Below are 144179 nucleotides of genomic sequence, written 5' to 3'. Positions count from 1 at the left end.
TTTGCTGCAGGCTAGGGAAATTCTGGAGAAAGGAATAAGGAAACAGGTGGGAGATGGCAAGTCAATTAATATTTGGGAGGATAGATGGGTTCCAGGGTCTGGTGATGGTAAAGTTAAGACTAGGAGGGCAAGGGATGTTGAGTTGCAGGAAGTAAGTGAACTTATTAAGGAAGGAGTGTGGGACAAGGAGCTGATAACCAAAGTGTTTGATAAGGATGAGGGTAAGCAGATTTTGAGTATCCCTCTTGGTGAGGTGCCTAGAAAGGATAGGTTATTTTGGGCGTTTTCTACTACTGGTGTGTACACTGTAAAATCTGGTTATAGGCTGGCAAAGAAAGAGAAAAGGATGGGTGGAGAGGAGTGGAAGGAGGCAGGAACCAGCTTTGGGAGGTCAGGTGTAAACCAACATTGGAATTTCCTCTGGGGGCAGAGCGTGAAACACAAACTAAAGCATTTCATATGGAAATGTTTGCATGGCATTCTGCCAGTTAATGCAGTAATAAGGGAAAGATGCTTAAAGGGAGATTATGTGTGCAAAGGTTGTGGGGAGGGGCCAGAAACCACTGAGCATATGCTATTTTTCTGTAGCAACGCCAAGCTAATATGGAAAGTAGCACCCCTGAACTGGGAGGGTCTGGAGGTTTATAGACACAAGTTTTGGCTTTGGTGGGAAGGGCTTAAAGAAGCTGTGAGCAAGGAGAAAGGTATGGAACGAATTTGTCTGACAATTAACCTGCTTTGGCAAATCTGGAAGTCTAGGAATGATAAGCAGTTTAATGGTTGTGGGAAGGATCCTTTGGTTGCTGTTAATAAGGCAGTAGTTGAGTGGCAAGAGTATCAGGATGCGCAAGAAACTGAAGGGGAAGTTGGGGACAGTGGCACAAAGGTGAATAAGGAGGTGTGTGGTTGGGAAAGGCCTCAGAAGGGATGGATCAAATTGAATTCTGATGCTGCATTGCAGAGTAAGGAGATAGAGCAGGTTGGGGAGTGGTGGCGAGGGACTGGCAGGGGTTGCTGTTAGGGGCATGGGCTGTACCATCCTCAAGCGTCTCAACTCCAAAACAAGAGGAATCAATGGCTCTCAGACTGGCTACAAAGTTGGCAAAGCAACAGGGGTGGAAGAAGGTGGTGTTTGAGGTAGATTGTTTACAGATTGTGGAAGAACTTAACAGGGAAGGTACTGAGAGGATTGAGTCAGTGGTGATTGAGGATATTAGGAGTACTCAGGAATTTTTTGATGAATGTTGTTTTACTTTCACTAGGAGAGTTAACAACTTTGTTAGTCATACGCTAGCCAAATTGGCAATTAGCCTAGAATTTTCTGCTGAATGGAAGGAGGCCTTCCCAGCGTGGCTGCATGATCTGGTGCAGATGGAGTGTAAGGGCAGTTGCTCAGATTTTTGTAATTTGGTTTCCATACTTCAATAGAATGTTGTCGTTTTGAAAAAAAAAAAATTAATTAGCAGTGTCTTTCAAGTCTTATCATCATGATGCGAATTGAAGCCTTGAGGAATACAAAAATAATAGGAGGCATTGTTTGTAGCCTTGATAATGTCATGAAGGACAACAAATTAATGTTATCCTTCTCTCTTTGATCTTGGCGTCAATGGCGTGTGACCATTTCCAGTTTTGTTTTTGCTGCTAACAGGAGCCGCGCTTAGAAGTTACGTGGAAAATTAAACAACCAAGTTTCTCTTATTTCGGGTAAATAGACAAATTAGGAGAGGAACGTGTAACACAATGTTTAGCTTTGCCCAAAAAAAAAAAGGGGAAACACGATATTCAGCTTCATATGTGTATGTGATTGTTAATGAAGTTGTCAAATTTGATTGAAACTTGGCAACTAGGATTGTTTTACTCTTCTACGCGTCATAGACTCATGAAGACCATCATAATTGACTTCCTTGTGCTCAACAAAAATTTAGGAGCACGGGATTTAGACGTAAAGACTCGTTAAGAAGATATAGGACTCTAATTGACAGAAGTCACAATAAGTACGTAGTAGCAGAGTACTTAAGGGTGTTTTAGGCATATAATGATTTTATTATTGATATATTAGGTGCTATATATATATATATTGTAATACATAATAGATAATGCTACTAGTGTCTTGCGACAAGAGATGTGAACTTTGGAGTAGTTTAGTCGAACATCAAGTTGTTTAGAGGGGAGGGATGGATTGGTGGTTTGAAAGGAAGGGGTGTAAGTGAGAAATTTCAGATTCGAGCGTTCCCATTTATACTATAATTTTTTTTTAAAAAAAAAGTCATTTTGGGGCTAGCTCTTTTCATCATCGACTATATTATATTAATGATGTAGATTCAAGCAGACTTTGACTTACCAACGTTGCTTATGGTAAACAAATACGCCAAATTTGTTTAAATGGCAATTTAACTTGTGAAAAATGTAAAAGGACGAGTTTAGTAATGAAAACGTTGTATTTGACAGTCAATTATTAAAGGGACTGAGGAGAAATAATTGAAGGGAGTCAAAGAATGCAATCATCTTGTGCAATCCCTCATTGCCCAACATTTTTTTTTTTTTTGGTATTAAAACACCCAATTTCACAAATAAATTATTAAAAAATATTAATTTGTTAGTTGTAGTCGTGCAAATCTTCGTTATCTCGTAAAGCATAAAAAATATATTCCAAGTTTGAGAGTTCACATTTCATATGACAATTAAGAAATAGAACTACATTTGACTATTATGTTTAATCATCCGCTAAATTTTACTTCAAATCCTTAATTATAGACGGAGTCCCACCTTAGTCCTTATATTTTAATTTTTGAACAATTTATTCCCTAAAGTATGAAATTCTTCCCATTTTAGTTTTGAACAATTTACCCGTAAAATATAAAATCTATCCATAGAATTATCAAAACTAACAGAATAGTAGGTAAGTATTGCTCAAAATTTAAAGTGGACTAAAGTAAAATAGATTTCATGGTTTAGACGGTAAAGTATCCAAAAATTGAATCTTAAGTATTAAAGCGGAATATAATTCATACTTTATGGGGTAAAGAATTCAAAATTGAAATTTAAGAGAATGCATCTATAATTTACGACTGTAAAGTAAAATTTACACTTCAGTCATCCTTCAAACGTAATACTAGTGCTTAAGAAGTTGTGGTGAGACAATCTATGTGCAAGTTTCCATTAGTGTATTTCTTGGTACAAGTGGCACAATTTCATTGGCAGGTTTTTAATTAATGGCCACGCAAATGATGAGAGATAAGAGCAGTAGCCCGTGCTGCAAGCTTTATGGTGGTCATTAACTACCTTATAAAATCTAACTGGAATACTGTAGTTTACTGTTTCTACATGTTTTCTCTACCTAAACGGCATCTTTGTTTACCTAATCGGCATGGTCACGGATGACTTTTTTGTGTCTCGATTGTCTCAGGCCATCCGAATTTTTTCCAAAAATTCATTAGATGTGATGTTTACTTTTTTTAATCAAAAATTTTCTTATACATAAGAGAGAATGCCCAATTATTTGAGCCTTGTGGTCATTTGGTTCTCTTCTTAGTGCTTTTGTTTTGGTAAGCTCTCTGTCTTCTTGCTTTTTCTTATTTTGAAGCTAAAGAAGTAATTGACATATATTTTATGTTTAACTATTTTATTTGCATGCTTGAGGAATCAGATTTGCTCGGATCTTTTTCCCTTTTTCGGTTTTTCCTTTTTGCGATTTTTATGTAAATCAGCCAAATTGTTTTCTTTTGTTACGTTCCTATGTTTGATTTCTACCAAATTGCTTTATAAGTTGATTCTTTTATTTATTTATTTTCATAGATGAGTTGATGTTTTTATGATTTTGAGATGACTATGCCTACTGTTTTCTTTCTCTCTCTATTTTTTTTTAATTCTTCAGTTATTAGTTGTTGTTTCAGTTTGAACCACCTACTTGCCTGTAGATAAGAAATAGACCAGTGCAAGAATTGCAACCATTGCAACTCACCTTCTTTGCTCGATTTTTGTCATGTATAAGTTCCATCTTTTTGGTGAAATTCTTTCCATAATTTTTTTTCCAACTAGAAATTACTTTGCTTGGATGTATTTTGCTCTAGGCATCATAGAATGTCTTCAAATGGTAGATCTAGCTCTTAATGGAAAAAAAATAGTTCTTATTAACGGACCAAAAAAGTAGCTCTGGTTAGCTCGCAATTTCTTCAGCCATCATAGAAATTGATGCATATTTCTTTTCTTTTTTTTATAAATTGTGGATATATGTATTTGTATTTTCCTTATGAGTGCTACAAATTTTGGCCATGAATATACTGGATATCTTTTTGCCCCCTCAATTGCAGGTTTTTGTGCAAGTTATAATCGACAAGTTTTCTGAAAGGAGTTGAATTATTTTCGATTTCATAACATCATGAGTTGAACATTCAACTCAGTACATTTTTTAAATTTGATTTCTCATTTTTAACAATTATACAAAATTTTCAATTTGAAATAGATACAAAATTTGCTTCTGTATTCGATCCTTTGAGGTGAGGAATATGTGAGCCCAACCAAAGGTAGTACTATTTTTCTGAATTATATTCTTTTTTGTTTTCTTAACATGGACTATAATCTTTTTTTCACCTTTTTTTCTTGGAGATATTTTAGAAGAAGCACTTTACTTTATTTTTTGAGTTTCTCTAAACAACCATAACTTATTGTTGATTCTTTAACGAATATCTATCTCCAAATGTTAAATGGCACCTACCAGGAATGCAAGATGTTAATCTAAAATTTTTATTCTAACTTCTAACAAATCGGAATAGTTTTGGCCATTTTCATCATTTGATTATACACATTGTTCTTTTTACTTTTAAACACTAACTGCATTATCAACTCCAAAATTATAAAACTATTTATATGCTAAATATAAAAATAAAAGCCATAATTTTACAAACCTCCCTTGAGGTTTATAACAATTGTAGTCGCCTCCCCTTAAGTTTTAAAAATTATACATACCTCCCATACTTTTACTGTTTAGGCAACTATATAGACCCAATATACTACATTTCTCTTCAAAAATCCTAATATACCCTTATTGACATAACAACAAAGAGAAAAAGTTAGTTCAATCATGCACATTTTCTTTTTCTAAAACCATCGCAAACCTGCCACTATACCAAGCCAATCGAGCAAACAATTATTTATAGTTCAATCTCCATTTCAAGTGATTTTAACAAATATTTGCAGCCTTAGAATCATCTTGCTTCCCAAAGGCTTTCACTAAAAACTACGTGATCAAATATAACCCCACTTAAAAAACCTAAAAGCTTGCCTACAACTTTCTCAACCCACTAGCAATAGCTAATCTAGCCCATCATCACCTATATGGATACTAGGAGCAATGCCACTGTGACCTAAAGAATAACCCATTATTACTCCATCATCTCTATTAGAGACTAATCCTATCTCCATAAAAAAAAAAAAAAAAAAACCACTGTTCACATTAGTAAATCAAAAACAAAAAGATGAATTTTTCATTTTTCAGCAACAAGTGCAGTTATGGATATCTATTAAATATTTTTATGGATATCAAATAAATTTTTTTGAATAAATAGACACAACAATATACCAATCATCCGGTCCCTCTTACTTTCAGCTATTGGTTTCAAATTTATTCTTTCTATTTGCCATCCTCTCCTTATTTAATTTGATAATGAAGAAATTCTTGTTTCTGTTCTTTGCTCTCTATTTAATCAGTATTTGCTAATATTTGCAATAGAATGTGAAGAAAGAAAGGAATCAAGTAAAAAAATGACATTCGAAATGAGAGGGAATAGTGATGAGCATGGTGGTTTAGGTGGTGGCTATGAATCTAGTGATACATAATATGGGATGAAGGAGAGGAGTTAGAGAGAGAGGTGAAAGGAAGTGATTGCAGATTATACGACAATTGGGAATGTTTTGCTGGTTATAGTGGTATGGTGTCTTTCTTTATGAATCAACTAATTAAGTGAAGGACATTCTAGTAATTTTGTTGCACTAAGGGAGGTCAATGTAATTATGTAAATCTAAGGAAAGTTGAGTGAAATTGTCAGAAACCTGAAATTATTCCAAAATAAAAGGTCACAAACAATTCATTGCATTTCCCCAAAAATATGGTTGTAATTAAATGCTTTCGGTAGGCACTGGCTGTGGGTAGCACAGCGAATCTCAACTAATTTCACAGAAGTTGTTCAAAGACCAAGCACAGCTTGCCAAATGGATGACCAATTCTTCCAACTTAGTTGACTCTAGTTCTAACTTCAATGAGCCAAAAAAAAAAATAAAAATAAAAAACAAAGGATCGCCTTTTTTTTTCGGCATTTTATCAAACACATAATAGGCTCAATAATTGTCATCTCAATTATGTTAACAACAATATAGAATAGAAACCATGAGTACAAAACCACATCCACATTAACACAAAATTAACTTAAAAAAGATATAACTGATTTTTATAAAAATTACAACTTCATGAGACAATATATACGCAAGTCTATTCCATATAACTTGGTGAGAATCCCATACGTTTGCATATATATTCTATATTTTCTAAAAAAATAATAAATAAAATCCAAGATAATAACAAAACCATCATTTCTTCTTTTTTTTTTTAATCCTTTCTCAGATATGATGGCGTAAAAAAAAGGGTTAAAATGGTAGTATTTAGTTATTAGTAAATCATTAAATGCATATGACGTGGAGAGAGTTAAGGTATTCAATTCTAATTGGAGCTGTTTTATAGGTCATTGATCAACTATTAGGCTTATCCCCTAGTTGGTCATTGACCAAGATAAAGCTTGCCGTTTGGGTTTCATGTACTTTCACATTTCTTGGGAAAGTGTTTATTTGATTGGTTCACCTAGAACATTTGTGTAGGTATTATGCAATTCCCGATATTGAAACCTTCCCTCGAGTTTTTATGAATAGGAGATTAACAAGTTCGGGTTTTGTCTAGAACCAAAAAGGGATATGGAGTTATGGACTATGCAGGCTTCAAGCTACTCCTCGTTGCCTTCACTTCTTTCCTTGCTCATTCTTCTGCTGGTCACCATACAGGCTGGTTCAGTTCAACTTCATGATGGTTTTGTCCAATGCCTTGCATCTCAAAACTCAAGCTCAATATCTGACATCATTTACACCCCAGAAAACTCATCATATCTGTCAATTTTGCAATCCTCGGCGCAGAATTTGCGATCCACATCAATCTCATCCTCAGAGCCAGCTTTCATTCTTACACCATGTGTTGAATCCCAGATTCAGGCAGCAATTTATTGTGCCAAGAAACTGGGCATTCAAATTCGAGTCCGAAGTGGTGGACATGACTATGAAGGTCTTTCTTACATTTCAAGAATCCCATTTGTCCTTGTGGATCTCAGAAACCTCAGCTCGATATCTGTTGACACAGAAAACTATGCTGCATGGGTTCAAGCTGGTGCAACTTTGGGCGAACTCTATCACAGGGTTGCTGAAAAAAGTAGGAGACTAGCTGTTGTTGGCGGTACTTGTCACACGGTAGGTGTGGGAGGGCACTTCAGTGGAGGAGGATACAGCATGATGTCGCGCAAATTCGGGATGGCTGTTGATCACATCATTGATGCCAAAATCATTGATGTTAATGGCCAAATTTTGGATAGAAAATCCATGGGAGAGGATCTCTTTTGGGCCATTAGAGGCGGTGGAGGAGCAAGTTTTGGGATTATTGTTGCATGGAAAATAAGCCTAGTTTCGGTTCCAGAAAATGTGACAATTTTTAACGTAACCAAGACAATGGATCAAAATGCAATTGAGCTAGTACACAAGTGGCAATACATTGCTGACAAGATTGATCCAAACCTAGCAATCAGGCTTGAATTTAATGCTGTATCTTCTCCCCAAGACGGAAACAGAACGATCAGAGCATCGTTTGTTGCTTTATTTCTTGGCGGAGTTGATGATCTCCTTTATTTGATGCAGCAAAGCTTCCGCGAGATGGGCTTGGTAAAAGAAGATTGCAGCGAGATGAGCTGGATTGAGTCCACACTCTTCTTTGCATTATTTCCCAGAGACGAATCCATCGATGTTCTTTTGAGCAGGACTCCAGTGTATAGGCTGTACTTCAAGGGGAAATCAGACTTTGTTAGGCATCCCATTTCAGTAAATGGTCTAAAAGGAATGCTCGAAAGAATTTTGGAAGACGATAGTACTAATGCACATCGTTCGCTACAGTTCAGTCCTTATGGAGGAAGGCTGAGTGAAATCTTAGAATCTGCGACATCTTTCCCTCATAGAGGAGGGAATGTTTACATCATTCACTATTGGGCCGCCTGGAGTAGAGAACACAATAATGCAGAAAATACGAGAGAAATGAAGTGGATCAGAAGGCTTTACAAACACATGGCTCCCTATGTTTCAAAGTCCCCAAGAGCTGCCTATTTGAACTACAGGGATCTTGATTTGGGAGTCAACAATATTGATGGCATCACAAGCTATGAAAAAGCAAGCATTTGGGGAACCAAGTACTTCAAGCAAAATTTTGACAGATTGATGGAGGTAAAGACCATGGTGGATCCAGGAGATTTCTTTAAGAACGAGCAAAGCATTCCACCATTATCAGGAGGTACAAAGGAGATTAGCAATTACGCGTCATCCAATCCTTGGCAGTCCAAAGGAAAAAAGGAAATAAAAAGTTGGTAATTAATCGCAGAACATGAAGATTATACACTTGAATTTGCTGGATAATGAACAATTATGTATTAGAATTTAAATAAATGGGCTCCAGACCTCGAAATTGATTGAAGTTGCAACTTGTATCTCGTCACCAGTCCAATCATTGCTAGGAGCACGCTCCTGTAGATTTTATTAAATTCAAGCCCATACTAGCTCATCAGGGCCGTAATATGAAGCCAAGAAATTTATTACTATTGAATATGAGATTCCTATAGATTTTATTAAATTCAAGTCCATACCGGCTGCTCCTGCTCTTCATTCAGATTTTGTCTGCTGCTTCTAGAAAGCTAGTAAATTCAGTACTCCTGCGGATTTCCATAATGTTTATTGCTTTCATATGGAGGCATAGCACAAACTATCCAACACAGGCAAACCTCTGTTGAATTACGCAGAGAAGGGAATTTGAAGAAAAATAATAATAATCTGGCTATAGGACACCCATATATGGATTCAGCGCACACTCGTGAGAACGAAATTTAGGTGCATGTTTCCTCCTAAGCTAAAAGCAACAAATTTGTTATGAATGGAAATTTCAGGAATCGAGGCACCGAATAGATTTATTTGTTAAATTATGTGGGCGGCGTTTAGAGTTTTAGTCTTTTCCGACGCATGTATTTTGGCATTTTGGGTTTATCTAGTTAGGAATCCTGTATGTTGAATTTTCATCAATTTAGTCCTTAGTTTTTGAGTATCAATTCAAATTTGTCATTAAAGTTTCTCGACCAACCAAATTGGTCCTTTCATACCACCCTTAAGTTTCATGTAAACACTTAATTTGGCCTACAAAACTTCGTGAAGTATGGAATATACAGTAAGATATCCACATAATGCACTCGAATAAGTATGTAATGATTGCAAATCAATACTACCACATAGCACCATGAAATATGGACCGTACAATGCTAAATTCGGGTTACAAAGCTTTGTGAAGTGATAGGGTGTTAATTGTTAGTAATTTTATTGTTAATTTCCCCTTTTATTCTTGCCAAATATTGTTTTAATTATTAATATTTACTTATATTTGGTATTGGGGTTTAATTTCAGGAACAAAGTAGAAAATTACCAAAAAGGAGGGACTTTTATGGAAAAATGAGGGCTTCAATTCTTGGGCCCTTGAATTGGTGGGGGACCACAAGCTAGTGGAAAGCATCTAGTCATTTGGGCTCTTAAAAGAAAGCTACGGGAAAGAGACTTGGAACAAGAAGTACTTGGAGGGCTTTGTCCACATGTGTGGGGACCACCTAGATAGCCTTTAGTCATCTTCCTCTTGTTGCTTAAATAGGGATAACGTAGAGTAGCAGGGACATCTCTAGTTTTAGTTTAGTTTTAGTTTCTTTTCTTTCTTTCCTTAGACTGGCCTCTGACACACGCCAGGTGTTCGACAATATTCCCCAACGGGGAGATTTTCTCATGAGGCGTGGTTAAGCTTTTCTAGTCAAGGGGACAACTGACGATTTGGTTCGACAATTACTGTGAGATCGAATCTGTTTTAATTATTTTCTTCATTTATTGGTATTTATATGTTCCTTGATTTTAATTGCTATGGCCTTGTGTATGATTGATTAGTGCGCAATAATTAATTATTCATATAGGCTATTTTTGCTAAATAGGGGTAATTGAATCCGTAATTGTTCGTTATCTCTACCTCAGTAGCAACTGGCGTAATTGGGTTTATGTCAGGGGAGCATATGATCTAATTTAAACAAACCCTCGTAGCGTGTTTGTTGGTTAGGATTGGGCCTTTCTAATTATTAATGCAATCTAGAAATTAAATCTTACGGTCGTACCTAGGGTTATTTTTGGGTTAGAGAAATAGCTAACGGTCGTACCTTAGCTATCGAGAAATTAAGGAAGGGTTGATTGTTTATCGCGTGCATGACAACTATAACTAATCTACTGCTAAATGTTGGAATTATTTCTGCATCAATGATCAGTGCATGAACCATTTCTGATGTGTACCCTTGGCTAGAGTTTCCCCAATCATTTCTTTTAATTAATTATTTTCTGCAGTTAATTTATTTAGTTAGCATTTAATCCAAAACCCCCCATACTTTGGACTCTAGAAGAAATGAATTATCCCCAATCCCTGTGGATTCGACCCTACTCACCGCTATATACAAAATCTGTATTTTTCTCGAGTAGGTATTTATTATTGCACAGGTTCGGCACCTGTCAATTTTTGGCGCCGCTGCCGGGGACTGGTGTCAGATTAATTTGTTTCTTTTTTAGTTCACCTTGTTTTCATTTTTAATTTATTTTTCTCTTATTTTTTTTTATATAGTTTATGGCTGCTAACATTCCATATTTTGATGATAGACTGGACTTTGTTCCTGAATGGGGTTATGAGACTCATGTTTTTCCTAATGATCAATGGGCTGTTGCAAATTGTGGAGCTTATTTTGACTCAGGTTATTCAACTGACACATGCCCCGCATTTCAAGACAATCTAAGTGCTCCAATTGATACTTTTGGAGATTTTTTACCCCAATATCAAATGCAGTATGACCCTTATTCAAACGGGTATGATCAAGAATGGTGGGATAATTCCAGTTTTGATTATGCGACTGGGCCAATGGATTTTCAACAGCAAGAGTCTCAACAACCATCGTCCCTGTCAGGGTACCAGCAGCAATACCAACCCCGACCACCTCCGCCCCCAAGCTCTGGTCCATCTTTGGAGGAGATGATAAAACAAGTGATGACAAACATGGCGCAAAATCAGCAAAGGACGGAGGCAATTCTTATGCAAAATCAACAAAGGACGGACTCCGAAATGCAGGATATAAGGAATCAGATAAGTCAAATGGCTACAACAATCAATCGTTTGGATTCCCAGAACCAAGGTGAATTGCCATCTCAACCTGAGTTGAACCCGAAGAATGTCAGCGCCATGACCTTGAGGAGTGGCAAAGAGGTTCAAGGGCCTGAGCCTGTGATCCCTAAGGACAAGGATGAGGAGATGCAAGAATGTCAAAATGAGAAATCTACAGATGCAGTTGAAAAAGAAGCCGAAAATGAAGAAATGGAACCCCAACCGCAACCCATTGAAGTGAAAGAATCCAGTGAAGAATCATCAAATGTGGTGACACCACCTCCATTCCCTAACCCGCATTTTCGTAACTCTTATTCCATGATTTCTGTTAATGAGATTGATTTTGTTATACCGGAAGTTTTTGAGTCTCATGGCAGAAATAAGTTAAGAGTAGCTATGGTCAAATATCTTGAACCGTTGAGTGCTCTTGATGGAGGGGTGGAGGAAAAATTGAGATCACTGCTTGATTATTTGGCGCCATCAACTAATCCATGGAAGACTGTAGCTCGTGTACTCAAAGATTACTCCATCTATGAGGGTTATCAGGATCACATTGAAGATGAAGCATTAAGACGAGCCACAAGATTTTATCCTCCATGAACAAAACATGACCATGTCTAGCCAAAGACATAAAAGAAAGGCGCTCATTGGGAGGCAACCCAATTGTTTCTTTCAATTGCTTATTGGTTTAGTGACATAGTTTAAATCTGTTTTCCCTTTAATTTGACTGATTTTGGGTGTTGATCTTCATTTTTGCTGATTTGTAGGTGACCTTCAGTCATGACGCGCCCACGTGGTGATGTGCAGGACGCTCACGATCAGGAATTTCTGCAACTTCTGGGAGCTCTCTTGGCCTCATGACGTGCCCGCGTGGTGATGTACAGGACGCTCACGATTAGGGATTTCTGAAACTTCTGGGAGCTCTCTTGACCTCTTGACGCGCCCGCGTCACGTTCGCGGGAAAGGTAAGGATTCTAAAAAAAAAAAAAAAAAAAAAAAATTTCTAATTACTGTAGCTTTAATTTCCAAAATTCAAAAAAAAAAAAAAAAATTTTTTCCGCAGAGAAAAAAAAAAAACCAAAAAAAAAAAAAGAAAAAATTTTTCAACCGTAGCTAGGTTTCTCAATTTAAAAAAAAAAAAAAAAAAATCTTTCTTTTCTTTTCTTTCTTTTCCTTCTTTTTCTTTCTTTCTTTTTCTTTCTTTCTTCTTCCTCCTTCTTCTTTTCTTCCTCCTCTGTTCCCTCTCTGTTGCCCGAATTCCCTTAACGCCGCATCCCACATCACGCACGCCACCACCACCAGCTCCGCTACTCCTCCCTTCGATCCGCCGCCAGCCGTGCCCAGCAGCCGAGCGTCCAGCGCCGCCCACCTCCTTAACGCCGCCGCCTCGCGTCTCGCGCAATGGACCAGCCGGCCATCCACTTCGCATCTCGCCGACCCTCGATGCTTCCACTCCAGCTACGACCGCCGCATCTACCTCCTTTTCCCCCTGGCGTCCTCCACAGCTCCTCGGTCCGCCTCCAACCTCCACCAGCCCACCACCAGCTCGTGAGCTCTCATCTCCGCCAGCTCCACCCTAGCTCGTTACCACCTGTCAATTGTTGGCAGGTGGAGGTATTGCGGTTCCTGCCTTAATTTGTCTTATTTTGAACCTTAAATTGCGAAAATTTTGCACCTTTGCTTGGGCTTCTTGTTGGAAAACAGCGGGCAGTAATTTTGGGCATTTTCTGGTCTAATTTTGGGTAGAGTTGAGTTAAACTGCTGCGATATTTAGGGTACTTTGGGAGTTAGTTGACCATTGCTTCTGGCTTTAATTTCCGTTCATTTTTGGCGCTGTTTGGGTGTTCGAATCTATTTTGTGCACTGGATTGGTTATTTGCTTTAATTTCTCCCTATGCACTCACCAGTGGTACTGGTGATGGTAGTTGTTTAATATCTGATAATCCTGTGTTCTGGATTGCCTAATTAAGCGAGTTGTGCCTATTGGGCGTTTTTGGTTGAGTCGTTCCAGTCCACCCTGTGTCTGAGTTTCTTTATGGCTAATAGCAGGGGTGATTTAGGCATATTCTGGGGGTGCTTTTTGGATAGAATTGGGTTTAATTGCTGCCATAGTGGGGGTATTTTCTGTTATTTATTGAATTATTGGCCGCTTGATTACTTTTCCCTGTGACTCACCAGTGGTACTGGTTGAGATCTTTTGCCTATAATTGTGGCTTCTATTTGAAGTCACTTACTTATTTTGAAGGTTCATTTCGTGTGGTTGAGTTGCTGCCGTTGATTTAATACTTTCCTGTCTGAGCACCAGTGGTACTGGTTGCAGTGTTACTTAAAATTATTAATTCTCAATTTCTATTTGGTTACTGCTGGAATTGCTAGTTCCGTGGCTCAAGTGCTACTTTTGAGCGTTTGATGTGGGTATTTAACTGTCCAATTGGAGACAGTTGTTGAGATTTTGGGTGGGTTTGTGTCCAATTGCTGAAATTTGTTACATTGTTTAGTCACTCGCACTGCTCCTAGTTGGTTCGAGTAAAACTGGTTGGACGTCCCTAGCCCGTGGAGTTTAACTGTTACATTGCTTGGGGTGATTTTCTGGTATTGATCGAATTGTTGGGCATTATTTGGGGGTTTTGGCTGCTTGAGACCTCTATTGCACCCTTGGTTGAGTAATTTTCTGGGTTGGTTTGTTAAATTAGTATTGGCATTGGTTGACTCTAAGTACCTTGTTTGGGGAGTATTCAGTTTTGTGATTTCAATTGCTAAGCTCATTGGAGCACTTGCCGAGATTTTGAGTTGCATGATTTCTGCATTGACTAATATTCGGACCACCATTGCGTATTGTTTGTAATAGCTGATTTGTTGAGATTTTCGCCTAGTTCTTAGGTGCCTGAAGTTTCCATTTTCTTGATTGGGGTGGCTGTTTATGTTACTTCATTATCTGAGGGATGCACCAGTGGTACTGGTTGGGGTATTATAACTACATTTGTTGCCACTTGGTTCTAGTTGGTGGGCTACTTGATCGAAAACTGCCAAACATTTTGATTTAGTTGTAGTCCAAAATTTGAACTACTATTGCTGGTTTGACGGTTTCTTGGCTCATTTGCTAATTTCGGTTGGTTGAGTTGTGTAATTTCTTATCCAATTGGAGCCATTTGGACAGATTTTGAGTGGGCAAGTTTTGTCGCTTTCTGTTGATCTTTGGGAGGCATTTCTGACCGTATTCTACGTATTCAAATTGGTTGAATTCACTGCTTTGTCGAGGTTATTTTTGGTATCACTTGAGTTCTACTTTGCTGATTTCTGTCTTGCGTCCCTTGAAGTGCCTTTGGTTGGGTATTTTCTTCATTTGTTTGTTGAATTGGAAGGCTACTGTGCCACTTCCATTGCTTATTGCTGTTGGTGGTGTCTAATTGACTTGTTGGGAGTATTTTACCTATTGATTTCAATTGCTAAATCTTTAGAGCATTTGTTGCGAGTTTGGACTACATTGTTCCTGCATTTGACCCAACTGGGGCCACCATGGCCTCTCCCACCGATGACCGTTGATGCCCAGTGGATGAGCGAGTAATGCATATCGCCAACCAGGTGGTTCCAATCCCTAAGAACCTGGCCGCGTATTTTCACCTGAACCGCCCCTATTTTGATGACTTCAGGGAAGTACCGTTGCCCCTCTCCTTCCTTCTGCTTTTACATTATCACATTGAGGGCAATGTGTCATTTAGGTGTGGGGGGGAGATTAGTTGGGGTGCTAGTATTTTATTTTTAGTTTCTAAAGGTTTTTCCTTTGTTTTAAGTTTGATATTCATCTCTTTTTCGTTTATTTTCTTTTCTTTTTTCTAGTGGTCAGTCTTTCATATGCATACCAAGTTTTGATACCGGATTGTTGTCTCTAATTCTGCTATTGCCAAGTTTATTAATAAAAAGGTATCAAGTTGATGTGGTTGAGTTCAGGAATATCTCTTTGGTGAATATCAATAATTGCTTAACTTTTCCTATTTTTGGTTAACTTTTCTAAGCATGGGGAATGATTGTTAGCATTTTTCATGTGAATTGGTCCAATTATTAATTTTAGTTCTCCATATTTGGAAATTTGAGGCTGGCTGCTGTTATTTTTAGTTATTGTACTGTATGGTTGTAAATAAGAGCTGACTGTACTCTGCTAGTAGTTACTACTGAGTAACCGGGGATCTTCACCTAACGTGTCGATTTTCGCGTCAAAAGGTAGTAGTTGCTATGAGTGCGTGGTCCTGTAGCGATTGGAGCTGAGTAACAGGGCTCCTCCATCTATCAAATGTTGGAGTTCGCGTCAAAAGGCTCTAAGGGCTATAGACTAAGTCTTTTGTTCCTCAAAAAAAAAAAAAAAAAAAAAACACAAAGCAAAAAGGAAAAAAAAAATAAAGATTGTATTAGTATGTGAATAAGTCAGCTTGCCGGTTTGTGATCTTAATGTCGAGATTTTGGTTAACAGTTGGACCATTTGCTGATAAATGTGAGCAACTATTCCTTTTTCTTAGATTAGTTTGCTTTAAATTGGAGGATTTGGTAGTTTAGATGCTAACCGGGGTGATTTTTCTTGGATCTTGACCTGTGTCGCTTGATATATGATTTTCTTGGTGTCTTGGCAATATGGTAGTTGGAGTAACAGCCATGGTCAAATTTTGGTGTTCAATTGTTGTTCCCATGCTTGAGGGCAAGCATGATTTAGGTGTGGGGGGAATTGATAGGGTGTTAATTGTTAGTAATTTTATTGTTAATTTCCCCTTTTATTCTTGCCAAATATTGTTTTAATTATTAATATTTACTTATATTTGGTATTGGGGTTTAATTTCAGGAACAAAGTAGAAAATTACCAAAAAGGAGGGACTTTTATGGAAAAATGAGGGTTTCAATTCTTGGGCCCTTGAATTGGTGGGGGACCACAAGCTAGTGGAAAGCATCTAGTCATTTGGGCTCTTAAAAGAAAGCTACGGGAAAGAGACTTGGAACAAGAAGTACTTGGAGGGCTTTGTCCACATGTGTGGGGACCACCTAGATAGCCTTTAGTCATCTTCCTCTTGTTGCTTAAATAGGGATAACGTAGAGTAGCAGGGACATCTCTAGTTTTAGTTTAGTTTTAGTTTCTTTTCTTTCTTTCCTTAGACTGGCCTCTGACACACGCCAGGTGTTCGACAATATTCCCCAACGGGGAGATTTTCTCATGAGGCGTGGTTAAGCTTTTCTAGTCAAGGGGACAACTGACGATTTGGTTCGACAATTACTGTGAGATCGAATCTGTTTTAATTATTTTCTTCATTTATTGGTATTTATATGTTCCTTGATTTTAATTGCTATGGCCTTGTGTATGATTGATTAGTGCGCAATAATTAATTATTCATATAGGCTATTTTTGCTAAATAGGGGTAATTGAATCCGTAATTGTTCGTTATCTCTACCTCAGTAGCAACTGGCGTAATTGGGTTTATGTCAGGGGAGCATATGATCTAATTTAAACAAACCCTCGTAGCGTGTTTGTTGGTTAGGATTGGGCCTTTCTAATTATTAATGCAATCTAGAAATTAAATCTTACGGTCGTACCTAGGGTTATTTTTGGGTTAGAGAAATAGCTAACGGTCGTACCTTAGCTATCGAGAAATTAAGGAAGGGTTGGTTGTTTATCGCGTGCATGACAACTATAACTAATCTACTGCTAAATGTTGGAATTATTTCTGCATCAATGATCAGTGCATGAACCATTTCTGATGTGTACCCTTGGCTAGAGTTTCCCCAATCATTTCTTTTAATTAATTATTTTCTGCAGTTAATTTATTTAGTTAGCATTTAATCCAAAACCCCCCATACTTTGGACTCTAGAAGAAACGAATTATCCCCAGTCCCTGTGGATTCGACCCTACTCACCGCTATATACAAAATCTGTATTTTTCTCGAGTAGGTATTTATTATTGCACAGGTTCGGCACCTGTCATGAAGTATGGAATCTAAATGCAATAAGATGTCAACGTAATGCACTTAAGTAACTATGTAATGATTCCAAATTACTACACCCACATCGCATCATAAAGGTATATTAAAGCCTTGCTTCAAATGATATATGAGTTACAAGCCTGTGTACACCAAAATCATATCACCTTAGCATCATGATGTGAACGTTAAATCAGTATATTGGTTGCCGCCTTACTGGTCATATCTAGGGGTGGCAATCGGGTCGGATTCGGGTTGGCGGGTCGGGTTGAGGCTTAAGTATAATAAGAAACCTGCTGACCCGAACCCGACCCGCCAACCCGAAACGGGTCAGGGTACCTGACACGAACCCGAAAATTTCGGGTTGGCGGGTCGACCCGAAATGACCCGAAACTTAATTTTAATTTATTAATTTATCACTGTAATTTCTAATAAAATCAATTTTTCACAAAATTAATTACATCATCAAGTAATAAAAATTTAAATAAATAATTTCAAACCAAATCTAAAATAAATTAAACACCATAAAAGTGTTTTATCCCAAACCAAATATAAAATAAATTAAAACAGCATAAAAGTAAAAAATAACATAATATATTATTTGTCCAAATATAATAATTTTAACTTCACACAAGTTAAATAAATTCATTTAGGACTAAGTAATTAATGTCTTTGGAAAAAAAGAATGATTTAGTTTAGTTAGATAAAATAATTTTAATGTTTATTAAATTAGTTTTAATTCGTAAACGGGTCACATCGGGTCATATCAGGTCACCACGGGTTGACCTGAAATTGACCTTTTTTTTTTTCGGGTTCATCGGGTTCGACCCGATTCTGACCCGAACTCCCGAAACCTCAACCCAAACCCATTAATTTCGTATTAGGTTCGTGTCGTGTTTTCGGGTCGTGTCAGGAATTGCCACCCCTAGTCATATCTATGATGTCTTGACTTTAAAATTTTGGAAGTTCTTCGGTATTTGTAAAAGAATATTGGGACGAGACTTGATTGTTAAACTTTGGATTAATGCCAAGGCCACAATTTGAATTCTAAAATGATTTTGAGCCTTTAAAAAATTTGTGTTGATAATTTGAGGACTAAATTGAATACATGGAAATAGTTCAAGAACCTTCAAAGTAATTTACTGTTAACTAGTTGAACTTGCATGGCTGGAAATTAAGAAGTAGAAAAGGGCAATAAAGATTTTAACCAAAATCTTTAAATTTTGGAATCTTATCTTTAACTAATATATCAAGGTCTCTTTGACTCATTGTAACTCTTTTATTCTCCTTCATACATATAAGGTGATCGTGACGACGGTTTATTTATACATCCTAGTACACACTTGAAAGTATGTTTGCAAAAAAGTAATGAGCACATTTACCATCAAAATTGAAATGACATTGGATACACAATTATGGATTGAATATTGATTTTTATATACAATGAGAGTAGCATGCAATTACAGTAAAACCTCTATAAATTAATAATATTAGGACCATATAAATTCTATTAATTTAAAGAGGTATTAATTAATTGATAAATTAACAATTTATTAATTTTTAGAATGGACTGACAATTCAAAGAAACACTCATATAATCAACTAAACTTTTCTTCTATTTTATAAAAATATGAATAATTCTATTAATAGAAGAAGGCTAAAAATCTAAGGAATATAAACCAATCCATATCTATCTAATTTGCATGTATAATTTAATTCTATTAATGTTTTCAATGTAAGTATGTAAGTAACTGATATTATTTTTATCATTTAGGAATATTAAATGATAGATGCCCACTTCTACTTTATTAAATATATACAATAAATCATATTAACAATATGATGTATATAAATGATAAGAAACTTTTCTTATAATAAACAAACACAAAGTCTTCTTACATTTCTTATTGTTAAACTATAACTTTTCATCTAAAAGGTATTCATAAAGGGATAATTTCAGAAACCTACCTTGAGGTTTTTAATAATTTTACTTAGTACCCTAAAGTTTTAAAAATTACACATACCTCCCTTGAATTTACCACCTGGGTAACAAAAACTATTCAATGGTCAAAATTTTGAATGAATAACCCAAATTGCCCTCATGAAATTGTGAAGGTCATTTTACCTTCTTATAAAATTCTAAAAAATATATATATAAAATATGCACAAAATCTCAAACCCACTTTCAACCCTCATCTCTACTATTTTAAAACTTTCATATTCCTATATCTCAAATTAGTACTATTATCATCATGACTACCTCTACCATTAGTCCTTAAATTCTAAGATCTCAATATAAGTTACAAAAGAAAAAAAGTCAGTACTGTTAAACTTAAAAAATTTCACTAACTGTGTTAATATAACATCTCATCCCTCAAATGTTGGAGTACCAATTCATGACCGTTATATTTAAATCTTCTACTTACATCTTCTTCTATTCATCTTTTGATCTTTCGAACCAAACTAAAATTAATTTGTAATAGGTTAAAATTATGTTTAGAACATAATTAGTTATTCTATAAGTGACCTTGTTTTTGTTTTCATTAAATATTTAATTGTGTGGTGCATTCCTATGCACAAGATTAGGAGCGTATTATTTAATTGCATGAAAAATATTAATATATTAATATTAGGAGTGTATAATTTAATTGCAGTAAAAAATAATTGCAACAATGGGTTTCTCATAGGAAAATATGATATTAATTTTAGTGAATTATTAATTTATAATAACATGGGACCAAAGAGTTATGTAAGATTTTCAAAAAATTTTTTGTTATCTTATTATTTTATCAAATTATTAATTTAGTTCGCTAGCCCAAGTCGGGACCAAAAAATTATTATTCAATAGAGGTTATTAATTTATTGAGTATAAATGTATAGAGATTTTACTGTAATACAAATTTATATGTACATGTCATGTTGTGAACTAGCATAGCATAATAATTAAAATCACTGAGTCTCATTTTATAGTAGATAGACACTCAATTTGTTTGGATAGATTGTTATTTGTCAAAATTTATTTTATATTTCTAACAACCTTTTTATTTTTCAATTAAATCTATACCACAAATATATTATGTCACAAAAAATTGCTACATTATTTAAAAGAATATTGTTCCAAATGAACTCCTTTCTATCCAAATACACTCGTACTTCCCCATATCAAGCACTAGATATTAATTGGTTCTCCCTTTGAGAAGACCTGCCCAACTAAGATCTGGACATTTGTTGGGCATTTAAGAATGGTATCTAATGAAATGACAGTCACTTATTGAAGAATTTAGTATAAAGCATATTATGTAATCGATGGGCCGGGTTACAAATTCTCAAAAGGTTAATCTATTATAGCATAATATTCAAAATAAAAAAAAAATTTATATCCAAAAGAATAGGTATCAACTTGCTGCAATCTATCTAATCTAGGCGTTCTAAATTGTGCTTGTCATCCTTTCTTAGATTTAAAAGCATCAATAATAGAATCTGTATCAATACTTCTAGCAAATTTTTTTCTCCATAACTTATCATGCAAAAAGTCATCTCCATTTTTGTTTCGCCACGAAGTCTTAATGAATTTGATTGCAAAGAATGTGCATTCCGTCGTTCTAGTAGACACAGGAAGATTGAACGAAAGAATAGTTTACTGATTTTCTTTGCTTTGGTAAAGCTTTGCAATTTCCACCTGAGCGACTAATACTGAAACCATAAGAATTTCATAAATCTAAGTACGTACCTATTACATCAAAAAAATTCTAAAAATCTTGAAGGGGCACCTGTAATTTCGCGGGTTTTTGAGAAGGTATTGCATGTTACATATGCTCTGCAGTCTACATGACGGTGAAGAAAGATTTTTCCTACTCCCTTATGCCCTTTCAATTTTTTGTTACTACCCAATTAATTGCCTAGCTAGTTAATAGAAACCGTAACCAAATATGAATGCACACAATTGAAGCATAATCATAACAATTATATTTTTTAATTAATAAAACTTTTGGTATATGTCCACTTGTGTAAAAAAAAAATGGAGATTTATTTCGAAAATCATGCATCAAGCATCTAAATCCTCCGCGACCCTCCTCGCACTCACCTCTTCGATGCTTCGGTTCAGATCACATACACTTTTCCTACCCATAATATGAGAAAAATTAATCCATACTTATTACTTATTAGGTTTATATATTAACGAATTTTTCGACACACATTTGTAAAAACTTCTGTAGACTTGATCGTGAAAAAGAATGACTGTATCATATCGCTCATATAATAATATCGTGATTTTTCACATTATCATACGACCTCCTTAAGATATGAAAATATCTTCATAATTATGAAAAGTGAAAGATGAATGGAAAGTACTAACAATTATGTCAATTGAACCAAAAGCGCTCTAGAAATATGTGTGATGTAATCATAATATTCGGTTAATCCCTCTATAATTTTCATAAATATTCAATATACCTTGTGTGATTTTTACATTTATGCACATAATCTTCTTATAATTTTCTTTAAAGTGGTCAAACTATTATTCGATTTAGTGCTTAAATAAGTGTATTACTGGTATTTTAATTAAAGGTTTTATGGAGAATATTTGCAATCTACTTTATTTGAAATTAGAAGAGGGCTGTGTAAACATTTTAAAATAGTAAGAAAATCATGTGGTAATCTGTAAAGTTGGAACCAGGCTTACCTAAAGAAAAGAAAGAAAAGATAAGTTGGAACCAGGGTCAATCAATGCACCTTTACATTGGTTCGACCAACACGTGCATTCATGAACTGAAGGAAAGAATCAATTCATAGCTTCCAGCAGTAAATAGCGAAACATGGCCAGCGCTGTTGTAACCTCCAACAAAACTCTTGGGATTCCATCCTTACTCATTATTATCATTGAAAATGACATAAAAATTCATAATTTAAAATTTTTAACAATTTCAATACCAAATTACCCCGAGGCACAGTAAATGATCATTCTACATTATTTTATTTTGTGGAGACCTTTCACTTCAAATGGTTAAAGCTTAAAATATAAAAGATGAAAAACTATAGCATTGGTTAAATTTATAAAGCTCCACCTAAAGAAAAAAGAACAAATCCAAAACGATAGACAATTTCAAACCATAGCACTTTGTTCAAGAACTACTAAAACGATTAATACCCGCACGGTATTTATAGAATCATAACAATTGAAATTTTCTCCATTATCAATTATACAACAAGTTTAGGCTGATGTAAGAGCAACGAAATGGGAAAAAATTGAAGAGACAAAATAGGAATAGTGACGGGTAATGCATAAAGAGCAATTTTTGTCTCCTAGAATATTTTAAAGGTTTTTGTGTGATTTCATTAGCCAAAAAAAAGAAAAAGAATGGAGTGTTTGGAGGGTTTTTTTGAAGTTCCAATATCATTGGCCTGAAACATAAGACAGTAAAAGACAAGTTCATGAACAAGTTTTGAATAAATTTTTTGAAGAAAACTAAAAAACTTAGATATACTTTGCGATCTAAATATTCCGTAACTGTTTTTACTTTCACACTAAATTTTATTTGAGATAATTAGAATTGTTCAATGCTAAGCCATTGCACCACCTACTGATATTGTTGAAAGATAAGACGAAGACCTTCACTATACAATAGATCAAGCACAGTGATCGAAATGAGAAACAATTGGATTAGTATGTGCTAAAAAATCAACATTTGATACAAAGAGTTTAATAGCCAACCCAACAACAGAAGACATCCTTTCAAAGTCAAATCAAAGTTAGTGATGTAACATGAGATTTTTTCGATGTTATCAAAGAAAGTATAAATCAAGACTCTAATCTGGATCAGACGATACAAACTAAAAGTCAAATTGAATATGTGTGACACCATTTGACTGATTAATTCAATTTTATTTACTAATGGTCATATTTCATACCAGAAAAACTATAGGATGTTGAGCGCATGTGACACCATCTGATGGTTTCTCAATGTGAAGTGAGCTGGTAGCGTCTGGTGAGGGAATTCAGGTTAATTCAAATTCAATTCATTGCCCGTAGTTTTATACAAAAAAAAAAAAAATATTAGGCACTTAAGACGAAGTAGCCTTTTTTTTTTTATAAAAAAAAAGGAAAAAAAAATGCCTTGTTCATACTTCATACATAGTTGGTCGAACTTTCACGCTACTTGTACTCCCACACTAACCTATCGAGGGGGAGTCCAATTGGATCAAGGAAAATCAACAGCGACGAACCATCATTAAACCCTATTCTTATAGTAACCTATCTAAGAGAGGACCCAATTGGTAGGGGAATCAACGGACTACTATCAGAACCCTAAATTGAACTGTCATCGGAATCCTACTCCTACGTTAATCTATCTAAGGGAGGATCCAACTAGCGGAATTTAAAATACCATCCAACAAAATGGGTGTTTTATACACCTGTTTGAATTTGAAAAAATCACATATTAGTGGTAGATGATGGAAGATAAAGGTTGAATCCTTGATCTCCCTCTCTACAACAAAAACACTTAAAAGTCTTTGTAGCTGCGAAGAGTCGAACCACGCTTGTCTGTGATTTAAACGGATGAGGGGTCCTGATTCTCCTGAATGTTCATGATCAAGATTTGGCAAAAAAAAAAAAAAGAACCAAATTGTATATTGTACATCATTTTTCACACTATACGTGGGACCTATAAAATTTTATTCTATAATTACATATTATTGAAAATAAATTACACCGTATACATATAAAATCACTTCTTATACATATAAAATCACTTCTTATGTATTTTACACAAAATTGGTCGAATAATTTTCTTGACAACCGTTTGGGCCGTGTCCGATTTAAACACGCCATAGCTGTCTCTGCCTCTCTCCGCAGTACGCGTGTGCGTGTAAAATATACAGTGTTTTGGTAGCAGTTAGCCCAACGAAGCAGCTTTCTGCCTATCTACGCTTTAATTCTCAAGCATCCCCTTCCTGTCACCTGTTACACCATTAATTCCCATCACTTCTCAAGCATTTACAACCTTCAATCTCAAAAAAACATGAGACCAAAGATATATCTTTTTGGTGACTCCATCACTGAATACTCTTTTGCTGAAGGTGGATGGGGTGCTGCTCTTACCAATCATTTTTCTCGCAGGGTTAGCTTCGTTTTTCTTGTACACATATGTAATATCCTTACATAATTAATTATCTTGACCAAAATCAATAACAAAATGAGGTGCTAATGCTAAACTGCTTATACTCTACCACTTGAATGTTGTATACGCACAACAGGTTGATGTGGTGTTGAGAGGGTTTAGTGGGTACAATACGAGGTGGGCTTTGAAGGTGATAGACAAGGCGTTTCCTCCGGCATCGGCGGCTGGCAGTGGCGGCGACGAAGCAGAGGCAGAGGCACCATTGGCTGTGACGGTGTTCTTTGGTGCAAATGATGCTTGTCTTCCTGATCAATATGGTGCCTTCCAACACGTGCCTGTTGATGAGTATAAGCAGAATCTTCGCTCCATCTTTTCCTTTTTCAAGGTACTTCCCCAACCAAGCACGACCACCCTCCCCCCCCCCCCCCCCCCCCAAAATCCAAAAACAAATCGGGAACCAGTACACGTGCACCTAGCTGGACCATATCTCTCTCCAAACTCATACACGCACACGCACACATGCAGATGAGAGAGAATCATATCATGATTCCTTGATACTGTGGGGATTTGTAGCTATTCTTCAAAAGTCAGTCTTGATTTTGTCTGATGATCTTTGCTGAAGATTAGTTGGGGGATGGTACTGTGGTTTGGACTTAAATTTCCTGTGCTATGATGCATCTGGCACATGTTCATTTTCCTTTTCTTGATGAAGAAAGCTGTGAAGGAAAAATAATACTCCATAGAAAGACTAGGGTAGGTACAATTACAGGTTGGTCCGGCTGTATACAATTGATGTGTTTGTTATAGCATTATATAAGCAATAAGAGAGTATTGTTGTTGTTCAACAAGAATTGGAAAACACCAACAATATTCAACGTCCTTTGTTGGTATGTTGATAAACAAATTCCTATAGCAAATACACCAACTACACACAGTCATGATACCATTAGTCCAAAAGAATAGCTATCTAGTTATCTTGTCTCTTGTGTTAGTATGTATTCTAAGCTGGAAAAATATGAATTTCGTATGAAAAAGATGACCATATTGTATTAATGTTCATTAAGGTATAATGAAATATGTTTTATATCAATATCTAGAAGCAATTTGAAATTTTTTTAAGTACCAGTTCGTAAAGGACAGATAAAACTTCACAAAAATTGTTTGTAGAGTTTTTCTTTGTCAATTCTCGTCAAGTTTTTATCCTCTCCGTAGGAATAGAGTTTCTTTTATATAGATCTTTCTAATCCCAGTAAAGGAGACTAGGTACCCTTCCATTTACTCACTTTCCAAATTTCAATTTCATTTTTTGTCCATTTACTTCCACTGAAGAACTAAAACTTATTAGCATGAAAGTTTAAGAGTTTATTCTTTCTAGGTAGCTGGATTGTTTTAATTATCTTTTACAATAGTTCAAAAAAAAAAAAGTTTAAAAGCCTGCATTGACAACCTGACATGACAATTTAAAATGCTCCAAATTAAGCAATTTGCATCCAACCACATAAAATGTTCTCATGAAATAATAATCAACCAAGAATAATCGTCGTTCTTAGATTAAGTGGATAAAAGCTTTGTTCCTGTGTTTTAGGCCAATTCTTACCACGTACTCCGCTTGCAATCAGAAACTATGAGGCTTACACTATGTGGGAGGAAAATGAACTTTATGCACTGACTAACTTTTTGTGTTGGCTCCACCAACTTAGGAAACCAAACAATACTTAGTATCATGTCAAGTTGTCTTAAGAGTTTTTTTTGGTCTTTGAACTGAATAATTTGAACCTTCGGAACCAAAAAGAATCTCAATCAACTCCAATTGAACCATAGCCCAGGTTTCGTTTTACTCTCCTAGTCTTTTGCTTTTTCTTTTGCATAGCATGTGTAGTTTCCAGAACGGACTCTTGATTATCATGCCTTAAAATATCTTCTTCTTCTTCTTTTTTTTTTTTTTCAAATATCTTGGTTTCCATATTTAAGAAAATATCTTAATTACATATGTATCAGAAGTGGACCAGTTATCTTTATCTTAATATCTTGGTTTATATTATATTCCTGGTGTCCACCAATAACAATAAGTATTCAGGCTTTGAACGATTATGGAAAGTATCTGTATGGTTCTTTTGCATATAACAATATTCTCCTTCCTCATTACAGGCTTTCAGTATATGCTTCTATTCTAAGTATATTCAGCAACTAGACTCGTGTTTGCTTAAACATAAAATATCAACTCTTTGAATGATGAGCTTTCATTGAAGTGGGGATATTACGTGAGTAGTTATCAAGAAGTGAATCAGGAAGCGTGAAGCCACAACGTGCTGTTATTGGACTGTGGGTCTAGGAAGATCTTTTAAAGAAAGAGCTGGTGCCAAAAAAGTATAAATGCATAAGGCCCAGTGGTCACTATTGGTGTTTGCCACTGGAATGATTTTACTACTAAATTGTATTTAAATAATGCAGTGCATGGAGTGCCCTGTCATTTTCGTTAGCCTTTACTTTCATCCGGCATTGAGAGGCAATGCCTTAGTTGCATTTTGCATCACAAACACTGATCACCTGCTCTCTCCAGTCAGGAGTATGTTAATTGCAATTGTTTGTTAGATCAATCATTCTATCTTTTTAATGTTGGTAGATGGATCTATCAATTATTCTGAGTTGTGGGCCAATGCCTTTTAGTTTAGGCCCTTGATCTTGTCTTAGGAGTCCTAATAGAAGTCCTAAGTATGCGAGGTTTCACATACTATAGGTTTATTAGATGTCTTCAATGTTGGCCAATAATGCAAGATTTTTTTAATGGCATTGAGTAAGGTTACTTTTGTTTCCTTTGACCAGTCCATCCTCTTAATAATATCATTACCCTTGGTGCTTCTAGTTGATTTGCTAGACTTGACATGATAGCAAATCAAAGAACACAGTTGCATCTATCTTCTTCTACCATTGTCATGATGTGCATGAGAACTTTGGCGAATTAAGAATCAATGGGCATGATAGGCAGAAAAAATTTTCAAGCGACAATATTCTTTACCTTTTATTTTTGACCTTGGCAAGAATGGAGTGTCTCTAGAATCATGAATCCCAAAAGTTATCACTCCTTTTAGGCAAGTGTCCTCTACTTTTTGGAAGTCTTCAGTTGAGTCAAGTCTAACATGAAAAGTAAAGCCTAGCTTCCAAATGGAGCAACTTCGGCTCGAGAACAGATAGTTGAATTGGTCTGTTGTCTCTTGTGTCGTTTCCAAGTGGATAACGTTTGTCTATTATACACCAAGATGTTAAAGGATCTTCAGAAAGCTAACGACACAGTTGAAGAGAAATTAAATGGTAGCCCAAGTAATTTGTGTAATCATCTCAAGCCAAAAATAAGCGAGCTATTATTCGTTCTGCTATCTAGGTGATGAAGTTTGAACTTAAGTCAAGGTTGACTGAACTTTTCAAAAATAGGGTTATTGATCTTTGGTAAAGCTACTGAACACTTTTGCACTCTTTCTCCCTTGCATTAGCAATTTCTATACTGTCTTATTTCCAAATACGGAGGAAAACCTGTCTAATAGCTTGGAAATGTTGCAGGAGAACTCTATTTTATGTGATTTTTCAGATAAATTGTGTTCTTTCTTGTCTGATTTACAAAAACTCTCTATATGAAAAGCTATGCAAAACTTTAGGAAGGCATTTTTCCAGGAAAATACAGAAAACATGGCTCTATGTTTTTGCATTAATATGTTTTTTTTTTCCTTGTATCTTGAGGCTCTTATTAGTTACTTCTCTGAATATGTTGATTCAGAGACGATGGCCTAAGACTCATGTTGTGCTGATCACACCTCCACCCATTGATGAAGCTGCACGCCTATTGTGAGCATCTATCTTGAGCTCCATTGTGTTGTTTATTTGTGTACACGAATGTTCATTCATCTTTTTTGAATTTATTTTCTTATACTATATCCTTGAATGTTGTTTGACATAACAAATAGATAGAATTGGAGAAGCTCGAAATTCTTTAAGTTCGTTAAAAATGCAGGAACCCATATGGTGAGATCAAGCTGGGCTTGCCCGAGAGGACAAATGAAGCGGCTGGCAGTTATGCCATAGCTTGTGTTTCTGTTGCATCCGAATGTCAAACACCAGCTATAGATCTTTGGACCAAAATGCAGCAAATTCCTGGCTGGCAAACTGCTTTCCTATGGTATTCTTTCATTTCATTTCCAATTGTCATGAACAATTTTATCTTGAGTCATGCTTCAAAGGTGTAAAAGAATTCTATATTTCCATCTTGCGGATAAATCATAGTTGTGGGTTTACTTTCGAAATACTAATGCAATCACAACAGCAGGTAAACTACTTGCTTTAATTTGCATTCGTCCCGTTCGATCGAAGACATCCCTGATTTTCCTCTTGATGGTAGTTTGGGATTTTTCTCTTGTAGATAGTCGTTCATCCAAATCCTCTATTCTGAAAAGCCAGGCCAGATTATTGATATACTTTGAATTATTTTGATACGATAGTTGTTAGGAATGCTTCCCTGAAACTTTTTGTTACATTTTCTTGTATGCTGATACAAACAAACTTCTTTGCAATACTATGAAATTAGTGTTCTTTTTTATATTATCCAACCTCTGTATTAGACTAAATATGACAGGTGATTCGGCAGTAATTGTCACAATAACCGTTTTTTTTTTCCCCCTTAAACTTTGATTTCAGTGATGGTTTACACCTTACTGAGCGGGGCAACAGGATTGTTTTTGAAGAAGTCGTTGCAAAGTTCGAGGAACAAGGCTTGAGGCTGGAAACTCTGCCAGCTGACTTTCCGCTCTTTACAGACATTGATCCAAATGATCCCCTTAAAGCTTTTGAAACTTGAATTGGGCAGAACCTTCTGCCCCTGTGCGTTTTATTTCATCATGCTAGTTATAGAGTATGAGGTCTAAAGCAACAAACATATGCATAATATCTTCATAAATATTATACTCTTTATCATGATCATGAGGAAGTTCAACTAGCTAGTAAATTGTTCGTAACTATTTTGATAATCTTAACAATTGCCTTCGAAAGTGGTCCTCAAATTCTTGGTTTTACACTAATTCGATTGATATATTTGGATCCATAATTTTCTTGCCCCAATAAATGGTTTTATCCGGGAGATGCCTATATCCCTTATACAAATTTATACGCTTAACAAATGTTACCTTTCTTTATATTTATCCATTCTTTGCTTTTTAATTTTAATTTTCCAAAAAATTAACACCTATACTTATACTAGTGAGTAGGCTGGTGATATTGCCAGAGCCATAATCTTTCTACCAGATTAAGTTTTATTCAAACACCAACGTTACCTTTGACTAGTCAACTCCATATATTCTCAATGATTTTGTTGGATTCATTGTCCACTAATCACTTCTTTTTCTCTAATTAATTGACTAGTTTGCCTTCTCCTTTTTTTTTCTTTAATTTATTTATCAATTATTTTCGCAACTCACTGATTTGGTTTTGAGTTTTTTAACATAATCTTTTCTTATATTGTAATTTTTTTTTTGCTTTAAAATGCTCTTTTTTATATTTTCAAAGTTATATTTAAAAATTATTTTTGCAATGACAACATAATTTAACTCAAACAACTAACAATCCATACGAAAATAATCTGAAAAAAATGTAGACACACTTTTCCTTCAATATTTATGGGATGTAGAGCATAATGCAATTTAAAATTACTTTAATCTAGTTATTAATAAATACGGACACATGTTGAAGTTAAGTTTTATATAATAATTGAACAACTCCAAATTTACTCCTATGCAAGCAACAAACCACAAGACTTGCTCATGATCTATAATTGAACCCAAATTCATAGTAATACAAAAGCTAAAAGAAACTCTATATAGAATCTATAATTTGTTAGTATGGGATTGAATTGAAAAAAGAAAATAAAACAAAAACTGTACAATAGTGCTATAATTGCAACAAAAATTACTCAAAAGATGAGAACCTGAATCTCACTATAATTGCAACAAAATTGCATCCCAAATTCAATCAAAATTTATGATCATTCCAAAAACCTATAAGCAAAGATTATTTGATAGAAAACATAATGGAACAAAACCAAAAAAGAAAAGAAAAAGAGAGAGAAAACTTATTGATAGTGATGGACAAATAGCAAGAGCGATGCAGAGAAAAATATTATACAAAAGGTCTTGAACCACACTTTGCAAAGGTTTCAAGAAAATGAAAAGAAATTGTAAAATAGGAAAGATGTAAATAGATTCGAAGGTGAGAATGGGAGGGGAAATGAGAGAAAAAATCTTGTTGCTGCATTAATGTGAAAAAAGAAGAAAAAGAGTAATCAGTAGACAATAGGCTGCAACAAAATCAATGAAAATACATGAGGTTGATTGATTGAGAATAATTTGTATTTGAATAAAAATTGCTCCAGCATGAAAATTATATCTCCGAAGTATCAGATCAGCAGCCCCCTAATGAGCAGTGACAGCCATTAATTACTCACCAACATCCATTCCATAAAAGACAACGGAGTCATTAGAACGTGGACGCCTTGTGCATTGCCGATGGAACCACAATTGACCGCGATCACACTGGAACTGTCTCCGTCTCTCGTCCTTGCGTGTGCTAAATATCAACTCTTTAGTAGCAGCCAGCCCAGCACAGCAGCTTTCTCTTCTTAACGGATCTTCTATCTTACCTTCCTTCTGCGTCACCCTCTATCTCATTTTTTATTATATTATAGTTTTTTTTATATAAATATTATTTTTTTTTATTTTTTTAAAATTCAATAACTATTAATTAAATAAAAATTAAATACAACAATTTCAAAAAATTAATATATAATAGAGAATTAAAACATATAATAAAAAATTCATAAAAATCTCTCCTTTTATGTATTTTAATTTTTTAAATTTATTAAATTTTATATATTACTCAATTAATAGTTATTAGATCTCATTTTCTCGCTATACGAGCAAACGAGCACTGAGTTTGTGTTTGTTACCATTAATTCCCATTAGTTCAAATTTCTCCGGCATATATTCTTCTCAGGCTGTTACAAAGATTCTGACAGAAATGAGACCAAAGATTTATCTTTTTGGTGACTCGATCACTGAATCCTCTTTTGCTGGCGGAGGATGGGGTGCTTCTCTTACCAACCATTTTTCTCGAAGGGTACAATATACTTACAAATACAATTAACAAATTGAGGTGCTAGACTGCTAATGCTACTAGTACACTACTTGAATGATATACAGGTAGACGTGGTGGTAAGAGGGTTTGGTGGGTACAATACAAGGTGGGCTTTGAAGGTGATAGACAAGGTGTTTCCTCCGGCACCGGCGGCTGACAGTGGCGTCGGGGAAGCAGAGGCACCCTTGGCTGTAACGGTGTTCTTTGGTGCAAATGATGCTTCCCTTCCTGATCGACATGCTGCCTTCCAACACGTACCTGTTGATGAGTATAAGCAGAATCTTCGCTCCATCGTTTCCTTTTTGAAGGTACTGCCTAGCTGGACTATATCTCTTTCTCCCACACACACACACACACACACACATGCAGATGAGGGATTGTATCTTATCATGATTCTTGATATTATGGTATGGGGATTTGAAGCTATTCTTTTAAAGAGAATGTTACTGCCTCTCTCTACCTCTCTCTCTCTCTCTCTCCCCCCACATGGTGTTACTGTCCATTTTTAAGCTGGAAAAAGAGCAAGTTTTGTTTGAAAAGGATTACCATGATGACATAATGTTCATTGAGGTATAGTGCAAAAAAAAAAAAAAAGTTATAAATTGGTTTGGAGGAGTTGAAAATGCTGAAGTGTATGTCAATATCTAGAAACAATATGTATTTGTCAGTATACATTCCCATAGAACATGTCAAAAATCGTTTTTAGAGTTCTGCACAGTTTGGTTAGCACAAATTCGTGTCTCTTTGTGTATGAAGGAGAATTCAAACTCTGACACATTTTCTTTGTCAATTTTCATGACGCTTTTCTCTTCTCCATAGGAATAGAGTTTCCTTTCTGTAGAGCTTTCTAACGTTAGAAGAGGAGACTGGGAACCCTTCCGTTTTCTCACTTTTGAATTCATTTTTTGTCCATTTACTCCCATTGAAGAACTAAAACTTTTTAGAATGAAAGTATAACTGGATTGTTTTAATTATCTTTTATAATAGTAAAAAGAATTTAACAACTGAATAAGTATCGGTTGATCCTGCATTCACATCCTAATATGGGAGGAGCCAAAATGCTCTACACATTAAGCATTTTGCATCCAACCAGATAAGTCTTTCCTAGCAAATAGTAACTACAAAAGGATGAACTTCATGACCACATCAAGTGCGTTAAAGCTTTGTTCCTCTGTTTTAGGTCAATAGTTACGACTCCATCTTGCAATCAGAAACTATGAGGCTTACGAGGTACGATCTTTTTTTGGGGGATGAGGGAGAGGGGAGAAGTAAACTATACATACATACATATATATATATATGCACTGAATTATCTTTGTTTTTGACTCCACCTACTTAGGGAAATCACATGTACTGAGTATCATGTCAAGTTGTCTTAAGAGATTGTTTTTCTTTGAACTTAATAATTAGAACCTTCGGATGAAAAAGAATCTTAATTGACTCCCACCAAACCATAGCTCACTTCTACTTTCCTAGTCTCTTGCGTTTTCTTTTGCATAGCATGTGTAATCTTCCAGAACTGACTCTTGATTACATACCATGCCTTAAAATATCTTATGACCTGTTATCTTTATCACATGAGCAAATGTTTATATATATATATATATTATATATGACTGATGTCCACCAATAACACTAAACATTCAAGCTCCGAACTAGTATGGTAAGTGTCTGTGTGGTTTCATTTGGATATGACAATATCCTTTATGGCAGGCTTTCATTATATGCTTATTTTCTCAGTTTACTCAGCAACCAGACTGATATTTGCTAGAATATCATTCTGGTTGCTGAATAAAGAGCTTGGATTGAAGTGGGGATATTATGTGAGTGGTTATCAAGAAGTGAATCAGGAAGCGTGAAGCCGCAAATTGGTCATATTGGACTGGTGGGTCTAGGAGCATCCTTAAAAGAAAGAGCATGTGCCAGAGAAAGCATACATGCATGAGGCCCAGTTGTCACTATTGGCCTTTGCCACTCGACTGATTTTACTGTTTTAAAGTTAAATAATGCAGTGCATTGAGTGCCCTGTCATTTTCATTAGATTGAAGGGCCTTAGTTGCATCACATCACAAACACCGATCATCTGCTATCTCAAACTAGGAGCATGTCAATTGTAGTTGTTTGTTAGATCAATAATTCGTGTGTTTTGTTGTTGGTATATGGGTCTACCAATTATTGCAAATTGTGGACCATTTCATTTTAGGTGAGGCCTTTGATCTTGTTGTATGAGTATTAATTAATGTCCTTAGAGTGTGAGGTTTTCACATCCTAGAGGTTTCTTAGAGGTCAAGATTTTTTTGTTGGCATCATTGTAAGGTTACTTTTGTTTCCTTTGACAAGTCCATCCTCTTAATAATATCGTTAGTCGTCACTCATGGTGCTTCTAATGGATTTGCTAGAATTGACATGATAGCACATCAAAGAATAGAGCTGCATCTAGCTTCTTCTACTACTCTTGTCATGATGCGCATGGAAACTTTGACAAATTGAGAATCAAAACCGGCATTGATGGCATTATGAATTTTTTAGTGACAAGATTGTTTTTACCTTTTGTTTTTGGCCTTGGCATGAACCAAGTGTCTCTAGAATCATGAATTTAAAATAGACGAGTGTACTGTACTTTCTGGAACTCTTCGGTTGAGTCTGACTTCAAATTGGAGCACCTTCGGCCTACAAACAGATTGGTTGAATTGGTCTGCTATCTCGTGTCCTTAAATCCAATGATAATTTTTGCCATGGTATACATCAAAACCTGGAAGGATCTTTAGAAAGCTAACAATATGGTTGGATCAAAATTAATTAGGAGCCTCTCAAACCAAAAATATGTGAGCTATGCTTTATTCAGCTCAGGTACGTAATGAAATTTGAATTGAACATTAAGTCGAGGTTAAATGTGCTTTTCATAAATAGTTAGGGTCATTGGGTCTTTAGTCAAGCTACTGAACTTGAGGCATCCTTTATTTCAATAAGCTTGACGTTGGTTGCATGAATCAAGAAAATTTTTGCAGTCTTTGTCCCTTGCATTAGCAACTTTCTATGTCATCTTATTCCGAATTTGCAGGAAAGCCTATCTAATAGCCTAGCAAATGTTGCAGGGCAATGTTACAAGTCAAAGTTTTTTGGTGCTTGCTCATACTTGAGGCCATTTTTGCAGCTAAATTTTATTTTATTTTTTTCTTCTTATTGATTTACTATATTTGCTTTATGAAAAGCTTATGAAGAATATTCGGGAGGCACATTCCACTAAAATATTGAAAAGATGGCTCTATGGTTTTCGCATTAGTACAAACACACACACACATATATATATACACACGCATATGTGTGTATGTATGTATGTATGTATCTCAAGGTTCTTAGTAGTTCCTTATCTGAATTTGTTGATTCAGAGACGATGGCCTCGGACTCATGTTCTGCTAATCACACCTCCGCCAATCCATGAAGCAGCACGACTCTTGTGAGCATCTATCTTGAGATTTATTGTGCTGTCTATTTGTGCACACATATCTTCATTCGTCTTTTTCCAGTCCATTTTCTTGTAGTACTACTTCAGTTGTTGTTTGACATTTCAATTGGATAGCATTGGAAAAGTTGAAATTCTGTAATTTCGTAATGCAGGTATCCATATGGTGAGAACAAGCTGGGCCTGGCGGAGAGGACAAATGAAGCAGCTGGTAGTTATGCCAAAGCTTGTCTTTCTGTTGCAGCCGAATTTGAAGCACCAGCTATAGATCTCTGGACCAAAATGCAGCAATTTCCTGGCTGGCAAACTGCTTTGCTCTGGTATTCTTTCATTATATTTCCAAGTTTATGAACTATTTCACCATTAGTCATGCTTCAGCATCACTATATGTGTAAAAGAATTTTAGTTACCATCTGGTGGCAGAGTCATAGTTAGCTATCTAATTTCCGAATACTCATGCAACCATAATAGCATGTAAAGGCAGGTAGACTGCTGATTTTAGTTTGCATTCATCCTTTTTGATTGAAGATATCGGGGATTTTTCTCTCTTCTTGGTTTTTGTTTCCTGCGTCGTTTAAATTCTGTATTCTGAATGTATCCAGGCTATATCATTGTTGATAATTTGAATAACATGATGGCTTGGTTGTCAGGCCGACCCTTTCAATGGTCTTTAATCTATGCTATCCTGATTTATGTTAGATTTTTGTATGCTGATATAGACCTCTTTTCAATATATGAAGTTATATGATCCAACACCTGTATTCATGATGGCTTTATGGTTTTAGACTAAATATGACTGGTAATTCGGTATTGATATTCGTGATGATTGCTGCAATTTTTATTTTAGGGATGGCTTACACCTTACTGAGCGGGGCAATAGGATTGTTTTTGAAGAAGTCGTTGAAAAGCTCAAGGGAGAAGGCCTGAGTCTGGAAACTCTACTGGTTGATCTTCCTCTCATAACCGACATTGATCCAAATGATCCTCTTAAAGCTTTTGAATTTTGAATTAAACAGAGCCTTCTGCTTCTATGCCTTTGTTTCCTCATGCCAGATCTAGAGTATGATGTCTAAGCACCAAATGTATACACATTATAATAATCATGAGGATGTTCAAGTAGCAAACTGTGGGTACTTTTTTGGGGTTCTTAGGTAATCTTCAAAATTGCCTTTTGAAAGTGGTCCTCAAATTCTTGGTTTTATGCAGTTTGGATCCTCAACATTTTTACAACAATAGGTCGTATATATGATCCAGAAGGCGCGTATGACTATTATAAAACGCTACTCTAGAGACTAGAACACTGGGTTTGTTTAGATTGTAATTTTTCAAAAAAAAATTCCTGCGTATTATTTCATGAACGCATTTTCTAATCACCTTTTTATCTTACATATATCAAATCGTTACAGTAATTTTTTTATAAAAAATTCAGAAAAATGCAATCCAAACACATCCAGCAGAACTGTTGTTTCTACAAGAAAATGACTCTGCTTAATTAAAAAATCACTTGGGGTTTGAGAAATGTTCAAATTGCAACGACCAAGTCGACAGCAGCCTGCAACTTTTTATATCAAACACTTTTTCTCGACCGTGTTTGCTGGATCCAAGAAATGTTTTGCTTTGTAATCCTCAGGTTTCATTGATCTTTTTCTTTATTTTTTTGAATCGAAATGGCGTTGGAATCCAAGAAACGGAACCTTTCCACGATTAATATATCATCAATCCGTCCAGTCAACCGTCCGTACGCGCACTGAAAACCCTGCTAGTGGTATGTGTATATTCATGTTTCTAGCAGGCACTATCAAAAAGAACACTTGTCTTTCGGATGATTTGACATATATAGTCCATTACGTCCGAATGCATGGACAAATATATGATACTAGTGATAAGCTCAAATTAGAAGTGCTATTCCGGATCATTGAGCAAGCTTTGATGCAGGAGATAGGATCTGCGGCAGTTTATTAGTTGATGCTTATTCCACTTTACACCTCTTAAAAAGTTTTTGGCTCTTTTGCATTCCGGATAACAACTGCTTTCAAGACTTTAAGCAGTCCAAATCATCCAGGTCTGCGCAGTTTCGCACCCTTGTGTAATTACCATGGAAACCAATTTGGACCCTTATCTCATCAATTTTTGACTGGTTGAGGGCATTTTAATCCGGATTAGTTGAAAATTGCGAACTTTTTGCAAAGGATATTAAAATGAGAATTTTTAATGCATGTCAAATATTAGGGGACTAAATTAGTGTTTTTGGAAATGGATCAGATTAATTAGTAATAAAGACATGTAAAGGGGCTAACCCATATTAATATTGGACGTACCCTTGAATGAATGTTATTTATCTCTTTCTACTGCACATCACAATTCTCAAGTTTCATTTTGGACAGTTACTTACTGCACTTTGAAATTTTCAGAAATCCCTGTTTGGCTTGATAACGAGCATTAATGTCAATGACTTAGACAACAAACTCACATTTTGGACCAAAACTCCATCTGGAATGTGCATGGGAATTTATCACTTCAACATTTTGAGGTAATTGTACCAAATAACCATGCAATCATTCGTGGGGTTTTGAACTCTATTGCTAGCTATTACTATTAACTCAAAATGACTGCATTGAACCAAGCTTTCACTGAAATCTAAACGACTCAACGTCAAAGAAATGGATATCAAATTGAATTACATGCAATCAACGCAGGGACACTTATGCATACCGACATTTTTATCACCAAATAAATCAAGACATTGGACTTGCTTGTATCGGTTAGCAAGTTACTTGACAGACAAATAAAAGCATCTTTTTTTTTTTTTATATATATAGCATTTTAATAATGGTAGGAGGCTAGAGTATGATCATCATAAATTAGAAGCAAATGATGCAAAACAAACTTCATGGAAGAAAAACTGAAATTCGTAATCACATTAAGGAAAACTTACATTTTCCTCCATTCACTAACGAAACATATAAATTTCTCCATTTTAAATCTACACTTTTAATGCATAGATGACTAGCGTCACTAGTATTGAACCTATACATGGTGCAGATTTAAAATGGTGCTTCGCTTGGCAGAGATAGACTACCTTGAAAGAGGTGGATTATAACATCAGGATAATCCTGGCATTGGAGAATTGTAATGGTGATGAGGATCTGGCCCTTCAGGAACTAGTCTGTCACCCGGAAGGTCAGTCAGTCTCCCCTTAGCGTTATCATCCTTATCATTATCATCTTTCATCTTTGATAATTCGAAGCTTAATTGACGCAAAAGCTCCCTGCTATTTATCTTTCTGTGCATATTTGCAACACCTCTGTAACCAATTGCACTTGAGATGTTGAAATGTGCAAAGAAAATTAACAATACTAAAAGAAGAATTCGTATGGTAGTTGAATATGCCATAATTCATGCACAGTCTAAAAGCTAATTAAAGAGGAAACCAATGCAGCTAGATTATGGTCTCTTGGTGATTGCGAAGTAACACATCAATTAACATCACTCTAGATTTATAACAAGTAAATGAAAGAGACCCAACAGATGTAAAATAAGATTAAAAATTTAAACACATACGTAATTGTTGGCGTTTGCATCAATAGCAAATGTAGGTTTTATATACTTTCCCTTGTGGACTAGCATTCGTATACTGCAATCTTCCATTATCATCTCAAACGAACTTTGTGTAAATTGCCTTTTGTCCCGACAAAAGCAACTCCTTAATGCCTTAACTTCCTTTCTGTCCTTTCTCGTCCTATAAAATTGGTTTCTGAGTTGTCAACCTTGTCATCTGGCCCTTTTACTAGGCGTATCGCACATATGGAGATATGCATGCAAGTGACAGATATAAATTAGTCAATGATTTTGCAGACAAGGATAGCTCTAAAACATCAAGAAAAGGGGGGAAAAAACCTAGCAGGTATCAAATTGGAATTGGTTTAACAAAGCACGAATTGTCATCTAGGTACACAATTGCAGATACACACATTTATTTATAATAAGTATTTAGAATTGCCATTTCTTTAGCCCCGAGGATCGGATTCCGTCCACTGTTCATATATTTGAATTTCGAATCAATGTACGAAAATTGCTGTAATATGCTTGGAGATGAAGAAATATACGGTCAAAGAGGGGAAAGAAACTGTTACTGATTGACATATTGGTGAAATAGTGAATAAACGTGATATAAGACTTTTCTCGTGATAAATCAAATATTGGTTGGTTCTACCAATTATTGAGAGTTTCTCTTATTTTTCGTGAATATTTAATTCATGGTTGGAATTCGTTCATGTAACATTTCTCAAGTGTTCATGAAACTCCTTCTGTCTCTACACTTCCGCTGCTTATTGGATAGACCTAACGTTACAGTGCTATCAAGCTAATTAAAAGCATGCGCCGACTGCCAAAGACATAATTAGGTAGCAATTATCATTATTGATAAATTTACATTTCTGCATTCGAATCGCCACATGCAAAAATGGGGTCGTTCCCACTGACTATTGAAGATTTGCATGGTGGTTGATAACATTACATATTTCTCTTCTTTCCAAAAGATGGTGCTCTTTCCGTTCCTAAATCGGCATATTGTCGTTTTGCTGCTTTTCTTCTCAATGTGCTTATCCAACTATCACTTGGTTTTTTGTTGGTTAATTTATGAAATGAATCTTTTGCTTGCCTCACGAGTGCTGGGAGGGCAGTAATAGAATCGTGAATAAAAGAAATATTAGGACGGTAAGTGGGCATGGAGGCTAAATCATAAAATTTTCCTTCTTTACCAAAGATCATTAATTTTAATCATTAGTGAGTCAACTTAGTACTAAGAAATGACAAAAATACTAAGACCAGCAATGATTAATTTGTAATCGCATGTGGAAAGTAAAAATGACTGGTTACTAATAAAACAAAATTTTGTCTTTTCTTACTAGTGTTACTTTTCAAAATATTGTCATTAATCTTCTTTATGAATGAACTTTGTCCGTTGTAATTGTCTTTTTCAACTAATGAAATGTAAGGGTCAAAATTATTTTCGGTCATTAGCTCTACTATATCTTTTACTTCTTTTTTTTTTGTTTAAATTATTATTTTAGCAAATTCTATATTCAAATCAATGATAATTTTCAATTTTTTTTATCTTGTGGAAACAAATTTTTTTCTGTTATATATAAACACATTGATATGCCAAAAAAAACGACATATTCGTTCTGTTTTGCCAGTAGCTCTTTATTTGTACTGTTCGTAGTCCTTTGGCCCATGGCGGTGAGAAGTGATGAAACAGAAGAGAGGGAATACTTGCATTAAAATTACTAAGACAACTATTTCTTTAGTTTTAAAAAAAATTAAAGCAGATATACCAAAATTTTCAAAATAAAGGAACTAAAAATGTTTACAACGACAATTTTTTTAATCGATTTCCCTTAGTATATCACCTATCAATCTTCATTACTTTTTTCCAAAATCGTGTACAAGATTATTTGCAAGTATTTATCGTCTTGGTCTTGGGACGCTTTCAAGTTCAGGAGCCCGTCAACCATTTTTACCTAGCTTGCCTGAGGGAAGCATTTTCTCCTGTTTTGTGATTTTTTTTGTCCGATCTGAAAATGTCCTTCGGCCTACCATTTATTTAGTGCCTGTTTGATAACATAAAAAAGTGCTGAAACTGAATTCATTCAGATATTAAGAGGTTTTGGGTGTTTAATAAATAAAAATTCATCTGCTGAACTTATTAAGTGGTGCTGAATTTGTATGTATTTTTTTCAGTACAAGAATCATAACTGAATGCTTAATTTGATAAGAACCAAGAGATTTACTTCAATTACTTTATCTTATCTACCAAATCTATCCCTGTTTGTTAATTACATTCAAAATCCTTATCTAATTAAACAACCTAATATTCTCTATTCAAAATCCTTATCTAATTAAACAAAACAATCTGATATTCTCTATTCAAACAATCATTTCTATATTTTTTAGGTCGAATTTATATGTTATATGAATTATTGGATTGTAATGTTTCTTTTAATGTTTTGCATAATATATTTCTTCTTTTATATTAATTTGATTTAAAAATAAATATTGTCTTTTTTATACCTAACAATTTTAAACTAATTAAATCATAGGTTCTATTTCCTTTTTGGATTAAAAGATAGAAGGGCAAAATTGTACAATTTAGCTTATTAAGCATTAAGTTATGAATATTTATCAAACAGTATAAATAGATTCAGACATTCATATATCTCTTTTCAGTACTTAAAATTCAACAAATTAATTATTTCAGTATTCAGAATTCAGAATTCAGATTCAGTGTTATCAAACGGAGCCTTACTCTATTGGTACTTGGATTCACCAAGTGTCATGCTCAAATCTAAGGATAAGAATTCAATTGTTAATCTATCGTGTGAACTTTAAAATGGCAGCATGAGTTTTTAATAATGCGTTTGGCTAGCGGGTACCCTAAAACACTCTTGGTCTCAAGCAATATTGTTAAACTCGGACCGAATAATGACTTCGCTAAATTATTGGGTCAAGGGTCAATTGGTCGGATCGGTTAGATTGTTCTAAAAAATCCACTGATGTCCGCATGATGTTATAATTATTTTACATTTTTATAATTTTCAAAAATATTCAAATTAAGTTCTTGGTTATATTTGGCCAATCATGAAAAATGCTTCAAAAATATTAGACTTGCAATCAAATATACACTTAATAATTATATATAAAAATGTAAATTCATGGTTAAAATATGTTCATTCTCCAAAACTACTTGAAAATTAAATTAAAATAAATTAATGTAAGTTGGAATCACTGATGCTACATTAATGAGATCATAGGGATGAAAACATCTTGATTTAGAGATCATTTAGGAAAGCGAATGATATTGATATTCATAATAAATGGGTGACTTTTTTTATTCCTATTAATAAATAAAAGTGTTACAATTTAGGTAACTCAAATTATGTTTGGGAAAAAGAAGAAAGAAAAGTTTCAGAATCGAGTCAACCAGTCAAATCGGATCACTAGTTTAGCGGGTTTTGATGGTTTTAATTGGTTTTTGACAAAAGCAATTTTATACTACAAACCAGTTTGGAAAGAAAGTCGGTTCGACCGGTCCGATCAAAACGGTTTTATACCAGAAACCAATTTGGAAAAAATGCCAGTTCACAGTCAAATCGGTCGAACCGGCCAATCCGACCCGGGGTCTAACAACACTGGTCTCAAGTGATAAAATTTTTTAGCAAAAATTTACATGGTGAGTCAAGTATAATTTATGTGTATTAACGAATGCTTCGGAGTAAATTTTTAGAAAAATCCTTCAATATAACAGAATGAATTTAGTCAAGATTTCAAATACTAGAAATGCAAATATTTAGCTGAAATATCCATTTTTCAAAGTAAATATCCAGTTATTAGTAAGTGTTCGTCATATTATTCCTATATGCTGGAGTTGTAGACAAATTTTAGTGAATGATCAAATATGGTTGGATTAATAATTTGAAGAAATTCAGTGAAGTTTTATATTGCTCATTCCATGTGGCAATTAGTAATATGAAGCAAGTCAACATTAGGATAGACAAACCCATTCCGTTAAACAAACACCTTTCTCGGTTTAATGTCGAGAAATTCCTTCAAGGCCTATACCTTGGCTGGTTAAACTTCGTACGACAGTGTAATGTTACAATCTATTTTAAGAAAGTAAATATGTTGCAAACCCAAATGGTGGTACAAGGAAATTGGTTTTCTAAAAGTACAGTAGAACTAGATTTTGTCCCTAATACGTAAATTAATTAGTATATCTATTACCATGACATCTCGGGTTCGACTCACCATCCCTGCCCATTTTCTCCTTCCCCTTGTTATCCAAAAAAAAAAAAAACCCGATTCTTTACTTGTAGACCAACCGGTGATAAATTAATTTCAATTTATTAAAAAAATTAATTTCAATTTATTAGATAAGAAAATCTTATTTGTGTATAAAAAAAGTTCACAAATTATTCTTTTGAATGTAAAATAACACAGCTTCTTCAAAATATGAAACTTTCAGTATTTTCAGAAGATAAAAAAAGAATGGTATTACGATAGAAGAGAGAGCAAGTAGGTTCTGCAGTAACTGAATGCATGTCTACCTTAATATTTTGCACCTGCTTCAATCTATTCTACAAGAACAAATGATAGGTTGAATACACAAGTAATATTTTATGACGAGTTTAATTGATATTAACATCAATTATGGTACACTTAAGAGGTTTGGTTCAACTCCTACGTCTTCCTCTTTATCTTTTCCACTTGTATAATATAAAGTCTGTCTAGCATAAAAAGTTAGAAGAAAAATAGAATTGTAATTTTGATCTCAAATATTAGGGGTATTAGCACTTCTAGTTCCTAAAATTTAGACAAAAGCAAATGTAGTTTCAAATGTTTCAATTTTTAAACACATTTAGTCTAATAGACTGATTTTTGCCAATTGCTACTAGAATCTGATCGCCTACTAACAAGTGATTTTTTGAAATGACTTAAAAAAAGTGAAAACATTATCTGTTGCTATAATTTGTAGTAAAAGAGGATTGATTACTCACACGATGATCATGTTAGTTAGTCTTTAGCTCATAATACAAAAACACGGTTGACAAAAAAAATAGGTTAAAGACTTATTAATTACTTGATCAGCATATGGGTAATTAGTGATCTTTTATTACAAATTATGGCTATCAATATTTTATTAATTTTTTAGACTATTTTCAAAAAATTAGTTACCGGCACGTGACCTGATTCCACTAGTAATTGGTAAAAACAGTCATTAGGATTAATTGTGTTTAGAATTTGAAACATTTGGAACTATATTTTCTTTCGTCCAAACTTTAAGTATTAAGAGTATTTATCCTCTAAACATTTGAGATCAAAACTACAATTCTCTCTAAAAGAAAATACATACGTTTTACTTGAAAAATGATCGAGTAGACATTTCTCCACGGATCTGTCGTGGCCTGGCATTCGATTGTATAGTTACGAGGCTTGTGTCCTTCGTTTTGCTAATATATTCTCTGGTTTCTTTGTAAAGGGCGATTGTCTATTTTAGCCAGACTTAAAAGCTAAGCTGGGGGATGGTGGTTGATGATATTTGTATCTTATGTGGTCATGCTAGTGAAACTGAAAATCACCTATTTTTCAATGTCAATTCTCTTTTCAAGTTTGGAGGCAAATTCAGCATTTATGTCTAATACACGGGACAGCATTGGTTGTGTTCTATTATAGCAGCAGCTCATTCGTTGATCAAGTATGCACGTTATATTTTTCGACTACTATTTATCGCATTTGGAAAGCTAGGAACTACAGCACAAATATTGGCCGTGTAATTTTGTCATCCAAAGAGTGATTCAAGACGTGAAAGGGGAAATGGTGGCTTGGCGTAGAGTTGAAGGAACCAAGAGAAATTGGAAAATCGGCCTCAGTTGGGATCTTGATGGATCATAGATAATAGCATACGGAGTTTTTCTTTTTCTCCCTCATTGTGGCTTTATAATTATTTTTATTTATAAGTGAGCGATTTTAAACCCAGAATCTCTTAATTACAATTCTTTCATCTTATCATTCAATTCAACTCCCTTTTAATAATAGCTTATGGAGTTGATTAGTTGTATGTTGGGAAAAAAAATAGTGGCATAAGATGTAGTTGGGCCAGGATTTAGAGGCCACATCTTAGGTGCAAAAGCATATCAATGATCGTAACTAGATAATATTACGTCTTCCATGAACTCTATACTCGGAGAACAAAACATTTTGATGGCTCATTCCAGCCTCCTATAACCAAGGCGGAAGGAATCGGAAAGAAGTAACCATTTCAAGCAATCTTTAAAAAAATAAGTCTCATATTGTCTGTTGCAACAATTTCAAAAGCTTTCTTCATCAACAATTGATAGGTTACGGTTGATACTGCCAGAGGAGGATATAAAAGGACACTTAATACACATTAAAAAGGCTCCATAAGGCTCAAAATATGACCCATGCACGATGAAAAAGCTCTTTAGAATGCATGTATACCCTTATTTATTTTATCCAAGACTCTTAAACCTTACTAACAGAAGATAGAAAGAGGAGGATTTGAGAATCAAATCTCAAATTCCATAATTACGTGATTGATAGTGGATACAAACATTGATTGCACAATGAACAACATTACTGTTCATCTACTCTTTCTTATATCCATATTTTCCCCTAATTCTAAAAACCACGTCCCGTTCAAATGGTTAATGTCAAGTGTAACAACCATAAAACCGATTAGAACGAGAGAAAAAGAAAAAGAAAAAAGTCTAGAATGATTGGCTAAGATGAAGAACAAAGTGACAGCACAATCGTTTTCTACTCAATTATGATTGTCAAAATGATGATGTGGATCAGGTCCTGCTGGAGCCACTCTGTCAGGCCAGTCATTGTTGTTTCCACTTATCTTCACAGCTGCAAATTGTGCCTCCAATGCTATTCTAGCAATACTAATTTGCTTCAAAGGCCGAGCATGTGCAGTTTCTGATGAAAGAACTAGTAGGATAAGGCAGAAAAGAAATTTCATGTTAGCCATTTGATTTAGTTAACAAGCAGCTGTAATAGCTCTTTGGAGATTTAAGTGGCTAGTTAACACAAGCAGCTTTGCAACTGATTGAAGATTAGGTAAATGATTCAAAGAATCGGGGTTCCGTTATATATATTGCAATCCCATTTATGTCACAATTTTTTCCTCCTCAAATTTCTAAAAAAGAAACTGATTCAAAAAGCAGGTCCATCTGTCCTTACATGTAAAGTTCATATCTTATACTACTACTTTGAAAGCCCTCGAATTGTAGTTGACACAGAACGAATGAATTTCCAGTGATGCTCAATGACTGATGTGGCCTTGACGAAATTCCGGGTCATGGATGAGTCAAACTGAAGTAAATCCTTAGTCAGCAATTTGATTCATAGGTATATCCTACCCTCTCAGATAAGAAAAGGACAAGTTGGATTTGAGATGCTGCGGCACAAAAAGCTGCGGATTGGCGGCTGTTGGCTGGGTGCAAAGGTGAAAGCTACAAGAATGATCCGTTCTTTTTTTATCGCTGATGCAGCTGATGTGATATCATTGGTTAAGCATCCTTATGTTAATCACCGGCCAATTCAGCAGTCACCCCAGAACACGATTACTTATTCTAACTTGGCCTTCTAGGTAGGAAAATACTTTCCTTTTTCTTTAGACTTGTCGGGTCAGCTCAAGTGATGTCCTAGTGGACAAATTTGCCAGCACCTCAGACTAATGGATTTCTCTGAACCGAGGCTCTCGGTCCTCTGTTACACTATTGAATGTTGCATTCACGTTACACTACTATTATGTTTTAGAAGGTTAACCTAGTGTAACATGGCTGCAACCCTAAAAAGTACGACCACAATAGAGGAACAGGAACACCTAGAACCGATGCATCGAGTCCCAAGAACAGTAGCCACATTGAAATTGTAACTGGGGCCAAAGAAACTGCGAGTCCTTGAGTTGTTTCCAGTTGAGCCACTTGCTGCTGATCATCCTACCAAAATCCCAGCTTTTTTTTTATTTTTTTTTTAATAATTAAAGGAGGATTCCTTTATTTTCTTTAGTAGCAATAAGAAAAAGTTTCTGCCTTTTTGAGCCACCCAGCCTTGGCTTGACTGGTGCAGATGGCTAGCTGATAAGCGCAGCATCTGAGTAGGCCAAAGTGCATACCATATTGATGTCGGCAATAAAGGTCTTGCTCAAGACGAAATTCTCTTTTCATTGGACGTTTCCTCTAGACTTCAATGAATGTTAGTCGTTGTTGCGTGAATCTTGGCTTTTAGGTACAGAATGCGACGCCGAAAAACTTATCTAAAAGATCATGATGAATCCACAGCAATAGTATGGCGACAACCAATTAGGTGTCAGACGAACTAATTGTATGACGTAAATGAACCATTACTGTTGATCAACAGTTTTTTAAGTAATCTACTAGTCAACTAGGGTATTGCAGGATGGTTTAATGGCTAGGCTGTTGAAATTTAATGGTTTATTGCCTAGTTGATTGGATTTTTCATCAGCATTGAAGAAGCACAAATTGCGCATTGAGTACGTATAAACCTACCTTCGATTTCATTTTTTAGAGAAAGACAGGAAGAGGAGGCTTATGGAGATGTTTTAAAATGATGAATAAGGACGGCAAAGGTGAATGTTTAAATGGACGCAGAACTTTTACCCTCAAACAAACAAAAGATGAATATGAAACCATGAAAACTCCCTTTCCAGGATTCCCGGCTGTCTATATGAAAACAAAAAGATGATCTTTCCATTCTCTCAAAGCTATGGCCAAATTATTAGTTTTCAAGATTTTAAGATTAGAGATACTTGGGCAAAATTCAGGTGTTACCTCCTTTTATTTCATTTCAGGAATAATAAAGGCGTGATTGTTCATTAGTGCTCATTGCGCCTTTTCTTGGAGATGTTTAAGACTTGTAGTTGCTCCCCGCCTGAAAGAAAAGCGTGATTATGATTGTTTACGATTGGTGCAGTGTAGGTCTAAACACCTTCATTAACGCCCATATCTGGAGGATTGGCCTATTGCAGTCAGCAGATTCAAAAGTAACGACACCTTTCACTGACAATATCTTGATTCTTGCAATTTGAAGCAAGACCAAAGGACAAACTTCGAGACTGAAAACAGTTGTAACATGCCAATTCTATGTAGAACAACTTCATTCAAGAAGAATTTATTGAATAACTGCTATTATCACAGAAGTCTTCCAGAGGAATATCAAAACCTGTAAATTAAACTATCTAAAGCCCTTTCTTAATCTCAAAATGCTCGATCCATTCACAGAAGTCTTCGAAAGGAATATCAAAACCTGTAAATTATCACAGGAGTTATTGACCTTACAAGCCAAACAAGAGCAAGAAACAACAGGAGAAATGGTGCCTGACGCTGGATTTAAATGAACAGATTGTTCAGATGGAGGGTGAAAGATGTTGGTAATGTCCTCGAGCGGCTTCCTACAGAGTAGTCTTCTTTTTTTTAAACTCTGAATTGAAGGATGTGAATTGACTTCAGGAACCTCTGTTTTTGGGATGTTTTCTTTGTTGATTAATTCACAGAGAGAAGGTAGAGCCATTTATGACACGGTCTGTGTTTTTCTGTGCGAGTATTCGAGGGCGGTTTGCAGAAAGGCAACAGCTAAGAGAGACAGAGTCATACAGAGACAGATTAGAGGGGGGGACTGGAAGGGGTATTTGTACTGAAACTGGATTTGTTTTGGAGGGGAGATGGGATTTGCATTTTAAATTTGAGAGTTGAATCGAATGTAAAAGTTGTTTGGACTTTGGAGATGGTCGTTGTTTTGATTTCGAATAGTTAAAAATTCAAACAAGCCCTCCAACTCCAAATCCAATGGTCCTCTCCTCTCGTCCAGGACTGGGAGGGAGAAAATGCCCGCCAGCCTTTTTGTCTTTGAATTTTCCACAGCGGAGCTTTTTTTAATCCCCGCCGTTGCAGACTAGACTACCAAATACGGACAACTAATGTATACAGTATAATGTATGTACATAAACAAAAGCAAATAAATTCATAATTTCCGAAACTTCTATTTTGGCAGTAATTACCAATGACATGCAATATTTACCATTCTAGCCTGGGGCAGGCAGCAATGAACATCTAGTACTACGGTTACTATTAAAGTCAAAATTCATGATAACCATACTTTGGAAACGAATGCTAGTTCATGTGATTAAAACTACTTTTCCAAAGCAACATGCCTAGTACTCTGAGTTGATCATTACAATTTACTTTTAGTAGCTGGGAAAACCATGAGCAAAGATTCAATCCCTATTCTACAAAGCATATTGAAAGGGGGAAAAAAAAAATTTTCCATCAGATTGGGAATTGCAAATTGCAGTGGCAAATTGGTACATAGGACTAAATATTTTCATGAAAAGATTAGCTGAAGATTTACAGTAATTGCACTCAGATGACCTAATTGGAAATAAACAACCCAGAAAAATTGAAAATGCGGGTGAAAAAAAATGTAATCAACTGCATAGCTGCACCAACTGCAACATAAGTAATCAAGTGAAGGGAATCATGCTGTTATCTAATCCATTTCAGTTGTAGGCATCACAAAATTTACATCACTCTGCTTGTGGGCATCATTCAACCAGATAATACTGCAAAAAGGATGTACAACCTTAACCATGGCAATATGCAGAGATCAGCGGCAAAACTCCATGCTTCACATTTTTGGCCTTCAACATATTGAATTCATTCAATTTCCCAGAATTTGGGGAGCACAATGACAGACTTGTTTGCAAATTATGGACATGACATTGGACAGCAGTTATTGCTGACCCTGGGAAACCAACAAAATTAACAGGGCAGCTAAAAAACAAACTACTGCAGAATCCAATCTCTCGAGATAGTAAAATATGCAGATACATGTGCCTCTTAACTCCTGGTTGAGTATGACCAGCTCATTCGATGGGCATCCATGTGTCTGTGAGGCAGAAAGATAAGAGAGAAGATAATACCTAGAGATGACAATTGCTGCTTTAGCTGATTATGTTGGAGCGTGAACATCCCTTGTTTTCAGCTGCATTGCAAATTTCTGAACCATTCTGATGTTTTCAACAGTTAAGGTATTTGTACAATTATATTTTTGAATTGCAAGTCAACACAAAGTCAGTAGCTAAAACAGCAGAGATGAAAGGATATCTTCTGTTCATAGATAGGATGGTTTAGCATAAGAAGGTTGTTGTTGGTCACAATTGCTCGGACTAAAATTTCCTTTGCCTCCTCATGTTTCTTTCTTAGCATGTTGCAGATCTGCATTAGAAACATTTCCAGTCACTTCCAACTTCTAACAGTCCAGGTCTCAATGGAGAAAAGATAGGACCATTATAGGTGCATAAGAAATTTCATTCGTTTAGAAGACAGCTGACAGAAAACTATTTAAAGCTTGACAAGCTTATGATGATATCATCAGAAAGCAAAAGGGGCAGCAGAAACAGGAATAAACCTTCATTAACTACCCAGACAGTCACCCAACAACTTCATGACCAGAAATCAAATATAAGGTAACTAGAACCTATGATGGAAAAGAAGATTTCACCAGAAGCTTTAATTAAAAGATACTGTTGCATTATTCAGGAAAAAAAATTGTGTTTGGACCCTAAATTTTAGCTAACTTGTCTCACAATAGGCTACAATCTTAATTAAAATTTCCAGGATCAAAGACCAATTAATATAATAAGCTAGGGGGGAAAGGAAATTTTGTGATACTAGTATATTATAATGAAGGAGGAGTGAGTAATGTTACAAGTGAAAGAGCAAAACCTTAAGTTTACAAAGTTGCCGCAACTAAATCAGTTTAAAAGGCCGGAAGAAAATAAGTACCCAACAAGGTCAACCTTACACATGCATATTTCATCATAACAAAAGCAGCTTAAAGGAATTAAACTTGTACTTACATCTTCAAGCCCTTTAGCACAAGCATCCGCCTTTTCAATGTTGATTTCACTTTCTACAGAGAAGGTAGCATCTAGTCCACTCATGTCCCCAGGCACATCTACTCTGGAAGTTTGTGGATTTTTGTACACAGTCATGCTCTTCCCATCCGAAACATTCCCATTTCCACGTACCTGTTGAAATGTAAACCAAGTAACACTACGTGTTAAATCTATCATGTCTGCATGAGGCTGTATGTTTACAACACCATCTTATAAATGCAAATTTATTAGTTTAACATATCACCTCTCCATCAACAAGCTTTCCTATTTCTGCCGAATCTCTGCAGATTTCATTGAAAATCATGCATGGTGACAAGGATAAATCAGGAAAACAAATTCAAGTATATAGCCATTAATAAAGACAAACTCATTGCTAGGTGATGCTGAGAGACGCTTTGATGGATTTAAGATCACATCTGCACTAGAAGCCTGTAAATAAACATTGACATGAGCAATGATTGCCCAAGGTAAATTAGCTTGCTGCAAAGTAATTTATTGTAATGCCATAGCAGTTTTACTGATTTGAAGAAACCTCAATGTCAAAAGCAAAAATATGGAAAGACAAACCTCAGCTATTTTTCGCTTAAGAGAAGGGATGGCTGGTGCTTGGTTCTTCATTTCAACAACTTTGGGAGTCTGGGATGGTGTGCTTCCAGCTAAAAATCTATTTTGCCGCATATCTCCTGAAACTGCAATTCCTTTCTGGGCTGCAGACTTCGATGAACCAAGGTTTGCTCCAGAAGTTCTATGTCAATACCACATTAATGAATAATAAGTACATTCATAAAGAACTTTGTAAAATATCACAGGAAAATACTACCTTAAAATTGTGAGGCCAGAACTAGTAGCCATCTGCTTTATAGCATTAGAAGAGGAGACTTTGTCTCCTTCAGTGGCTATGCCTTTCGTAGAATGACTAGCTTCCACATTCATGGGCAAACTTGCTGCTTTTGCAGGACTCTGAGATGTGGATTTAATTGTCAGGGTAGAAAGAGCAGGCATCTGCTTAATAGCTTTAGAAGAAGAGACTTTATCTCCTTCCGCAGCTGCGTCTTTCCTAATCTGACTAGTTTCCAAATTCACGGCCAAACTTGCTGGGTTTGCAGAATTTTGTGATTCTGGTTTCTTTGTCATTCCACTCGAAGGTTTAACACGTAAGCTGCAGGCATCAGGCCAATATACTTAAACAGTGGTATACAATATTTGCCATGATTGATTGCAGTTCTACGCATTATTTCAATTGATTTTGTGAAAGAAAGGCAGCATAATACACAAGCTATATCATAAATCACACGTAAGAGTTAGAAGTGAATACTCACAGTTCAACAGCTGTGATTTTTCAGATGTGAAAACCAAGAAACTCAAGAAATTCTTAAGAATCTACAGAGGGCAGTACTTATCATCAAATAGACAGGCATCTATGTGACAGGAAAAGAATGTGCAAGGATGCTCAGATTTGAAGATTACAAAATTCTCATTTCTCTGAGAAAAAAATTTGAAAAGCCAACAGAATATATTTCTAACCATAGAAACAGATGCCACACCTGAATGAATCTAGAGTTTTAACATTCTTTTCACCTCCTCTGGATGAAGGTATTCGTTTATTCACTTCCTGGTCGAGTAGTCTTGAATTCCACCTAATGAATGTTTCAGATAAAGGCATAAAACTCAAGTCATTTGTGGGGGTCTAAGTAGAAAAGCATCACCTATTTGTGTTAAGACATTTAGAGTTCTCCTGACTTCCTATATGAGAATGTTCCTTCCTGGTCAGTACTTCAGAACTTGATGGGGAAACACCAGCTACCATGTTATCAATTTTAGACTCTATGGAGTTGCAATTCCTGCTAAAAATTATCAGATGAAAAGTGTAAATTTCAGAACCATTTTCAATCATAATGTTCAGAAAACATCGCTGACCTTTCATCCGGAGGACATGGTTCTCCGGTGCCAATTAATCTCCCATGCACTGACGAAAGCTTTGTCTGATGTGAAGCATTCTCAAACCGAGAATCAGCATTGTCTCGTTGCTTAAAATATTTTGACCTAATAACCACCTCCCTTTCTTTCTCTGGCATCATATTATTATTTGTAGCTCTACTGCACCACATAAAGAAACCATTGGACCAGCTAAGATTAACATTGGCCAATAAAATTCTGTCCTTAATTGACAAAACAAGTGAATATCTACATAGGTTAGCACCACCAATGTTAAGAAAAGGTAATTGTACACTCAGTGATGCTCTGCTTTAATTAACAGAATCATTTACCACCAGATATTGTAGAATCTGTGGTTTCTTGTGCCACTTTTGCACACAGGACATGCAAAGGTTGCAAAATCCTAACCTCTCTAATGAACTTGTAGAATGCTCCAAGCTGTCCTTGTTCTTCACATTCATTTGACTATGAGTGATAGAGTCTTTTGAGGCATCAGTTGATAAAATTGGTTCGACATAAGTTCCACCCAGAGCAGGCTCAGCTCCCTCTTTATTGGCAATATGAGCATGATTATTAGTACAAACTTCGCTCTCCCCATTGTCTTTCTCAAAGCTAGCAATATGCTGCAGAAATGATTAATTAGAAACAAGACTTTAGAACTCGAATCAGCTATAAAATGCTGTAGACTTTGTTCCCCAACCTGATTACTTACGCTTGCATCCCTGGGACTAACTTCCTCTTGTGTTTTCAAGAGAGTATCTTGACCTGACTCACTTCTGAGTACTGTATCAACTGCTTCATGCTGTATGGTTTGATCAGTAATTGGAGAAGCTGACTTGTCTAGTTGGCAGTTTGATTCTTTCTCACTGGTGGATGTTGTCTTCTTAAGTGTGGCCATTTCTTCAGGAGATGCAACTTCATCTATTGCAGCCTTGGAGTTTGGAAAACCATCATCATGGGTTCCAGACTCAGAAAGGAAATTCTCATTCAATGTATCAGGACTGGCACCACTACCAACATCAGAGTCAAGGTTCGAAGTAATCAAATCCCCTGATGCTGGCAGATTGCTGAATTTTCTGTCTGCATGTGCATCGAGATCTTCAGCCAGGCAGTCCCCAGATTTCTGAGAATCTCTTCTGTTCAAAGAATCTTCCTCATTTTCACCTTTATTGACTTTTGGATCGTCTTTCTTTGAGCTTGGCTTGAAATTGAAACCATCCAATCTGAAAGCAAGCATTGAAAGTGATGACTGGACACATAATGTGCTGAACAGTTACCCAAATTAAGGATGAATGTAAAGATTTGCAGTGCAGCATGAATCATAAATAGAAAAATGCAGGAAAGTGAATAAATAAAAGAGACAAACCCTGGAATTGTATGCATACTTACTCGCCAAAATCAAATGTAAATTCAGAGCGATCTGCTTTTCCTTGAGTATTTCCACTTGCAGACTCCTCATTGGATCTTCCCTTGGATTTGCCATCCTTTTTAACCGGTGAAGAAATATCAATGTCTGGAATGTCTAAGTTGAAGGATGGGAGTTTTCCAAAATCGACATCAAGATTGAAATCCACATCCCTGGAGTATTAGCAATGTCAAATCAATTTATTGCAAAATGCAGCAGTAGTTCTATTTAGTGGGAGTCCGGAAACCCTTGCAGAAAACCATCAGGTCTTTCTGACAGCAAAACTGTACTCTATGGCCAATGTTCTAAACAAAAGTCACATAGAGAAATACAAGTATTTGTGCTATCTTACATTTTGGCAAAGTTGAATGCATTCTTCTTGCCTTTTGAAACAGGCCCAAAATCCAAATTCATAGAATCATCTTCAGTTATAGACGTTGACTTCCAGGAAGTCAGAAAGTCATCCTTCCCAAAGTCCAAATCTGACAAGAAGTAACAAAATTACTTTCTTATATGGAACAACTAAGATTAAACCACAGATTATTTTGGTCCAACAAGAGATACTAAACAAACAAGAAGAAGAATAATTTTCATACTTAAGAAGCTAGCTACTGGTGGTCTGGTAATTAGTCCAGCCCAAAGTTTGCTATCAACTTATCTTTTAGTTATTTCAACTATCTCACTTAATTTTGATACTTTATATCTATTTTGCACAAATTATTCTATTGAAAATGGCTTTCTACAGCTTTCAAACCAAATACTTTGAGAAGAAAGCTGCAAAAGTTTGGCAACCCATCAATGAAGTCTGGTCTTCATGGCATCTATCTTTAACTAGAAAAACAATAATTCATGAAAAAATAATAATAATAATAATAAAATAGAGATAAAAAATGAGCTGAAAACTCTTCAGAAACAGATTTTGAAGAGGATACCTAGCAATGACTTTTTCTGTTTTGAGTTGACAGATGAAGAATCTTCCTTCTGGGATTCCACCATATTTAAGAACAGATTTATCTTTCAATTCAATTCTGCAAGCATTAAAAAGAGTATGTATTGTGAATTTGTAAGAATTAGCCATCCTGTTGATACATGTTTACAGACAAAAAGTATAGAGGCAAATTCATAGTCCACCAAATGCTGATAAATAAAGAATATTTTATCATGACTATAAATGATTAATCCATTCTGCAGAAACAAACCTCCAGAGAAATGAGATACAACACAAACTACTTGCATCTGTGAGTCAGAGAACTTAAAATTCTACCATCACAAGAAGCAACGTTGTACATCATGAAAATCTTTCATAGCCTTTCCCAATCACTATTTGTGATATAAGTTATCACTATGATATCTGCAGGAATCCCAACTACAGACAATCAGCTGCAGGATTCTTTGTTGTAATCTTCTGTCAATGTTAAGGAAATGATAATTTCTCCAGTAGATATCTAATGACGGATATCTGGACTCGAAACATCTGCCTAGAATAGTACTTCGAATCCAAAAGACACATCACACAGAGAATTTAGTAAAAACTTGCAAACATATTATCAAGTTTGGAAATGTTATTCTTCCCCTTTCTAGCTCCCATAGGCTGTGAATCTCTTGCCAAAGCCAAGAGAAAGCACTTCTATGGCAATCATAATAATAGACATGGCATCAGAATTATTGTCCTGACTACATGCGATCTTCGTCGAATCAATCACGATGCCATAAGGCATAAGAAATACTCATTTTAAACCTCTACACACCATTCCTCCTTTATATTAGACTAAACAACACACAGGACATGGAGCTTAGGACGCCATTGTTGAAAGAAATACAGAAACTGTTTTTTGTTTTATTTTAGTGCCTAGAAGTTTTGCCATGCCTCCCACTTTTCAATAGCTGGTCAACACTAAGGGAACTAAGGCTGAATAACTGCTTTCTTACTGCCAAAACAAGGTTAGAATTGAGTATTGCTACATTTAAGCCTAACTTCCACGCTGCTGACGTCAAGAAAATGCTTTTTTAATCAAACCAAACTCTATAAAAAAGTTTCAAAAGTGATTACTAATACTTTAAAAACCTAATCAGGTTGTTTAAGTATCATTAATCACAAAACAGGTATAAAGCGGCTCAGTTAAAAGTTCTTAAAATTAGGGGGAAAAACAATAAAAACAAACAGATACACAAAACTATTATCCGCAAAACAACTATATTTCCAATTATTCAAGTTAACACATCTCAGAAAACAAATAATAACAACCGGATAGTTGTATAACTGCATTTCCTATTAAATTGCTCGATGTACAAAAAACGTAGAATTTATAGATACGCAGCAATGTTGAATCAAACTGACGATAAAGTGATGAATTTGAGGAGCGAAAGCTCGAGCTCGTGTGATAAATGACGATAATTAAAGTCAAATTACGAGATTTTTAACATAATTCTACAAAATTACGACATAAACCTGGCTTTGAGATGAAACTAGAAAGAAACTTAATCCAGTGATTATCCTAACAGCAGATATTACAACAAAATCCACATACATTCATATGCGAGTGTGTTGTGCGTGTGTGCGTGAGAGAGAGAGACCTGAATTCAAAGAAGGTTGAGAGCTTCCGACGACGAGGAGGAGGAGTCAGAGAGTGCTAGTGTGTGTGTGAGAGGCGGTTTGAATTATTTGAAGTGGTACGGCTTTTATACGCAGGAGGCTGGGGTATTTTCGGTATAAAGTGGCGGTATAACATCTTTTTTAGGGAATTGCCCGAATGGTCCTTACGTTTGCAATTTATAGGTTTTTGTCCCCCACATTTCAGATGATATATTCCACTCTCTAACGGAGTTGAACTTTGCAGTTTGGTCCTATATTTTATTTTACATCACTTTTTGCATGAATAGGTTATGCCAACACAACTTGAGATGAGATATGTGAAAATGTCTTAAGGACAAAAGGGTAAATATGGAACTCTTTATCCAAACAAGAAACGCATCTTATGTGTGTTTTATTTTTGAAAATTGAAATTGAATTTTCAAAATAAATATAATGGACATATAATTCTATTTGAAATATTATGATTTCATCGTTAACCGTGATTGCCATTCAATTTATGAGCATGTGACATGGTAATGATGTTTTGAGGCCAAAAGAGGATTAGCTAAAAATAGTATTGAGATCAATGTTACGTTTTTAACATATCATTTTGAATTAAACTAATAAATATTTCAAGTTACACACTGGTATGGACTAGTTGTGCCATTCCTCCATCATAAGCTTCTAATTTTACATTAGTCCCCTAAACCAATCTCAATTATACGACAAAACCACCCCATTTATGATCGATTCTCAATTGGCCATCATACTTCCAATTGTATCAAAATGACCTCTTGGATTCTTTTTCTCTCTTTTTTTTTTTTTTTGAGTCTTCCCAATTGTTTCCTATTATGTAGATCTAAATGACATATTAAAACCAAAATAATCGCCACTTCAAGAAAACATTGTATACTATAATATACTATATACGGTCTAAAATAAGGGCAAAGTTACAACTTGCACATTGAGGCAAAAAGCATACATTTAGGACCATTTATTTTGTTGTCATATGACAAAGTTACGACTTCTATACCGCCTTCCTTATTTCTAAAGAAAACAAATAATGTTGTGCGTTGTATAAGAGTCGAGTTAAGATATTAGCATCGCAATTGTAGGTTTTAAAACATTTTTTTATTGTTTATGTTTGTAATTTAGACGGTAAATAACTGATGATGCCAGTGAATATACATTTTTTGTTTTTGAAGTAATTAGTGAACACGTGTTAATTCTTTAGTGTAAATGAGGAAATATTTCCCATCAACTTCACCTTTCATTTATCTTTTTTTCTTTGGTCAATCGTAAAATTTACTTTTACTCTTATTCTAATCTATATTAAGGGAAGGTCTACTCAATAGTAGTACAAGACACTACACAATAATATTGCTTAGCACATATGCTTGACATTGAATTTCTTCAAGAATACGAATAGGTAATTCGATACATATGAGTTGGAAGGTTCCACTTTTTCTGCATGGACAACAACAAGCCTTTTCCTAATTTGTTGCCAATAGATCAAATGTCCACTGTGTTTTATCCTAACCGCTAGCTACATACAAGCTCGCAACATTTGATATGTAGCAGACATCAATCTTTAGTGTAGTTTATGGCCCTTTCAATATCTCCACGGCTAGTCGGACTGGTTCCGTAGCCTAATCTTTACCGGCAGGTCATATGATTGATTCCCGTGTGCTACCTCACTGTATATCCTTAGGACAAGATTCTACATAGACTTAGGGGATTAGTCTGACCGAAAAGCTGAAATACCACTAAGCGCGAAAAAAAAAAAGGTATGGCCCTTTCAATAAAGCCAAGGCAATCCATCTATTGGCCGCTTCGGTAAAATGAGGGCCATCCGAGTTGATATACACTGAAGGATCTGGGCAGGCTGTAGTTTGTGGTTCACCACATTGTACTTACAATGTTGTAGTTGAAAGGGGCTCATGCTCCGCAACATTATTATTGTGTAACAGTACTAGTTCTTCATTATACAGCTAAGCTGCTCAATAAATAATATTCGGCAGAAGTTTTCTAACATTCAAATCAGAAAACCATATGGAGTTTATTAGTTTATGAAGTCTTGATTGTACCACCTGCTAGCCATGAAATTATTGACACTAGTAGTAGCATTACGTTCCCCGGGCTAGCCATAGATGAAATGCTTAGAATTTGCAACACTCTATATACAGGAGATAAGTGAGCATAGATTGTAAGGAAATTTTCAACACTGAAAAAGTGACATTTGATACCATAAATCACAACCTTGCTCTATCTGTCTTTGGAATTATTGATCAAGTCTTTTGTTACTTTATCAGGAGCAGGCTTTGGAGGGATCAACTTTCATTCATTAGGAACCTAGCATGGCAATATTGAAGTGTCGACTGTACAAACGAACACGTTTATTGAGCAGATTAATGTTGTGATTGGAGACAGAATTGAACGGCCAGAATTGTTCATCATTTTCTTTTCAATGGGAACAGGCTATTAGACTGCTTTATCTTCAAATTCAAATTGAGGTAATCTTTTTGCTGATTTTCTTAGAATGCATGTAGCTGTTAAGTTGAAGAAAGCAAGACAACCTTTTTGGGCATTGGATAAGCTATTTTACAGTCACGATTGAGGTGGTAATCCTGCCCCATTTCCTTGCTAGAACAAAAGCTATTGATTTGCCTAATGACATAATACTAGCACGTAGTACCACAGCAAGTTTCGTCGTCCTAATGCCATCCTCAGATAGCACTACAAACTCCCCATTATCGCCTGTGACATGCTTTAGCGTTGGAAAGCAGAAAAAACACTAGCTTGTAATGTAACATCTAGATCCTCTCTCTCTCTCTCTCTTCACACATTCACGGACAATAATTAGTTTTCCCTGCAATGGAGGCCCAAACTGAACAACTATCTTTTTTTTTTTGACGAAACGATAAAATTTTTCTATTGACTAAAGAAATGTACATGTGCGAGCAAAGGCTCGAGAAACTTTACAACTAGTGCTCAATTGCATTGAGGAAAATACCATTCCTCATCCACAAAAATGCCTAAGGCATAGGAACTTAAACTTTTACATCTTGTCATATTGCCTTCACTAGCCAGCTCAAAAGAGCACATGCGAAACATCTTCTGTAATCAATAATGTCATCAATCAGAGATTTGTTAAACAACTGTCAGGGCAGCTCGGATTCTTTAGCTGTCTCAGTAACTCTTTGTTTTGGGACAAAATTTTGATTTTGTCCTAGTGTTGCTCCATAACTTTACACAAGACCAGTTTAACTGCTACTGCATCATCAAGGAGCTTGGTTCCAAGTGTTCTCTCCTTTAGTGCCCATTCTGCAATCCTTGTTTGCGAATATGTCTTAGCTATGACTCCAATTCCAAATGACAGTTGCCTTTATTGACTTGTTGAATTCACTTCAAGTACTATGGACTCCTCATCTTCATTCTCCTGATGATACACTGTCTGAGTAGAAGTTGTTTCTTCTGTGCTCATTCTATCCTTGGTTTTCCTTAGTTCCTCTTGTTCCAACCACTCATTCTAAGCCTTGTTCATTGTCTTTACTGGTGGACTTATGCTTTGGCCTTCGAAAGCCTGTTTGTTTCTTTCTTTCCACACTAGCCACAAAATGTTTGCAATCAGTCTAATATATTGTGCTTCTTCTGGTCTTGTCTTTGCCTCTGATATTTTGCACCACCATCGTTTAAATTCTCCTTACTGATCTCTAGCTCCATCCCATTGAATTGAGGCCACCTTCCATATATCCAAGATACTTGGACAGCTTAATAAAAGATGTTCCACTATCTCCTGGCACTCCCCACAGGCTCTACATACTGGATCTCCCATCTCTATCCTTCTAAAAATTGCTTCTCTAACTGGCAATGCCCCTGTAATGCACTTCCATATAAACAGCTTAATCTTATGTTTTATGTTTAGCTTCCAAAGAGTATTCCACATCTGCTTCAGTTGCTGACTTCCTTCCCTTATGCTTGGACCAGCTTCTTCTGATTTTGCCTTCTCAGAACTGTCCCTTTCCTTCATGAGAAATTTGTATCCAGATTTGACAAAATAACAACCTCCCCCATTATGTTACCAAAAATAACTATCCTTCCTGCCTATTAGACTTATAGGAATTCTCAAGATCCTTTCTGCATCGTTTTGGTTAAAAGTTCTGAAAATGGTGTTTCTATCCCAACTCTTATGACTGATAAGCTCCTACACCATCCTCATTGAATTGTTACAAGGTCTTGGGGTAGTAGGCTTACTAGCGGGTGTTCCTGGGATCTATTTATGCTCCCAGATGTTTGTGCTTCTTACATTCTCAATCTTCCTGATTACACCTTTTTCTATGAAGCTTCTGACTCCTAAAAGTCCTTGCCAAATCCAAGAAGCATTCTTTTGAACTTTACACCTAAATATGGAATCTTTGGGGAAATACGTAGCTCTAAAAACTTTACTGATAAGAAGGTTTGGCTTGGTTAATATCCTCTATATCTGTTTCCCCAACAAAGCCTTGTTGAAAGCCTCTATATCCTTGAATCCCGAGCCCCCTTCAGGTCTATCCAGAGCCAGTTTTTTCCAAGACAACCAGTGTAACTTGCTTTTCCCATCTGTTTCTCCCCACCAGTAGTTGGCCATTGATGCAGTGATGTCTTTGCACAGTTTCCTTGGCAGTTTAAAGCAAGACATGGCATAAGTAGGCATTGCCATAGAGACAGCCTTCAGCATTACCTCCTTGCCTGCACTACTTAGCAACTTGTTTTTCCAACACTGAAGCTTCCTTCTTGTGTTTTCTCTAATGAAGCCAAACACTTGATCTTTTGTTCTTGTTATCACCATTAGAAAGCCTAGATACTTCCCTTCTGTCATTTCTGCCATTCCACCTAGAACACTACATACTTCCTTCCTTTGCTCCAGAGAGATGATTTTCCTGAAGAAAACAGCTGATTTATCTAGATTAATCAGCTGACCTGATGCCTCTTCATACGTTTTAAAGATCTTCATAATTTCATTGGCCTGTTGAGTGCTGGCTTTACAAAAGATGAGTGAGTCATCTACAAAAAAGAGATGTGTAATGATAGGCCCTTGCCTATTAATTTTCAGCCCCTTTAACTCGTTTCTTCCTTCTACTTTCCTCAGTAAGATTGAAAAACCTTCTGAGCAAAGTAAGAAAAGATAGGGAGACAAAGGATCTCCCTGCCTTATTCCTCTCCCTGGTGTGATGAATGCTTTGATTTCTCCATTGCAGTTGAAGGAGTAAGTAACAGTATGCATGCACCCAGTAATCCAGTTGATCTATTGTGGACAGAATCCCATCTTCTGCATGGTTGCCTGCAAAAAATGCCACTCTACTCTATCATAGGTTTTAGCCATGTCCAACTTGATTGCCATGTATCCATCTAATCCTTGTTTTTTATTTTTGAGGTAATGCATATACTCATGAGCTATGATCACATTACCTAGAATTTGCCTATCAGAAACGAAAGTTGATTATGTATTACTAATGCAGATGTCTAGAACAGGCTTTAGTCTATTGGCCAAAATTTTAGAGATTATTTTGTAAATCACACTGCACAGGCTAATAGGCCTAAAATTTTTCAGGCAAATAGGATTCAGCATTTTAGGAATAAGAGAGATGACAGTGTGGTTAATCGATTTGAGCATATGGCCAGCATTAAAAAAAGAAAGAATAGTAGGGATGACATCTCCTTTTAAAATGTTCCAGAATCTTTGAAAGAATAAGGGTGATATGCCATCCTGTCCAGGAGCTTTCTCAGGCTGCATGGAAAAAAGTGCATCTCTGATCTCTTTCTCTTCTATTGGTTTAGTTAGTTTAGCATTTATCTATTGAGTTATGGAATGGGGAATACCCTCTAAAACCTCTGACATATCCCTCCTACCTCCACTAGTGAAAAGCCCTCTAAAGTAATTTGAAATTTCTGAGACTACTTCTTCCTGATTCTCAGTCCATGAGCCATTTTCCTTCTGCAACTTTCTGATTCTATTGTTTGTTCTCCTCCCCTTAACATGAGCATGGAAATACTTAGTGCTCTTGTCACCTTCTCTTAGCCAGTTGATTTTGATTTTTTGACTCCAAAAATTTTCTTTCTCAGCGTAGGCTACTTGGAGCTGATTCTTAAATTCAGCTATTTTCTCTTTTCTGCTCTCACAGTCTGAGTTTTTCACTCTTTCCAGCTCCTCTTTTAACTCCTCAATCCTGCTTTTGGAATTGGCTTTGAAAGTATTTCTCCATTTCAGACGTTCAATCCTACAGTTTCTAATCTTTTTAGTAACTTTGAACATACGCAATCTAACTTCCTTTTTTGGCCAAGTTTTTTCTACTACCTGGTACCCCTCTTTCCTTTGAAGCCACCTTTTATCAAAATAAAACCTCTTTTTCTTTTTTTCCATTCCTGTACAAGTGTTTAAATACAAAATACTATGATCAGAGGCGTAAGTGTCAATGTGCTGACAACTTGCCTTATCAAAAGTCTGGTACCACTCAATACTTCCCAAGCATCTGTCCAGTCTTTGCCTAACCTCACCATCATTATTCCAGTGGTTACTCCAGGTTCAGGGGTGACCTTCGAATCCTATGTCAATCAGATTATTATGATTCAGGAATTCCTTAAAATCTCTAAAGCTTCTCTCTTCTCTCGCCAAACCATCCCACTTTTCCTCATTAGACAGAATATCATTAAAATCCCTAGCTATCATAAATCTGCTTCCCCACAGCTTACTTCTCTCTTTAAGAACCTTCCATTGATTCTTCCTAATATGAGCATCACAGCTCACATACATACTTATAAACCACCATATACACTTGAGATCCATATCTTCGATCTTGGCTTCAATGGTAAAGGCAGTCTGATACACTTCTAACACCTGAGTGTCTTCCTTCCACAACAAGGCCATCATGCCAGCCTTATGCATAGCCTCCACCACTGCACTATTATCAAATCTCAGGCCCCTGGCTATCCTATCTACTACTTATTTTCTATTCTTGGTTTCACTTAAGAAAATCAGGTTAGGAGAGAGAAGGTTATTCACCTCCTTGAGATGGGAAACTGTCAAGGGGCTCCCCACTCCTTGACAATTTCACACCAAAACTCTCATATTTGCATGGGGACTCCATTCCGGATGGACCCCACCTCCTGTCCTTCTGTTGACCTTGGTCGATCAATCCTTGATTTTGATGATTAACAAACCAAAATATAGATTTGGGCTAATGTTTTTATATGAGCAATTTGTTAGAACAGATTCTAGTGGCACAAATCGGACGTCTGAAAGGAAGCTATCGGACGTCTGAAAGGATGAAAAACATCAAGAAGGAAACTCTGTCGGACGCTCGTGAGAAAGCATCGGACGTCCAGAAGGATCGGACGCACGCCTCGGACGCACATCGATCGCATCGGATGTCCGAAAAATTTCGCAAAGATTTGATGACTCTCTGACGACGTTCGGACGCAGGGTTCGGACGTCCGACAGGTGGTTCGGACGCAGGGTTCGGACGCAGGGTTCGGACGTCCGACAGGCCAATGGTTAGTTTTGACAGCATTTAATATTTGACCGTTGGAGAGCCTTTTGGAACCATTTCTCACCTTCTATAAAAACCCCAAAGCACAAGAAGACAAGGGACTTTTGCCAACACAAAATACAAGCTTACAAGTGAGATTTTTGAGTAGAAAGATTCTTTGTTGGTTGTATAAAGGGTTGGGGAAGTTGGGTTGTGAGGTTGCTCAAGTGAAGGTTACTCTCTAGGAGGAGTAAAACCTTGGTGAAGGTGAACCTATCACTTAAAGTGGTAAAACCTTGGTGAAGGTTGTCTCATTTGTATAAAATAGTTCTTAATTGAGTGAGTGATCTTTCAAGTGTAGGTTGTTGAGGGTTAACTAGAATAGTTGTAAAACTCCTTGACTCAACCAAAGAGTGTTTGGGGTGAGGAAGGAGTGAGCTTTCGCTTGTACATCTTGGTTAGCATCGCCATCTATTGAAGAGGCTATTGGATTGATATTTGGTTTGCATTTCTTATCTTTTCTCTTTAATTAAGTTTTCTTTATTGTGCTTAAATTTGATATATCTTTGTGTATCATTGTGATATTGTTTGTACTCATTGGGTTGCACCAGGCCTTACAATTGGTATCAGAGCTTGGTCTCTTTTGATCAAGCTTAACCGCTTAGAGTAAAGATCATGGCAACCATAAAAGTTTCTTTTTTAGAAGGGTAATCTATTGATAGACCACCTATGTTTAATGGTTCTCATTTTAGCATGTGGAAACAAAGAATGATGATTTTCTTACAATCCGTTTATATTGAATTATGGTATGTGGTAGAAGATGGTCCTTATGAAACTAGAATAGTTGACTCTACCACCAATTTGAGTAGATTAAAGACTAGACAAGAATTGAATGAAAAAGACAAGAGATACCTTTCTTTGAATGCCAAGGCCATGTGTATATTGTACAATGCATTAAATGTAAATGAATCTAGTAGGATTAAATGTTGTAAATCAGCTAAAGATATTTGGGATAAATTGTGTGTATTTCATGAAGGTAACCAAGATATTAAAGAACAAAAGAAATCTTTACTTGTTTCTCAATATGAATTTTTCAAAATGCATCCTCTTGAAAATGTTGATAAGATGTGTAGTAGATTTTGTGACATTATTGAAGATCTTAAATTGCTTGGAAAAGAATATTTTTTGGGTGAGAAAAATAGAAAGATTTTGAATGCCTTGCCAAAAGAATGGAAAAACAAAATAAATGCTATAGAAGAGGCAAAGGATTTAAATTCTATGTCCATTGAATATCTTGTGAATTTCCTAACCTCTTATGAATTAAAACTGAAATTCAAAGTGCAAGAGGAAGAAAATGCAAGAATGTATAAGAGAGGCATAGCTTTTAAAGCATCTCAAGTGGGGGATAACCTATCCTTCATGGGTAAGGAAATCATGGAAGTGGACAATGATATAACTCCTCACATCAAAAGTTTCAAGAAGATCTTCAACAAGAGATGTTCAAGAGGAGATTGCAAAATTACATGGGATGAATGCAATTCAAAAAGAGAAAAAGAAGAGTTGGTTCAAATGGCACTAATGGCTGTTGGAGAAGATGAGATAAGTTCTTATCACTCTTCTTGTGATGAAGATAATGAAGATGATGATGTGAAAATTCTTATGATTAAAATGCATAAAAGTTTGAGAAAATCTTATGCTAAAAATAAAGATTTGAAAACAAAAATAAATGATTTGTTGGAAGAAAACTCCAAACTTTTTCAAGAAAACAAATGTTTGAGAATGGAAAATGATGATTTAAAAAATCAAAAAAGTGTTTTTGATTGCAAAAATAATTTGAAAAGGAAGTTGGAAGAGAAAACAAAGTTTTATGAAAAAATGTTGGAGGAACAAAATTTGTTAAAGAAAAGAATTAATGACTTGAACGAGTTTCTCCAAAATGAAAAACAAAAGTTTTCTCAAACAAAAGAAAGCAAATCTTTTCAAGACACAAATAAGTTTGCTATGATAAGAAATAAAAAAATTAGTTGCATTAAATCCACCTATTTGCAAAATACTTCTATCATGTGTCACTTTTGTTGCAAATTTGGACATATGCAAAATGATTGCTATGTAAAGAAAAATATGAGAAAAAGCATGAAATCCATGTGGATTGCTAGATCATGTCGTATTTACTCCCAAGGACCCTATAAAGAAAGGGTACCAAATGAAATTTCTCATATTTAGGTACATCATGAAGATTTGATCCAAGAAGTGCTATATGGTTGTAAGTACAATTGAAAATTTTGATATTCAATATGGTCTTGATTTGAAAAATAAAGGGGGAGTTTATTTTTTTTGATTGATGCCAAAAGGGGGAGTAAGATTTATTGAAATTTCTTTGTATGTTGACACTTTCTAAGGGGGAGCTTTATTTGAACTTATTTGGTAAAAGAAATCTTCATTTTGTTTGTCATCATAAAAAAGGGGGAGATTGTTGACCTTGGTCAATCAATCCTTGGTTTTGATGATTAACAAACCAAAATGTAGATTTGGGTTAATGTTTTTATATGAGCAATTTGTTAGAACAGATTCTTGTGGCACAAGTCGGACGTCCGAAAGGAAGCTATCGGACGTCCGAAAGAATGAAGAACATCAAGAAGGAAACTCTGTCGGACGCTCGTGAGGAAGCATCGGACGTCCAGAAGGATCGGACGCACGCCTCGGACGCACATCGATCTCATCGGACGTCCGAGAAATTTCGCAAAGATTTGATGACTCTCTGACGACGTTCGGACGCAGGGTTCGGACGTCCGACAGGTGGTTCGGACGTTCGACAGGCCAACGGCTAGTTTTGACAGCATTTAATATTTGACCGTTGGAGAGCCTTTTGGAATCATTTCTCACCTTCTATAAAAACCCCAAAGCACAAGAAGACAAGGAACTTTTACCAACACAAAATACAAACTTACAAGTGAGATTTTTGAGTAGAAAGATTCTTTGTTGGTTGTATAAGGGGTTGGGGAAGTTGGGTTGTGAGGTTGCTCAAGTGAAGGTTACTCTCTAGGAGGAGTAAAACCTTGGTGAAGGTGAACCTATCACTTGAAGTGGTAAAACCTTGGTGAAGGTTGCCTCATTTGTATAAAATAGTTCTTAATTGGGTGAGTGATCTTTCAAGTGTAGGTTGTTGAGGGTTAACTAGAATAGTTGTAAAACTCCTTGGCTCAACCAAAGAGTGTTTGGGGTGAGGAAGGAGTGAGCCTTCACTTGTACATCTTGGTTAGCATCGCCATCTATTGAAGAGACTATTGGATTGATATTTGGTTTGCATTTCTTATCTTTTCTCTTTAATTAAGTTTTCTTTATTGTGCTTAAATTTGATATATCTTGTGCATCATTGTGATATTGTTTGTACTCATTGGGTTGCACCAGGCCTTACACCTTCCCTCTCTGTCTGGATAACCTCCAACATGAATTTGGTCTTTTTACAAACAATCTGTTGTTGTTGCAAATCCTCCATCTCCTCATCGCAAGGCAACACCTTTCTTTTGCCATTCCCTATAAGACTAAGATCCCGATCATTTAACTCCTTTAAGGGCCTTCTAGTTACAACAGGAGTCTTCAGTTTCCTATAGGACCTTTTTATCTGTTTCTTAACCGTCTCCTGGACCTTACTATTTATAAGAAGCTCTTCCTGGATTTCTGTCTCCCCTTCACTATGCTCCTGGATCCTATCTGCTTGATCTATCCCTGGTGATATCATGCCAGTGTCCTCCTCCCTCACTTCCAACCTTACTGGCTCTTGCCTCTCTCCCACAAAGGCTTGATCAGTCATACAAGGTCCTTGATTACCCAAGGCCCTTTGCTGATAACCAGCATCAGAGCCTCGTTCTACTGTACTATCATCAAATCTACTAGATGTGTTACTGTTATGGATCCCCAAGCTCTTCACCTCCCTTTTCTTATCCAGGAGTTGTTTAGTTCTATTCTCCTTATCTGCATTCTCAAGGAACTCCAACAGCCTATCTCCTATTTGCATCCTACTCCTCTCTCTCTCAACCATCTCTTTATCCTAAAATTTCCAATACCTTTTGTCCTTATTCAGTTCAGTTCTCAAAAGTCTTTCCTTACTAGGACTTCTGGTGCTTCCTGCTCTTATCCAAGGACCATTTTGGTTTTCTGAGAGCTTTGCCATCGTAACTCTTTGCTCTTTACAAGATCTTTCACTATGGCCTACAACACCACAATTATAACAAAAGTCTGGACATCTCTTATATTTGAACACTACCCACTTAAAAGTTCCTGCTGTTTGAACCACTGTGCCTCTAAGTAGAGGTACTGATAGGTCTACAAGGACCAGAATTTTGAGATGTCTACCCTCCTTTCCCCCAGATTGAGGGATAATAACCTCTTTCACTTCCTTAAACACTGCTCCAATCTTCCTACCCATCTCTTTAGTTAGCCAATGCACAGGCAAGTTCCATAGTTGCACCCACAATGGTGCTGTAGCAAAATCTCCATAATTTTTTTCAATCCCTTCTGACCACCTCCTAAAAACCATCACTTGCTTATCTATCACTCACGGACCCCCTTCCACAATCCTTTCTTTCTCTTCCAGATTAGGAACGTTAAATAGGTATAAATTGGGCCCTAGTTCCATAACTGTCAAGTTTTTGGGGTAACTCCAAGCAGCGACAACAAAATTCTTTACCCCTATAAAGTTAGCAACTTTTTCCCTCATAATCCTACCTATCAAACTTCCTTCGCATTCTCTAACTCCACTGTTTAGATCCTCTAGATTCAACATAGCTCCAGAGAGCTCATTTCCGGCTAAAGAAAATTTCTGTAACAACTCGGTCAACTCACCCTCCATAGATACTGATAGAGGTTCCAACGAGTATAACCCTTCCACCTCACAAGAGACAAGAGCTTAACGTCTACCAACTGGAGAAAAACTCACACAAGCACCGATAGGGAAGGAAAAGACAAAACAAAAAAAAGACTACCAGAACGACACTACCTCAGAAAAAATCAGGAAAGATAATAACAGGGGTATCAAGTTAACAAGCTTTAGCTTACCATGGGCCATGGCATTAATGATGCTTAGTGCTTCCTTTGGTTCGACATCCTTCATGAACATGGGCCATAGCATTTGTGATGCTTTATGCTTCCTTTGGTCGGACATCCTTCATGATCTAGCATTAATAATAGTGATGTATTAACTCTGCATTAGATTCAGACATTTTGTATTTTGGTGTTGGATTGTTTCCATGAATGAAGAGTTGTGGGAAATTGTGAGTTTGTTTGGATAGAGAGAATTTGGAAAAAAAAATTTTGCCTCACAAATCTTAATCACCTTTTTATCTTTCTAATCACTTTTTTATCTCACATACATCACATCACAAAAAGTGCTACAGTAAATATCTCAAATAAATCATCCAAATAAACTCTTATCCAAACAAACTCTGTGTTTTTTGAAAAAGTTTTGAGTTTGCTGAAGTTCCCACCACTGGGGGGAGGAAGTATCTAATCCCAAGAGAGAGAGTTCCCTCTACACTGAGAGGATTTCACTTTTTTTGTAATGCATATAAAATGTTTTGTTAACACTGAACAACTATCCATCCCTGTACAATTATCAAGTTCAGGGACTGATCTGGGCCATCATCAAAAGCATAGCTCCTAATGGAGAATTGATGGAACTGGTCTGTCATTGTATTGAAGATTACTTTAAAAGGAAACCAGCAGATCTAAAAACTGGAATAATTATTGTAGCTGCTTTTGTCTTGCATCCTTCCCAGTATGCATCATTCATTTGCTGATGAGTCAGAGTAAGGTACCATGCCTATGTATGAGACGTAGAGTTGAGTCCTCCGGGACTCCAGGAACACTCTGTGCCTAGATGTCTACCACCCATTAAAGTATGATTATCTTAAACAACAAAGCGATAGAAGACAATGTCGAGCTTTCTTCAGAAGCTATCCAGTGGGTTTGCACCACAAGTAGCCTGCTGCATGCTACAAACCATTTCAGAAGACTATATGTAGTGGGAGGCACCCTGGTCACCTTTTCCCAAGAAACGTTCAATCACAACATAAGGCCCCTTTGGAAAACTCTTGAGATCCTAGACCTGAAATCCTTTACTATAACATCAAGAGTTTTATGAATGTATTGAGAATCTTAGGCCTCTTTACCCTTGATCACAAGTTGCAGTTAGACCGGTTGTTTTCTTCTGAATATTAAGCATGGATTACAGTCAAAAGTATAACTCATGATTATAGAAATTAGCATTGACAATAAGTATGTAAGTTTGAATGGAGATGAATGTCTTTCAAGTTATGATACAGACGTCAAGCTTCATGGATTATATCTGTTGCATAGAATGAAAGACTATAGAACTTACAAGACGACAAAAGCTACCAATTGGATACACTAAAAATGTTTATTGACGAAAATTGATGCTTGCTTAATTTGATGAATGTAAGTTTATGGAATATAAGCTTATACGAGATCCATATTTTTACAAATCTTACTTGTAAACCAAGCCATGGGAATCGATTTAGGCCACTGCTGATTCAGCCAAAAACTATTGAGCAATGGCATGTTAGTAAGTGTATTCTGCTTGTTCTAATCTCAGGGGGTTCTGTAAGAAAGACTGCCACAATAGGAGAATGATAAAGAATGAGACTCAATTTAACAGACTAACATTATCACAAGCCACTTCTATTCCAGAAACTTGGCCTCCGCTCCTGAAAGGCTGGCAACCGTTGATATACAATTGATGCAGCTCTTATCAAAATGCCAGCAGTCAAAGCCCATATAACAAACTTCTTGTTCTCTGGGTTGTGATCAAAGAAATGGAGTGCATATTTTTCTCCCATCCATTCTAGCTCCACTTCTCTTCTGTTTTCGTCCTGAAAGCACGGTCATGCAAAAAAGGTGTGGTAAGAGCAATTAGAACTGAGTTTAAGGTGAAAAAGCAGACAGACAAGAAAAAAGAACCTTGAGAAACATCTCTAGGGGTGCATCAAATATTTCTTCCACTTCTGCAGTATTTGCATCTGGTTTAAATGCGCATCTGTCCTGCATAATACCAATAACAGGAACGACTGATATCCCCCGCTGTAGGAACGAAAACAAAGAAAGAGAATCAGAGAGACTTGAAACAATATTCAATAGCCAATACCTTGACAAGCTCTTTAAGGGACATTTCAGTATTTGAGAGATGGGCAACACTTAGAAACTACAATTACTTTTCTTTAAAAAAAAAAAATTTTTCTGGTAGAAACAAACAACATTTACTTTAGTCATCTATATTTGCTATAGCCTCCAGAAACTTTCAGTTTGCTGTCAGATATGGTTTTAAAATACTTCATCAAAACCTTAAATTTCAGAAGATCCCAACACCCAATTGCAGGAAAGTTAAGCAAATCTTGCTTTAGATAACTTCTCGTATTTTCTTGGAATCAGATTATAAAGGAAATCAATAACCTAAGCCACAAATATCTCATAGCCACACCGAAAAACTTCAGGAATGGAATCTCTAACAAAAAGCTAAAGATTCATACTCAAAAATCAGCATAAAGCCATCTTCTTTTGCGCTAGCAACTTCAAGCATCAGCAACCACCTAAGGCAGCACAAGAAAAATCAAAGGACTCTACCATACAAACTGATTATCACAGTTGATAAATCCCTACACATTTGATATTTCCCAGATTTATTGAGCTATACCAAAATAGAAACCAAAAGGGAAAAAAATCAAGTCAATTTCCTACGGTTGGGCAAATATACAGCTATTCTTTTCAGTTGGACTCTACCATACAAACTGATCTACTCTTTTCCCTACACAAAAGGAGACTTGAAAATTGTTCACAAATCTTTCGATCATTACCTTAGTAGTGAAGGATTCAAGAACAGTAACAACATTTACAAGTGAAGGGTCCAATCCTATTTCCTCCTTAGCCTCCCTCAATGCTGTCTCAATGTCATTAGCATCGCCCTCCTCAACTTTTCCACCTGGCAATGCTACTTCCCCTGCAAACCCAAGGGAACAAACAAATGGACACCCAGGACGAATATGTAAATCATGTATAATACTTATGCTATATTGATCGCTTAAGGGCCTTTTTTTCACCTGAATGGGAGGACAGCGTTGAAGATCTTTTGGTGAGGATAACACGGACATCTCCATCAATCCCTTCAAACAGGCAGATCAGGACTGCAGCTCTATTATTGGATTTGGCATTTCCATGTTGGCTGGCATTACTAATTTTATCATCTTCAATAGGATTTGTGATTTTGTTGTTGGTACTATATTTAGTTGGAGGTTTGTATAAACGGAGCTGTTCAGCTAAGTTGTTAAGTTTCTGGGATCCTTCAAACTTGTTGCAGTCCATGAGAAACGAGTATGATGTACTGTGAATTTGTATTCTTGAATCTCGATGTTGGTCTAATTTCCCGACCACTTTGGCGAGTTGGTAGGTAGCGGGGCAAATTGAAATTCAACGAAAAAAATATTCAAAGGATCAGATTTCTGGTTCCTATCTAACAAAAATTCTTTTTCCTCTTTCACCCTTGTTTTCTATAGAAATTTCACGAAAAAATCGTTCAAAACGTTTCTCATATTTCATTAAATAAATCTTTTCGCTCTTCAATTTTAAAATAGTAACCTTACGTTATTTACAAAATTAAATATGTAAAATTTGATTCCAACTTATATTTTTAACCAATTTTTTACTTTGAATACATCACATAATCATTTTTTTGTTAGTAAATTTATCGTTAAAGACATGTTAGTAATTATGTTACAAAACACCAAATCAATTTTCTTCGAAGTACACAATTCCAATAATGACTAATTACACAATTGTTATGTGATACCCTCGTTTGGTTTTGATGTAAAAATTGTTATGTGAGACCCTAAATAACTTAAATGACCAAAACTAGTTTAAGCACTACACTAGTTTGTATTCATATGCATCATATTCAAATTTTGAAACTTTAGTTAGTGCTGGTTTATTTTGATACATTGTGCGTGGTCGAATGGTCAGAGCTAGTTTGACCAAAAAAAAGAATGGTCAGAGCTAAAAAAAAAAAAAACTAGTACTAATATTTTACAATTCAATTTTACATATAGTAGAGGGCACGAAATACTTCTATGGCGGGCTGTTATGCCCAGTTAAGAGGTCTGAGAGGCCGGCTAAGTGTCAGATGGAAAGAATGAAAAGAATTTTTGTTCTAGCGTCTAAAGGGAAGAAAAGAAAAGAGGTTCTAAATAAAGGTTTAGCATCGAATGTAGTATTGGCACATGTTTTCTGGGCCCATACAAGTTGATTATGAAGCATTCTGAACAAAAAATTCAAGATCGAATATAGTGATATGCATATACATTGCAGACATTATTGATTTCAGAAAATACGAAATTCCTTAGTTTGTTGAATACACAAGAAAAAATATCAAGCAAAAGATTGTAAATATAGGATATCAAATCTTTCTTGGGTGTCAGAATCAGTTACTGTGTTGATCTCTCCAAGGAAACCAAAGAGAGAAGAAGATACCGGAGAACAAGAAAATGAGACATCCTTGTTAAACTGTTGAGCTAAAAAGGGCAGGGGCAACAATGGAGAACCTCGAATGATTCTTCAGCCTATGCAAGAAGTAACCAACACAATGTCGAAGGAGAGTATCCTGTTAGCTAACCAAATGAAATTGACATCACAAAAATTAAGAAACTACATGGGTGATTCCTTCAAGGTTACATTGCAAATGGTAAGAATACATTCATCTTTAGTTAGTACAAGCAAGAAAAAGATGAAACAAGAAACTTTTCTGTATTAGTTCCTGAAATAATAAAGTATCCAGTCGGTGATGCATCTATTACAACTCATAGTTTCAATTTAAGCAGTATACAACAGGTTTAAGAACTACTACAAGTTAATTTAAGCTACGATGCAAAGGTTAAAAGGTCTGGCTCTTGTACATTTCATTTCTAGTCTCTCCCTCAAATACATCACCTCCTCTGTAAAAAAATCATAAATCAGCATGGTCCAATTCGGTTTGTTCCACATATGATCAGGTGAATCACAGGAAGTAATTTTCAGCCCAATTTAACGCATTGTAGTACCTCTCTCCACAACCCTAGGAACCTTGAATTTCGGATTTTGCTCCAAGAAAGTAGGTGGCCTTTGATATACCACTGATGCTGCCCTTATTAAAATGCCAGCAGTAAGACCCCATACCAGATAGTTCTTACCATCCATTTCATAGTCAAAAAAATGAATCAGATACTTGTCTCCCATCCATTCTCTTTCTTCCCATGTTCTATTTTCATCCTAAGGAAGATATTTAGGTATTAGTTTCATAGAAGCAAAGGAACAAATATACACATAGCATGTGAACATATAATCTTAAGCAAACGCGTGCAGAACATATGTACACAAACACCTGAACATATGTATATCAGGTCATGCAGATGTGTTCATGCGTATGCCTATACACAAAATCAATTAAGAGATCCAAACCAATTATAAGCAATGCGGTAGAAGACCTTGAGAAACATTTCCAGTGGAGCATCAAAAACTGCTTCAACTTCAGCAGCATTGGGTGTGGGAGTGAATGCCCTTCTATCAGAGAGTATGCCAATAACAGGAATTACTCTAAGTAGGTGCTGCGCATAAGGAAGAGAATAGGTCAAGCATCTGTAACTTGAAGAAATACACCCAAAAATTTTGAGTAGTGTGATAGATTCTTAGGATTATGAGTTTTTTTTTCTTTTTTTTCTTTTTTTGAAAGGAGGTGAATATCATCACATAACTTTTGATCTGATACGAGCGCAATGCAAATAAAACTTTTTGAATGAATAAAATCACCAGCAAGTGATAATCAAGGTTACCACTCTTGAAATTATATTATCATTCTCTTTGTTCTTATCTTTTCTTGACAGCAGAATCAAAGTTTTCTGAGCAACCTTTAATTTGAGATCCAGTAAATATTCCCCCAAACAGGAAAGAGAGAAGAAATGAGTCAAAAACGAATAATACCAAGATGGAGGAATAGTTTACAAGCTAGCAGGCGAATACAGCAACATTCACCGCATACTTAAAATTCTTTGTTTAGAATGTTAAAGTTCTATATATACCTGCAAATCATAAATTATGAGGTCAATTATTACATAGATGTCAACATGTTAGACATCATAGGTTATGCTATTGATACTCATTCACAAGGTAAGCAGAAAATCAAGGGAATAGTGGCAGTTCATCCAATATATTCCCTGATGGTAAACTTCGGTACTGGATAAATGGATGGCCAGACTTCCTTATAAGTTGTAATGAAGGATCTCTTTGTATTCTTTTTTTTTTTCACTTCTTTGTTGTTTCGTATGATGTTGAATCCCAAAAAATGCCTTCATTCTTTTGTTCGCATGAATGTGAATTAATATGCCTCAGGTCATTCTCTTTCAATGTTTTTTTTCCTTCCCTTATAAAGGGCAGTCTAGTGGTTTAGGATAAAGAAGGTGATTGAAGAGATGATTATCCAAAGGCATCAGCATCATTCTGATTCAATCAAAAGTTTTGCTTCTCTTATCATATCTAGCTCTTTGGAAGGTACCGTTCAAGACATCAGAGCTCTAGTTCATTCTTATTCTGCCAAATTTTGGGCAAGAACTGAGTGGGAATTAGAGAAACTGACCTGAAGCAGTGGTATAGCTAAAAAGTAATGTTACTTGTAAGAGAAAATAAAATTGAGGAAAGAAAAAAGTTTAGGATAAAGCCCCAAATCATTAGTCTCCAAACTCTATTAACTCTGCTTCTTTAGGTATATGTATTTTGTAAAAATAAAGAAATTTCACACAAAAAAAGAGCAAATGCCTAGAGTAATGAATTATACAACAAGTTTTAAAAAGAGAGAAAATAGCAGGCAGGAGGACAAGGTAAGCAGAGACAATGACCAAGTAAGAGCTATGAGAAATGACCAAATAGAAAGCTCATGTGGCTAAACATCTTGATTTTTGCCACAAAATCAAAATCTTGAATTACATTCACCAAAGGGGTCTACTGTTTCACCATTTTCCTCTAATTGCACTTTTACTCTTCCAATCACCTATCAACTTTTTGGACTTTTTTGGGAAGCGAACATAATGAAACCAGGATGGGCAGCCATAAAAAGTTTGAAAACAAAACAGAAAATCAGTTAACATCAAAAACTTTGACAGCATATAAGCTGATGAATTTGAGTTGAGGAGCCAAATGAAGCCTATCATGAAAAGCATCAGAAGAATCATTTTGGTAAATTACTCCAAGCAAATTACCAGAAGATAGGGCATGAATTTCTGAAAAGTAGAATAACCAGCTTTGCCTTCACATAGGAAAAGATAACTTTCTTGCAATGTTGTTCTAGGTCTACAGATATCTAAGACCTTTCGAGAGACTGATAAGATTCAGAGAAACAATGGTTATGAGAGATCTTAAAACCACATGAAGTAACATATTTACTCCTGTTCCAAACCTTAACAAATGCATTTCCTAAGTTATAAACATTAAGTCAGAATCATTCATATGGTCCTAGAATAAGGAGATAATGAGTTCCAAATGTAACAAGCACACATAAATATCATTAAAAGTAAACAAGATATCTACACATTCTACTGACAGCCCATTTACGAAGCCACCCCACGAATTGACAGTTTTGAAGATTTGAGATTTTCTAAACTATATAACTATCCAAGATGTTCTCAATTTGAAAAGCTTTTAGACACGTTAATGTTCCATAAACCAACTGCAAGTTTACACAATGGGTTCTGATCAAGCAGCACTAACAACTAAGATTAACAATACAGACCTTAGATAAGAATGGCTCAAGACATGTCACAACATTAACAAGTGAAGGATCCAATCCTATCTCCTCTTTTGCTTCCCTTGTTGCAGTTTCAGCATCGTTGGCATCTGCCTCCTCAGCTTTACCTCCAGGCAAGGCAACTTCACCTGCATCAGAAAGGCTAAATATTCAAATCCAAATGCATATTGTAATGGAAAATGGACAAAAACATGTCCACTTAAGTAACCACCAAGTCAAATACTGATTTACAAGAGTTTTTCCTTGCAAGTCTCATTGGCGTGCAAAATAGTTAGTCTATCAAATATGTTTTTTGGCATTGCAACGTATGTGGCTTCACATTGCTACTCATATGTCAACATGAGAAAAAGAATAAGAAGTACAAAAATCTAACCAAGTCAAGCTAAATGAACAAAACAGCAGCCATTAACAATCCAAACTAGTGGTAACAACAGGAGTTGAATGTGAATGATAATATGAAGCTTTGAAGACGATTAGAAGAACCTTGAATGTGCCAAGATTTTAGTATAGAACTGATCTATGATTTGTTAATCTAAATTTAGTTTCTGTTTTTTGCTGTAGGTGTTTGAGTGATTCGTTACCAGCAAGAAAAATTGTTCTTATTCTGTGTTAAGGAGGATTCCTAAGAAATTTAGGGAACCAAACCAAATTTCATGTCATGTTAATTCCACCTGTTATGTTATCTTTCAAAGTGCTAAAGTTTACTGTAAGATTCAAAACGGAAAATGAGGCAGAAGATGGAGTGTTTGTGCGGCATAGCTCTATATATGGGGATGTACTTTATCTATGTATATGCAAGACTTAAGAGCCACATTACTTCTGAATATTGGTGTAACAGTAACTTCAACTAATCATTTTCAGATTTAGCAATGAATAAATTCCCTTTGAGAAAATATCTTTTTAATAACTCTAATTTCTTTTAAACAAAGCCATTATCAGGTTGCCACAACCAGCAACAATTACACATGAAGAGACTAAGCTAAAAGCAAAATTTAATAGCTCAACCACTGTTAGTCATCCAAAATTTGTCCCACCATTAACATATACCGACTGAGACTTGGATAATAGCATAAGAATTTCATCATTTAACCTCACTTGTGGCGCAACAGCCTTATGCTACGAAAGATATTATCCTCTTTAGCATCCACATTCTATGCCAAAAAGAGTGTAAATCGAAATTGAACCTAATAAAAAATTTTGACAAATACTTAAAAAGTGAAATGAATGGATAACAAGCTGAATCCCATCTTAATCAAAACCTCAGAATTGCGGAATACATGCGTTATGACTGTTAAAAGATGACAATTTTCAAAAGACACCAGCTTCATGGAAAGATCATATCCCATGATGCTAATTTTAAAATACAGAACAATTCCAATTAGTCCAAATACACGATCAAGAAACTAGTAAACCCTCTACCATATTCAATGAACTTATCAAGAAACTAGAAATCCTACTAACCAGAATGAGTAGAAAGCCTTGAAGACCTTTTAGTAAGGATCACACGAAACTCTCCAGCATCCCCTTCAAAAAGACAGATCAAAACAGCAGCTCGTTTGGGTCTAAATCTTTCAGGTTGATGAGCAACTGGAGTAGCTGATTCTGGAAAACCCACTTGGGAAACAACTTTTCCAGCACTTTCTTGAAGTTTTTGCTCCTCAATTTCATTCTTCGGGTTGTCATCATCATCTGGTGTTAAAGGTGGTTTGTACGTCCGGAGTTGCTGGGCCAAGGCCATTAGTCTATGCGATCCACCGAAGCAATTGGACGGGTTTGAGGAAGAATCCATGACGAATTTGGAGAAAGAATTTGGCGTGAGTGATGATGAGAACATCAATTTTAGAGGAATTGATGATACTCTCCTGAGCAATGGTACCATGTGTAATAGGACACTATTCTTGCAGTTTTTACTACATGCGGAATAAAATGATGCAATTTTAAAATGCCAATTTCAAATCGTTGATAACAGTATAATAGGAATATTAGCATATTAAGGAATCTGTATTGTATAATCTTACAACATAAAATTTTAGAATTAGCTCTCCAGCTGAGTTACTTTTATTGTTTGGATTAATCTTTCTTGAATTAATTTTTCGTGGACACTATTTTTGCAGTTTTTATATATATGTCAATCGTATGTGTCATAAATCTTATATATACTGACAGTGTATATATTATCACAATCATATGCACGATATATTTGTAAAATTTGGATTTTAAATTCAAATTCAACTTATGTGTCATGCATTTAATAATAAAAGTGTATTCACAATTGTCAATGTATAGAAGATTAATCCATAACATTTACTCTTATTTTTTCTTCATAAAGTATCCAGTTTTATGTCCTCTCTGTGCTGTAATTTCTTCAAATCTTTTTTTTTTTTTTGGAGAATAAAGGGTAGTGGTGTACACAGTCTCCTATCACCCTTTTTTTTTCGGAGACCATAACTGTAGTATATTCTAATTTATCTACACTACGGGATGAAATACACTTAAGGAGATTCAAGAGTAATTCGGAGGGGACTGAACCATCACCGGACCAAACGAGTGCATTGCACATTCACTTGAATTTTTTGAATCAAATTCACATTTTAATGTGACAATTTATGGGAGGCAAGATTTGAACTCCCACCCCACCAAACCTTAAAGGCTTGACGGTGGCCACTAATCCGGCTGGTGGTTCAGTCTCCTTCCACCTTGAGATCACAAAATGTCTATGTGCCCCTAAACCAACCGCACGTATGACAATGCGTGAACATTGTCCCACTCTCTTATTTAGCGAAACTTTCACGGGAGAATTTGGTAACTTACTTTGCAGCCTATTTGTAAGAATCACACGTCTACACCTCATCCTCCTCTTCTTCTTTGAACAATACAGTAACCAAGGAAAACAGTAAACGCAAATATAAATGATAAAGAAAAGGATTAATTACACTAAATCCCCATGAAAGTGGACATAAGTTTTACTTTGCCCCATTCAATCAAAACGACAGTAAGTATGCCCCACTCACAATTAGCAATCTTTTTAAATCTGGACCAAGAAGCGAATTGAAAGAGTTGCGGTTCAACTTCTTTAACCCCGATTCAATGTTTTAATCATTTTTTATTTATTTTAGTATTATAAATTATAAATAAAATTGAATATTTTGTTAAAAAAAAATAAAAATTTGGTGAACTCTAGTTGATCCTCCAGGTTTTTTATGATTTTTACTAGTCCAATCGGCTTTTGATTGAAACGGTTTTGACCGATTTAATTGAATTTTTGGATTAATTATTGAACCAAATAAGAACACAATCAATTTACGATTCTACGGGTCAAACCAATTGGTCTGGTTTTCAAAACACTAATGATGAGTCAATAATGCTCTCTAATAAATCCGTTAAATGGAACTTTGTGACATGACTATATATATGTATGCATGTGTGTATGTGTGTGTATATATATATATGTATATACATGTGCGCACATACATACGTACTACGTGCCAAAACTAATTTTAATTATCCTATTTTTAGCTTTTGATGGAAGGAACCTGGCACTTATGTGCAATGGCAATTGGGGAAAAAGATAATCTAAATTACTACAAGTTCCTTGCATAAAAAGAAAGAAAAAAAAATCTCAATTTCTAAACAATATTAATTTGCACATCATGTCCTTCTAACAATCTTTTATTAACAAAAAATTGATTTTATGTGGAAAGATTGTTCCAAACAAAGCCAATAATTAACTTTTATTTTCTAAGATTAATTGAAAACAAATCAAGAGTAACAAACTAGAAAAGTTCAAAGGGAAACACAATAAAAAAAAAACATTATTTTGGCATTCTAACAATAAAATTGTGCATTCAATCTTTTGTAACTTGAAGTTGCGTCTGTCTCCATCAAAATTATGGGCAAAGTGCCTATTTTTTGAATTCGAGGGAGCGAAGTGAAAGTGCAATCTAAAGAATAGTCATCTTTCACTTCTTTTCTTATTTTCTTCACACTCTGCAATCCAAACAATAGTCATCTTGCCTGGCTCACAATAAGCGAAAGATGTTTTCTAATCTGTTAGATGGAAATTTTGTACAATGACTACATTAACCTTACAAACGTTTATATGCAAACAAACACCCCTCTAGGTACGTGACAGAACTAATGCTGCTGATTCTATTTTAGTATTTGTTGGGAGGAACTTGGCACTTTTGTGCCGTGGGAATTGGGGAAAAGGATAAACAAAAATTACTTATAACATCTTTGCAGAAAAGAAAAACAACCATATATTTTTTTGAACAAATTGAATTCGCAATCATGACCTTCTATTAATTTTTTGAACATATGCAAGACTTATACTTAACTCCTTTATTTTCCAAGGTTAATTGAAATCAAATCTAGAGCAAAATACTAGAAGACTTTAAAGGAAAAAACAATTTAAACACTCTTTATGGGGCATTCTTAGGGTATAATTGTTAGTGCAACCCTTTTCAATTGAAAGTTGACTTTGTGTCCATTAAAATTATGGGCAAAGTGCCTGTTCTTTGAATTTAAGGGGGCAAAGTGAAAGTGTTTCACACTTTCAGGGGTTTTTGGTGTAGTTAGCCCCAAAGAAGAAGAAGAAGAAAAAAAGTGAATTGAAAAGGTGGTGCAAAAAGCGGGCCATGCAAGACCCGTCTCTATTTCCTTTTTGTTGGGTTCGTACTTTTGGCACAGTGGAGATGACCATTTACGTAGGCCCAATCCGTTAATTGTCGAGACTAATCATACCAAGTGGGCTCCGCCCCACATGCCAAAACATGACACTGCAAGGACCAATCAATCCTGGTTGGACTTCCCCATTGTGCCATGCAAAGAATGATGGTCTTCTCGATTCTAGTTTCTGATCATTTCTTTCTTTTCGTTCGTCTCGATAAAAGCCGATTTCTTCTAATAATTACTACATTATGTGGCCAAAACTGGGAAGTAAAAACTACAAAGAAAATTTTCTTGAGATCAGCCATGCTTGTCAAAAGTGAAGCAATATTAACACAAAGTTAGCTTTAAAATTAATAAATGATTAATCTGTTCCTCTTATTTTATAATTGCTTATGTAAACCACTGGATTGACCCAATATCTAGAGAAAAAGTTTTTCAAGTTCTCCTCGCTAATAGGTTCAAAATTGTCTTCAGAATTCATCATCCAACTATTAGGTTTAAAGTTCAAATCGAATATACGCTGACAGGTATAAATCCATGCCACATTATCTTAATTTAAATTTAAACGCCAAATCAAATTTTACTTTGTAGCAATACTCTAGATGGTTCATATATTTCTTCAAGGGTTGGGTCGGAAATTAAGGGATCAAAATAATTAAATCAAGTTATTAATCCATTTCCCATGTGGGATAGGGGCATTATAAGAGAATTATGCAACTAATCCTACATTGCAGAATCCTGCCACTTTACTGCGGCCATTACTTTGCCTACACTAAAGGCTGGAAAGGCTATAAAGGTAGAATTAAAACTTCCTAATTTTAAGTAAACTAATACCATAATCCATTCTATATGCAATCTAAGGCTCATATCGAATCAACATCTCGAGATGGGACGATATAAACATACATGAAAAGATATCAATAAAGTTGTCAATTTTTTCCTTCTTTTTTTTTTGGTTACAAGCTGACGAAATTGTGAAGAACACATATATTTTTTCACATTACGTAGTAATTAATTTCATGTAGACATCTAACAAAGAGAGTTTCCAAGTTTTGCTTTTAAATTGTCAATCCCCTTAAGTCTTAATAGTAGTGTTACAATGGAGTAGCTCGTGAACTAGCTAAATGCGCTGCAAGCTTTGATGGTTATGTAAAATGGTAGTGCAAAGCCCACAAGTTCTTGGTTATCTTAAAATTTTTATGCTCCTTCTATCCTAAAAAGGAAAGGCAATAATTGCAAAAATTTCATACTTGGTTATCAACTTTTGACATTGAAACAGGAACTACTACTGTTTAAACGTCTGGTGGATATGATGAAGAACACAGTGAAAGTAATGTAGAAGGATAAAAAGATACCTCCCACCACGGGAGAAGAAAAGGTTCAGTATGCAAACAGTAATAGTAGCACCCATGTATCATGCACATGCACGCATGCAACTGACCTTGTTCCTTGAGCCTAGGAGGGACCCATCTATTGGCATCTAAAGGATGTATTCCATCTCCTACCCTCAGTCGCCCTTTAGATGAGGCCATAAATAAGTAAAATAACTGCAGTGAGTAGTGTTGTTAATCTTTCCGTCATCAATTGATTGGATGGATGTTTCGTACGGATCTCTCTTAGACTGTTTTCGAATCACTCTTTCAGGTTACTCCCGTATTTGTTCTAATTGAGTGCGTGTGTGAGTTTCTTTCAGTTCCTAGAAAAATAAGTAGTGCTGTAAATGAACCACTGATCTCGGCTGGAGTTTAAATTTCATTTGTAGTAAAAAAAATTCAAAGATTGTATCAAAATACTTCCTTGATCTAGTAAGATTTGTGTCCCAAATATAGTCTGTTTAGACCCCCCTCCCCTGTAATTTAGGATAGATGGATTAGACAATAGTTATTGTTTTCAGAAAAAAAAAAAAAGAGTAATACTGTAAATTGGTGGGATTCAACGAGTTCCAAACTCGACTCTCATAAAGGAAATAGAATTTTCAAGCTTCGAACTTTAGGCTTTAGACTTACATTAGGCTTGCGTTTTGAGGTGAGCGAGCCGAGCTTGGGCCCACTTGGCCCGTTCTTGTTCCATTAATAGATCTAGCGGTGAGTGACACACGTATTAGTCCATCTCAATTTGGTCCGTTGAGAATCCTTCATTTCGTTCCAAATGAATTTGAAGTCAATGGCTAGAATTGCCTTCTGTGTAAGTGTGACCCGCACCCTTTGAGTTAGAGCCCCCGGATTTTGTCATTTAATTAATTGCGGACGTACATTATGGAAAGCCAACGCATTAATTCATATAGATATTCTTTCGTCTCGGCAGTGTCCTTGTTAAGTCTTATAAAACAATTCCTCCTAACTCCTAAGACGACTCTTTACAGTGGACATAAATCTTAAAAGATTTTATGTACCTTTCGTAATCTAATCAGAGTATATCATCAAAATATATCACTGTGGGAGTTGATATGAAGATTGTGTTATATTTTGTCCTTCAAATCCTTTAATCTATGCATCTACATCACTGAATTTTTGTGGCCCTCTTGAGCAATGCGTTATATATAGGTCATTTTCGTGTTCAATATGGATTTAGGTAATTAATGGACTATAGTTCTCAATGAGTGGAGTTGTGATGTGACAAGAATTTGTCTTGTTTCTTTGCATGCTGCAAAATATACACGTTGCTGAAAGGCCAAAATATGTCGCAGGAAAAAGTTGAATTTGAATCATCAGAAATGAGATGAATTGGCACCCTGTATCTGTTTTAATACACAGACAGAAGCCCATGCAGAATGCAGTGCTTAATTTTGCAAACAGTACTAATCTGTCTCCCTTTAAGTGTATCTGTGAAAAAAGTACCAATTACTGTTTCCCGATTCCACCAGGGGCAGCATGCATGCACTTAATGGTACTGCTTGTTTGTTGCTACTCCTTCAAACTCGCTACAGCAAAGCTCTAGCATATGTGTGTGTGTGTATATATATATATATATATATATATGTATGTATGTATGTATGTGTGTGTATATATACACATATACACACACACAACACACACAAAGGAAAGGCCACCACTCCACACACCTGATCCTGAATAGCAATTCCACTGCTGTAGTTCTTATGGTTACTTCTCCTGATCTGTGCTTTGCTTCTTCAAGTAAGCTTGACCCTACTTTAATCATTGCTTAACTTACTTAAAAATTTGGTTTGATTAGCACTATTTTCATCTTTTTGGAAATAATTAGCACATGTGAAATTGTTGCATTCTGAATAGACTTGATTGGATAGCAAAAGTTCTTTTGCTACATTTTTGCTATCCGGACTACTTTCTTGTGTTTTTTTTTTTTTCATTTTCTTACGGAAGTTTAAAAATCTGTACAGGAAAGAACAATTTTGATTGAATACTATTGATATACATATGTGGTTCACCTGAGGGCCCAAGGGTGACAGATTCTGATACTTGGACAAAGAACTCACAAGCCAAAAGCCCCTGCAGGCCAAAAGGGTTCAGAAGACTAGGACAGCAAAGTAAACAGAAAACTTCTTCCAAATCTGGATCCTCAAAAATATCAACTTCATCCGTCCGAAGACGAAGACGATGATGAGAACAATAAAAATGAAGATAAAGGATATCAGTACAGTCATTTCTACAATCAGCATTTTCATCAGCCAGATAAAAGCGTTGGAAAATCATCAATAGATATCCACCAAGAAAAATGGCCAGACCTGATTTCATCTGGCCAAACATTGGATCCAAATCACCAACACATCAAATCTGCAAAGTTTAAAGGGAGAATGCAAGACGTTTCCAATCAAGGGTCAACAAGATTGAAGCCTAAAAGAGCAAAAGGAAATAGTATAGAGATCCCTGGTGGGCGCATTTTTCGATCCACAGGAAGAAAGGACCGGCACAGCAAGGTCGGTACTGCTAGAGGTCCGAGGGACAGACGAGTTAGACTATCACCAAACACTGCTATCGAGTTCTATGACGTGCAAGACCGGCTTGGCTATGACCGTCCCAGTAAAGCCATTGATTGGCTAATGAAGGAGGCAAAAGCTGCTATTGATGCTCTTGAGCATGATTCTAGCTATGCTACCACAACCAATCTTGATGGTTGCAGCATTTTGATGCAACCAAGAAATCCTCTACCAGAAAAAGGCCTTGATGTTCAAGAAGAGAGCAGAATTAACTGCTCAGAATCTGCATGTAGAATTGACGGCCAAGAGTATATGAATAACGATGATACCTCCATCAACAATTTCAGTTTCTTTTCCATGGAAAATGGTGTCATTCCAACCACATCCTCACTTGGCTTCTATAGCTACCCACATGGTGGTGATCTTAGTACTTCAAGAAACAATAAAAGTCAAACACAAGGGCTTTCTCCGTCTTTCCACACTGTCCAAGATTTCTCTTTTCTTTTTTCTGGTGGTCAACAGGGTCTAATTCCGCCACCCTCCTCCTCATCCCACTGTCAAGGTGAAATCAATTCAGAAACGGCTAGATGTCAAAGAATTTTGGCTTGGAATTCTAATTCTAGCAATGCAAAAGGATCTCAGGAGACTCTAGTCAACTCTGAGCTGCCACTACATTTTCCATCACCTTTTGACCAGAATCAGTTGCTTTTTCACAGGGAACCCCTTCAGTCCAGCTTCTCTCCAATCCGTGGTCCAACATTGGATAGCCAATTTCCAAATTTATGTTTTTCAAGCGCTAGATTTTCCAGTGATGGTGGGTTATCAGAACTTTCTGCTGCAGCCAGAATTCCAGGCCCTGAGAAGCAAAAGCCAGTTTCTAGCAAGCCATCTTCACCTACAAATCTTCTGCATTATCAAGACTAATCATCTTCTAGGTTTCATCTTTTTTGTGCTTTGTAGGTGTATGTTTTATTATGTTACTATAATTTCTTTAATGTTATTGTAGCTGATTTGCTAATGTGCCTTTGTTAAATTTGGGTGTTGATAGCAATTGTTATGAAGAGGTGTAGCTATCAGCTGAAAGGTCAGTGGTTGGCATCTGTTGCTTTCACTTCAATAGTTTCAAGTTTGGTAATACACCAACATGCACTTTCAAAATTGTTGCCCATTTTCAGAAAGTACGCAAATTTGGCATTCACTATGCATGATTGTCTTGGCTACATCACTTTTCTTTCTTGGATACGAACATCTCCTAGCTGTCAGTTTTAATAGCATGGCAAGTGAATTAAAGAAGGCTCTCAGCTGATGATCTTCACTTTTGCTCTAGCATTCAAAATTTCAACTGCCCCTCTTGAGAAGAGAAATGTTTAATGGGCGGTGCAAATGTTACCACTCCTATTCATCTAGTGGTATTGACCAGTGATATGGTAATATATTCTACTGTAACTTTGAGCGGAGCCAATTTCTGATCCCATTTGAAATTTTGGACTGCTTTCTTGAATGCCGTCAAGTAGCAGGAATTCCTTTTCTGAAGTATCTTAACAACAACAATAATAAGGATCCCATCACCTTTAACCTAAATGACATCGATGACATTCTAGTTGTAGCACACAGGGTGTTCACAGTTACCTGATTTTCATTGTGATCGCAAGCGAAGCAGTAATTGATAATTGGTGAATTCTGTCCAACCACTCCATATCACTGTATTTAATACAGCGCAAGAAAAACAAGTACTTCCATCTATTTCTCATTGATAATCCTCAACTATAGACGGTAGGAGCCTCTTTTAAGTTAAAGTCCTACCATAGAGCATCCCAAGTGAGAAAATTGATGCATGTTGACATGAGAAGGAATAAAGAATCAGACATTTATGAGAATGGCTTCTGGTTCTAGTTTACCAAACACAAATTAAAATAGACACATCAAATTTTTTTTTTTTAAATTTATTTTAGCAGAAGAGGAGTGAAATTTAAGAAACTACAAAGAGGAATAGGAATGTGATAAAACAGACACATTTGTGTTTTCAAGAAAGATTTACTTATTTGCTTAGTTCTACTCTAGACTTATGTTTGTAGTGTAAAAACCGGTCCATATAGATAATGATCTGATTTGGGGGCCGAAGTGCACGAGAAGAAGAAAAAGTTTAATCCAAATTATTGAACATTTGATTCTTCATGCCACTTCAGTCCATCATATTTGAAAAACAATTATTAAATTCATCTATTAATTAACTTTTAGACGGGTTAAATTCACGCCCGCTTATCTTACATTGATGCATTTGATGGATTATCAACGTGTACTACCTGCATTATAATTTATATAATATCTGGATTTAGAATGTCGAGGTGTAGATAATTTTTATCCATGTGACACCTTTGGAGATGAAAAGAAGTTTATTGCATAAAAACAATTAATTTCCTATTCGGTCTTCTCATATGGTTGGGCAGCACTGTGGCATATGGGGGCATTGAACACAAAAGATCCAAGCAGAGCATGTTCATAGGAACTAACTTTTTGGATGAGCTGGGAAATCTTCTTGAATTCTTTGAAGTTTCCTCCGACTAATTTAGTGCAAAAAGAATTGATTTTAGATAATGCCAATTGTTTGGAATTTAATTAGTTCTAGCCCTGCAGTCTGATGCAACTATTGGTAACCATGTGAGAGATGGAATGTGGGCAAGATTATGAGCAGCAAGCGGACTAAGGAGCAAGCAATTATTGACTCCATTTAAGCAAATGTCAGAAGCTGTGAATGGTACTTAGTAATAAACAATAGGGCAAACCTTTCAAATTCGCAAGAAAAGAGACTCTTGATAAAAGTTCTTGCAACATTAAATATTTTACTAGCCATGATTTTCCCTTTACAGATGCTGCAGGCGCCCATTTAAGTAAAGGAAAGGTCAATGTACGCACAAGTATTCATGTTTTGGCTTCTTGATACCTGCAGTGTTAGCTTGTTTCCTTAAAATGCTCCCAACATTCTTTATTCTGAATTCTTTCTTTTTACAAGTCACGTGCTTTCTAGTTTTCCTTTTACAGCTTGTGTATGCCAATTTTTTTCTTCTTCCTAATAACGAAAAGATGAAATGGCTGCTTCATTCTCAAGTCTTAACCATACATTTGATGGGAGACTTTCATTGCATTCCGTGCTGCTGAGGATGAAATTAGGTGACTGCAACCTACCACTATTGTTTGTGAACCCGAATATGTGGACATGGTCATATTATCATATCAATGAAATATTAGGAAAACTAGATAGTACATTAATTGAGACATTGAATAGAATTAACTCATTATTAAGTACTTGTAGAGCTAACTCTATGAGTGTGCGTGTGTGTGTGTTTGTGAGAGAGAGAGAGAGATAGAGAGAGAGAGAGAGAGAGAGAGAGAGAGAGAGAGAGGGAGAAATCTGTACATACAGTTGGCATGGCAGCTTGACAATGTTCTTAGAGTTATACGAATTGAGCAAAGACTAAAGGAGGACATAGGGATACAAAAACAGCGAGTTACCTTTTATTCTGAAAACTTTGCAGACTAATGCATGCTTCACTTAAGTTGCTTTTACAGCTAAAGAGAATCATTAAAAAGTTGTAGCTGCAGCTCATAAAAACCACCCTTTTTTCTCTTCTGTTTTGGTGGTGCTTTGGGAACAGAACTGAAGAAAAAGCAGAAACATATCGTTACATAATTAGCGCTCTTGAACTAGTGACATGTTACAGTTCTGCAACTAGCGATATGATACAGTTCTGAGATCCTATGTCCCTGTGCAGCAATTTAATTCTGAGATACGGGTGAGCCTGGAGTCGATATCTTTGACCACAGGCTGGAAGAAACTAGCGTTAGTGTATCAGGTTAAGGAGGTTTTCTGTAGCATCTTCACAAATGTAAGTCTATTGGCAATGAGCGTAGGAACGAGGCACTACTACTATTGACATTGTGAGTGCTAATGTAAGCTTCGACAGCACACAAAAAAGCTCAATATTACAAATAGAATCAGATAAAGAATGTACAAGTGTTTGATCACAGCACATACCTGCCTCCATTTCATTTTTCAAACAAGATGAAAAGAACTTCATCTATGTACAAGTAAAATTCATGATAATTTAGTTCTCCAAATATACACATGCTTGCATGAAAAAAAAAATTAGAAAGGCAAACAAGAAAGAATGATCACCAGGTCCATCTCAATCCTCTCACAACTCAAATGCACGCAACCACGAAACCAGCAGATGACCTAGCCTAGCCTCCTCATCGTTTCTTTACATCACTAAATGAATCGCTTTGCATATTTAAACTTCCATTCAATGCACACCATCATTTTTCCTAAGATGTACTGCCTGCTTCTTCAGCTTTGCTGGTCCCTTTTGGAGTAACTATCTTGTCAGCCGCTTCGAAAGACAACTTTCGGGCTTTTACAGCACCCTTCCCGTTAGGCGAAATCGTTTTAACTGTAACAGGCGTTTTTGTAGTTGGTGTGTTGATGTTTTTCCCTGTCTTGCTGGTTTTCTTACCATTTGATTTCTTTGGACTTGACTGAACTGCGACACGGCATTCCCATGGCCTAGCAGCTATCCAGCGATCCATCCAGCTCCAGCCCCAGTTGGTTTTGCCAAGCTCAGTGCTCCCCCATCCAAAATTTGGGTTAGTATTGGCCCTCCACTGCACATTATGAGCTACTCATCGTAAGTTTTGGCTTCGTTATTGCAACTAAAGTTGCAACACTTGATTTTGTAGCCGTGGCTTACCTGATGAGAGAAAGCGTATGCCATAGCTCGCTCCCGCTTGCCTGCAGCTTCTTCTCTCTGATGTATCCTTGCCAGGACTTCTTCCATTGTTTCAGAGCCACCATTCCACTCCACCTGTCATGCATTTACTTTGTTAGAGAGAGCAAGAGAGAGAGAATCTGAGACAGATCACATTCCAGCTTTTTTCAGAAAGGCATATTTATAGGATAGAATCACCTGAAGTTGATGTTAGTATGCCAAAAATGGCTATGAATACTTAAAACGCATAAGAGGCAATCAGTAGGATAATGTATAATCAATTGATTTACGTCAGCTTTGGTCCTGCATCACTTAAATATAGTTCCGGCACTTAGGAAACTCTCAATTTTTTGAACTTGCTGGAATTTTGTTGATACCAGAAAACTACAAGTTAAGAATCCTAAACTATAACACCACACATGCACTTTTTCCTTATTTCTACGTGATAAATCATAATTTTTCTGCAAGATTTGAGGCACTGCAAGATAAAATAGTGGGAAGAATGACAAAATCCAAAAGCATCAAAGAACCACCTCCTCATATGACTGAAGCAAAATAAAATAGATACCATAATCCTGATGAGATTAATTAATCTATTTTCTGATTATTAGTACTACTATTTATGATCTATTATATCCATTCAAGTCCCATCCCTTGTTCGTGAGATACAACTATTAATACTCGTAAGCCACCATATAGAGCTCTGCCTAAGACACTGAAAACTCTCTCAAGTCTTATCACACTAAGAAATCACTGAAAACAATAGACAATAGTTACTTAGGCCCCATTTGATAAAACCGAAGTCCAAATTCTGAATTCTGAAATCTAAAATTGAGGGCTGGAAGTATTAAGTTGCTGAATTGATAAAGTTATATCTGTTTGATGACTAACTGAATTTAAGCAGTGAATTGAAATATCACACAATATGATAATCTTATCTTTAAAAAAGAATTTTTATTTCTGTATTGGGAGAGAAGGGTGTATGTAAGAGAATATAATGAAATGATTAAGAGGTGGTGTTTAAGCGTGTGTATTTTTGTGTGAGAGTGTGTGTGTTAAGAGAAAGATAAAAAATATCTACTGTGTGTGGGAGCAGTGTGTTTGTGCGTGTTAGAGGGACAATATGTGTTGTGTCTGAAATGAATAACATGTGTGGTCAGTTCAACAAATTCAGTAAAAACATTTTCACTTAAAATTTTGAATACAAATTAAGCAATGCTTAATGTTTTAAGTGGTAAGGCTTTTTGTTATCAAACATGCTGAACTCAACAAGTTCTAAATAAATTAATTTTCAGCATTAAATAGAGTTATCAAATAGGCCCAGAGTGGTTATTCCTTACAGCGGAGGATATAGAAACAAACAAAACGAAGGATAGACAATCTTACCTCTACGTCATGAAGCTTTGCCTCAAGCTTTAATTGATTCTCCAACTTCTTCTGCCTGAGGCGACCTTCAGTCACCATACAAATTCGGCGCGCTCTAATATATGCCTGCATTTTGCTCCAGGAATGTAGGTAGCTTAATGTAGATGATGCTTGCTTTTTGACAGAGTGGCCTTGTAACAAAGCCTGCAACCTTAGTACGCCTTTCGAATAACGGAACTTTTTCCTTGCCTATAACAAGAAAATATCCCTTGTTGAACACGGAGATTAAACATCCAAATGAGCTTGAATATTTTAGACAAATAGTAATGCCAACGAGAATATCTGCATAGAGAAGAGCCAATTTTGTCTTCTTAATGCATTATTCAAACCTAAGATAGCCTATATGCTTAACATGAATCCCTGGTGTCAGTCCTTTTAAATTCTATAAGGCATGATATGTAACATAGTTCAATACTTGCAATTTAAACTGAACTATTTGTTTGATATAAATTACTGTATTCTAAAGCTAGAATGAGCAGGAAGATCATTTCTTAGCAACAGTAAGGTTGATATCTCATAAGCTGAAATTATAACCCACATTGGAGAGATGATAGAAGCTGAAATGACTGGGAACATCATTTTCTTAGTAACTGGGAGGGTTGATTTATTATAAGCTGAAACCAGGAGGAACAATATATTTTGTAATAAAGGTAACTGTCTCATGATGCTACTGGGTCAAAAGCCACATGCAGGCATGCACATTTCAGTTGCCTGCTTCATAATCTTGAGTAACACAAAATGAATGATGCTGAGATTACACTGCTAACAAACTTCCGCTTTTCTGTGCAGTTATAAACATAACAGTCCATTCCATTTCAGAATTTTACGCTGCCACCTGACTAATGAGGATTCTATTTTTACTTCCTATTCCCCTCTTCCCCGTTGGTCCAAAGGAAAAATTTCTTAGTTCTTGCAGTCACTGAACTAACAATGGTTACAGTCAGAGCAATGTTGAACCAGAAAATTTACTCTTGTATACCAACAAAAAAAAATTTGTAACAATTGATTTTCATGGCTCATTAAGGACCGATTATTTCGTTAATGGGACCTAGAAGGTCAAGCTGAACACAGATTGTCACGTGCATTAGTATAAGCTTACACTTGAAGTGTCAACTATCTGCTCTCAAAGTTACAAAATGAATCACAATTTAAATTACCTAAAGTAAAATTGCATGCTTAATAGCTTTTTCTGATGTAATGCTACTCGTTAAATGAGTTCCCCATTTTCCCTTCTTTCACCTATTTTAAGAAAAAAGGTTCTTTCTCATTTACTTGTGTCATTATTGAGCTTTCAAACAAGGCAAGGAACACTATGCCACACGAGTTACCCCATTAGACAAATAACAAGCTACTTTTAACAAAGTGCATAACATTTAGCAACACTTTAAAACAGAACCAATGAGCACAAGTGATACCATGAATCCACGGAATGCTGTCTGAATCCTGATTGCTGCTACATCCTCAGTGGGTATACAAGGAACCCTTTCATTCTTAATGGAAATATCATTTGCTAATCTAGAAGTTTCTTTAATGGCTTGGTATTCCCCTTCTTGCTCTTTTGACTTTTTAGATGCCGGTTCCTGGTAGAGACAGTCAATAAAAATTACCAACAGGGGAAATTCCTCGTGCTATGCCAAGGCAAAAGAGTGAAATTTTAGACCAAAAATCATATACAAAATATGAGGCGATAGCCTAATGCTTGTATTATGCCTCTAATGATATAGCGTCCTCCTCACCCTCTATCAAAAACTTCCAAATACACACCCAATACAAACTCAAAGAAAAGGGTAAAACCTAATATAAGCCAAAGTGAATCAATGGTGTAGATAACTAAAAGTTTTCCAAAGGATGCATGAAGTCAAGCTTCCACAGAAACCAAATAATGATGCTAGAAGTGCTCAAAATCTCAGACCATGAGCACCAAATGATGTCAATGAAGTTTCCTAATTTAAGTTTTTGGAACACAAATTCCAATACTACTGATTCACAATATTGATGCATTCAGAAGTGAAAAAGTAGTTGCCTGCTCAGTAAAGAGCCAACACATGAACTAGAGAAACTGTAGAGAAGTAAATTCCATTGCATGTATATCAGGGCTGAATTGCAGAATGCTGCTTCAATTTTATATCAAGGAAATATTAATTTCTAGGTGACAAGTAATAGATGAGAAGAAGATTATTAAAAGGATTCCAAGATGAGGCTCATACATGGTAATGATACTTTGATCAAATGCACCAAGTAAAAAAGCCAGCCTAGTCCCTAGGATAAGAGCTTGCATCTCATGATAGCGGATCTCTAGGAGCATCCAATCAATCTTCCATGATATACTAAGTGAGAATCTTTGCAATCATACATCATGTTATTCCAGATTTCTTCATTATGACAGCTATTAAAGGAAAAAGAACTGGCTATAAACTGGTCTGGTGCTGATACAACTCGTGTCATAGTGGTGCCATACCTTCAGTTTTTTGGATCTTTTGTCTTTCACTTTCTTTTTACTGATTATATTCTTCAACCAATCTCCAGAACCCATTGCTGTAGCTTGCTATCTGTTGGCCTGTATTGTACAGCACAAGAAAATGAAAAGAGTACCTAGCTGATGCCAAGGAAAGATAACATTCACACTAACACGAGACTTATGCACTCTTCCACAGTTTATAAATCTTAATTCTAGAAGTTCTCCTTATGACTGCTTTTGGCTAAAAGCACAAGTTTTAGTGGGATAAAACTTTGCAGAAGTTTAGGCTTCAATGATAAATGGAAGGGCCAAGTTAAAATCATTTAGGATACACAACATAGTCATAAAAGGAAAGCGATTGCGAAGCAAAAACTTATGTGAACAAACTCTCTACATAACACTGTAAGGACATCTTATTTCCTTACCGAATATTTCAAAATTTAATAAACAAGAACAACAACCATTAGGAATTGTCATCAGAAAATGAATCTTATAGTGATAAGTAAGAACGGAAGTTTTGAGTATTTATGAAAGTAAATTGGTTTTGTGTTGAATAGTCTAACTGATTGTGAAGAAAAGTTGCTGGGACGTACATTTGTATAAGTTTCATTTTTGAGAACTCTCATGGTTATGCTGCTGAAGTAAATTTTCTCTAATTCAATTACAGGTAGCATGCACTCATGCAAGAAAGCTATATAACATTCACATCCACTTCCAAAAGATAATCTTCTTGTGTGTCGTCAAAGGAAAGAAAGTAATTTGCGAGTAAGTTATGCAACCAAAAAGATTATATAAATGAAATTTTGGTGCTAATGGATTCTCTTTTTGAAACAGAATTCCTGATACACATCAGCGGAAAAGAATATGTCAATTTATTGAGTTTCCTGGCAGCATCTGCTCAACCATATTTCCTAATTTCATATTTGCATTAATGTAAAAAGCTTATAACCTCAAGTGACCATTACCCAAAAAAAGGGCATTACCTTAAAAATACAACAGTAGAAACAGAAAAGTTAGCAAAGACGTAAATTGCTCAAACAAGTTACCATAGGAAAGTTTTCTTGGGTTTGACAATTAAAATGATTTCTACTAATTTGTTAAAGAACACTGATTTGAAGAAAATGACTCCTAAAAGTAATGGATTTTTCTATATTCAACTGAAGAAGGAAATCAACTGTAAAAAAGGCTATCATTTACAACTCATAAACAGGTGCAGCTTTTACAAAAACTGAGCTATTTCTTCTTGAATAACATGTTTCTGGATATGTGGCAATGGATAAAAAATGTCGTCATTATTTCCAAGTCTGACATATCTCTGTATATTCAACTCTACGTTTCTCTGTGTGTCAAAGACTGAAGTTGGCACAGGTGAAAAAGATAAAAGGATTTCGGTTTCTCTATATTAAAAAGTATAATATTTCAATGACATCAACAAATACCAAGAGCCCTTGTTAATTGCAAGCTTCCGCAAGAGTTCAGGATTCCAAAATCAAAAGTTCAAAGCCTGAAGAAAAAAAAAAAAAAAAAAAAAACTTTTGTATAGTATCACCTAAGTCATGGAAGCATCTCAGTAGTTTGTTAATGAAGATTAAGTACCAGGGTATGGAAGAAGAAACAATCTTGATGACAGAAATAATCCAACATACCTGTTCTATGGAAAACAATAAAAATGCGACACTGGAGCTTCTAGATGCCTAGAAACTAAGTTCTGAGATGGTTTGTTCAAATCTAACCATTACAGAATCTATTAATGCATATAAACTTTCTATCATTGAAATATTTGCACAAATGTAAACCAATAAATAAACTCCTTTCTTCATTATGACCTGGCTAGGATGTAAAGTAGTTTGTAATGTCAGGTCTTAGATAAAAAATTCCTCTGGACATCAAAGAAGCAGAATCGCTTCAGAAATCCTTCCATACATTCATCGTGGGAGTTTAACATACAAAATTTAGCATAACATTTTCCATTAGTCATAAAGAAGAAGAGTCAACGTGATCGACTAGACACAAAGGATCATAATCCTGATTGAACTTCAGAGAATCAAATCTTAAGCCAAGTACATATGGAAAATTACAAGCCAATGACACAATTTGCTTAAACCCAAGTTAGACTCTTCTACAACTAACGAAAAGATCCATCTTTTACTCTTCAAACGCCAAATCCTAGATTCCAAAACACGATAAAACCAGCTAAAGATATGCAAAATCATAAATACAAAGCAGGGACTCGATAAACTGTATCAAACAGAATTTGGGCATTTTCAATAACATACCTGTGTGCCTTTTCTCTTCAGGCAAATGGGTATTTCTCAAATGTGAAGGAAACTAAGGAAAGTCAATCAAAGTGGACAATGATGAGATATTTCTCAGTAATGGCAGTTCAGGCAGAGTATACTATAGACTGGTATGAGTGAAAGAGAAGAAATACTGGACGAAAGAAAGAGATTACAAAAGGTTGGTATCTGGGGTAGTATTTTGTGTGGGTGTTTGGAGCTAGCCCATCACCTACTTCCCGGCCCAACTTGTTTCTTGGTCAGATAGATGAAAAAATATAATAATAATTTTGTGGGTTATTTTAATTTTTTTTCTCAATATAGAATACTCCTATATTTTTATATGCAAAAAATAAAAATTTGTACAGAATTTTTTTTTTTTTTTAATGAAAACTAGCAACTTGATGAAAAAAAAGTCAATGGTGACAAATATTGGTTAGATTGGGGATGGTGTAAAAAAACTAAAAACAGGAAGTACTATTGATCAATAAGAAATATGAGAAGAAATGTGTTAAACAAAAACTTCTGAAGGGTTTTTGGACATGGCAAAATTTCTTATTATTCAGAAAATATAATTTCTATCTAACCTTTTTCCCAAAAGAATTTTCTCTCTCTCAACTTGGTACTAAATTATCTTCTCTTTCCTCAATCAAAAGGGCTTAACCACCATTCCAATACAAATCCAGGCCTGTATTTTGCTAATTAAAGTTTGACTACAGTGACACAAGCACCAACCATTTTAATTTGATTGCGATGGATAGACCTTTTCTTAGACCCTACATCTGAAAAATAATTAGTTCTTCAAATTGTGTTATTACTATTAGATTATAATAGTGCCGACACTATTTTACATTGGAAGGCGTTAAATTAAACCACATTACAAAATCAACTTTTGGGTTACCATAAAAGAGATTATTCCATGATTGCAAGCCAACAGTAATGAAAGGTTTAATTATATTGGAAAAATCCAATATAAGAATCGAAAAGATAAATTTGCAAAATTAATGTCCTTCCTTGAGTTGTTTTAGAAAGTTTCTAATGATGCAACTGTGGATATAAGAGCCACAGTGGTTTATGGAAAGGCAGACAAATAATTAAGGTCAGATCCAATTCAGGAATGTTCGAACGTTTTTCCTTGACACTACCTTGCGAGAGAGTAGAAATATGATGGTATATCTGTATGGAATCTTCAATAATTCAGGTGGTTAAGGCTTTTAGGCTGATGGTTTCAAACTTTCAGGGTGGTTGAGCATTTATAATTTGGTGGATAACAAAGTTTCAGATTGGACCAAACAAGGAAAACTAATGTGGCTCTTCCCTGATTGCTGTCTGCAAAACAATAATTATAGTGCCAAGGCTTTAAGCTTATCTAAAATAATTGCTGACTAATGATAGCTGAAATGTTGTGACAGGCAATAGACTAATGGGACTGTCTAACGGGTAACTATAATATATATGCTGAGCACTCGTTAAGGTAGATTTTAGGTGTTCGTATACTGAAAAAGCAATTTAATTAGGAAAAGCATATAAATGCAAGATAAGGTAATAATTATTAGTGCGTGAATTCATATAATAGGTTAGGTATGCGATTTAGGTATAATAATAGGCACCCGTTAGAAAATTTCTAAATTGATCTGGGCTCGAACTTTGCTCGTTCAGATTTGAGTGATCGAGGATTTTCCCTATGTGCGAGTTACCGTTCGTTTGGCTAGCATGATTTGCAAAACAATAAATAAATCAAAAGTGGCAAATTTTGAACTACTAGGTTTACAGGACCAGATCTACCAAGTTTTTCGCCTTTTCTAGATTACGGATCAATTATTGGCTCCAAAATACCAAAAACATGTAGTATTGGAAATTTGCAAGGTTTACCGATGTATTAGGTCAAAATCACGATAGAATTTTATAATAGCAATTTTAGTTTAACCTTAAAAAAGAGCTTATAAAAAAAAAAATCAACCACAATGAAAATATTTGAAGAGCATGAGGTGGTTCGGATCTTTCATGAAAAATGCTTAAAAGAAGTCTACATCACCACATGATATTTGAAAATAATCGGTGTGTGCTAACAATGATGGTATGATGCAGCTTGCGATGGGGAAAGTAGGTTACAAAGCATATTATTGCACTTTGCAGTATTTGACTTGTTATTTAGTTTGAATTATTGGTTGGTTTGCACTTTAATTAGCTTAGTAAGATCTTAGTAGGAGTTGGCAGCATGAACGTACCAACACAATATAGGTGTCGGCATCTAGCTTGAATTGATTAATTGGTAAGCTATACAATTTGAAATTTTTTTTCCTTTAGAATAATTTTTCATTTTAAGTTCCTTATTCTTTAGTTTCTTTTTTCTACTAAATCGGGGATGGGGTTTTGTGGTTATGTGATGATTCTTTGAGAACAAAGTTCTTATTATTGTCATTTTTCTCTTAAGTGTTGAATATTTAAGTTTTATATTTTTATGGTGCAGAGATGAATTTGAACATAAGCTGCACAAGTTGGTAGACGACAGTTGAATTAGGAATGTTATGACATGGATTTAGGTAGTTTATGTATCTTTCTTTGTGCTTATAATGTGGTTTTAGATGCATGATCTTATTATGTTCACTATAAGAAAAAGGAAAAAAAAATCTATGAATTAATTGTAAAGTTTATCAATAATGTGAAGATTGTATAGATAAAGGTATAACAAGAGAAAATTAAATCAGAAGACAAATCAAAATAAATTACTGGAGATTAAAAGGAAATGCTAGTAATCTTTGTTCCAAAGAAAAAGAAGAGTTTCAGAAAAAGTGGTCCCGGCGGGGCTCGAACGCGACCTTCGGCTCATAAGACCAACGCTCTAACCAACTGAGCTACGGGACCTTGTTGAAAGTTGAGGTGTCTTTTTCCTACAGATTACTGAAATTGACAATCTGATGAATTATATAAAAGATGAGAAAATGTCAATAAATGAAGTATAATTATTTTTTTACGGTCATATAAATACTCTTCGACTGAGGTGATAAATGATTAAAATGCACATAGTCCCTTACACTTTTAATTGAATGCAATAAATATTTCCCACAAAAATGACTTTTCCTTTTCTTCGTGCACTAATCCCTCTTTTGCTTCTAATGCTCATCTTGTAATTTCATTACCTACGCCTTACACAATCAAAATTGAGAATCCAAGGAGCTTTTGCACTTGCAGAAAATAACTATGAACTTGCAATTAAAGGTGGCTAGGTATTTAGATTCCATGCTCTATTCTCCAAGATACGTTCAAGATCTAAAAAATGTGACTTTGTCATATGAAAATCAGCCATTAATTAATTAGTAGTGCTTGCAAAATGCAGAATATTTTCAGATAGTAGCATTGGCTATACTTCCAGCGAAAAGAAACATCGGCCAAGTTTACATAATTGACAAGGCTCGCTAACAAGGAAATGAAATGAAATGATGCAAGGCAAAAAGAGACCAAAATTTTGCCCTTTATGAGCCATCCGGAAAAGCTTACTCATTAGAGGGATTTATGAGCAAGCTAAAGGGTGAAATAAGGTGAGAGGAATGAATTTAACTTGTGTATCATTTGAAAATTGACATGAATTTTGACAGGAGGAACAAATTTCTTGACGCAGACTAGTAACTACAAAGAGACCATGATAACAAAGCAGAAACTACAACTCATGTATTCAGCAAGAAAAGAAAACAACCAAAGCTGTCCAAACAGATCCATACATGTGTTCACGATACTATCAATATCAGTCCAAAGCATGAAAAACTAGCTCAGTTCCATGCATGATGCCACAACAATCCAACCCGAAAGGTTTCTCAAGGACAATAAGCGTTCAGTCATTGAAGCCGCAAGCTCCATAAAATTAGAATTAAAACAGGTTGAAACAGAACCAACTAGTACATTACTGAATTAAAAACCAACACAGAAAGCGATCTCAGCTTCCAGTCAGCACTTGAGGCTGGTTTAGTCTCTGTCCAATCGGACAGCATATCTCTTGCAGAGGGCACAGCAATTCTTTTCAGCCAGCCACCGCTTGATGCAGTCGAAGTGGTAGCCGTGGCCACAGTCCAGCTTCACAAGGTCCTGACCAGCTCCCAATTCATCCTAGATAACAAGAAAGAGATTACCAAATCTAATAAACTAAAGAAGGTGTTTAGGAATGCCTCTAGGATTTGATGTAAGAGCACGTAAAGTTAAAGAAAATTCTTGGATACTTAAAAAGGCTTCCACGTGTGCCATCTAAATGGTAATTGACCGTTTAAGTTTGATACCCAAAAATATGGCAGTATTATTATCTCTAGTGAACTGAAAATTACTTACCAAACAAATACAGCAATTCTCTTGTTCTCCTTCATCATCTCTTCCACTTGACTGGTATTTGCGAGGGTTCAGGCTTTGCAAGATCTCTTCCTGACTTAACGGGGTGTCAACTCGCACCTCGTTTAGTAGATCTTCGATTTCCTATATCCCAATCCGTATATAACGAGTAAATGTTCAGGAGAACAAATAGGGAATAACAATGTGTTGCTTTTAAACTTTTGTTCAGTCCATCTACAAAATGTCAAAATCTTACCTCATCGGACAACCAACCCAAAATCAAGTCCAGGTAATGCTCGTCATCATCACCTTGATCGATGTCTGTGGCCTGCAACATGTTACCATAATCAATATTAGCATTCTGTTTAGTGCCACACTATCATTTTCCAAAACTGATTTTGATAAAAATTTTGGCCAGAAAACGAAAGCAGGCTTTACGCCTGCTAAGACATCTTTACACTACTTCAAGTAGGGCTGTAAATAAACTATGCCCTTAACAAACAATTCGGATTTGAGCTTGACCTTAAAAATTTGAACCGAGAAAGTCAATAAGAGAATTGGCCAGTTGGAACTTCAAGTCAATAAGAGAACTGGAAATTCACATGTTTTCAGGAAAAAACTAACCTCGTCTTGATTTTCTGCATGTCCAGTAGGATGCACTTGTATATCGTCGGCCTTGTGTCAAAAATTCAAAAAAAAAAAAAGAAAGAAAAATACAAAACAAAGGTTATATAATACCTGAAACGAAATGGCTTCATATTGATTGGAAGCAAATACATATTTCCAATTTTTCTTTTTAGATGCCACAACTAATTGGAACTCAAAGTTCATGATTTTTATATAGATTCACAGTGGTGTTAATTGTTTTAGTGCATTGCTACTTAAAATAATCTACGTACTAGTTAACATATCCAAAACAACTATGGAACAGTTATAAATGTAGTTTTTCCATCACTAAAATAACATGTCAACTTAACTGTGACTTGAACATCATGCCTTACTGCACTTTGATCTTCTTCATATGTAGTAGCTTAAAAAGTGAAAAATTGAACTAAGTGATAGTATATGAGCAGTACTAATCTCGGCGAAAGGATTTCTGTGTTATTCACTGAAATAACATGTCAACATCATTCACTACTGCACTTTGATTTTCATATGAAATAACTAAAAAAAGTGAAATTTGAACTAAGTGATAGTAATGGCACTACTAACTACTAACTCGGTGAAACATTTACTATATATGTTCTATTAATTTTTTCATCATTCATGGATAGGGATTTCTGTAAGTTAATTTTTTCATGGTTTATGAAGAGTGTAAGAACATGATAAATAAGTGTAGAAACTTATCATAGGCAATTATATAACCAATAGATCAAAGTGGGAGAAGACCAAACCATAAATAGAGAAACTAACCATATCATCAGGATGTCCAACTCTACTTGAGGAAGCTTCTAGTGCGGCATATGGCATGGGAATCCAAGCATTACTTTGAGCTATGAACTCTCTGCTATACAAATGACTTCAATTATGCTATATAAAAAGGCTATGATTGATACTGTGGTGTTATATATGAAACCTCCATACCTCTCGTTCACACTGCCAATATCCATCCCTATCCAGCCACTATCATGCTCGATTGCTCCACCTAAGTCATTGCTATGATCGGGACAAGGACACTTTGGACAGTGAATTATGTTTCCAAAAAGTGTAATGCATTCGCTCCTTCCTCCACTTGAGCCAATGTTGCTACTGTGACGGGGATGATTTGTATAACCAATGACATTTCCAAAATGTGTAATGTAACCATTGCTTGTTGTCCCAGTGCTTTGTGTCATCCCAGCAACTTGATTGGAGAAGTTCAGACTCCACCTTGTTTCTGCTTGTATAGTATGTGTGATCTCCCCTTCAGAATTGACTGACGTTCTAGCACTCCAGTAGGTGAAAGGGATAGCTAATAAGTTTCCTCTTACAGTTTCTGGACTCCTTCTAGGATGGACATTCCTGTAGTTATATTCTGGATGACTCTCGACTCCAAAAGTATCTCCTCTCCAGGTAGACGGTCCTTGGCTCATAAATGGACTATCACGATATGTATTTGGTAATGAATTATCATGCAAAATGTTGCCATGACAACCTTCATTATCCACGAATGATCTATCATGTGCCTTCATCTTTTGTCCACAATTAGCAGAGTCTTGTGGAATAGTGGAGGGACTTGTATCAAAATTCTCATCCGAAATGTCTGAATTGGAGATCAATGGAACTAATCAAAATGAAATGATTTGGTTACATGATATACAATGATAAAATAATTTGATAAGCAGCAAAATTCAGGAAAAAGGGATAGCCTTACCATATGGAACGTTCAAATCAAAGCCGGTATCTTGATTATTATCCAAAATGTGCCTATTACTGGCAGGAGCATCAGAAGATAGTTGATGAGATTCCATGGCACTCGGAACAGTTGCGTCTCTTGTATCTAGTTGAACCAGTGTAGAGGTAGACAAATTGCCAAGCGAGCTAGAAATGTTGCTAGTTGAAGAGTTGCTGTTGGTGTTTTGCCCTTCCATCGTTATTCTACTAATATCTGTAGAAGATCCAGAAGATCATTTGATGTTGTCAAATCCCACTTCGCAACACGGTAAATGCAATATATTCAAATGTTCTTTAAGTAAATTTTGGTAGTGTGTTTTGCCTCCTTGCAACTTTTTGAAGAAAATTTTGTCACCAAAAGGGGAAGAAAAAAGCTAGAAAAACGAACAGAAATAGGGTATCACTTTAAGTAATATAAAATATCTTTAACTTGTTCTTTGTGGGTGAAATAAGAAGGAAATTTTATGATAATAAGTAAAAGACAAGATTTAATTAGTGATATACAACAAATCTTGGTATTATTATAGATGAGTACTTTATGTATATGTCAAATAATGTCCTCTAACCAATTACTTTTAAAAAAAATTAATAATGTAAATGAGAGGTATAGAATTCAGGATTTCTCACTTAAACCTCTTCTTCTTAAACCATTCAACCCATCTCTACCCCTAACATTTACTTCTTGACCTTAAGAACCGTGGATGGAAGATGCTTCAACACTAAACAAATAAATTCATTCCACATGAAAATAAAGAAATAAAAAATAATTGAGATGACCACATTTTAAGCCAATATATCACCTGAAAGGAAAACCATCTAATTGGACTCAAGTGAAAAATTGTTGTACAAGCATGGGAAATTTTTTTAATACAAATGAGAAAATTAGGTTAAAAAGGTAAGGCATGGTCTCCATTGACATATTTATATAGAGATCGTTGATATGAAACTTGGAGGCACTATAATAAGGGTGGAAAGTTTAATTAATGGGATGAATAAAAAAAAGGAAAAAATCTAACTAGAAATGAAAGAATTTAAAAGTGTTTAGAAACATAGATAATCACCTTTAAAAACAACAAAATTTCCTCACCTAAAATAGAAAAGGACAGAAAAACCAATGAAAATATATAACCTCTTTTGGTGGAAAAAAAAGTTTAATGGGTTTTTTTTTTAATGAGAAGAAAATGACTTATTGATGAGAGAAAAAAAAGATTCACTAACGATTTTTTAACCAATTCTTGGTAATCAAATTGTGATAATTTAAATTTTATATATAATGTGTGCTGATCAATAGAGGTCATATTAGTTTGACTTGGAAGAACTAGGAAGTGAAGACGCTTCAACACATGAAAACAAAAAAAAGCAAAAAAAAAAAGGAAAAAAGATAGGACCGTATATGTCAAATTTATCGCACCTATACAAGGTAAAAAATTGTGTAAATTAATTAAAGTTGAAAAATTGCAGGATGAGTATGAAATTTATTCAGATCTTGTTAACAAAATCATACTTCAATCAAGTTATGCCATAGTATCGACAAATGCTATCAATAAGCTTGTCTAATGACACTCATGTTACCGATCGAGAAAAAATTTAGAGGCAAGTGTATAAGACTATGAAAATTTGATCCACCAGACTTAAATATAAAAGGTGAAAGTCTAGCTAGATTAATTGAAAAAGATTAATCTATGTTGAAATATGAATGGCTATGTATCAATATCAATGATTCCAACTGACCTTAATAGGAACAACAAAAGATGAAATAGAGCTGAAACTTAAGATGCCAATAAAGTCTTTATTGTAGATTAAAAAATTAAGCAAAATATATAATGATAATACTAAAGTTAGATACTTTGTCTACATTCCTTTAGGAGGCTTTCGAAAAGATGGATAGTTAAAAAATTGAGTTTATTCATCTAACAAAGAGAAAAAGAAGATCAATTCTTTGATTCTTTTGTCAAATGAGATTGGGTTAAAAAGATATATTAATGAAAGTAAAAGAGACAAAATAGAAAAATAGAGCTGCAGAGATGAGCACAATAATAAAAACGAGCAAGCGATTTCAATTATGTGATAACCATGGACGATAGGTAGATTGATACCAAGAAATTCATCTATAAGAATGGAAGTCAAAGAAGCATAAGAAGTATAGGATACCATACCAAACAGGATAAAGAAGTAGAGCAAAATCTTAAAAACTCAAGATCTTAAGAATTTACCTTAACTCAAGAGATTGTGAAAGACCACTAGGAGCCTTGAATTGAAAAAAAAAAAGTTAAAAAAAATTGAAATTGTTTGTGATGAAAATTAATGGATAGAAGAGAAGTGGATTTCTACAAGGCTGATGAGAAAATTTAATGAGAATCCAATTGTCAAATTCATGCAATAACTACTTTCCATGTATGACATAATGTGAGTAGGATTTGGCTTTTGCTTAAACACCAAATATAAGGTAACAGATGTCGTCTCCATTCTCTTAGCATGAACTGGATGAGAGTATGCAATGACAATTTTCTTTATTAATTTTCTCGGAAACTCTCTCTCTATGAACAAGGTCCATCACTTTTTTTAAAAAAAATTATTTGTTGTTTGTGTGCTTGTCTTGCCTCTCTTTTGAACTTGCAAGTTTACTTTCTTGTTATTTTTCAATTATCAATAGATACTTTTATTTGAATTTTAAAATTTTAAGTTCTTTTATTTCTACCATCATTAGTAAGAGCTACACAACTATATTTTACTTGAAAAGAAAAAAAAAAGAACTAAACTTTCCTTGTGCTACTAAGAGTTATCAAAAATTAATGTATTTTATGATAACTAAGATTCAAAGACTAAAATAGGTGTGCATGATTGTAAATTGTTCTTAGTCTTATATATTTCTTATCATAAACCTAGCAAGAATGAGGAAAAAATGTACTACATGTAGGACACCATTTTATTTTGACTAAGTGTAGAACTGTAGTTCTTACATCTTTTGAGTGTTAGATTAGATTAGTATAGAGTAGTATAGTTCATCCACTCTTGTATATTAGCTAGATTATGATGAAGATGGAGATAAAGAAGGAGGAGTTGAAACTCATGTGACAAGGGTTATCTCTTCTCTAACTCTTTATTTTTTGTATTGGATTCTTAAGTATGGTTAATATGCAAGTATTGGATTTTATGTTAATTATGTGTCTTTAAAGTTTATGCCTTGGGTTTGATTGAACGTCCTATGATTGTTAGTGTTTATTATTTAGCTATTTGAAGCTATTATTTGAGCAAATTATTTAGCACTTTAACTCTTTAAATCATGATTAATTTGGTACCATTGATTGTGATTATCTAAGGTGTTATATCTTCAATGAAAATTGAGATTTAACACTGGTTAAAGAAATGCTAAACCTAGATACTATTCACTATAGTAGATGTGCACTTATGTAGTTTTAGTGATTCATTTCATGTAATTTCATTGAAGAAATGAACTTGTAGCTAATTTCATAACCATAAGAATAGGTATATGGATTAGTTATGGGTATAATTGATTAACTGCAAAAGTGGATTCATATGCATAAGGAAATTACACCATAACTAGCCAAGATAGTAGCACTCAATAATCCAAAGGTAGCACTTGCATGAGTAGTTAGGAATACCATTTTCATTTGTTGTTATCTTGCATAAGTTTAGCATAGTTTTGTCTCTTTTAATTCATTGATCGTCTAAATAATAGAAAAACTTTAGTAGTGCTGGTAATTGTCCAATCTTTCTCGTGGGATCGACCCGATATATGCCCTAAACTACTAGTTGACCTATATACTTGCAGTCAATGCTTCGATGTTCCGTACCTATTACAAATTCTTTTTTCTAAAAAAATCTTTCTTATCTTGTCCTTATTTCAAACTTCACCAATACTGCCACATAGCATTAAAGCTCTTTACCTCGCGGTTTCTAGCTCTTATTTATTACAACCTCACTTGTATCACCTCTCATTCTAAGACTATCACGCCTGCCTGATTGTAACAACACATCAAACTCCTAAATCTATACCTCTTTTGTTCTCACATTTAATATTGGTTTCTTTTAATTTTGTAATCTTGAATTAAATTTTGCGAGAAATAGAAAAGGAATGAGAATATTTGTGTGTGCTTGTATGGAGAGAGAGAGAGAGAGAGAGTTTGGAGCGGATGTAGAATTTCTTGTTACAAAGAAATTTTTAACCCAAATTTACCTATTTGGAATAGAATTGTGAAGTTTCAACATATTGCTTTAGCAAACGGTGGCCTACTCTAGAATTTCAAAATAAAAACAATAAAAATAGTTAACTACTGAAAAACTCAAATGGAATATTTAGATGTGTGTGTATGTGTGCTGTATTTATAAGAATCTTTAAAAAAATATTAATTAAATTATACTTGGTTATCTTCAAATTATGAAGAATACTTAAAAATCATATGTCTAAATCAAATAAGAGAATATAAACAATATGATAACTATGGTTCATTGTTATGCATAATTCCTCTAGAATACGATGTCAAAAGTGGCGACATGAGAGGGACAATAACAAATGGTAAACCATCAAAAGTGGAGAAAGAAAGAATGCCCTAATTGAAAAGTACAAGATAAGAAAAATGGGAGGAACGAATTTAACTTGTATATCAAATGAAAACTATAACTTAAATATTCAGCAAGAAAAAACAATCAAAATGAAAACTGTCTAAATATATCTCCACTGAAGTTCACAGTACTATCAATATGAATCCAAAGCATGGGAAACTAAAATAGTTCCACACATGCATGATACCAAAACAAGCTAACCCAAACAAGAATCTTGATGGCCATAAATGTGTTTTATCATAGAAATCACAAACTTCAGAAAACTAAAATCTAACAGGTCAAAAAAAAGATAGACTGTAATTGAATTCAAGCCAACATAGCTAGAAAGTGGGTTTTAGCCTCTATCTAATCTGATAGCATATTTCTTGCAGATGCACAATAATCTTTTTTCAGTCATCCACTGCTTGATGCACTCGAAGTGATATTCATGGTCGCAATCCAAGTTTACAATGCCCTGGTCGACTTACAATTCATCTTAGGATAGAAAAAGGGATCATCAACATAAAAGATGGAATTATTTGGTACCATATAATTGCATTGTAGTATTATTATCTCCGGAGAACTCATAATTGCTTAGCAAACAAAGGCAGCACATTTCTTGTTCTTTATCATCATTTCTTCCCCTTGAGCGGTATTTGCGAAGGTTTAGGCCTCATCGCTTAGTCGGGTGTTAAATCCCATGCCATATTTCAAAAGTAATTACTGATGGCTAACTGATAGGGAATAACAATGTATTACATCTAAACTCTTATGCAATCCATCTACAAAATCTTACCTCATTAGACATTCTTTCCAAATTCAAGCGATTTAGGGTGTGCTACCCATTATCATTAAAAAAATATTAGCATTTTATTGAGTCCCACATCATCATATTTAGCATATGAATTTATTTAATATATTGGCTAGAAAAGAAAAGTTAGAATTGTTTTTTAAATTTTACTCCTAAAACATCTTTATATAACTTCAAGTAAATAAGGGAATAGGATAGTCAAAAAACATAGAAATTCACAAAAAAGTAATGGACGTGAGTTGAGCAAAAATCTAACCTCTTGGTTTTGAGCATGTAAAGTCGCATGTCCTAAGTCCTACCTTGTGTCTAAAAATAAAAACAATTCAAAAGTTATATATTACCTTAAACAAAATTGACTAATATCACTTTCAAGTAATAAATATATTTATATAGCAATTAATTTGTCCAAGTTGAAGAGGTATAAAATTTTTTTAATACATTTAGGCCTAATTAAGCAAAAAAAATTTCAGTGAGAGCAATTTATACCATAAATCCTTTTTCTTCCATAAATGAATTCTTATTTTTCCCATTTTTTGAAGATGTCATCAAAGGTTTGTCTCCCAGCAACATACATGTAAATGCTTCAAACAAAAATTTCAACAATATTAGAATTTAATTCACACTACTCCATGCAAAAGAAAAAGCGATTATTACAATTATAATATCTCTAAGTATTGGGAGATATCATCCAATACTAACAATTTCAATTGAAGTTACATGCAAAATTCATAAATGTTAATTATAACAAAAATTTAAGTTAAATGTAAGAAGCAAAGAAGCTTTGAGATAAGGGGAAAAAAGAAAATGTGCAAATAGCAGTTCAATACTTGTCTTAGTCTAATTTTTTTCCCTAAAAGGGGTTATAAAAAAAAGTTTGTCATATATAGTAATTCATAACTAAATGATGTGAAATTGGTGAGAAAAATACTATATGAACAATTTAAGAAGCAGCGGGCCTTTAAACTGAGGAAAAATAGCATAAGCTAAAAACTCATGCTGATATCTATCTTTTATTAGTTTCATTTTTCCTTAAAATGATTTTTACAAAAGTGAATCGGTCAATGTAATCTTGTTTGTGAATATTAAAAAGAAAATGATATATCATTTTGGTGTATTTGATATTTATGGATATGATATATGGTTGAAATGAAATATAAATATACAATAAAAGTCAAAAAGAAAAAGAAAACTAGGAATAGAGCTATGCACAAATACTGCACATAGCACAAATACAAAAGTCATGATCTTGCTTCTCCAAAATAAATATGATTGAAATCTAGTTTGACTTCATTCACTATAACACTTTAATCTTCATATGAAATAGCTAAAAAAAGTAAAAATTTGAACTAAATGATAGTAATGGCAGTATTAACCTCGTTGAAACATTTGCTGTATATGTGTTATTTCATAATTAACGGATAGGGATTTCTCCAAATTAATTTTTTCATGTTTTACGGAGAGTGTAAAAACATGATAAACAAGTGCAAAAACTTATCATATGCAATCATATAACCAATTGGTAAAAGTGTATAAAGACCAGACCAAAAAAAGAGAAACTAACCATAGGAAGGTGAATTGATTCTACAGTATCATCAAGATGTTCGACTCTACTTGAGGAAGCCGCTAGTGGGGTAAATGGCATGAGAATCGGAGTATTACTAGCTCTCAATGTTTGAGTTATGAACTTTCTGCTACAAAAATAACCCTAGCTATGCTATATAAAGAGGCTATGATTAATATCTGTGGTATTATATATGAAACCTTCATGGATTTCATTTACACTATCAATATCCATCCCTATGCAGCTGCTAATATGCTCAATTGCTCCACTCAAGTCATTGCCATGATCGGGACAAGGACGATTTGGAAAATGAATTACATTTCCAAAAACAGTAATGCATTCACTGCTTGCTCCACTTGACCCAATGTTGCTACTGTGACGGGGAAGATTTGTATAACCAATGATATTTCCAAAAAGTGTAATGCAACCATTGTTTGTTGTCCCAGTACTTTGTGTCATCCCAACAACTTGGTTGGAAAAGTTTAGACTCCAATCCCAATTCACCAATTGCAATGATATCAGGGTCCTTGTTTCTGCTTGTATAGTATGTGTGACCTCTTCTTCAGAATTGACTGAAGTTCTAGCACTCCAGAAGATGAAAGTGGTAGTAGAAAAAAATTGATAATCATCTGATGCTGATAAGTTTCCCTTTACAATTTGTGGACTTCTCCTGGATGGACATTCCCGTAGTTGTATTTTGGAATACCTAAAAATCTAATGGTCCCAACTCCAGAAGTATCTCCTTTCCGATTAGACAGTCCTTGGCTCATAGTTGGACTGTCATAATATGTATTTGGTAATGAATTATCATGCAAAACGTCACCATGATAGCCTTCATTATCCATGGATAATCCATCACGTGCCTTCCTTTTTTGTCCACAATTAGCACAATCTTGTGGAAAAGGTAAGAGACTTGTATCAAAATTCTCATATGACATGTCTGAATTGGAGATCAATGGAACTGATCAAAATGAAATGATTTAGTTATATGAGATACAATGATAAAATAAATTTGATAAGTAACAAAATTTAGGAAAATGGGATAGCCTTACCATATATATGGAACATTCAAATCAAAGTCAGTATCATGATTATTATCCAATATGTGCCTAAAACTGGCAGGAGCATCAGAAGATAGTTGATGAGATTCCATGGCACTCGGAACAGTTGCGTCTTTTGTATCTAGTTGAACCATTGTAGAGCTAGACAAATTGCCAAGCGAGCTAGAAATGTTGCTAGTCTAAGAGTTGCTATTGGTGATTTGCCTATCCATCGTTATTCTACTAATATCTGTAGAAGATCCAAAAGATCATTTGATATTGTCAAATCCCACTTCGCATCACGGTAAATGCAATATATTCGAATGTTCTTTAAGTAAATTTTGGTAGTATGCTTTGCTTCCTTGCAATTTAGAAGCTGAAAACTTTTACTGATATTTATTTTTTATTAGTTTCATTTTTTGCTTGGAATGATTTTTGCAAAAGTGAATTGGTGAATGTAATAGTGTTTGTGAATGTTAAAAAGAAGACAATATATCATTTCAGTGTATTTCATATTTCTGGATATGATATATGGTTAGAATGAAATGAAAATGTATCATAGAAGTTAAAAAGGAAAAGAAAACTAGCAATAGAGCTATGCACAAATATTGCACGTAGGATACACATAAAAGTCTTGATCTTTCTTCTCTAAAATAAACATGCTTGAAATCTAGTTTGGGATTCAAAGTACTACCACTTAGAATATATACTATCTTAGAATGTTTTGTTATATATGTGTTATTAATTTTTTTTCATTCATGGATAGGGATTTCTATTTTTTTTCATCTATTTGGAGAGTGTAAGAAGATAATAAACAAGTGTAGAAACTAATCATATGCAATCATATAACTAATAGGTCAAAGTGTGCGAAGACCAGACCATAAGAAGAGAAATTAACCATAGGAAGATGAATTGATTCTACTATATCATCAAGAAGTCCGGCTCTACTTGATGAAGCTGCTAGTGGAGCAAATGGCATGGGAACTGAAGCATTATTAACTTTCAATGTTTGAGCTATGGATTCTCTGCTATAAAATTTACCTTAGTTATGCTGTACAAAGGATGTTATGATTGATCTCTGTGGTGTTATACATGAAACCCCCATTGCTCTCATTTCCACTACCAATGTCCATCTCAATACTAAAGCTATCATGTTTGATTGCTCTACCCAAGTCAATAACATAATTAGGACAAGAATGATTTGGACAATAAATTACATGTCCAAACTGGGTAATGTATTCGCTGCTTGCTCCACCTGAGCCAATGTTGCGATTGTGATGGGGAAGATATGGATGACCAATGACATTTTCAAAAAAGAAATGTAACTATTGCTTGTTGTCCCAGTGTTTTGTGTCATCCCAGCAACTTGGTTAGAGTTCAACCTCTAATCCCAGTTCACTTGTGATGATATCAAGGCCCTTGTTTCTGCCTGTATAATATGCATGACCTCTCTTTCACATTAATTAAAGTTCTAGCACTCCACTAGAAAAAAAGGGTAGCAGAAAGAGGATGATTGTCTGATGGTGATAAGTTTCCTCTTAGAGCTTCTAGTTTCTTCCTAAGGCGAACATTCCTATAACTATCCTCTGGGTGGCCTAAAAGCCTATGCGGCCGCTATCATGCTCGATTGCTGTACCTAAGTCATTGCCATGATAGGGACAAGGACGATTTGGATAGTGAATTACGTTTCCAGAAAGAGTAATGCATTTGGCCCTTCCTCTACTTGAGCCAATGTTGCTACTGTGACCGAGATGATTTGTACAACCAATGATATTTCCAAAAGATGTAATGTAACCATTGCTTGTTGTCCAAGTCCTTTGTGTCATCCCAGCAACTTGGTTGGAGAAGTTCAGACTCCACCTTGTTTCTGCCTATGTAGCATGTGTGATCTCTCTTCCAAAATTGACAGAAGTTATAGCACTCCAATAGGTGAAAGGGGTAGCAGAAAAAAATAACGATCAACAGATGCTGATAAGTTTCCTCTAATATTTTCTAGACTCTTCCTAAGATGGACATTCTTGTAGCTGTATTCTAGATGACCTAAAAACCTAATGGTTCCCACTCTAGAATTATCTTTTCTCCAGGTAGAAGGTCCTTGGCTCATAGATGGACTGTCAGGATATGCACTTTGTAATGAATTATCGTACAAAATGTCACCATGATAACTTTCATTATCCACAGATGATCAATTAAGTGCCTTCCCTTTTGGTCCACAATTGGTGTAATATTGTGGACTTCTATCGAAATCCCATTTGAATGCCTGAATTGGAGTTCGGTAGAACTGATCGAAATGAAATGATTTAGTTACATAATATACAATGGTAAAATGAATTTGATAAGCAACAAAATTCAAGAAAATATGATAGCTTTTCCAATTCAACTTAATTTATGATTTACACAAAAATTTCAACAATATAAGAATTTAATCTACATTATGCTATGCAAAGAAAAAAGCAATAATTACAACTATAATATCTCCAAGTATTAGGAGATATCATCTAATACCAACAATTCCAATTGAAGTTACGTGTAAAATTCAAAAATGTTAATTGTAACAAAAATTTAAAGTAAATGTAAGAGTCAAAGAAATTTTGAGATAAGGGAAAGCAGAAAAGGTGCAAAGTGCAGTTCAATACTTGTCTTAGCCCAATTTATTTCCCTAAAAAGTGTTATAAATGAACAGTTCATAGCTAAATGAAGTGGCTAGATGAGAAACATACTATATTAACAATTTATGGAGCAATAGTCCTTCGAAATGAGGAAAAACAGTAGAAGCTATAAATTTTATTGATATCTATCTTTTATTAATTTCATTTTTTCCTTGGAATAAGTTTTGCATTAGTGAATTGGTGAATGCAATCTTGTATTTGAATGTTAAAAGAATGATATATCATTTCAGTGTATTTCATATGTGTGGATATGATATATGGTTGGAATGAAATGTAGATGTATAATAGAAGTCCAAAGGAAAAGAAAACTAGGAATAGAGTTTTGCACAAATATTGCACATAGCATAGACATAAAAGTCATGATCTTGTTTATCTAAAATAAACATGCTTGAAATCTAGGGCCTGTTTGGAACCTGAGGTTTTTGGGAGTTTGTCTAAAACTTTACTATAGTGCACTATAGAAGTTTTTGAAAAAATTTTGTAGAAGTTTTTGTAAGGTGAAAAACTTTTTTGTAGAAGTTTTAGAAATGTTACTGTAGACATTTTTTGGATTATTTTTAAAGGTATTTTTAAAACATATTTTTGAGTATTTTATAATTTATAATTTTTATAATTTATATTTTTAAACATTTATTCATTTATAATACATTTATAACTATTTAGAAATAAATATATTTATATATTTATATAAAAATATATAAATGTATTATATTATATATAATACGTAATATACATATATTTATAAATGTATAAATGTATAATTAATATAAATGTATAAATTATAAATGAATATTATATAAATGTATAATTTATAATCTATAAATGTATTAATATTATGTATAAATGTATAATTAATATTGTTTATAATTTATAATTAATATTGTTTAAATATTTATATGCATTTATGCATTTATAATACATTTATAAATATTTATAAATAAATATAAATGTATTATATTATATATAATACTTATATTTATATATTTATATAAATGTATTATATTATATATAATACATAATATACATATATTTATAAATGTATAAATGTATAATTAATATAAATGTATATATTATAAATGAATATTATATAAATGTATAAATTATAATTTATAAATATATATGATGATTATGTATAACTGTATTGATATAATTAATATAAATATATTAATATTATGTATAAATATATAATTAATAATGTTTATAATATATATTTTTATTGTTTAAATATTTATATATATTTATGCATTTATAATACATTTATATTAAATATATTTATATAGTTATATAAAAATATATAAATGTATTATATTATATATAATACATAATATAAATATATTTACAAATGTAATAATTGTATATTATTATAAATGAATATTATATAAATATATAAATGAATATATTATAAATATATAAATATATAATATTTATGTATAAATGTATTAATATAATTAATATAAATGTATAAATATATTAGTATTATGTATAAATGTATAATTAATATTGTGTGTTAATATTATGTATAAATGTATTATGTTATACATAATACATAATATAATTGTATATAAATATACATAAATATATATACATAAATGTGTTATATATATAATATGTATTATATATATTAAATATATAATATATAATATTTATATAAATGTATAATTACATATTTATATTAATATTAATTTATATGGTATATAATATTTATATAAATATGTAAAAATATATTTTAAATAAAATAAAATATTTATAATATGTTTAAATATATATATAAATATATAATATATATAATAAATTTTTAAGGTGAGGGACTCAAAAATTCAAAAAAAAATTTTGAGGTTACCGGCGGCGCCGGAATAGGTGATCGGCGCCGGGAGAGGTGGTGGAGGCGGTGTCTGGTGTGGTGGGTTGGGTGAGGGAGGAAGAAAAGTTTTTGAGAAATTTTTGGTGTATAGATTTTTGAAGTGTTTAAGTAAAAAACTTTGAAAAGTTTTTTGGGGTTCCTGTAGCAAAAGTTGTTAAAAAACTAGTAGCTAAAAAACTTGCTAAAAAACTAGGGTGCCAAACAGGCCCCTAGTTTGACATTCAAAGTACTACTACTCAAAATGTACAATATTTCGGATAGAAACAAAAGAGGCATATGATAATATACCTATAAGAAGCAAAACTAACTTGAATAAACTCTTCAAAGATCCAAGAGCTAAACAATTGAATTAATTACCACAAATTATCTAAAGAACTATTGAGAACTTCAAGTCAAACAAGTTACAAGAAAAGAAAGTTGAAGTTTTTTTCTATATAAACTAAGTTGCAAAAGAAATGAATTCCAAAGTGAGATAAATATCATAATTACTTCTTTCTTTGTATGGCATCAATATTAGTAGGATTAGATCCTGCAAAAAGATCAATCACTGAATGTAAGAGTGGTTGTTGCTTCCATTCTTTGTAGTAACTCTAACCCTCCTTGTGGATTATCCTCCCTTATAATTATATTTATGCACTGCATAATTAACTTTACGAAAATATATTTGTACTCTACTTTTTATTTATTGCATTCTCACTATCATATTTATCATATGATTTTCATTTATTAGACTATATTATTAAACAAATAATAGGAGTGCAATTAACACAAAGTGAAGTGTAATCAACAATTCTCTTGATTTTATTTTTTAAAAAATTTAACACCTAAAATATATCTTAATGACTACCCATTAAGCACTCAGTAGATAGACTTTAAATATAAAGATTAACGGATGACTTGTGGGCACTTTTTAGTACACCAAAATTGCACATAATTGACCATATGAATTTACATACTCACTTCTATTGCACCCTATATTTAAATACTATTGTAACAAATAAATACTCTTATCGATTGCCCAATCAAACTTTTATTCTAATCCAATACTAACTGCTATCAAGTATATGAACAATTCTTAGTAACTTTTTTTTTGTAAAATGAATAATAAATGGAAGAAAAATGCAAAGGAAATAAAATAACTATTAATAGCTTTAGCTATTTAGGATATCTTGCCACTTTTAATACGTATTTTTCTTTTGACATCTTAATCTCTATATCTATATTATGCAAATTTCTATCTTTGCACTTGAAACCTTGTAAAGGTGGACTATTGCACGTCTATTGCTACTTGAGATAAAAGCAATCTTATATGATTTAGTGGTAGAATAACTTTGGTAATGATGTACTAGATATTCCATATCTCCTATCTTTTGTCACTTCAGCCAAGGATCAATTCTATACTTAGTGGGGTTTGGATTATTTATCTAGGTTGTATGCTTCATTCCCCATAAAGTTAGCTCAACAAATTGAAGAAGACTTTGATTGTATATGTTGGTTAGTGTTGAGAGTTTATTGATATTGCTTTTTAATTGGAGAGGAAGATTTCGATCAATTGGTGTGTTGTGTTCTCTTTTTTTTTTCTTTTTGGCTTGAATTCTAGCCAAGAAAGGTGTTAAAAAGGTGTTTTTTGTTATTGGAGTCTCCCTTTGGGGGGAAAAATGTGTTTCATTTTTATTTGGTTGAATTGTATCCTAGCAAGAAAATGGAAGAGCATGGAGTTCAAAAATGACTTGAATGGAGATTGAGCATCGATTTAAAATGCTCAAATTCAAGTTCCAACCCATAGATAGACATACTTGTCTTGTTTGAATTCCAACTCATTTATAAGCATTTTAGAGACAAGTTGAACTCGAATATAAAACTATTCAAAATTTTGTTTATACTTGTAATACTTTAGAATGTATTGTTTCACAATGCAATTCAACTAAATCAGAGATAAAATAGGTCATCAGTGCTGCTGCCTCTCATTATTTTGTTCCTATCATATTTTTAAGTTGCATTGTAAAATGACTGAGGTACTGAGTGTGCTAAGCCCAATTTAAACCATTTGTCTCAGATTCAATTGCTACAGTTTCATTAGGATGTCCGGCTCTACTTGCGAAAGCTTCTAGTGGAGCATATGGCATAGGAACCAGAGCATTACTTTGAGCTATGAACTCTCTGCTATACAAATGACTTCAATTATGCTATATAAAAAGGCTATGATTGATACTGTGGTGTTATATATGAAACCTCCATACCTCTCGTTCACACTGCCAATATCCATCCCTATCCGGCCGCTATCATGCTCGATTGCTCCACTAAGTTATTGTCATGATCGGGACAATGACGATTTGGACAGTGAATTACGTTTCCAAAAAAAGTAATGCATTCACTCATTCCTCCATTTGAGCCAATGTTGTTAATGTGATGGGGATGATTTGTATAACCAATGACATTTCCAAAAAGTGTAATGTAACCATTGCTTGTTGTCCCTGTACTTTGTGTCATCCCAGCAACTTGGTTGGAGAAGTTCAGGCTCCAATCCCAATTCACCAATTGCGATGATATCAGGGCCCTTGTTTCTGCCTGTATAGTATGCGTGACCTATCATTTAGAATTGATTGAAGTTCTAGCATTCCAGTAGGTAAAAGGGGTAGCAGAAAAAGAATAATGATCATCTAATGCTAATAAGTTTCCTCTTACAGTTTCTGGACTCCTCCTAGGATGGGCATTCCTGTAGTTGTGCTTTGGACGATTGAAAAGCCTAATGGTCTCGACTCTAGAAGTATCTTCTCTCCAGATAGATGGTCCTTGGCTCATAGATGGACTGTCAAGATATGTATTTAGTAATGAATTATCATGCAAAATGTCGCCTTGATAACCTTCATTATCCACGGATGATCCATCAAATGCCCTCCTTTTCTGTCCACAATTAGCACAGTCTTGTGGAAGAGGTGAGGCACTTGTATCAAAATTTTCATCTGGAAGGTTTGAATTGGAGATCAATGCAAATGATTTTGTTACATGATAGACAATGATAGAATAAATTTGATAAGCAATAAAATTCAAGAAAACATGATAGCCTTAGTACTTCAACTTAATTTATAATTTAAACAAAATTTTCAAAAGTGAATTGGTGAATGTAATATTGTTTGTGAATGTTAAAAAGAAAACAACACATCATTTTATGTATTTCATATTTTTGGATATGATATATGGTTGGAATGAAATGTAAATGTATCATAGAAGTTAAAAAGGGAAAGAAAACTAGGAATACAGCTATGCACAAATATTGCACATAGGACACACATAAAAGTCTTGATCTTTCTTCTCCAAAATAAACATGCTTGAAATCTAGTTTGACATTCAAAGTACTGCCACTTAAAATATACAATATTTTAGAGTGTTTGCTAATTTTTTTTTTTCATTCATGGATAGGGATGTCTATGAGTTAATTTTTTTCATGTTTTTGGAAAGTGTAAGAACATAATAAACAAGTGTAGAAACTAATCATATGCAATCGTACAACCAATAGGTCGAACTGTGTGAAGACCAGACCATAAGAAGAGAAACTAACCATAGGAAGATGAATTGATTCTACTGTATCATCAAGAAGTCCGGCTCTACTTGATGAAGCTACTAGTGGGGCAAATGGCATAGGACCGAAGCATTATTAGCTCTCAATGTTTGAGCTATGAACTCTCTGCTATAAAAGTTACCCTAGCTATGCTGTACAAAAGATACTATGATTGATCTCTGTGGTGTTATACATGAAACCTCCATTGCTCTCATTTCCACTACCAATGTATATCCCAATGCGGCAGCTATCATGCTTGATTGCTCTACCTGAGTTAATACCATGATTGGGACAAGAATGATTTGGACAACGAATTACATTTCCAAATAGGGTAATGTATTCACTGCTTGCTCCACCTAAGCCAATGTTACGATTGCGATGGGGAAGATTTGGATGACCATCGACATTTTCTAAAAAGGAATGTAACTATTGCTTGTTATCCTAGTATTTTGTGTCATCCCAACAACTTGGTTAGAGCTCAGCCTCTAATCTCGATTTACTTGTGATGATATCAAGGCCCTTGTTTATGCCTGTATAATATGCATGACCTCTCCTTTCGTATTAATTGAAGTTCTAGCACTCCAGTAGGTAAAAGGGGTAGCAGAAAGAGGATAATCATTTGATGGTGATAAGCTTCCTCTTAGAGCTTCTAGTTTCTTCCTATGGCGGACATTCCTATAACTATGCTCTAGGCGACCTAAAAGCCTATAGTTCCCGGCTCCAGAGGTATCTTCTTTCTAGGTAGAAGGTCCTTGGCTCATAGATGGACTGTCAGGATATGTACTTCGTATGAATTATCATGCAAAATGTCACCATGATAACCTTCATTATCCACAGATGATCTACCAGATGCCTTTCTTTTCAGTCCACAATTAGTACAATATCGTGCAAGAGGTGGGGACTTCTATCGAAAATCCCATTTGAATGTCTGAATTGGAGTTCAGTGGAACTGATCAAAGCAAAATGAATTAGTTACATGATATACAATAGTAAAATGAATTTGATGAGCAACAAAAATCAGGAAAATATGATAGCCTTTCTAGTTCAACTTAATTTATGATTCACACAAAAATTTCAACAATATAAGAATTTAATCTACATTACTCTATGTAAAGGAAAAAAACAATTATTACAATTATAATATCTCCAAATATTAGGAGATATCACCCAATACCAACAATTCCAAATGAAGTTACGTGTAAAATTCATAAATGTTAATTGTAAAAAAATTTAAATTAAATGTAAGAATCAAAGAAGTTTTGAAATAAGGGAAAAGAGAAAAGATGCAAAGAACAGTTCAATACTAGTCTTAGTCTAATTTATTTCCCTAAAAAGGGTTATAAAAAAGGTTGTCATATACAGCAGTTCATAACTAAATGAAGCGAACTAAATGAGAAACATACTATATGAACAATTTATGGAGCAATAGTCCTTCAAAATGAGGAAAAACAGCAGAATCTATAAATTTTATGGGTAAAAAACAAAAAAATCCTGTGGTAAACATAATACACAGAAAAGCCCTCCATGGTTTCAAAATATACAACATGACCCCTCATACTTTGAACTAAATTGTAAAGGTGACGGAATCCGTTAAACTTAACGGAAATGGACAAAATAACCATAATGTCCTGATATAATTAATCAAAAGACAGCTCAAAAAAATCATTTGTTTTATTCTCTAAATAGAGAGAATTGAGGGTTAAGGGGTAGAATAGGTATATTTGATAAAAATTAGGTATAAATTTTTTTTTTAGGTTCCAATAAGTCATTTCCGTTAAGTTTAACGGATTCCGTCACTTTTACAATTTAATTCAAAGCATGAGATCTAGTGTTGTATATTTTGAAATCATAGGGGGCTTTTCTGTGTATTAGGCTTACCACAGGGGACTTTTTTGTTTTTTACCATAAATTTTATTGATATCTATCTTTTATTAATTTCATTTTTCCTTGGAATAATTTTTACAATAGTGAATTGGTGAATGTAATCTTGTATTTGAATGTTAAAAGAATGATATATCATTTTAGTGTATTTCATATGTGTGGATATAAAATATGGTTGGAATGAAATGTACATATATAATAGAAGTCTAAAAGGAAAAGAAAACTAGGAATAGAGTTTTGCACAAATATTGCACATAGCATAGACATAAAAGTCATGATCTTTTTTATCCAAAATAAACATGCTTGAAATCTAGTTTGACATTCAAAGTACTGCTACTCAGAATGTACAATATTTCAGATAGAAAAAAAAGAGGCATAAGATAATATACCTATAAGAAGCAAAACTAACTTAACAAACTCTTCAAAGATCCAAGAGCTAAACAATCGACTTAACTACCACAAATTATCTAAAGAACTCTTGAGAACTTCAAGCAAACAAGTTACAAGAAAAGAAAGTTGAAGTTTTTTTTCTATATAAACTAAGTTGCAAAAGAAATGAATTCCAAAGTGAGATAAATATCATAATTACTTCTTTTTTTGTATGGCATCAATATTAGTAGGATTAGATCCACAAAAAAATCAATCACTGAATGTAAGAGTGGTTGTTGCTTCCATTCTTTATAGTAACTCTAACCCTCCTTGTGGATTATCCTCCCTTATAATAATATTTATGCACTCCCTAATTAACTTTACGAATATATATTCGTACTCTACTTTTTATTTATCACACTCTCACTATCATGTTTATCATATGATTTTCATTTATTACACTATATTATTAAACAAAAAATAGGAGTGCAATTAACACAAAGTGAAGTGTAATCAACAATTCTCTTGATTTTGTTTTTAAAAAAATTTAACACCTAAAATATATCTTAATGACTGCCCATTAAGCACTTAGTAGATAGACCCTAACTATAAAGATTGACGGATGACTTGTTGGCACTTTTTAGTACACCTAAATTGCACATAATTGACCATATGAATTTACATACTCACTTCTATTGCACCCTATATTTAAATACTATTGTAACAAATAAATACTCTTATCGATTGCCCAATCAAACCCTTATTCTAATCCAATACTAACTGCTATCAAGTATATGAACAATTCTTAGTAACTTTTTTTTTGTAAAATGAATAGTAAATGGAAGAAAAAGGCAAAGGAAATAAAATAACTATTAATAACTTTAGCTATTTAGGATATCTTGCCACCTTTAATACGTATTTTTCTTTTGACATCTTAATCTGCATATCTATATTATGCAAATTTCTATCTTTGCAGTTGAAACCTTGTAAATGTGGATATATGTGAAATACTAACAAACGTTAAGTATTTTAAACAGTTTATTCAAGAAGAATCAAAGACGTTAATTTTATTCTTTGTGGATTCATGAACTAAGGGGGCAAAAAAAAGAGCTCAAATTGGATGCTAGAGTATGTATTTATGTGTACTATACCCATAAGAATTGGAAGAAATATAATTAAATCATATTTTGCTATTGCGGAATTTTGAAGAATATCATTTCTTAGGCTGTATGTCTAAATTAACTAAAGGAATTCAGCCAATATGATAACTATAGTTTATTGATATACATAATCACTCTAAAATACCGTGTCTAGTTTGTTCAATTTTTACTTGCCACTTGCAAGAACAAAAAAAAAAAGGCAAACCATTAAAAAAGGGGAAAAAAACTTTGTAATCAAAAGTAAAATATATATAAAAAAAATTGCCCGTCTTTGCAATTCTTTTATGCCAAAATTACACTTTAAGTGTGAAATGGAGTATGATACTTGGGATAATTCTTTGTTCATGAGCCTATCCTTCAAGCTGTTATTTCTATCAAATCAGGTAAAATTAACAAGATGCATAAAGAAGAATAGAAGTGGGAAAGATTAGAAGCAATGCATTGTTTAAGAAATTTAGTATGAACGACGAAATGAAAGAGAGGATTGACAATGAATTTGAAATGTTTAAAACATAGTTTCTGAAGAGTGTTATGTATAGAAATACCAATTTTGGAATTGGAATTCAAAAGATAAACAAGAAATTAAGTTGATCCTTACAAAATTTATAAGAAAATAAACTAGAATCCAAAGGTACAACTTGTACCATTAGAAAATTAAAACTAATGCATATGAAATACAATTTCAAATTGTGTTGAATAGCTAACCTGGTTCTATTTTGTAACTCTATCCAAGTTTGTGAAGATAAACTTTTCCCTATTGAGATTGCTATTAAGCTATCAATATTTTTAACAAACTTTTTAAACTTGAACTACAGGGACTATGGTCAGCTACAATTTGAAGGTAGTAAGGTTCTTGTAGCCGAATATTCGGATGGCAATTTCACTTTTTTTCCTTCCATTTTTGCACGTCTATTGCACCTTGTTGTGACTAAAATATCCATGTGGAAATAAAGCTCAGGTCAGTGCAGTTAGTTAGGCCACGTCAGAGTTAGTGCCAGCTAGGAATGGCTCCATGCGAATTGGTTGGGCCATGCAGGCAAGAGCCATGCAAGTTAGTTACGCCAACTGGATTCTGTTAGGTGGTTACCAAAATGGAAAGTCGGCTGAGCAGCTGGGATACGAATAAGGAAGGTTAGCGCATGATTGGTATAAAAGCAGGGGAGCTAGGAGGAAGAGGCAGTTCAGAATCATATTTCTTTCTATTGTATTTCATCTTGTATTCCTTTCCCTAATTCTCAATACATCAATTCTCTCTTTCTCGGATTGGCTTCCCATTCTCCAATCCCTGATTGAGAGCCTTTATCAGTGAGATTTTTACTACCTTACGCATCAGTGGTATCAGAGCTGGGTAAAACCAGCTCAAGTAACAATGGCGGAAGGTACTAGATCTCAAGATAACAGGAGGCTAGAGGAGAGCGTCAAGGCCATGATGAAGGAGCAGAAGGAACAATTCGAGCAGGAGATGGCAGCTCTCAGGAATCTGGTACTGGAGTTGCACTCTCAGAGGGGGGAATCCGCAAGGAACTCTCCCTCTGACAATGAAGTTTCCCAAGGAAGGAGTTATCAAGCCCCCACGCGTTTCTCTCGCTTGGAGTTTCCCAGGTTCCATGGAGAAGATTTCCAGGGATGGCTGTTTAAGATTGAACAATTTTTTGATGTAGATGAGACGCCTAATCATGTGAAGGTAAAAATGGTTGCTATGAACTTGGAGGGAAAAGCTCTCCAATGGCACCAGATCTTCATGAGATCTCGCATCACCAGGGAATTGCCTGCCTGGGAGGAATACATCAAGGAGTTGGCATCCAGGTTTGGAGGTTGTTTGTATGATGATCCGATGGGAGAGCTGAAGGCATTGAAACAAGAAGGATCAGTGTTGGAGTACCAGGAGCAGTTTGAGGAATTGTTGAACAGGGTGGATCTGCCTGAAGATTATGCCACCAGCTGTTTCCTCAGTGGTCTAAAAACAGAAATACAATTAGCCGTGAGGATGTTCATGCCTAAAACACTACAACATGCTAGGACACTAGCTAAGCTGGAAGAAGCTAAGATTCTAGCTCAGCAGAAGAAGGGGGTGAACAGGCCAGGCTTCCATCCCAATATGACAGATAGGTGGAGAGGAGACAAGAGTTTTGAAACTCCCTGGAGGAAGGAAAACAGCTTTGAACGAAATTGGGGGAGAGATGGTAAGGCACTTCTGCCCACCCCTAACCAGGCTAAAGGTGGAAAAACTGCAGAGGAATACACCAGGAAACCATTTAGGAGGTTGTCATCCGCAGAGATGGATGAAAAGAGGGCAAAAGGCCTCTGTTTCTGGTGTGATGAGAAATTTGGAGTTGGCCACAGATGCAAGAACAGGCAATTATTTCGATTGGAAGTGTGTACAGAGGAGGAGGATGAGGAAGTAGAGGTGGAATCCGAGGAGGAGGGTGAAGTCTCACAAGGTAATTTGGCTTATATTTCCTTAAATGCCATGACCTTAACTGCTATTCCTAATTTTAGAACAATGAGGGTGACTGGCCATGTGGGAAAGACCCCAGTCAACATTTTCATAGATTGTGGGAGTTCGCACAACTTTGTCCACCCAGATTTAGTCAATAAATTGGGGTTGAGAGTGCAGAGAGTACCACCTCTGGTGGTAGAAGTAGCAGATGGCAACAAGATCACCACTAACACATTGTGTGCTGGTTTTACTTGGAAGTTGCAGAACCAAACCTTCAAGACTGATGCCATGGTACTGCTGGTGGGGGGCTGTGATCTGGTGTTGGGGGTGCAATGGCTATCAACTCTAGGTGATATCAAGTGGAACTTTGAGGAATTAAAGATGGAATTTCTCAGTGGTAAAAGGAGAGTTGTGTTAAGGGGCAAGGGTCAGCAGGCTATACAGTTGGTGAAAAGAAGGACCATGCAGAGGATTCTACACAAACCAGAGCAGATTGCTTCTGCTCAGCTATGTTTCCTGGTGCCTGTGCAGTCAGCAACAGAGGGACCAACAGCTAATCTTTGTCAGGTGACCAGTTCTACCCCTGACTCTGAAACAAATGAGCTGAATGAAGTATTAATGGAATTTGAAGATGTTTTTAAGGAACCATCTGAACTACCCCCACATAGAGAACATGATCACCATATTCTGCTCAAAGAAGGAACAACACCTGTGAATGTACGGCCTTATAGATATCTTGTTTTTCAAAAAAATGAGATTGAAAAGCTGGTTCAGGAAATGTTGCAATCTGGAGTTATTAGACACAGTACCAGTCCCTTCTCTTCCCCAGTAGTGTTGGTCAAAAAGAAAGATGGAACATGGAGAATGTGCATTGACTATAGGGAGTTGAATTTGGCAACAGTAAAGGATAAGTTTCCTATACCAGTAGTAGAAGAATTGATTGATGAGCTATTTGGATCACATTTTTTCACTAAATTGGACCTCAGGTCAGGCTACCATCAAATAAGGATGTGTCCTGATGACATTGCCAAGACTGCATTCAGAACCCACGAAGGCCATTATGAGTTTGTAGTCATGCCATTTGGCTTGACCAACGCACCTTCCACCTTCCAAAGTCTGATGAATACTGTGTTCAGACCTTACTTGAGGAAGTTCATATTGGTTTTCTTTGATGACATTCTTGTCTTTAGTCCTACCTAGTCTGACCACATCAAACACTTGCGCATCACCTTGGAGGTTGTGAGGCACCATAGCTTGAAGGTGAAGCAGAGCAAGTGCTCTTTTGCCCAAACGCAGGTAGCTTACTTGGGACATGTGATCTCAGGACAGGGAGTGCAGGCAGACCCTCAAAAGGTGCAAGCTATCCAGCAATGGCCTATTCCTTCAACCCTCAAGGCATTAAGGGGATTTCTGGGGTTAGCAGAATACTACAGGAGGTTTATAAAGGACTTTGGGAAACTGGCTAAACCTCTGACAGAGCTACTCAAAAAGAACAACTTCACTTGGACAGATCAAGCCACAGAAGCTTTTTCCAGGTTGAAGTTGGTCATGAGCTCCCCACCTGTGCTGGCATTACCTGACTTCTCACAGACATTTGAAGTGGAGACAGATGCCTCAAGTGAGGGCATAGGGGCAGTCCTGTGTCAGAAGGGGAGACCATTAGCTTATTTCAGCCAAGGCTTGGCTACTAAGCACAGAGGCCTCTCTGTGTATGAGAAGGAGATGCTCGCCATTGTGAGTGCAGTGCAGAAATGGAGACCTTATCTGTTAGGAAGACACTTTATCATCAGAACTGATCATCAGAGTCTTAAATATCTGATTGAACAGAGAGTGTCTACACCTATGCAGCAGAAATGGGTGGCGAAACTTATGGGGTATGACTACAAGCTTCAATACAGGAAGGGGGTAGACAATGTGGTGGCTGATGCATTGTCTCGTCAGCCTAACCCCGATGCAGCAACACTAGCTCCAATTTCAGTCATTAAGTCAGCTTTGCTTACTGAGATCCATAACAGCTGTGTTCAAGATCCCCAGCTGCAATTGCTGATACAGCAACTGCAAGATCCTACGTACAATCACCAGCTTACACACTACACTTATCAGCATCAACAATTGAGGAGGAAAGGGAAATTAGTTGTGGGGCATGATACTGACTTAAGGCAGAGAATCATCAAATTATGGCATGACTCCCCTATTGGGGGACACTCAGGAGTACAGGTGACCTACAAGAAACTCAAGGAGGTGGTGTACTGGAGGAATATGCAGAAGGAGGTGGAACAGTTTGTGGCTTCGTGTGATACTTGCCAAAGGCACAAGGCTGAAAATGTAGCATATCCTGGATTGCTCCAACCATTGAAGATTCCTGAGAAAGTATGGTCGGACATATCTATGGATTTTGTGGAGGGATTGCCTAAATCTAATGGTAAGGACACTGTCCTTGTGGTGGTCGACAGACTCAGCAAATATGCTCATTTTATTCCTCTCAAACATCCTTACACGGCACTGATAGTTGCTCAAGTGTTCCTGGACAACATCTATAGGCTCCATGGCCTTCCTAGCACCATAGTGAGTGATAGGGACACCATCTTCGTCAGTCATTTTTGGAAGGAGCTGTTCCAATTGTTGAAAGTTCAGTTATGTTTGTCTACTGCTTATCACCCTCAGTCAGATGGTCAGACTGAGGTGGTTAACAGGTGTTTGGAGCACTATCTAAGGTGTATGTGTAGTGACCAACCAAAACAATGGTGTTTTTGGTTGCCCCTGGCAGAATTCTGGTATAATACCAATTTTCACTCGGCCATCAAGAGTACTCCCTATGAGATTGTGTATGGACAACCTCCCCCCTTGCACGTCCCTTACATTCCAAGCAGCTCCCATGTTGATAGTGTGGACAGAAGTTTGGCTGCAAGGGAAGCTGCTCTCCACTTATTGAAACATAACCTGCATCGAGCTCAACATCGAATGAAACAACAGGCTGATCAGCACAGGTCTGAACGAACTTTTGAGCAAGGGGACTGGGTGTATGTCAAGCTTCAACCATATAGACAACATTCGTTAAGGGGTCACTCTTGCCAGAAGTTATCTCCACGATATTTTGGGCCATTTCAGATATTGGACAAGGTGGGTTCTGTGGCCTACAGGCTACATCTTCCCCCAGATGTTAAGCTTCACCCCACCTTCCATGTCTCTCTATTGAAGAAGCATGTGGGTGATCAACCTGTGCAACCACACATCCCTACTTGTATCACTGATCAAGGTCAGTTGCTCATGGAACCTGTGGCTATCTTGGATAGGAGACTGGTGCGTAGGGGTCGAACTGCAGCGACCCAGGTGCTGGTGCAGTGGAGTAACAGTTTCCCTGAGGATGCTACTTGGGAGTATTGGTTTGATCTCCAACAGCGATATCCTCATTTCAGTTCTTGAGGGCAAGAACTGTTTGAAGGAGGGGGTATTGTTGTGACTAAAATATCCATGTGGAAATAAAGCTCAGGTCAGTGCAGTTAGTTAGGCCACGTCAGAGTTAGTGCCAGCTAGGAATGGCTCCATGCGAATTGGTTGGGCCATGCAGGCAAGAGCCATGCAAGTTAGTTACGCCAACTGGATTCTGTTAGGTGGTTACCAAAATGGAAAGTCGGCTGAGCAGCTGGGATACGAATAAGGAAGGTCAGCGCATGATTGGTATAAAAGCAGGGGAGCTAGGAGGAAGAGGCAGTTCAGAATCATATTTCTTTCTATTGTATTTCATCTTGTATTCCTTTCCCTAATTCTCAATACATCAATTCTCTCTTTCTCGGATTGGCTTCCCATTCTCCAATCCCTGATTGAGAGCCTTTATCAGTGAGATTTTTACTACCTTACGCATCACACCTTTAGATAAAGGTAGCTTTTTATGGCTTAGTGGTAAAATAACTTTTGTAATGATGTACTAGATATTCCATATCTCCTATCTTTCGTCACTTCAGCCAAGGATCAATTCTATACTTAGCAGTGTTTGGATTATTTATCTAGGTTTTATGCTTCATTGCCCATAAAGTTAGTTCAACAAATTGAAGAAGACTTTGATTGTATATGTTGGTTAATGTTGAGAATTTACTGATGTTTCTTTTTAAGTAGAGAGGCAGATTTCGATCAATTGGCGTGTTGTGTTCTCTTTTTCTTTTTTTTTCTTGTTTGGCTTGAATTCTAGCCAAGAAAGGTGTTAAAAACGAGTTTTTTGTTATTGGAGTCTCCCTTAGGGGGAAAATGTGTTTCATTTTTATTTGGTTGAATTGTGTCCTAGCAAGAAAATGGAGTACAGAAACTGAAACATGTATATATATTAGCATTTGAAGAAGTACAGAAACAGCTAAAGAGTGTGACAAAATGAACAACATTTTGAAGATCCAAATGAAAAGGATTCACGGTGACAAATAGTACATAATGCAATTAGATTTCTTAAAATGGTCTAATGTCAATGAGCTATGGGATTTGGTTGCTGATGCTGATAGAAATGGGGAGCTGCCTCCCTGAGCCAAGAAGGATCTATGGAGATGACATTCCGCATGTATTGGCGATCAGTTGAAACAAGTGAATTGTATATAACCCACTTCGGATTAACTCTGTAATTAATGATTCAAGCAAGAAAAAATTGGAATTCAACTGTTAGACAGATTAACACATCGAACTAATAAAAACTTATACTTGCTCCGAAAACAAAGGTCAAGAAAACTGAGCAACCCTACTAGAGAATATAAGCACTATTTGAGAAATCAGAAACATGTAAAAAGCTTGGCACATTCCTTTTTGTACCTAGATCAGCTAATGTAGGAAGTCACACGCTAGCACATTTCACAACAAAGCTAGTTAATGACATACAATGGGATATAACTTCCCACTTTGGCAAATAGAAGCTGCAGAAAATGATAGGAGGGATGAGGTCCTTTTTTGTAATTAACTCTTGTACTTTCAAGGGTTAATATATATATATATATATATACACACCAATATTGACGTTAGTTGGAAAAAAAAATAAACAGATAAGAAAAGCTTGTTTAGCTCAATGTAAGCACGATATAAAAAGCTTGTTTAGCTCAATATAAGCACGTTATGTGTCGATGCATTAAGGAAAACTCCTAGAAAAGAGAGCTTATTATTTGCCACGGAGGGACAAATTTCCAATTATTCATTCTCAAGGGCATTCTTACCGACTCTCTACAAGATAAGAAAATTTTCACATACATGCAATGGTACATTTAGTGCAAGACTGAACATAAATGCCCTTCATAACGAATAAGCTGGAAGATATGCCTTCTTTATTAGTAAAAGGCTGCAAAAGCTTTTTACTCATTTTCGCATGCATTAAACACTAAGACGGGAAAACTTCCATGAGTACAATTGGTCGTTAGTTATATAGAATAAAAACTAGGTCATTCTCCAAATTGCAGGCCGCCCTTCCAAAGTGCAAAAATTTACTGATTCCAGAATTCTACTAGACAAAGTAAATCACATCAAAGAGTTTTACTGACCTGAATAATACAGATGAAGGGTGGACATACACCTCTTGAGAAGTTCTCACAGTCTTGTACATCCCATTATAGCTGTATGGCTGTTACCGAGGTATTCAATAGAGAAAAATAGTAAGTTCCCGGGAGAAAAATTATGAAAAATGAGTGTTTTTCCCCCAATAAAAAAAAAGAGCATTATTCCATTGAAGTTTCGTACTTCTAAGCGACAGGCATTGGCAAAAAATCCAGCAGCGATTGCCTTTCTTACAACCTGTAAAATGACCCAGAGAAAACAATGAATATTTCATCAAACAATGAAGTCAATAGCACAAGTTTACGTATCCACAACAGAAAACAGAAGTAATGCCAACAGAAAATTGCCTGACAATTCAGTCTCTATTTCCTCCATTTACATGTCAACTTTAAGAGATATTCAATCAATTCCTCTCAAAGCTTGATCAGCAACATTATAGATACTCGTAACATTGAGGAATTCTGTAGATGTAAGAATAAATACCTAAACCTCTAAATATTGCCACTCTATGTGTTTACCATCAAATTTATAATCAAGCCGAAGTACAAGCAATATATGAAAGGAATAACTAAATAAAGACTTTGTATCATTATTAAATTGCTGCATCTATTTCATCCCTATTAGCTGAGTAGAGGATGAGTCAAAATAGAATAGGTAAGGCTTCCAACTGTCTTGAAAATTCACTGAATGCTGGGAAAGACAATAATGCAGAAAGCAGTTTATCCAAGCAGGTTATTAAATGACCAACTGAACCTCTATCCTTGGAATCGATCAATCAAGTATTGCAAATTGACTTGCCTGTATGTCACCCTCACAAGATTTTAAAACTATGCCTAGCCTCTGAGCAATTCTTCTGAGTTGCTCTCTAACTTCCAAAGCCTTTTTCTGCAAAAGGATTGCCAAATATGTTAAAACAGAAGACAATTATACTAATAACTCAAAAGCAATTAACAACTTCTATTCAAGAAAAACATATAAACGCTAACCACACATGGATATAGTCCAAACACCTGTAGATAAGTTAGATTGACAAGTTTACCATGGCATTGTAATTTATGAAGTTCTTGTGGCACCACTTTGATGATTTATTAGACTGAATAAATCCTTTGTAGACATTCAAGAAGGTCACATGATCTCCCTGCAAAATATGCGAAGGTTCATGCTCTGCATTCACTTTATATATTGGAAGATAAGAAAAGGAAAGGAGACACATTTCTTATAAAAAGAGAGAGAGAGTAAAAAAAAAAATTTCTTCAAAAGAGAGAGAGAGAGAGAGTGCAACACTTCATCTACATATCATTCACTTAGGAAGTCAATCCTCACTTGGTTTATCAGATAACAAGGAACCTAGATAAGACTTCAGAAATTTAGAAACAAAATGCTAATCCTTCTGCAGATATACATAATCAAAACGCTAGGCTCACCCAAGTCCAGAAGAAAGCTAATATGTAAACACCGAAACTCCAAGTAAGTCATGTTTAAGAGCAAAAAGGTGAGAGAAAAAAAAAATTTCTAACTAAAGCAACAAGAAACAGAAACCCATACTTCTTTGACCTTTGGGAGCTGCATTTCTAAGGCACAGTATCAAGTCATTCATGCTCTGGTAATACTCACATGCACCTTATGAATACAATGAAAAATCTATCAATGACCTAATACATTATTAACTTCCATCAAACGTGTTGAAATAGTATTTTTCGGAATGGTAACATTTTGCTACAAAGTAAAAATATTAAAAGAGCAGATCAAGAAGAACCTCAGCAGCAGCAAATCTCAACTTGACTTCATCCAGTTCTTTTTCAGTTCCCCTAGCAGAAATCCAGATTGACTGCCAAAATAAAAAGGATAAAGATAAAGTTTGAAGATAAAAGAAGATAAATTAACTAACAAAAAAGATTATACTTCATATCAATTGCTCATAAATGTGGTAAAAATAAAAAAGAATAACTAAAAACAGCCGAGGCCGCCTTGGTGTAGCGTCTAAGGTTAAAGCCCTGGGTTCAAATCCCCTTTCCCCCTCCCCACTTCTTAAATCAAAAAAAGTGAAACAGTAAGTTTTACCTGCATGGACAGAAGTGCAGCAATTGTAATGACTTCCTCAGAACAACCATACTGGTTAGAAGCTAAGATCGTCTTTGAGATCATTGGGTCCTACCAGAAACATGAAATTCATAATCAAAGAGCAAATTCAGTTGTTCCTGTCTAAACTAGACTTATACAAACAACTGTCTTCTAAAGCTAATCAAAATATTGCAAGACCAAATTAAAAATTTTTAGTCCTAACAACGTAAAGGAAGAATTAAAAAAATGCTTGATTGCAATTGGGCCAGAATACTACGGTTGAGGACCTGGGGTCAGTCCTGATCTAAACATTGCCAATGCTAGCCAAAGACCAAGGTCAACTGGGGCTAACCATCAAACCTTAGTTCCACTCAGGCTATAAAATATTCAATGAGATTGCTAATAAGTTCATGATTCACCAGCCCAAAACAAACAATTAACATTGAAAAAAAAAAAGCTCAAAATCATGTAAACAAAATGGCTCCAGGTCTTTGGTCAACTGATGAAATACGTTGCGGCAACCTGGCAGCATAGCATTTCTTTCTTACCAAGTTTCCCAAAGTTTAAGCACTGAATCATGGATTTAGTCTTTTCTAGGCATAAGTCAACAGGGTCAACAGGGTGAGGCTTCCAAAAATGGGAGGAAAGGGGTGGGAAAGCGGCTCCTTTCAACCAGATTACTAGCACATACAAACTTCTTCAAAGCTTAATTTTGGAACTAGATTTAAGGCTATTCTGTTAACCTGTTTCTCATAACCTCATCCATTCAAAATGTGGCCATGAATCAGTATGCAGTACTAGTTTAGCTGTGGTCCTAAAGTTGAGATGTCTTACTGACACCAATCTGAACTTAGTAAAACCTCGTCCATTCTAAATGTGGCCATGAATCAGTATGCAGTACTAGTTTAGCTGTGGTCCTAATGTTGAGATGTCTTACTGACACCTCATAGAGTCTAAAGTAATCTGAACTTAGTAAATTGCACTTTCTTCCAAACTGAATCTAGGCTACAGAACAATAATAGTGTCTCCAGTAACTATCGTGTTTACAAGGTACATCAGGCCAATCCAGTGAAATGCAGAATCTCCAAAACTTGAGATCAATATAGAATCTGTTTTCCATCCAGTTTGAAACTCTGAAAAAAAAAGGGTAACACAACTACTTTGTTGGCCCCTGTCTGCTAAATATAGACTTAGCCATACAAGCAGTCACAAATTATGGCAGCCCAACCACCAATCCAGTAATCTCTCACATAAACTAAGACAACAATTGCAAGGAAATGATAGAACTAGAAATGAAGGAACAGATTGAAAGAAAATGCATACATATTGAAAACACAATCTAAGCAAGATGGAATAACAGAAAAGTAGTAGTACAACAACTGGTACACAACCATCTGGATGAGAAAAAGTCAAACATCAACTCCATCTTTTGCTGAACTTATCACTTGCCACCATTATGTTCAGTACGCAAATTAAACATGAAATGGAAGAGAAGCACTTATCCCAATGTAGGAAAACATATAATGCTGGCATCATTAAGGTTACAAAAAAAAAATGCAGCCAGGCCATATTGACAAGTAAATGACAGTTCGTAATTTGAAGAAATAGTACTTTTTAGGCACCAAGCACAACATACTTCAAAAGCACCAAGAAGCACCATTCAATAATTGGATAATTCTGTATATGGTTGCAAAAGTAAAACAACAATCAAAAGAGATATTAATATATTAGTGATGAGTAATAACCCACGCTAAGCCCACCATGAAAGATAGCATTCACAAGAAGAAAAAGAAAGGGAAAACAATATCTGAATTGAAAATAGTCCTGAATGGAGAATTGTAATAAATCTCAAGGATTTTAACATGGTTAGACAAGAAGAACTGGGAACCCAATTACAGGTCAATAAATTCCTGCTTTATCTTATTTTCTTTATTGTTTCCACATCGTCTGAGAATGTTTCATTTTATCCAAAGAACACATAGCAAGCATTTTCAATAATGAAGCAAACCTGCAAATCTACATTAACTCGAATTTGGTAATTTAGCAATATGTATGCATCCCAAAGATTAAAATGCTGATGACAGTAGCATACCAAAGGAATCTCTGCAACTTGAAATCCATCAGGCGAGGTTAATTTGGCATCACTGTCAAGGACACCAAGAGAATATAGTACTTCTAGTGCTCTAATCATGGCCTCGGATGATGGAGATGCCAGCCAATCAAAACCCAAAATATTATCTATCCCTAAAGCCTTTAACTGCAACATTATATTAGACAAATGAGTACTTGAACATTTCCTATGAGCTTCAACAAGCAAATCCAAACCAGTATTAGAAAAGCAATATCATCCTACAGGACACTTTATCAAGGAAAATGATATCAGATAAAGCAAACAGAACCAAAGAGATAAGTTCCAAATAAATTTTACCTTGAGAAAGTGACAACCCCTAATGCATTTGGACAATTATTATTCATTAAAAAAAAGTGATTATGAGAAAACTATAAACAGAAGAAAAATATTTTCTACCAAAGCTTTTGAGAAGCAAAAGATGTTACAAAAAAGCATTATCAAGAAGCTGAGGTAGAGATACAACAGAAACAGTTCAGAGTACCTTCTAGCTTAATACAATCTGGCATTGACTTATTTGTTCAAAAAGACCATGTCATCATGTTACCTACCATCCCAATGCACCAATTAAAAACTATCACACAAGCAGGTAAAGCATGGTTTGGTATCTTCCACCATTTTGTACAGAGAAACTGAGCATCCAAACTATTCAAGTTTCAACTATCATCTTATATCTGGTATTCCCAGTCTTCCATTATCATGCATGTAGGTATAGCAGGGGAGGGAAAGCTAACCATTCTATCACAAGTGCCATAGACTTCTAGTAGGTGCTTTCTCAACAGAAACACACTGAAGCTAAAAAAGTTCTCACAAAGAGAACAATTAGAGCCACTAAACGATCTTAACAAAAAAAGGGATGGAAAGAACTTTACGTCTAATCCAAAAAATGCCAGCAAAGTTGAGCATGTAGCTCAAAAGTTCTCAAACCAGATATCTTTTAACAGTATAATCACATGCACTCTACCTGAAGCATACCTGAATCACTGAGGACACAAGATTTGATCTCTGGATCTCTGGAATGCCCTCAGCAGACATCTCTTTGAGGAAGTATTCTTCTGTGTAGAGCCTGCTCAAGGCAATGACAGCAGCAAACTTTTTTTTGTAAATATAGAAGTTTAAGACACATTAGATGAGGTGAAAGTTGAATCCCTGGTCTTCCTGTGTATTTTTACTTGGTAGAAAGGTATTGCACACTTGGAGGTTATGCAAAAAAATTGCACAGGAAGACCAACCATGCAAATCTAAATATAACAACTTTAAACCACTGAAAACATCCTCCCTATAACATTGAAAGTCAGCTGCAAGAAATTTCTTTTCTTTTTTTTTTTTTATGTTGCTCCATTGAAGTCATATTCACCTTGAAAACAACCTATTCGGCTATTCCAATGCCTGAATAGCTATCTTGTAACAGATGCGAAACTATGATATCCAAAGGGAAATTTGGAAACATGTACTAAATCTTGGGGACTATTTGGAGTGACATGGTACTATATGCAAATATGAATTTTGCACAGATACAATGATCTTTCTTGATAATTTTAGCGAAGAGTTAACAGTAGATTTCTCCTAGATTGGTCTTTTGGGACACAATCTACCAAATTCCCCACCTAGAATCAATTGTTAAATTTCTAATAGTCTTCCAGGCAAGATGAGCAAGATAGATCTCCCCGCAATAGACCTAACAAAATGATCTTAAAGTAACCTGTACTGCTGCTCTTCATTCTTTCTGCTCATTAACTGAAAAAGAATACTAGAAGATCTAGCTTACATGCAGGTGGCTAAGAAAGCCAAAGTTTTTTTTTTTCCTGAGTAAACAAAACCAGGAAGTTGTAAGAGTGAAACATTTTACCCAAGTGGTAGTCCTGATTAGTAGAATAACTTAGGAGGAAAAAAAAATTACAAGAAATTGCAACAAACATTTGAAAGAACTAGTGGAATAAAAGTGCAACATATAAAGTTTGCATTCCAGTCCAAACTATTTCACTTGTCAAACTGTAGGAGTGGAACACAATTATGAAAGAAGTAGCTCTGTGGTGCACTGGAGTAGGAAGGCAAGGAACTCATCAGCCAAAATTTCGACACTGCAAACTCTAGATCTAGGTAGAGAGTTGAACATAAATGTGCAACATACAAAGAATTTAAATTCTAGACCTAACTATTTCACTTGTCAAACAATACGAGTGGAACACAAATATAATAGTAGTAGCTATGCACAACACTAGAGTAGGAGGAAACCACCACATCAACCAAAGTTTTGACACCACCAGACTTTAGATCTTGAGAGAATGTTGAAGATATAGTAGTAAAACTGACAACCTAAATCTTGACCTGACTAACGTGTAATTAATTAATAATTTGACATCCAGTCATTTTAAACAGCCCTGAGACAAGAAAGTATTTCAGTAGTTACTCTAGAATAGTTTGAACCTGTAGCACTTTCCTGGTCGAACTCTTCCAGCTCTACCAGCCCTTTGTCGAGCAGATGCCTTGGATATGGGTGCCACTATGAGACTCTCAATATCCGTAATCTGTAGTAAAATGACAATAAGATGTGACCCATCAATCACATATTTTAAGCTGCTCATGGGAATGCTGCAAGTGAGGAAATTTCCCAGTCCTAGTAAGAGCTTAACAAATATAAGCTTCAAAAAAGAAAAGTTCTAATAAGAAAATCAATTTTGATGCATTCAAAAGCAGCAAAAATCAAAAAAATAAACCTAACATTTCAAACTCAAGCTAATTATGCTTGTTAAAGACAGGCTATTAAAACATTGTAACCTAGGATATACTCTGGCTTACAACATGAGTCTTCACGTAATAGAAGCAAATGCTCATGCTCAGGAATATAGACTTTTCCCAATCATGACAGATATAGGTAGACAAAAACATTAAAAAGTAATCAAATAGCAAATCCAAATCAGACATGTAGAACTATAAAGAAAATTACAATTCCATTAACAACGTGCACCAGGGGGAAGGGGAAAAAAACGAAGTGCTAGCAGTGGTACTCCAAATGTTAAAAAGAGGAGAGCCAACAGCATACCGGGTTGTAGAACCGTTGCTTTGAGAATCCACTGTCAACAACATACACAATACCCTGAATAAAAAATAAAGTAAAAAACAAATTAAATTGATGGAAACTTGTTAGTTTAACTCGATGATATGATAGTCATAAACCTTTTTTTGCCACCTAATCACCTCCAAAGTCAATGATGTCTCTGCAATGTTTGTTGATACCACCACCTTTCTCTTTCCTCTGGGAGTTGGAGAAAACACAAGATCCTAAAATTAAAGCAGCGTACACATTCATAGGTTGACTAAGAAGAAGGAAAAGATATCTAACAAATACCAAATTATTAGAACTGACCTGCTCCGCCCGTGGCAGTCCTGAATAGAGAGGCAATATTATCAATCCTGCTAGTCAATTGAGCAAATAAACATGAGAACTAAGAACTGATGAAACTTGAAAAGTAATGAAAATTAGTTTTATGATTCTACAAAGCTTGATTTGTATTATCACCAATTCTTTCAGAACACATACTAGGTGAAGGGACATGATAAATCACATAGAGTGTGTTTGGATTACAAGATTTTTAAAAAAAAATATTCAAATTTTGTTTTGCTTGCATCATACACACATTTTCCAACCGCCTTTTTATCTCACATACATCACATCACAAAAAGTACTACAGTAACTATCTCAAATAAATATTTCAAATAACCTCCTATCCAAACAAAATTATTTTTCTCCAGCTGACTGGAGGCATGTGCCAAGATTTTTGTTCGATTGATGAAATTCCTTTTCCAGAAAGAATAGGCAAAATAGAGTAAAACAATCCAGTTCACATGGTTTGCCTCAATTAACTTTCAGTTTCAACTTTATAAAACCAAATTTATGCAGTTATAGTTTTGAACAACAAACTTAACAGAGTTTATGAATACTAAGTTCATCAAAATAAAGACTTTAAAGGTGCAATGAAAGATTTTCTCTATTAGCATGTTCTCACCTTTATAATCATAGCGGTCAATTAATGAGAAATCTAATATGAAAATAATCGCCACAATGAAATTACAACCCGAGGACGGACATAAGGAAAACCTATTCTCTAATAAACTACCAGATAATATATTACTTTGCACGTAGATAACCAAACTACCAGATCTGAAAAGCAAATTAACTATCAGCAACTTAAACTAAAGGATATTCACAATTAATTTGTAAACAAATTAAAAGAATGCAATAGAATCTGAGACCATACATTTCATGCTTATCTTATATCTGACACAGATGTCATGGCTTTGTAGCCTGTCTTGTCTCAGATTAAATAAAAGGCTTCAAATCAGAAGTAAATTAGCATGAGCTGAAAAGCTACAAGCTTAAGCCTTTCCCCTAAAATGGATCCAGAAATCTCTAAATTACATTCCCTACCGAGGAACTCCATGTTAGAACTAGAATGAAAGTTGCATTGTTTAAATAGACTACTTTCTAGTATTGCAAGTCAGAAGTAAATTAGCATGAGACCAAAAGCTACAAGCTTAAGCTTTTCCCCTAAAGTGGATTCCAGAAATTTAAATTAGGTCCCCTAGTGAGGAACTCCATGACAGAACTAGAATGAAAGTAGCATTGTTAAAAGACTACTTTCCAGTATTGCAAGTTTGGACCCCTCTTCGTAGACATATTTGCAGCTGAATGAATCTTTCACTCAGAATTTCAATTGATTCTCTATGTGTAACGTTTGGCAAGGAAGCAATTCCTACCATGGAATGACAATTTTCATTTGATGGGTCCTTAAGGTTAATGAGTACAGAGATATTTCAGAATCAAAAGGATTGCGATTGTGTTTTCAGACTGCGTGGTTATTTGTCATGCAATTCCATCCATGGGTGGAATTTCATCTTGTTTTCTCAAATTCACATCAAGAGGGGAGTTGTTATGGTCCTAAGGATCTTTGTTGGCCCACATGAAATAAAGGTCTCAAGTTCATTTCTCAATGATCAAGCATGGTCCAGAAAACTTGATACTAGAAAGTTAGCTCAAGATGGCATTTCATCTCATGTCTCAAGCCCAATGCTTCTTGAGGGGACCAATTTGACATTTGCTCCCAATAATAACATCCCTACCCTCTTTCAAGGAGAATCCAGTAACTTCTTAACCCTTCAAACACAGCTTAAAATTGTAGAAGAATTTAAAATACTTCAAATGCAACTTAAAATTGTAGAAGAATTTATCTTCACTATTTCCCAATTTGCAAAATCACAAATCACTACTTCCTGCAATAAATGCAACAGAAAGAAGAGGTAGAAACATAACATGTTACTGGGAACACAAACCAGTGAAAAGACTTTCAAAAGATTATACTGATAATTCATTTTTTGCTTCTCTTTGTGTACCTTTTTCCCTCTTTTACCAATGAAACAATTACCTAGTAAATCTACTTTCTACTAAATATTCCAATGACAGATTTCACCACTTCAACTAAAAACTTCAAAGTCAAAACTTTAGATGGCAACTTTAAAGTCACAGTTTTAGACAGCAACTTTAAACTCGCAATTTGAGAGGATGACTTTAGGTTACTTGTCTTAGTCACCCTTTTTTCTTTAGTTTCTTTATACTGAAGTTGCCCTTTTAAATGACCACTTTATAGTCACCATCTTAGATGAGACTATGAAGTTGCCATCTGAGATGGGACTCTGAAATTGCTGTTTAAAGTAGAGAAATAAAATCTCTACTCTGGAAAATCCTAAAAATTTTGGACTACTTTCCGAGTTTCTAATAAAAATTGGATTGTTTAGGTAATTGATCCCAGCTTTTTAACCTTTATATAGCGTGCAATAAAAACAATCCAACTTCCAACTGTTATTCTTTCCCAAATCAAAAGAGTGACGAAAAAACAGATGCAAACTACCTTGATTTTGACCATTTCGAGATTCCTCTGAAAGCAACTGTACCGCAGCATCAATATCATCTTGACCCGTGAGGAACACGAGGATATCACCCATCGCCTCCTGGAGAACACAAATGTATAGGTGCATAAACAATTACTTCGTACATGATGATTAGTGGTAAATTGTGTTATGCACCAATGAAATGCCAAAGAGTGGTGGCTAACAATAAATTGTAAGAAAACATTAATGCTTCCAAGATTCAGGAGACAAATGCAAACAAAAGCCAAACCATGAGCAGTAAGTATTGACAGTAAAGGGCACTATTTATATTAAGAAAAAAACACAAATGTAGAGGTTCTGGGACAGCTACCAAAGGATATAGGAGTAGGGAAAATGACGCAACTAATGTGCAAATACCTACACTTTTATCAAATTTAAACATCTAAAAAACATCATACTCTCCCTTTGTAAGATTTAAGCTAAAGGATTGGAAAAAAGAGATGCCGCTTTTTCACCTCTATTCTTCATTCATTTCTCTACATGAAGAGATAAGACATCCTATCATCATCCATGGCAACCATTAGGATGCAATCTATGAAGGATAGGAGAATGAAACCAAAAGACAGGAAAAGTAAACCAAAAGCACCCTAATACACCCAAATGGTAAGCCGCGGCTTACATTTATAATTCACCTCAAACTAGTTTCCATGTATATTCAACTGAGAGGATCACAGAAACAAATCCAAGACGGTTCTTCCAATTGCAATCTTATTATAAGGAAAATTTGCCAAACCAACCACATACATCACAAATATCTAGTTGATAAATCGGCTGTGCCAACACATAATCAGCCACCCCAATATTGTCATTTTCTGTAAACTTTAATACCTGATCATGAATTGACAACACTGTCGAAACAGCCGCCTGAAGATAATCCGGAACAGGATCCTCAACATAGAAGATTTCCACATTAAATCCTCTTCCCTGTAAGTAATGAAAAATTAACAACATAAAACAGTCGATTAAGCTGTTTAGAGTACTTCCAATATCATGACCAACATTTATGATACTAAGAAACAAGAATCTTCATAGTATGAATTGATTTATAAAATTAGTATCTCTTACCTCAACTGACAGGATGGCAGGTTCTGCATTTGGTCCATGGTCCTCAGTCAGTAGCGCTTGACGCCTTTTACTGGATTTATCAGTACACATTCAAAATTGACATAGATTCTTAGAGAACAATCAACTAGTGCAATTCCAAACACCAACATCAACTATGATCAGTTAAACACAATGATATCAAAAGGAAATTTTTATGTAAGATCAGATGATGAACCTCATAAGGAAAGTAGGTAAATATAGGAAGACCAAACAAGGTTGGAGTTATTTCAAAATTTACATAAGAATTAGCACACATGGAAATTCAGATTAGGGGGCAACAGGTTGAAATTATTCCACTTACTCATCATTTACAGACTAGGTAAGCAGAGGTTCGTCAACTACAATCACATGACAGCATCTGGAAGCTTATTTCATTTGCAATCAACTTAACTAATCATTGTCACATAGAATCTAGACCTGAAAGGCACCACTAAACCAGATTCACCACCAACAAACAAACAACCAACTCAATAAGTATAACATAAAATTGAGGCAGGCTACCATGATCATAACTTTCTTACTCCATTATACCACCAACAAATGAGACAAAACAGTTAAGAAATGACCTTCAGTCTTATGTATAAACAGAGTTTCATCTGAAAAGACATTATTGTTAAAATATCCACAGAGCCAATTAAGCTTGTATACAACAGATGTTCATTCAGCAAATAAAGCCTCAATATCTTTATCTATGAATACCACCACTAGCACATTCTATCAATCCTTCCTAACACTCTATTTGCAATTTCCTTTAGATCTGTCCTGCCATTAGATAGAAGTTGAACTCTGTCCCAAGGCTATAACATTAGAGGAAGCTCGTCCTGCTTCTTTTAAGAAAGAGCTCCAATAATTTGCATCATGTCATATTAAAACTACAATGACTACACATAAATTTTGAGCTTTCAAATCTTATTCAAGTATTAAATGACAAGGCGCAAGTACGAGATAAGCTATCTATCACAATAGAGAAAATACCAGATAGAGAATGAACAGGCAGATGAACACTAATGGAAAATTAAAGCTTCTAAATAGACAATATTGGCATTAAACTACTCTTGTTTTACAATCTGGTTGCTTTAGAGGTATCTTCACTTTAAAGAGAATATGCGTGTGTGCACCTATATAATGCTGACAGCAAAGCTACAAGACAAGAACCTGGGAGAGAAAAAAGAAGATATCTTTTTTGCTTCAATAGTTGCTGATGATATGATAAGACGCAGTTCTGGCCGGCGTCGCTGAATCTGCATTTTCGAAATATTAGCCTCACATTTGCACAAAACCATGAAGCATACTGAATTAATGATTCAGAATATATACCTTCTTTAAGAGACCTAATAAAATGTCAGTTGAAAGAGATCTTTCATGAGCTTCATCAACCATTATGACACTGTCTCATCAAAAGTCATGCACATATGTAAGCAACTAATTGCTACATACCTAGAAAAGGCATTATACAGACATCAATTTTTGACATTTACAACACAAGAAACACAAGGCATCCTTATATTAGAGTGATTGGGTTCGATCAATTATTTTCTATATCCATGTGAGAGAACTAGAGGACATGCAGGCAGGTAACACTACATCGACTGGCTTAAATTGCAAATATATCAGAGAACTAAGATTCTGTAAAAACCAGTTCACGTGCAGACTACAAAACAAAGTGCAAAACAATGCTACCATAAAATTGCAAATTCAACAATGAGGTCCTCAAGCAACACAATTTCACAAGGAAGAATCTAAGAGAACATAATGTATATCTCAGTAGTTTATCAAAGTACCAAACCCATCTAGTTACTCATCTCTCATGACAACTAGCATATATAGTTCTAAAAATCTCCTTATTTCTTATTTCCCAAACATAACATATGTAACAAAGTCAGTGTAAGATCTCGTATCCTCTTTTTTTTTCATGCCTTCTATGCACTATACACGACCACACTTGGTGAATGTGGAATAAGCAAAGGAACCAAGAAGCATGTCATTACTTCTAACCCATTGAATGAACCCCAGAAACCACAAGTTCATAAATACCAAAACATCACATAAAATGCATACATGGGAACCAAAGGAAGCTGCAAACAGAGAGAGAATCTATGAGGAAGGGCGTTATCATCAAAGGAAGGCAGGAGAGATGATGAACTTTGATGAATGATTAGTACATTGATACCTATACTTGCTCAAGAGAGGATCATCCATCATTTCTCTCAGCAATACTCCATCTGTAAGAAACTTGATCTTTGTTAAGTCCTGTGCTGCCAGGGTGGTTAAACAAAGCAATCAAGTACAGAAGTGTGTGTTTGGAACAAAATAATCATGAGAAAGGGAAAGGCACCAGTGATAAGGGTTATAGGGTATTATTGTTGAT

The 144179-nt window shown here is 35.2% G+C and overlaps 11 protein-coding genes, 1 long non-coding RNA gene and 1 other non-coding gene across 22 annotated transcripts in view; 5 read left to right on the top strand and 8 right to left on the bottom strand.

Annotated features, from left to right (window-relative positions):
* The first annotated feature begins 1074 nt into the window (after positions 1-1074).
* LOC113723922 (uncharacterized) lies at positions 1075-1428 on the top strand. Its single transcript, XM_027246882.1, has one exon. The coding sequence runs from the start codon at positions 1075-1077 to the stop codon at positions 1426-1428; it is 354 nt and encodes a 117-aa protein (XP_027102683.1).
* A 1950-nt stretch (positions 1429-3378) lies between these two features.
* On the top strand, positions 3379-8959 carry LOC113726123 (tetrahydroberberine oxidase-like). The gene is made up of 2 exons (XM_027249664.2): positions 3379-3545; positions 6947-8959. The coding sequence occupies exon 2, from the start codon at positions 6961-6963 to the stop codon at positions 8662-8664; it is 1704 nt and encodes a 567-aa protein (XP_027105465.1). The 5' UTR covers positions 3379-3545; positions 6947-6960; the 3' UTR covers positions 8665-8959.
* On the bottom strand, positions 7748-9265 carry LOC140035051 (uncharacterized). Its single transcript, XR_011839012.1, has 3 exons — positions 8937-9265; positions 8752-8817; positions 7748-8079 (listed from the first exon to the last, which is right to left on the bottom strand). It is a non-coding gene; the product is annotated as an uncharacterized lncRNA (long non-coding RNA).
* Positions 9266-24356: 15091 nt separating this feature from the next.
* LOC113726122 (GDSL esterase/lipase At5g45920) lies at positions 24357-29550 on the top strand. Its single transcript, XM_027249663.2, has 5 exons — positions 24357-24585; positions 24722-24970; positions 28355-28422; positions 28589-28753; positions 29269-29550. The coding sequence occupies exons 1-5, from the start codon at positions 24487-24489 to the stop codon at positions 29426-29428; spliced, it is 741 nt and encodes a 246-aa protein (XP_027105464.1). The 5' UTR covers positions 24357-24486; the 3' UTR covers positions 29429-29550.
* Positions 29551-31499: 1949 nt separating this feature from the next.
* LOC113726120 (GDSL esterase/lipase At5g45920) lies at positions 31500-36423 on the top strand. Its single transcript, XM_027249662.2, has 5 exons — positions 31500-31737; positions 31821-32063; positions 35145-35212; positions 35374-35538; positions 36066-36423. The coding sequence occupies exons 1-5, from the start codon at positions 31639-31641 to the stop codon at positions 36223-36225; spliced, it is 735 nt and encodes a 244-aa protein (XP_027105463.1). The 5' UTR covers positions 31500-31638; the 3' UTR covers positions 36226-36423.
* Positions 36424-49288: 12865 nt separating this feature from the next.
* LOC113726119 (uncharacterized protein At4g18490) lies at positions 49289-56704 on the bottom strand. Of its 3 annotated transcripts, none has more exons than XM_072074454.1 (15): positions 56635-56704; positions 54993-55088; positions 54413-54542; positions 54045-54233; positions 53356-53878; positions 53064-53278; positions 52638-52817; positions 52427-52564; positions 52265-52345; positions 51541-51879; positions 51288-51465; positions 51088-51149; positions 50965-51001; positions 50682-50852; positions 49289-50037 (listed from the first exon to the last, which is right to left on the bottom strand). In XM_072074454.1, the coding sequence occupies exons 2-15, from the start codon at positions 55054-55056 to the stop codon at positions 49894-49896; spliced, it is 2451 nt and encodes an 816-aa protein (XP_071930555.1). In that variant the 5' UTR covers positions 55057-55088; positions 56635-56704; the 3' UTR covers positions 49289-49893. The 3 variants fall into 3 exon arrangements, with proteins under 3 accessions (XP_071930555.1, XP_071930556.1, XP_071930557.1); XM_072074455.1 differs by having other exon boundaries at positions 53368-53878; XM_072074456.1 differs by lacking the exons at positions 52265-52345; positions 52427-52564.
* Positions 56705-68185: 11481 nt separating this feature from the next.
* On the bottom strand, positions 68186-68674 carry LOC113723921 (uncharacterized). Its single transcript, XM_027246881.1, has one exon. The coding sequence runs from the start codon at positions 68672-68674 to the stop codon at positions 68186-68188; it is 489 nt and encodes a 162-aa protein (XP_027102682.1).
* Positions 68675-70533: 1859 nt separating this feature from the next.
* LOC113726118 (nudix hydrolase 11) lies at positions 70534-72610 on the bottom strand. Its single transcript, XM_027249660.2, has 4 exons — positions 72246-72610; positions 72003-72145; positions 71113-71232; positions 70534-71024 (listed from the first exon to the last, which is right to left on the bottom strand). The coding sequence occupies exons 1-4, from the start codon at positions 72505-72507 to the stop codon at positions 70821-70823; spliced, it is 729 nt and encodes a 242-aa protein (XP_027105461.1). The 5' UTR covers positions 72508-72610; the 3' UTR covers positions 70534-70820.
* Positions 72611-73922: 1312 nt separating this feature from the next.
* LOC113726117 (nudix hydrolase 15, mitochondrial) lies at positions 73923-78918 on the bottom strand. Its single transcript, XM_027249659.2, has 5 exons — positions 78428-78918; positions 76952-77094; positions 74658-74777; positions 74235-74442; positions 73923-74129 (listed from the first exon to the last, which is right to left on the bottom strand). Exons 1-5 carry the CDS (start codon positions 78843-78845, stop codon positions 74050-74052), a joined length of 969 nt encoding a protein of 322 aa, XP_027105460.1. The 5' UTR covers positions 78846-78918; the 3' UTR covers positions 73923-74049.
* Positions 78919-85001: 6083 nt separating this feature from the next.
* LOC113722086 (transcription factor TCP3-like) lies at positions 85002-86739 on the top strand. The gene has a single exon (XM_027245648.2). It carries the CDS (start codon positions 85410-85412, stop codon positions 86454-86456), a length of 1047 nt encoding a protein of 348 aa, XP_027101449.1. The 5' UTR covers positions 85002-85409; the 3' UTR covers positions 86457-86739.
* A 2808-nt stretch (positions 86740-89547) lies between these two features.
* Positions 89548-96612, bottom strand: LOC113726116 (protein IQ-DOMAIN 9). The gene is made up of 6 exons (XM_027249658.2): positions 96455-96612; positions 94179-94277; positions 93136-93300; positions 91682-91909; positions 90278-90391; positions 89548-90191 (listed from the first exon to the last, which is right to left on the bottom strand). Exons 2-6 carry the CDS (start codon positions 94251-94253, stop codon positions 89856-89858), a joined length of 918 nt encoding a protein of 305 aa, XP_027105459.1. The 5' UTR covers positions 94254-94277; positions 96455-96612; the 3' UTR covers positions 89548-89855.
* Positions 96613-99247: 2635 nt separating this feature from the next.
* On the bottom strand, positions 99248-99319 carry TRNAI-UAU (transfer RNA isoleucine (anticodon UAU)). The gene has a single exon. It is a non-coding gene; the product is annotated as a tRNA-Ile (tRNA).
* A 30028-nt stretch (positions 99320-129347) lies between these two features.
* Positions 129348-144179, bottom strand: part of LOC113726115 (probable pre-mRNA-splicing factor ATP-dependent RNA helicase DEAH9) — a 17213-nt gene continuing 2381 nt past the window's right edge. For 2 of the 8 annotated variants that reach the window (XM_027249655.2, XM_072074453.1), the window contains 19 exons: positions 143982-144061; positions 143129-143198; positions 142967-143052; positions 141773-141842; positions 141536-141631; positions 140668-140767; positions 138129-138175; positions 137939-138043; positions 137805-137858; positions 137189-137289; positions 135737-135827; positions 134726-134890; positions 132634-132723; positions 132329-132400; positions 131612-131710; positions 131371-131457; positions 130756-130809; positions 130560-130639; positions 129348-129653 (listed from right to left, as the gene is read on the bottom strand). In XM_027249655.2, the coding sequence (XP_027105456.1) occupies positions 129506-129653; positions 130560-130639; positions 130756-130809; positions 131371-131457; positions 131612-131710; positions 132329-132400; positions 132634-132723; positions 134726-134890; positions 135737-135827; positions 137189-137289; positions 137805-137858; positions 137939-138043; positions 138129-138175; positions 140668-140767; positions 141536-141631; positions 141773-141842; positions 142967-143052; positions 143129-143198; positions 143982-144061 (1695 nt within the window). In that variant the 3' untranslated portion in view covers positions 129348-129505. Of the gene's footprint in view, positions 129654-130559; positions 130640-130755; positions 130810-130919; positions 131034-131370; positions 131458-131582; positions 131711-132328; positions 132401-132633; positions 132724-134725; positions 134891-135736; positions 135828-137188; positions 137290-137804; positions 137859-137938; positions 138044-138128; positions 138176-140667; positions 140768-141535; positions 141632-141772; positions 141843-142966; positions 143053-143128; positions 143199-143981; positions 144062-144179 lie in introns of those variants that run through there. The other 6 variants (XM_027249656.2, XR_011839010.1, XM_072074452.1 and 3 more) reach the window with 6 other exon arrangements.

Source organism: Coffea arabica, chromosome 2c (genome assembly GCF_036785885.1).
Source record: "Coffea arabica cultivar ET-39 chromosome 2c, Coffea Arabica ET-39 HiFi, whole genome shotgun sequence".
NCBI classification, from domain to species: Eukaryota; Viridiplantae; Streptophyta; class Magnoliopsida; order Gentianales; family Rubiaceae; genus Coffea; species Coffea arabica.
This window is presented reverse-complemented; position numbering and strand designations above follow the sequence as displayed.

What these genes read in the sequence shown, in the direction of transcription:
- LOC113723922 (XM_027246882.1), top strand. Translation starts at nt 1,075, where the DNA reads ATGGCTCTCAGACTGGCTACAAAGTTGGCAAAGCAACAGGGGTGGAAG.
- LOC113726123 (XM_027249664.2), top strand. Translation starts at nt 6,961, where the DNA reads ATGGAGTTATGGACTATGCAGGCTTCAAGCTACTCCTCGTTGCCTTCA.
- LOC113726122 (XM_027249663.2), top strand. Translation starts at nt 24,487, where the DNA reads ATGAGACCAAAGATATATCTTTTTGGTGACTCCATCACTGAATACTCT. An exon ending in CCATCTTTTCCTTTTTCAAG is followed by an intron (nt 24,971 to 28,354) that starts GTACTTCCCCAA and finishes ATGTTGATTCAG; the next exon opens with AGACGATGGCCTAAGACTCA. An exon ending in GATGAAGCTGCACGCCTATT is followed by an intron (nt 28,423 to 28,588) that starts GTGAGCATCTAT and finishes TTAAAAATGCAG; the next exon opens with GAACCCATATGGTGAGATCA.
- LOC113726120 (XM_027249662.2), top strand. Translation starts at nt 31,639, where the DNA reads ATGAGACCAAAGATTTATCTTTTTGGTGACTCGATCACTGAATCCTCT. An exon ending in CCATCGTTTCCTTTTTGAAG is followed by an intron (nt 32,064 to 35,144) that starts GTACTGCCTAGC and finishes TTGTTGATTCAG; the next exon opens with AGACGATGGCCTCGGACTCA. An exon ending in TGGCAAACTGCTTTGCTCTG is followed by an intron (nt 35,539 to 36,065) that starts GTATTCTTTCAT and finishes TTTTTATTTTAG; the next exon opens with GGATGGCTTACACCTTACTG.
- LOC113726119 (XM_072074454.1), bottom strand. Translation starts at nt 55,056, where the DNA reads ATGGTGGAATCCCAGAAGGAAGATTCTTCATCTGTCAACTCAAAACAG. An exon ending in AAAACTCTAGATTCATTCAG is followed by an intron (nt 51,880 to 52,264) that starts GTGTGGCATCTG and finishes TGATGCCTGCAG; the next exon opens with CTTACGTGTTAAACCTTCGA. An exon ending in TCAGCATCACCTAGCAATGA is followed by an intron (nt 51,002 to 51,087) that starts GTTTGTCTTTAT and finishes TGAAATCTGCAG; the next exon opens with AGATTCGGCAGAAATAGGAA.
- LOC113723921 (XM_027246881.1), bottom strand. Translation starts at nt 68,674, where the DNA reads ATGGTTTTTAGGAGGTGGTCAGAAGGGATTGAAAAAAATTATGGAGAT.
- LOC113726118 (XM_027249660.2), bottom strand. Translation starts at nt 72,507, where the DNA reads ATGGACTGCAACAAGTTTGAAGGATCCCAGAAACTTAACAACTTAGCT. An exon ending in TTGAATCCTTCACTACTAAG is followed by an intron (nt 71,233 to 72,002) that starts GTAATGATCGAA and finishes TCGTTCCTACAG; the next exon opens with CGGGGGATATCAGTCGTTCC. An exon ending in CCCTAGAGATGTTTCTCAAG is followed by an intron (nt 71,025 to 71,112) that starts GTTCTTTTTTCT and finishes CCGTGCTTTCAG; the next exon opens with GACGAAAACAGAAGAGAAGT.
- LOC113726117 (XM_027249659.2), bottom strand. Translation starts at nt 78,845, where the DNA reads ATGGTACCATTGCTCAGGAGAGTATCATCAATTCCTCTAAAATTGATG. An exon ending in TTGAGCCATTCTTATCTAAG is followed by an intron (nt 74,778 to 76,951) that starts GTCTGTATTGTT and finishes CCTTATGCGCAG; the next exon opens with CACCTACTTAGAGTAATTCC. An exon ending in CACTGGAAATGTTTCTCAAG is followed by an intron (nt 74,443 to 74,657) that starts GTCTTCTACCGC and finishes TATCTTCCTTAG; the next exon opens with GATGAAAATAGAACATGGGA.
- LOC113722086 (XM_027245648.2), top strand. Translation starts at nt 85,410, where the DNA reads ATGCAAGACGTTTCCAATCAAGGGTCAACAAGATTGAAGCCTAAAAGA.
- LOC113726116 (XM_027249658.2), bottom strand. Translation starts at nt 94,253, where the DNA reads ATGGGTTCTGGAGATTGGTTGAAGAATATAATCAGTAAAAAGAAAGTG. An exon ending in AAAGATCCAAAAAACTGAAG is followed by an intron (nt 93,301 to 94,178) that starts GTATGGCACCAC and finishes TGTCTCTACCAG; the next exon opens with GAACCGGCATCTAAAAAGTC. An exon ending in CAAAGCTTCATGACGTAGAG is followed by an intron (nt 90,392 to 91,681) that starts GTAAGATTGTCT and finishes AATGCATGACAG; the next exon opens with GTGGAGTGGAATGGTGGCTC.